This window comes from Cydia amplana, chromosome 23 (assembly GCF_948474715.1).
Source record: "Cydia amplana chromosome 23, ilCydAmpl1.1, whole genome shotgun sequence".
NCBI classification, from domain to species: Eukaryota; Metazoa; Arthropoda; class Insecta; order Lepidoptera; family Tortricidae; genus Cydia; species Cydia amplana.
In genome coordinates this window covers 9,633,157-9,758,487 of record NC_086091.1, presented here as the reverse complement: position 1 = coordinate 9,758,487, position 125,331 = coordinate 9,633,157, and the positions used below count along the sequence as shown (strand labels likewise).

The 125,331-nt window shown below is 38.3% G+C and overlaps 3 protein-coding genes and 2 long non-coding RNA genes across 7 annotated transcripts; 3 read left to right on the top strand and 2 right to left on the bottom strand.

The window, feature by feature from the left end:
- Positions 1-61,973: 61,973 nt before the first annotated feature.
- LOC134658680 (transcription factor MafK) lies at positions 61,974-68,003 on the bottom strand. Its single transcript, XM_063514333.1, has 4 exons — positions 67,844-68,003; positions 66,664-66,782; positions 65,327-65,429; positions 61,974-62,130 (listed from the first exon to the last, which is right to left on the bottom strand). The coding sequence occupies exons 1-4, from the start codon at positions 67,889-67,891 to the stop codon at positions 61,984-61,986; spliced, it is 417 nt and encodes a 138-aa protein (XP_063370403.1). The 5' UTR covers positions 67,892-68,003; the 3' UTR covers positions 61,974-61,983.
- A 181-nt stretch (positions 68,004-68,184) lies between these two features.
- LOC134658799 (RNA polymerase-associated protein Rtf1) lies at positions 68,185-108,675 on the top strand. Of its 3 annotated transcripts, XM_063514455.1 has the most exons (20): positions 68,185-68,341; positions 69,584-69,698; positions 70,536-70,739; positions 71,734-71,797; positions 73,667-73,786; positions 75,382-75,515; positions 77,727-77,834; positions 79,297-79,484; positions 80,835-80,946; positions 83,348-83,489; positions 87,089-87,194; positions 88,311-88,442; positions 91,544-91,672; positions 92,322-92,434; positions 93,259-93,427; positions 93,856-93,954; positions 94,806-94,904; positions 96,289-96,403; positions 99,069-99,180; positions 108,061-108,675. In XM_063514455.1, coding segments are annotated over exons 1-20 (2,328 nt in total). In that variant the 5' UTR covers positions 68,185-68,275; the 3' UTR covers positions 108,062-108,675. The 3 variants fall into 3 exon arrangements, with proteins under 3 accessions (XP_063370525.1, XP_063370526.1, XP_063370524.1); XM_063514456.1 differs by lacking the exon at positions 108,061-108,675 and having other exon boundaries at positions 99,072-99,274; XM_063514454.1 differs by lacking the exon at positions 108,061-108,675 and having other exon boundaries at positions 99,069-99,274.
- Positions 108,676-113,603: 4,928 nt separating this feature from the next.
- LOC134658741 (uncharacterized) lies at positions 113,604-115,669 on the top strand. The gene is made up of 4 exons (XR_010097724.1): positions 113,604-113,680; positions 114,405-114,479; positions 114,591-114,620; positions 115,635-115,669. It is a non-coding gene; the product is annotated as an uncharacterized LOC134658741 (long non-coding RNA).
- Positions 115,670-117,608: 1,939 nt separating this feature from the next.
- Positions 117,609-120,931, top strand: LOC134658715 (uncharacterized). Its single transcript, XR_010097715.1, has 5 exons — positions 117,609-117,702; positions 120,221-120,295; positions 120,483-120,512; positions 120,599-120,631; positions 120,908-120,931. It is a non-coding gene; the product is annotated as an uncharacterized LOC134658715 (long non-coding RNA).
- Positions 120,932-121,843: 912 nt separating this feature from the next.
- On the bottom strand, positions 121,844-122,800 carry LOC134658683 (spherulin-2A-like). Its single transcript, XM_063514338.1, has one exon. The coding sequence runs from the start codon at positions 122,786-122,788 to the stop codon at positions 121,892-121,894; it is 897 nt and encodes a 298-aa protein (XP_063370408.1). The 5' UTR covers positions 122,789-122,800; the 3' UTR covers positions 121,844-121,891.
- Positions 122,801-125,331: the final 2,531 nt, after the last annotated feature.

The window sequence follows — 125,331 nt, the reverse complement described above, 5'->3', positions numbered from 1 at the left end:
GACCCGCCCCGGCTTCGCACGGGTTAACAATTATACATAAACCTTCCTCTTGAATCACTCTATCTATTAAAAAACCCGCATCTAAATCCGTTGCGTAGTTTTAAAGATCTAAGCATACAGACAGACAGACAGCGGGAAGCGACTTTGTTTTATACTATGTAGTGATTATGTGAGATTATATTGTTACTGAATCTGCTCTATCCTGCTTAGTCCCGATATCCTTTTAGAAGTACAAAATTAAATCGAGTTTTAGACTCTATTAAAATAAATGAAGGTTCCGAATTCAAAACTATAAAAATTACACTTGGATTAAGAAGGCTATAAAGTCGGCCCAAGATAGCTCTGCACAGGCTTTATAATGACAAAGTGTGGATATGTCACCACAGATATCAAAATTCTATAAAAATATGTCGTTTATATTGTGACATCGTCACTCTTCTTCGTGACGTAAATTTGGTGCAGATTAAGGTCAGACGTGACCCAAATATCAAAAATTCGGGAAGAAACATTTTCTGCAGTCATGCAGTCGCAGTAATAATGCGGGGGTAGTCAGAATCCAAACGTACCCTAACTCTGCACCAACTTAAGTGAGACGGTGCCACAATAAACGACACAATTTCATTGAATTTTGATGTCTGAGGTGACATGGCCACACTTTGTCGTTGTAAAGTGCAGATCAGAGCTGGTTTACTTACAAGAAAAGACAAGACAAGACAAGACAAATTATTAATTTGTAAACATAGGTAACAGTGTTGGATAGGTACAAAAAGTATTTGAGAACGCTATGTTTCGCCGACAGGCATACAAGGTTTAGTAGCAACACACTATTGGGACGGTGCGAAGTCGGTGGAGAGGGAAGTGGCGCTGATCGTCACGTACACAGGTAATCTTATGGAATGTCCGACATTAGTACTAGCGGCAGCCGCTTGAACTAATTTTACTCCATAAGATTTAACGTACAAAGTCCGACAAAATGAGGGCAGCACCAGTCATGCACATAGCGATCGCCATGTTGTTAGTGCTTGACAAAATAAAAATATCCTCTTATCGATAAGTAGATAGTAGATAGCTCAACGGTCTCTGTATGTAAAGTATTAATAATTTGGGTTTTGGTATTCCTGTTCATTTATTTCTAAATGTGGTCTTTATAATATGACACTTATAAGAGGTATCGATGAACTAAATATCTGAAGGAAGTCACCAGCGTTGCCGCGCGTTGCGAATCTCACACAGGGTTGAAAAACACCCCTTATTTAGGTACCGTAAAATGGGGTGAGTAGGGTTCGCGGGGAGAGTTGGGTTATGAATGGGGAGAGAAGGGATGAAAGGGGGGTGAGATGGAATTTTAAGGCTACTGCTACAAAAATAATGTATTCCATTCTAAAATGGAGCTATAGTAATACTCATAATAAAGAAAAATCGATCCAACAATCTTCCAAAATCACCTTTGTATGAAATCCCATCTCACCTCAATTACGAGGGACTACGGGGTGAGGTGGGATTTCCTGTTTATCGTCAAAGTTATGAAATGGAACTACCCAAAATAAAATAAAAACTAAAATACAAACGTCCGGAACACTTATTATACATGTCGGCGGCCGATCGTAAGATCAGGCATATCGTGAAATTCCCAGGCATATCGTGAAACGTGAAAATCTTTGACCCGTTCCCTGCGTAGCGGGCCTCCTATTTCTGGGCAGTTTGCCCTTCGGGTATCTAAAGCAACCTAACGAACCTTTCCTACCTATATATTGGTTTAATGTCAATATCGTCAAAACATTACACAGGAACATTACGGTCTGCCTGATCTTACGATCGGCCGCCGACAAATACACAATTCAGTTTGCATATGTAAAAATAAAATGTCATCGAGGTTTGAACGTCAGTTTTGCCCCTACTCACCCCATTTTACGGTATTGCCTATTGTCATTATTCCCTTGTCCTCGGGTGTTCCCGGCCATGTTCGCGCGGGCTCGGTAACTGCATTGCGAGTCATCAGTCGGCTCGGGCGACTATTGTTTTCGGGTGTGAGGTCGTGACGCCAGACCATGAGGTAAGTATGGACATACCCTTGTATTTTAATTTCAATTATTTATTCATCTCAAATCATATAGATCCATATAGTGTTAGTAGTACAACAAAACATACTTAATTAAGGTTAGTGACATACAATTACAAACAAAATAATTTTAATACTAAGGGTTTTCAACTCATAGCCAATTTTTTCGGCGTGAGTCTATCTTCTATCCACACACACGTCAAAGCTTCTCAAGACAAATGCAATTTCGATTTTGCAAAATAAAGATTTAAAAAAGATTGGAGTCTGGACCTTTTTATATGTAGGCCTCTGGGCAGCTAGAGAATGTAACTGAGATTTTTTTACTATGGAACTGGACCGAAATCGCGAAAAAAATATTGTTTCATAGATTTTGGCTGATCACATGTCAATAATTTATGTCATGTAGGTCTACCTACTTGTCCTCGGTTATTCCCGGCCATGTTCGCGCGGGCTCGGTAACTGCATTGCGATTGAGAGTCATCAGTCGGCTCGGGCGACTATTGTTTTCGGGTGTGAGGTCGTGACGCCAGACCATGAGGTAAGTATGGACTTACCCTTGTATTTTTATACTAATACGGGTTTTCAACTCTTAGCCAAATTTTTCGACGTGAGTAAGGTAACCGTACTATAGTGCTCGACATGCTATGCCCAATACCCCTGCTGTCACCTCTATTGACAATGATTTAAGTTCCAAGATGACATGTACTGGGACAGCGTCGAGCACCAGTACGTTTACTTTATATCTTCTAGCCACACACACGTCAATACTTTTAGTGGCAAATGCAATTTTGATTTGTTCACGTACGAACATCTCAAGACCATTGACGTATAATATCTAAGGACGGGCTAATGGGGCACTAACCATCGTACTAGTTCAGCGGTGCTACCCACGAAATCCAGCCAATCGTGCAGTCTAACGCGACTAGTTGCGACCGATAGCGCGCGTAATGCGAACTCGTCAACCAATCGCGCGCGTGATGCGAACTCATCAACCAATCGCGTTCTAGCGATTTCACACCGCTGTACTGGCCCCTGTCATGCCTCATTATTATTGCCCGTAAAGCCAGTCCCTAGATATCTATGTCAATGCTCAAGACAAATGCAATTATGATTTGCAAAAATAAACATTCAGAATATATTGAACCAGGGGAGCTTTTTATAGACCTCTGCACTCTGAGCTGCTAGAGTATAATCGTTAATGAGAAAATTTTACTATGGAACCAGCACCATATCGCGAAAACATTGTTTTATACATTTTAACTGATCAGATGTCAATGATGACGAGAGATTTTACACCGAGAGAAAAATGGGGACTAAGTTTGTACGGTGAATCGGTCATCCCATTTCCTTTTAACTATCAATCCCTGAAGAGAAAAATAAAAGTGTCTTATCCACTCTACGCTGTCGGACCTGGTGACAATTAAACGCGTCGAACTGGCGAATAAAAACAAATTGTAACGAGACCTATTATGCGCTGTGCATACAGTGTGCATACAATTCACAATATACATGGTTTGCCTTTTCAAAACCCTTCTCAGAATTCATATTAGATATTCATACAGACAATTTAGGATAATAAAAAAATAAAAAATAAATACGCGTTTATCTTACACAAATCCATCTAGTTCTAGTCCCACTGTAAGCTCTAGTGTGGCTACCACCAGTTTGGCACTGACATAAACGCCATCGAGAACGTAGTTTACTTTCTATGCATCTCGTTCGTTAGGTACTCGCATATTAGCGCGTGCAAGATGTATAGAAAGTAAATTACGTTTTCGATAGCGTATATGTCAGTTTTAACACTGTCAGTGACTCATGGTATGGGCTCTTATCCCATTTACAGGGGGTCGCACTTCCCTGTCCTCTTCTTCCATTCTTCCCTTCCTGAATAAATATTGATGTTTGATGTAAAAACGTGCACTTCAACTATAGTTTATCAAAGGACTGTCGCATTTCAAACATAGACAGAGATAATCATACTATCTTCGTCTTACATTAGTACTAGTACTCAACCGCGAATCAACTTTTATTTGTCACTAGTTGCCATGGTTACGGTCTCCTGGGTCACTCTTAAAATACTAGTTATTTCGTATTTAAATGAACCAAACTTGATTTTTTTGGTAGTTATAAGGCCTTTCCATAAACATCTACTAAGCACGTTTGTAGAACATATATGGTACAGAAGCTCTTCTAAGAAACTATGCTACTATTGTCTCCTGGGTGATGGGACAGAATAACAACTATAGAAATAGTTGATCGACCCACCTAGCACCCAAAAGAAAAGAATGAGTTTAGTTTTTTTTGGTCTTATTTACTGACAAATTGGTTTGAACAACTATATTTTGTGGTGTGAGTGCACAGCGACCACTGCAAGGGACCATCGAGTGCGCTGATATCTAGCCGTCTAGCCTAGCTAAAAACCCTATACTACATCCCCCCCATAGGGATGATGGGGGGGGATGTAGTATAAATTCAATATACGCGATATAATCCGTTTTAATAGTTTTATTTCATAGCTAAAAACCGTTTAAATTTCGCTCCGGACATCCAGTACATCCGGATTCGGACACAGAATGGGTAATTAATAGCGATTGTATCAATTCGCCATTTTGTCCGGTGTAATTGGCATAATTATACGACCCGGGTCGGGTTGTACCACAAAAACGTACCCGGTGCAGTGGATAGGAAATACAGTAGGCGTGCTTTTTATCCGGGCAGAAAACCGGGTATCCGCGGGTTTCAGCTTCGACGACGTCTGAGGTACTTACTAAGTTTAGGTTCTAAGTTACGTTTGGTATAATCACCACATAGTATAAAACAAAGTCGCTTCCCGCTGTCTGTCTGTCTGTATGTATGCTTAGATCTTTAAAACTACGCAACGGATTTTGATGCTGTTTTTAAATAGAGAGAGTAATTCAAGAGGGAGGTTTAAGTATGATTTGTTAACCCGTGCCCCCGTGCGAAGCGGGGCGGGTCGCTAGTTTTCAACTAAATCAAAGATGTAGATTATACCAAATTTCATCTAAATTGGTTAAGCGGCTATTCAAACCCCATACAAAATTCCACCCCCCTTTTCACATGCTCAAGACATGATTCTTGGGATAAAAACTATTTATCTCTAAAGGTCGGAATTCGGTCGGGTAGAAATTTCAAATGTCGTTTGGTCGAGCTAGCCTACTATTCCATTGTTCACTGTATTCTCGTATATTAGTAAAAAGCGAGTGTTGTCCGCCTGTCCTGTCGAGTAATTACGTTTGAGTAAAATGACATGTAAATGTTTGCTGTTTTACAAACTCGTGACGGTATGTTATTTACTTATTGTGCATTTCTCTCGTAGGTACATATTTTTCCGTACATGTATTGGCGTGGGCGAGACGCACGATAACTAAATAACATGATTCATATATCATACTGACCTTAGTGTACGTTCAAATTGTCCTGAAAGTCACAAATAAAGACGATATACCGATACCGCGTTGTACAAATCACCGCATTCGATTCAACGCCATCTAGCGTCCCATTTAGCAAACTTTTCAGTATGGACCGCACAAAACGAAATAGCCAAAGGGCACCCAATCGAAATAATTTAAGTGTATCACGGTTTAATCTTTCAGGGCCTTTCGGAAAATGCCGGGAAGGAATGCGGGGGGCGGGGGGAAGCTTTAATGGGCTAAATATCTTGAGCCCCAGATAATTCGTACGCGGAGGGTTAGCAGAGAAAGTTAAAAGTTTGTGGTATAGTTAATAGGAGAATGTTAACTGATAATTAAATTAACATTTTTGAAAATAAGGATCACCGTTCAGTTAAGAATCTCACATCGGCCGAAAGCCGCTTCCATACAATCGAAACTCTCACTTTAAAATGGCATGCTTTAATTACATGAAACTGGCCATGAACTCATTATAATTCTTGATGGATAGTTTGATGGTATGGTTTATTAAGCTTGATATTTAGTGTTTAAGGCTGTAATATTTGCATGCCGTTATTCGGCTGAATTATGTCGTGACCTATAAAAACTATGTAACATCTGTTAAATACCATAATTCACGCAAATAAACGATATCTTATATTATCTTAACTCACGTGTTTTAGTCACTCGCGCGACATGTTTCGGAGTGCCTAGGTCTCCTTTCTCAAGCACTAACAGTGCGAGCAGCGTTCACGACGGCTTACTGTTGTAGTTTTTTTGAAGTGAATAACTTCTTTAGTGCGCTGTGCACTTTTTGAGGTGGAGAAAAAATGTTAAACTCTAGACAGCGTAAGACGATCATGTGACCGTAAGACGGTCACGTAACCGTAAGACGGACACGTGACCTGATCGAAAAACTGTTACATGTAATGTCATTGATTTTTTCTTTTTTGATTTAAATGCCATCTAGTGAGTTTCGCTCTAACTGGTATTAATATAACTAGAGTACTAACAGTGATGTGCTTAGGGGTTTCAAGTAATTAACGCTAACGCTAGATGGCGTTAACCTCAATTGCTTATACATAGTGCATTTTGCAATAGTCATTGAGTTTTCACTTCTGCCGGCACTCCCTGAGTGCAACCCGTTGTTTTTTTTTTCAAACAGGAAGGGTAGGGTAGGCTAATAGATGTCAATTTGATACAATTTTGAGACATTTGTCATTTTTAGGTTATACATATATTGTATGGAGATGTTTACGAGTATCAGCATACCCTTCCAGTTTAAAAAATACTATAATGTTGGTTGGCTTAATGATAACTAAAGTGTCATTCAATAGAACTTGCTAACTATGTAAACAAAAGTTACTAGTAAATTGACATTCAGTCACAGAATAAATAATAGTATTAGGTACAGATGACTCACTCTCTAACAAAACGCGTCTTATGGCTTTCCCCAAAATTGGTGTGTAACGGATGTACTTTTAGCTACCTGTAGCAAGCGACGAAATCGCGGAGTGAGTCACGCCTGATTCAGTGTCAATTTTGGTATGGCCGTTTGTTTACATAGTTAGCAAGTTCTATCCCAGGTAGCAAATTGACGTCAGCGACGCACAGGCGACGTCATTTATAGGTCATAATAAGGTCGGTCATTTATTCGTCGAGAATAGACGTTTTACTGACGTCCATTTGGGGTCACTATCAGGACGTACCTTTTTGTCACAAAATTGACGTTTTAATGACGTCTATTTAGGGTCACTATCAGGACGTACTATTTTAGTCACAAAGTTGACGTTTCACTGACGTCTATTAGGGGTCACTATCAGGACGTACCTTTTTGGTCACAAACAAGACGTTTCAGTGACGTCTATTTGGGGTCACTATCAGGACGTACCTTTTTGTTCACAAATACGACGTATCACTGACGTCTATTTGGGGTCACTATCAGGACGTACTATTTTAGTCACAAAGTTGACGTTTCACTTACGTGTATTTGGGGTCACTATCAGGACGTACCTTTTTGGTCACAAATACGACGTTTCACTGACGTCTATTTGGGGTCACTATCAGGACGTACCATTTTAGTCTAAAGTTGACGTTTCACTGACGTCTATTTGGGGTCACTGTCAGGATGTACATTTTTGGTCACAAACATGACGTTTCAGTGACGTCTATTTGGAATCACTATCAGGACGTACCTTTCACATAATTCATTTATAGATTATGGTTATTTTTGTTGGCAATTAACTCTAAAATATTTGTAAAATTATTTGGAATAACATGTTTGTAATATTTTGCATTAAAATTCACAATTTAGCAAATGTAAAATTTTGTTGTTATAGAAAATTTATTACCAAATAAGTCAAGAGATGGCGCTTTGTTCCCAACGCGTCTGTTCTACAACGCGGTGTTAAGATTTTTCCGGGCTTATATATAAGGTTCGAGGAACCATAGGTCGTCAATTCAAAAGCATTAGTGAGTGTTGTACAGTGTACAGTAGTGTAAATAGTAAATGAAGTGGTAGTTTTATACAGTGTTATTTTTGAACCTCGTACATGGTCCTTCGAACCGGATAGTTGGCTATTCGGTCCTAGGATTCGACAGCAGAGCGCGTTACTCCAATTTCTTGGCTGCCCTAATACGTACGGCCCAGTAACGTCCCTATGAATCCAGTATATGACGTCACTCCAACGTCAGTGGCTGCCCTAATATGTACGGCCCAGTAACGTCCCTATGAAGTCAGTATATGACGTCAGTATTACGTCTGTAAACTGACGTCTTGAGGCTGTGACAAATTGACGTCATCTGCTGGGACCCCCCGACGTCAAGAAATGACGTCTCTTACGTCGAGCAGTACCGTAAACGGACGTCATAATGACGTATAAATGCTACCTGGGATTGAATGACACTTTAGTATGTCTCACGTCAATTCGAGTAATAAGCTTGTTTCCATACTTTTGGCCTTCGGTATATACACAAATAGAAATAATGTGTCGTTCGCTGCCTCCGCTGCTGACGCTACAACAGCTAAAGTATTAGCAAAGAAGATTGGCCGTAAGTCGCGCCATTTGCCTCTGATTCACAATATCGCGACAAGACGGGTAGTTATATACACTTTTCAATAAAACAATATTATCGGAAAATGTCTACTTTGCTCCCGAGTGGGTAAAAGTAGGGACAAACTGAGCCCACGTACGCAACGCAACGTATGCATTACGAAATCTAAACCCTGAAATTTGTATGCTTAGAAACATACTTGTCATTGCACACAACGCATGACAAAGCATACAAGTTTTAGGGTCAAGATTTAATTGTGCTCCGTCAGTTTGTATGTATGAAAACTAATACTCACAACCTCATTGGATGTATTTCATTTGATTAAGAAATAAAAAAAGGGTAAAAAGGTCGGCAACGCGCATGTAACACCTCTGGAGTTGCAGGCGTCCATAGGCTACGGTGACTGCTTACCATCAGGCGGCCCGTATGCTTGTTTGCCACCGATGTGGTATGAAAAAAATAAATCATAAAACAAATGAAAGCGGTTAAAAACACTTTGTCACAATCTGATTTAACTGTTACTACTTGATACTAGTGATGGACTACTGATGGTCTACTCGAAATCGGCATATTATATTAACATACCTACTGATAATGATAATTTTAAAACTTAATTAAATTTCGAATTATAGAGCAAAGTAGCATTTTACTGAAAGTTTATTTTTTCAATACATAGGTAGGTACAGGTACGTAACTAGGTACTTAATTTTTATCATTATTTCATTTACAAATATGTATATAGATATTCATTTATTGTGTTGTTCTTCAATAAAATGTTACACAACGAAGGCCGCAAAAATATCTGACACGAACTTATTTATAGAGCCATAAGAGAAGAGCGTGTCACATATTTTTGCGGCCTTCGAAGAGTAACATACAGATTGACTGTACAGGTATTTTCATAAATTGAATAAATTCTTACAAACTTGCAGCAACCTTAAGCTCATACTATCCCTGAAACAAGGGCCAGAAAAGGTAAAAAATTCAGCAGCAGACCCTTTCCCCTATTACGTATTTATGGCTCCATACATTATGCTTTTTGGATTTGAATAATATTAACGGTTTTCCTTTATTATTTGAAAAGCGACTAGAATATATCACATAATAGCTTTTGCCCGCAACTTCGTCTGCGTGGAATTAGTGACAGCAGCTAAAGTATAGCGCCTGCATAATGCTAATAGCATTCATTCAATTTGCGCATTGCTTACTTCAATTATTAGGCAATTCATTAACTCTTTCAATTCCACCCCCTTTGCACTCTCTTCAGGGATGATTTACGACATAAAAACTATCCTATGTCCTTCCCCGGGACTCAAACTATCTCTATGCCAAATTTCAACTAAATCGGTTCAGCGGTTTAAGTGTGAAGAGGTAACAGAAAGACAGACAGACAGACAGACACACTTTTGCATTTATAATATTAGTATGGATTAGTATGGATAAAAAGGCAAACAGAAGCATTTCAAACTTTGCATTTAAAAATATCGCTTAGTACGCATTACTTCAGTCATTTTACGGACCGGAAATACCTACCTATAGATTTATTTGGCAATTCGGCAATACGCAAATTAATTTTGTGGATAACTTCTCAAGTACGGTAGATATTGGCCTGATTCGTATTTTAAGATACGTCAAAAATTTGCTAAAGATAAGAGCGGATATGTATGTCTAACAAAAACGTCACTTTTGACACTGACATATCCGATTCATAACTATCGCATCTTTAGCAAATTTTGACGTATATTAAAGTTAAAGTTCGAATCGGGCCGATAGTCAACACGCCTAATTAGGAAATAAATTATTCAGCTTAGATGATACAACGTTTGCCTTAGTCATTATTAATTGTTGTTGACTCGTGTATCTAAGACGACAAAGTGTATTTGGATTTGGCAAATTGATTGAATTTTGATCTCGTTTGACACCGCTCTCAACCAACCCCTAGTGTAAATTTCATAAGGTAGGTACTTATTCGCGAAAACTAGTTTTGATTAAAATATCCCAGTTACAACTAGTTTTCACCGAGGCGTTACGGAAAACTAGTTTTAACTAATCGCGTTTTCACTGAGACAATACAAAAATCTAGTTTTCAATGAAAACGGGTTTTGAAGGTGACGTATATGACACCGTATGATTGTGAACCCGTTAGTTTATAATCTAACGTGGGTTAGGTTAGTTTATAATCTCCCTACCGTCAGTTTATAATTTAACTAGCGAGATTATAATCTGACGAGTGTTTAAAATTTTACGGTAGGTTGGTGTGAGTGTGACAGTGACAGTTGCGTTTCGTTCGCTACATATCGATAGCGATTGGCATGTTTTCTACGGGGCCTGATTTGAACTTTTAGATGTCTCAAAAATGTGCTAAATTTACGATATGGATCGGATATGTCAATGTCAAGAGTGAGGTTTTTGTTTGAAGAAACGTCACTTTTGACACTGACATATCAGATCCATATCGTATCTTTAGCAAATTTTTGGCATATCTTAAAGCTCTAATCAGGCCGTACGAGTATGTCACTAACGTGGTCGAAGTCTATCTACAACAAAATCGAGTCCAACGGCGGTAGCACGGTCGCATTTTTATCGCTTGTCACCATGTCACGATCTAACGATGTAAGTGCGACAGTGACGGGCATAGTGACAGGCGATAAAAATGGAACCATGCTGCGCCCGCAAAATCTGATTTACTTATCTAATTCATAAATCCTTTCATCAAAGTAAAGAGCATAAACAAATTCCGTAAAGTAGAAATCCTTCCAAATTTAAACTAAAAGCTAAATAACAAAGATTCAACAGTTAGCTAAGCATTCCCTAAGTGATTGGTCACCACTACAAAGGCATTAAATTTTCAATTTCAATCACTCCCTGTGTGGCAGGTGGCGGGTTAAGTCAAAAGGTGGGAGCGGATTTCGAAATGTTGCTAAAATAAATCATCATCTTCCTCGCGTTGTCCATTTTGCCACGGCTCATGGACGCCTGGGGTTTTGCAACTAATCCCAAGACTTGACGTGGGCACTTACTAACTAGTTTTTACGAAAGCGACTGCCATCTGATCTTCCATTCCAACCCAGAGAGTAAACTAGGCCTTATTGGGATTAGTAGTAATTGCTGAAATAAATATGAATCTCAAGCCAGGAGGACAATTCTGATTTAACAATTAGTTACGGTTTTGATCTTGTTTTGATAAGACCATGACGATAGCTCACGCGCATTGGTGCGAGTGAAATGCACTATAATTCGTGTCATTAGACGTCTTGCACGCGCGAATGATAACTACCTAAATGACATCATTTAGATATCCTTTTATGTCAAATGTAGTCACACTCCGTGATTGTTGAGCCACTTAGGGTCCTGACTAAATTGGTTGTTCAATACTGACGCTATGGAATGTCCAAATTAGCTAGAGCTCTAAATGGATCAACATCACGGAGCGTGACGGTACGTGCGTATTGGCCGCCAGTTCAAACTGAATGGATGAGATCATCTTTGGTTTCTATCTAGATAACTCTACAATTTGGAAGATGGTAATATAATAATGTACCTATAAAATATAACTTTTTTTCTTACCCCGTTATAGTGTCCCACTGCTGGGCAAAGGCCTCTCCCCTTGATCTCCACAACTCCCTTTGTTATGCTTTTTCCAGCCAGTTACTGATGAAGGTGGCTAAGTCGTCCCACCATATCTGCTGTCAGGGTCTGCCACGTCCGCGTTTCTTTTGCGGCATCCACTATAGTAGACCTATCTGGATGCATGCAGTAGACGTGACCCGCCCAGTCCCACTTCACAGCCTAAAAAAATATATCTTAAAAAAAATTAGTCGCCTGTAACTCGGCCCGGCGCTGAAACCGGAACCCGTTCATTGGTTTAACAAAGGCTGTTCAACCCGAATGGGAGTTTTATAAAACTACGCGCCAACAGGGAAATTATCGTTAATTTAATTAAAATCGATTTTGGAAATACAGGAAAATTTTATAGAGTTTGGGTTTGGTTTGGTTGGTTTTTGGATTTGGTCACATTTTCTTTAGTGTATGGTATCTATTTTAGTTTATTAGTTTGGTAGAATTGGAGCTATATAAGGAAGAGCTTGACCATATTTTAAAATTTTGGAATCTTTCGCTGGCTCAGGTATCAATATTAAGCAAGAGGTTAAACAACAACTTTGGCCCCTTGTAAAACAAATAAAATATGTTTTTTTTAGTATTCAATATATACCTTATGTCTAAATAAATATACCATTTTAAACTCTCGCGTTTTGTACATATAATTATCTCCGTTAACATTTACTGGGACGTCAGTTATTCCAGCTGGGGCCCATTTTTCGAACGGTATTAGTCTAATATAATATTATTAGTGTGTTGACATGGTAACCCATACAACTTGACAGTTCGTAGGTAGACTAATAATATAAGGGCTGATTTAGACGGCGCGCGAACTCGCATGTGATTATAGTTACATTGCGTACTGTTGGTTACACCCAATTCCGCCAACCGATCAAAACCCGCAATGTAATGAAACTCGCATGCGAGTTCTCGCGTCGCCTAAATGAGCCCAGTCTAGTACCGTTCGAGAAATGGGTCCCTGGTGCACCTCAGCTGAAACGTCGGAATTTAAGGTAAAAACAATTAAACTATATCGCGGTAGACCCGTTTGTGTAATTAAATATATGTCTACGTAGAAACGTAGAAATTATATCTGCTTACTGCTATTACTGTAAAAATGGCCCGGTTCTTTAAGCTTGCCTACTTTCAACACTTCATAACTTTTTTATATGTGAATGTATTCGAATTTTGTTTATTAATAAAATGCGAACATTTACATTTAGGAAACATATTTTTATATATAAACTAGCGACCCGCCCCGGCTAGGGTTACCAGATACAAATTTAGAATTTCCTGATTCCTGACGACGAGGGGGGGGGGTCTCTAGCCGATCCGATTGAGCCGAGCCGCGCGCGTCATGTATATGTATGCTTGATTAAAGATTTGTTAATTAATAATCAGGTATGAAATTATTGATAAGTTGTTGGATCTCATTTATTATTTTTTACAATGTTTTTGATTAATTGATTAATTTAAGTGCTTAAATAAAAAGGTACTTTATGATAAAATCTATCAATTCAAAAAATTCCTGACAATTTCGTGTTCCGTCCCCATTCCTGACAAAAGGCTAAAATTCCTGACATGTTAGGAAAATTCCTGTCACCTGGTAACCCTAGCCCCGGCTTTGCACGGGTTAAACAAAACCTTAACTAATTATAGTAATTATACACCTAAACCTTCCTCAAGAATGAGTCTATTGATTGGTGAAAACCGCATGAAAGTCGTTTTTGAGTTTATCGAGAACAAACAAACAGACGCAGCGGGTGACTTTGTTTTATAAGGTGTAAGTGTAATGGGCCTTTTTTGGTACAGGTACCGCACGGGATTTACAATCCCCTCTTTGAAAGTCTTAAAAACTGCAAACACTACTTATTCTAGGTAAAACTAAAGCTCTGTGTGGGATCTAGATAATCCCATTGCTTTGTGTCATGCTCGGCCGCTTTAAGACGTCCATGGTTTATCTTGTAGGCTGGACTTAAAAGGGATAATAAATACCTACATTAAGGTTTGAACCTACGCGATATTTTATTTTTAACAAATAGAAAATAGATTTTGGAACGATCAGATTTATTTAATGTAGGTAGAGTTTGTGTGAATGTCACGCCCTAGCCAGACAAAGAATGAAGGACTTTGGAGCAGGATATCTGGAACTAAAGGATTTTAAAACGCTACCCATGAGCTCCATCATCCGACACATGGATATGGTGGGAAAAGCTCTTGAGTAGCTGACGGATCTTCTCCAGGGGGTAATTGCACAAAAGATCCCTATGGGTCGAAGTGTATCCGTAAGGGCCCCCGAAAATAATAAGATAAGATAAGATAATGTAGTGTTTAATTTACATTCTACATTTTTAGATTTCATTCACACATTTTTCACTCCCTCCTCACAACAAGCTTACACACATACAAGTTCACACTCCTCTTTCTTTCCTATGCTTATGTTTAATATAATTATTGCTCGAAGGCTGGTGTATGTAGTCTAAATTCGAATGGTACCTTAAGGCCCTCACCACACGAGGCGTAGGCGTGAGCGTCACGTAAGCGTGGCATAGAACGAGAGCGCTACAAGCACGTACAAGTTCAAACAAGCGTGAGATCTTTGTCGTCATTACGACAGGCGTAAGCGTGAAGAAATTGTATGCCAATAGAACGGTCACGCTTACGCGACGCTTGGTGCCCAGTACTCTCGTAACACGCCACGCTTACGCCTACGCCCCGTGTGCTGAAGGCCTAGAGGGGCTCACTAATTAACAGTCCGCCGGACGGAATCGGCCTGTCAGAACAAAATTTTGACAGTTCGATACTGACAGGCCGATACCGTCCGGCGGAATGGTAATCAGTGGGCCCCTTTAGTCGTAACACCTAAAAGCACTCACAGCCATTGACTTAATGAGTCCAATGTAACGCCGGCCTACTTCGGCTTCGAATAATGAGGGTTTCAAATCGTCGATAAGTTCGTATAGCGTGGCCTTTTTTAATCGATTTGGTTTTATTGGGATTATTTGAGGAGAGTTGGTGGACATTTAATTAAATGCTCTGCGCTCTTGTAGCTCTTATGAATCAACCTAACGCTACGTCTTACGTAGGCGAACAACGCGCGAACGCCGCGCGGCCGCCGCGCCGCTTCGCGTCTAAATCGCTCACGTACGAGTAGGACATACCTATACGTATCAACGGTTTGTTTCATCCTCGCCGCGCCGCGCCGCGCCGCGCCGCGTTCGCGCGTTGTCCGCCTACGTAAGCCGTAGCGTTAGTAGTACGAATAGGTAATTATAATAAACCATTGTACCCTGTTTATTGCAAATAAATGAAATCTAATCTAATCTAAAATTATTTACTATAGGTACATATAAGTAGTTATTCATATTTTAAATTTTTTAAATATGTCTCACGAAAGCTTAAGTATCGAGTAATTTTCTCTGTAATAAAATTGTGCTTCGTATAAAAGGTGTTTCCGTGATAGCGTAACCATTACAGCTTACTTCAATTATTAGGCAATTCATTAACTCTTTCAATTCCACCCCACTTTGCACTCTCTTTATGGATGATTTCCGACAACTATCCTATGTCCTTCTCCTTCCCCGGAACTCAAACTATCTCTATGGCAAATTTCAACTAATCCGCTTCAACGGTTTAAAATTTATAATATTAGTATGGATAAAAGCAAACAGAGGAATTTCATACTTTGCGTTTTAAAATATCGCTTAATACGCATTACTTCAGTCATTTTACTGACCGGAAGTACCTATAGATTTATTTAGCAATACGCAAATTAACTTTGTTGATAACTTCTCAAATTATTGAACTCCAGATACATATTGGCCTGATTCGAATTTTAAGATAGGTACATCAAAAATTTGCTAAAGATCAATCAATCAATCTTTGGGTGTTATGGCTCCATCGATATTGTCGATGATTCCGCCAACGTCAAGGTTTAGGAAGGCACGTGCTTTATGAAGACAATTGGCCGGTGAATATCCACGACGCAGTTCACTCAGATGAGAATCGAATGTAGATCTACCTACAACCAGGACAAAACAAACATACATTATTAAAACTAACTACTACAAATACAAGTTATTGTTTTTTATGTGTTTAGCTAAGACGTTCACAAAAGGGGAGGTAACTAATGTAAGGAGGAAATTAATGTTAACCGGACGGGGAATTTTAGGGGGGAGGATGTCATATAAGGGGGTAACGAGACGATTACAATCCCAAAATACGTGTTCGAGAGTACCCTCCGCCAGACCACATTCACATAGAGAGTGGTCTCGAACACGCATCTTTTTTAAGCGAACGGGGGTGCAAACGTGGCCCAGTCGAAGGCGAATGATCGTTGATGTAATGTTCTTCGGCATTGACTTCCGTGCACCAGAGAACCACGGCTTATGGAGAATATCTGGTTGGATACTGCGAAAATGTTTAGCAATCTGTAGTTGGGTAACTACCCAACTACAGATTGCCATCGGGTGTTCCAGGCATCCCACAAGTGGGTCAGAGCTTGGGCCTTAATGTCGCGAGGAAAGCATCGGTCATACATGTGGTTGCCAATCGTTATTGCTTCTTTAGCGTATTGGTCGGCTATCTCATTGCCTGTTATTCCGCTATGACTTGGAATCCACGCCAATATTACCTGAATATTCTCCAAATGACATTTGTAAAGCACGTCTTTGATTTTTAAAGTAATGCTGAAGTTTTCTTTAGCATGAAAAGGCCTTTTGACTATATCTTGCAAGCAACTCAACGAATCAGTTAAAATAATGGATTTATTAAGGTGGTGGGAATAAATGTAAGACACGGCCTCACGACATGGATCGGAGATGTCACTGTCAAAAGTGACGTTTCTTCAAACAAAAACGTCACTTATGACACTGACAGTCATATCCGATTCATAATTATCGTATCTTTAGCAAATTTTTGACGTATCATCATTCATTCAATCATTTATATCATTTTTAGTTGTGAACTAAAATGTAAGCTAAGTAATTTCGAATAATTTCGAAAATAATTCCTGTTAAAAAAAATCTTAAGTTAAGAAGATAAATAAATAAAGCAATAAAATAATACGTCGTTGGTCACTATTAAACTATTTGTATCTTATAAATAATTTGTATTAGCCGGCCAAAAACCATCACATGTATACACTGCTGGTCGTAAAGGTCGTAATTTTAAAGTGGCGGGGATCAAAAAGCGACCAATTAAAAATAAATTACCGCACCACTTCCGTCCAGTGCAAAGCGCAAAATTCAACGTGAAATATGCCTTTGACTGCCGGAGTGTAGAAAGGAGTAAGTACATGATGTTGGTTTTTAAATTAATTATTATAGGGACCGTGCGCATTGGAGGGTCTGTCATCTTGTGCATAGTAGTTGATAGTAGGTTCTGCCATCTTGTGGGCTACATCGGGAGCATAAACATCACATTTAATACTCCTTGCCAAAAATTTGACGGCTCCTCTTCTGCCCCCTATAGTTCATGCACTCAATTAAGTACTGTATGATTCCCTCGAAAATCACCTACAAACTTTAACTTCAAAAAACAAGCTGAAAAGTTAACGCAAAACGATGCAAAAATATCCCAACGTAAGACCAAGGAAGTCGACCGTTCCATTTCGAACGCCTCAGCGCCAGCGTTCATGAATTTCAAATTTGGAATTCGTGTTCGCTTTTTAAAGGATTACCAGTTGTCAAACTAATCCCTTGAATTGCGGGGCTCCGCTTGCGATTTGCGAGCGAGTTGAAAGCGAGGTGAGCGCGCAACGATCTCGCCAAGAGTGCGCAACGATATCGCCAAGAGTGCGCAACGATCTCGTCAAGAGTGCGCAACGATATCTCCCATTCCAGTATGACAGTACGCAGTGAAATCTTTGCGCGCTCGCGGCGAGATCATTGCGTGCTCGCGGCGAACTCGTTGCGCGCTCGCCTCGCTTACAACTCGCTCGCAAACCGCTAGTGTGGCCGCGCTCTTATTTTGTAGCGAAATTTTTGTTCGGTAATGTTTAAAAGAGGTTATATGTTTGTTTTATACATTGTTTGTATTTTTAAGGCTATAAAAATTAAGTGAAACTAAAATGGGAAATATATATTATTAAATTATACAACGGGACTTAATCGCGTATCTAAGTTTTAAGATTTACCTCCGACGTTTCGAGGACGGCGTTGTCCCCGTGGTCTCGGAGAAGACTGGCTTAAGTTGACATCAGCATCGTCTAACCGCGCGAGTTTTTCGAACTACCCGCACTTGGTCTTGTTTATCCAGTCATTAGTAAATGTAAGCGTAAACGAATATCGACAGTCGATAAATAGAATATCGTTAGTGTTGTGTGTCGACAGAGTGACATCCCTAGTGCGCAAAACGTTCAAGCGGATAAACAAGACCAAGTGCGGGTAGTTCAAAAAACTCGCGCGGTTAGACGATGCTGATGTCAACTTAAGCCAGTCTTCTCCGAGACCACGGGGACAACGCCGTCCTCGAAACGTCGGAGGTAAATCTTAAAACTTAGATACGCGATTAGGTCCCGTTGTATAATTTAATAATGTGTAAAAATCGTGAAAGTTTAAATCAGTGTTGGGAAATATATAGTAAAATAAATCAAAGATCTAATATTTACTTTCACAGATAGTATTTTCCTCGCGTTAGTCTGAGCTGAGGGAGGACTTAAGTACATAAATACAAGTGCACTCCTTCAAATCCCCGATTTTAAAAGCCAAGATACGTGTGGCTTCACGCTTAAAGATAAGATAAGATAAAGATAAAAGATAGTTTATTCAAGCAGGTATATTACAAGATTAACTTAAGAGGAAAGCGGACGGCCACTTCTCCATACAAATGTACCTAGTCCCATTTTCCTCTCTTGATATTGACATTATGGACAATGTTTCTACATAATTTGATGTAGGTATATAAACCATAGCTATGCCCCTACGTTTAACTTTTTTAGATTTTTTTTATTAGGTATTGTAAAAATTAGGAGCGTAAAACAGATTTATCACATTTTACACTGACAGATCGGTAGAGTTGGACCAAGAAAAGTCTGCAGCGATTTTGACAGCCCACGCAGTGCAAGTGTTATTTACACGTCACAAATTCATAGAAGTTTGACGTTTAAAATGACACTTGCACTGCGTGGGCTATCAAAATCGCTGCCGACTTTTCTCGGTCTGACTCTATCGTATCGCTGTGAGATCACGCATTGTTTGAATACGGCCGTAAGCCACCATTACCATGCAGCCAATGTGTTATGTGAAAGCTACTTCTTTTACACTTTTAATCACTACATAGTATAAAACAAAGTCCCTTCCCACGATCTGTCTGTCCTTATGTATGCTTAGATCTTTAAACTACGCAACGGATTTTGATGCGTTTTTTTTAAATAGAGTGATTCAAGAGGAAGGTTTATGTATAATTTGTTAACCCGTGCGAAGCCAGGGCTGGTCGCTAGTATAACATAAGTAACGAAGATTTCCATTAAAACAAAAATATAAAGGATTTATTTAATAAAAACACTTAAAATAAAAACTTATAAGTAAATAAAAAATTTGGCCTAGGTATAAAAAGATACCATTTAAAACAACAATAAATCACGCAATACAAGTATAAACTCACTCAAATCCACGACTTTAAAGCCACGTAGCCTTAAGCCGGCTACACACTCGGTCTTAAGCCACCACTACACGAGCCAAGACTTAAGGCGCGGTAAACATCCCCCGACACTCAAAAATACATTTTTCTCCCGGAATAATGTTTTAATAATGCTCCTGCGGTCACAGCGAAAATATGAAGCTAAAGCTGTGTGGAATGGGCTTTTCTTATTTACTTTTACGTGACTAAAATAGTTATTTACGATGCAAGTGCAGAAAAGAGGAAATTCGAAACGAGTGGCGATATATTAAAACACGACCGAAGTGTTTTAAATCGACACGAGTTGCGAATTACCTATTCGCACGTGTATCGGACAACGTTTTACAGTACATATGGCACTTTAAAGTTTCGACATCGCACGAAAAGTGCTATTTTACGCACTCGTGCTGTATATGTACTGTAAAAGTAATTTTAGTCACTACGTGCGACATGGAGCCCAATTCAGACTTACATTGTGACATCAAAATAATATATATCTTACAGCCATATTCGAACTAAAACGTCACTTTTGTCACTTGTTTGACACTGACATATCCGATCCATATCGTTTCTATATCTGATATTTGACATATCTTAAAGTTCGAATATGGCTATTAGAAATGATGTTCGTCGCCTGTGCGTCTCGCTCGCGCCAATACGGACAACATCCTTTGACCTTTAGATATAATTTTGATGTCACAATGTAAGTAAAGTTAGAATTGGCCTCGTGTTTCGAGAAACCTAGGTATCCGTTGCAAATCAAATTTTTCGTACTATAATACCAATTTGAACGTTCTCTGAAATCAAAATGATATTTAAATTATGTTATTAGTTATCGTGTGTCTCGCACACATGTACATACATGTACGGACAAGTAATATAAGTAAATAATGGGGAATAAAGCCGCCTCCACACCACCGTAGCCGCAGCTTGTCCGGACATGTCATGAAATTCTCATTTGTGCGTCGCTTCATATCGCCCAGCGGTTTACAGTTTTTACCCCCTGGCCCACATTCAGCTCTAAAATATTATGCTAGTCTAATATGAATATTAGGTACCAGCCAGAGGAAATTTACTGTACTTAAAGTAAGGACCCTTAGCACGAAGAATTTCAACCCGTTTGTTCCTATCTCTATCGCAAGCGCATATAATTATTATTGCTGTCACACTCACACAGCGGCATTGACCGTTGGCCATGCTGGCATCATGGGTGGGCCAGCCAATATATTAAGTACCTAACTACGCGCGTACGATAGATAGGAACAGGGTGCGTAGCCAACATGCCAATCGTTTAAGCTCCGTTACGAACGAAACGCAAATGTCACTGTCGCGCTAATATGGAAAAATGATAGAGAGACACAAAGCGTACCTAATATATACGTTGTCGTAGCGCAAGCGATTGTCACCTTGGCTAGGCACCCAGGTGGGTCAATTTGCGTAATCCTTCCTGCTTAGTACTTACTTTAGCCACGTTAGTAAATCATAACTCGCCATCCAATACCAATCTAATCTTAGTGCGTCAGTACACATGTTTTGGAACACACTTCTAACTCAATATTATTTGAACAGACGCAAAAACATGCACATTTATATGCGCTTACGCCGTTATAGAGTTGCACAGTTTATGCTAATATATTTTTTGCTTAAAACAGTTATCAGATGAAATGTTTTCGTAATTTCGGTTTAAGCAGTCTCTATTCGACGTGTAAAGAACGGCCTAGGGCGTGTCGGACCATGCTTAGTGTAGAAGAATTTGAAACCGAACAAATTTGAAAATGTAGGTAGTTCTTGAGAATGAGATATTTAGCCATGTGCCAGACGGACGGATGGACAGACAAAAAAGGATTCCAATTTACCTTTTTGGTACGGATGGAACGCTAAGTTTTTGGCAAAAATTAAAAAAAAATTAGTAGGATAAACTTTTGTCACTGACTGTAATTTTATTTCCATATGCAAGTAATACTCATAGAGACAATTCTAACAACCCCAAACACAATTAGGGCTGATTAGACGGCGCGCGAACTCTCATGCGATTTTAGGTACGTTGCGGACTGTTGGTTACGCCTAATTCAACCGACCGATCAAAACCCGCAATGTACTGAAACTCGCATGCGAGTTCTCGCATCGTCTAAATGAGCCCTAATCTGCCACCTCCTGTCTCCATCATCGGATCAGCTCACTGTATGCAAATTTTCAGCTCAATCGGAAATCGGGAAGTGGCTCAAATTTAGCTTCCAAGATTTTATCCACATTAACTAACAGGGCAAAGTTAAATAAAAGCTTGTAAAAGCGACCTATTGGCAATTTTTGGCCTTCTTTCAATATTGAGAAAAAAATTACAAAGTTTTAAATAGTTAGTAGGTAACGGTAGGAACAATGTTTAGTTAATAATACCATCAGAGATTGAACCCAGGACCTACGTTAGACGAACCGGAAGTGGCCGCGAGCGCTGATTGAGCTTCCGGTCGCGCCGGATATTGTGTACAAAGGGCAACTTGCCTTTCAGCACCTGTGGGGTACACTGCAGCCTGCAGCCTACAGTTGTAGATTTTTTACATTTTTATAGTCATAGGTACCTAACTATTTTTTTTCCTTTTCGTGCTTTTAACTTCCCACCTCTCAAAAAAAGAAGAAAAATTTAAAAAGTTTTTTATATATTCCGAGGACGGCGTAGTCCCCGTGGCCTCGGAAAAGACTGGCTAAAGTTGACATCAGCATCTTCTAGCCGCGCGAGTTTTTTGAACTCGCACTTCATGTTTATCAACTTGAACGTTTTGCTTGTTTTAGTAAATAATAATTGAGTTACGTAGGGGTCAAAAGTAGTTCCAAATGTTTCGTGTAATATAACACAAGGCCGCTGCGTCGCCAGTTCTCTTTTGAACTTGGCTTGACACGCTGAGATGCGAATAAAGCTGGCAACATAGACACAGTTTTGCCAACTGCACAGGTAAAACGTAGCGTATGTGGCATTCGACTGTGCAGTTTTCTAACCAGCTTCGACTGTGCAGTTGACCTGTATAGGCAAAACTGCGCAGACGCACCCTAGTGTGTATGACCAGCTTTAATCTTGAAAGTTTAAATTGGTGAGATGTAGATGTTTTGAAAAACAACCGTTATTTTTCTGTTACGTTGTTGTAAATCGCTCTCGCAGACTTCCAAGATACAGGCTCAGCCTAGTTTGGAGTCTGACTGCCGTATTCGAACTTCAAGATATAGTAACGGCACCAGTCATGGGACATTTAAGGGGAAATTTGGAGTATTTGTGATATTTCCCTGATACATGTAAAAGTTCTACCGCTTAGCTTGTTAAAAGATGAATATCCTATCCTTCTTTCATGTTTCAGGCGTGTTGTATCAAAGATACTGCAGTCAGTTTCCACATAATTAATAAATTAAAAGTATGTGTTTTTTCTCCAGTCATGGACACCAAAGCTCCAGTAATGGAACCCCGGTAATGGACGTGGATCCAGTAATGGGCCCCCTATAATGGGCATACCCTATCAGTATAAGATATTGGAATAGGGAATAAGTTTTTGGCAAAAAACTAGTTATTAGTCATTTTTGTCACCCGATTGCATTGTCATCCGATTTGCATACGTATCCAAAATTTCAACTCAATCGGAAATCCGAAAGTGGCTCAAATGCCATTTCCAAGATTTGAACCACACTAACTAATACAGGATGGATTTTCTTTTTGGGTCAGTGAGGGCAGCTACCACATCCCGTGCTGCTACGAGAAAACGGTCTTAGAAGACCTTCCCTCGATTTCAAATTAATGAAGATTGGCTTTTACAGATTTTGGAAAAAACATACAGGGTGCGAGGAAAAGGTAATTTCTGACAAACTTTTTTGTTTGATGCCAATCGATTCCATTCCTATTGAGGATCAAAAGCTTGTATGAAACAAAAAAATAATTTCCGGCTAGAAAAGCCACAAATCGAGGAAAACATTTCCCATACAATTTGTATGAAAATGAAAACTTTTATTTTTCACATGCTATTTTTGTATGCCAATCGATTCCATTCCTATCCAGTCTCAATAGTTTTTTTGGGGTCAAAATTAAATTTCTCATTTTCTCCATAGTAAATGTATGGAAAAAGTTTTTATTAATTTGTGGCTTTTTAGTACATTACCGTAAGTTGACCCCAAAGAAACTATTGATACTAGATAGGAATGGAATCAATTGGCATAGAAAAATAGCATGTGAAAAATAAAAGTTTTCATTTTCATACAAATAGTATGGGAAAAGTTTTCCTCGATTTGTGGCTTTTCTAGCCGGAAATTTTTTTTTAGTTCCATACAAGCTTTTGATCCTCAATAGGAATGGGATCGATTGGCATCAAAAAAAAGTTTGTCAAAAATTACCTTTTTCTCGCACCCTGTATGTTTTTTCCAAAATCTGTAAAAGCCAATCTTCATTAATTTGAAATCGAGGGAAGGTTTTCTAAGACCGTTTTCTCGTCGCAGCACAGGATCTGTTGGCTGCCCTCACTGACCCAAAAAGAAAATCCATCCTGTATAGAAACTAACAGGGCAAGTTAAATAAAATTTTGTAAAAACGCTATTAATTTATCCGAAGTCCGAGGAGACCTCCTGACATAGTTCGTACGAGTAACTACATTATACTTCTGTATTGTTTAAACATGAAATTACGCCATGGCAAGCATCATTATGTAAATCATCCCATCATAGGAGGTATGCAGTTTTACAGCTCCTATAATGGGATTGGGCAAAATACCACTATTTTTTATACATCTCTAGAGTCACAACATAATGTGTTGTATACCTTATCTCATGGTAGATGCAATTAACAAAACACATTCTAGTTTACACCAAGTAATAATTAACTACAATTTAATATATGAACTCACCTCTCTTAACGAAGTTGTTAAGAATTCTTACTGGTTATTTTTTCCAGTGACACGACAACTTTTGGATTGGCGCCAATTTCTTAAAAAGTAACCGAAATTAATAAAAAGTCAAACTTAAACAGCTCTATGACTCTTATTTATGGTAAAATATTGCCAGTGTTTATAAACTACTTTTACATACTTATTTTAGAGGATTTGTGGTTTTATGTCCCATTACCGGTTCCACGTCCATTATAGGGTCCATTACTATATTCACAAGAGACGACACGTACTAGATCCATTCTAGATACGTTATAGTTTAGATTTCAACTAGTTCTCTTTTGCAGCGCAATACGGGCAACAAATGTCACTTTTACGATAGATCGTGTTAGATATCTATTAGATGTGAATTAGATCTCTAAGTAATATCTTGTGGAAATCGTTCAAAAGTATCTCCAGAATCGCGGAAATGTCAAATTTGACAGGTTAGATCTTAAACATATCGTTATCGTATCTTGGCGATGTCTAATAGATATCTATTACAAAATCCGAATCGGGCCCTGATAGATATTTTTCTGCACATGTATACAACTCTTTTATGATAATAAATTATTTGTATTTGTATGTAGCCATACAATTCATAATATACACGTATGCAGTGTACACCGGCCAGCTAGTTTATCTCAGTATACAGGATGTAGTCTTAAAGAGCGCCCCGATTATGAGGATTTATGTTCGCTGCAGACAGCGTGTAGGGAAAAGGTTACTTCCGAGCTCTCAACAATGAAATTGTGCTTTATTGAAAAGGTAAAATGGAAAAATTTACCTCCACGTTTCATGTCAGACTTAGTAGAGGTTATGAGACATCGAATTTCCGCTATAACTACTAAAGCTACTGTAAGTTTGGCGGTCAGTTTCATAAAAGAAAATAATAAAAAACTGCTTAACGCGTTCGCGGACGCGGATTGCATAGCATTCGTTTTTGTACTCCTCCTGGTGACGCGGATGCTATTGCATCCGTTATTCTTTTTAAATTTCTGCGTTGAAATGCTTATCAATCCGCTTTACCACAGTATAATATTACTCACCAACATTTCCTCTACCCTTCGATCAACACGGGCTTCCGACACGTCGGAAGGGATAGGCCCAAGCGATATCTTGACATTCAAATCATTCTGGCATTTTTCGCGGGGGGGAACGTGCACACAGTCGCACTTCTCACACACTTACATACAAAATCCAATCTGTAATGACGACACAAATACATAGAAAATGACACCCTACACAGACAAATCTTGCACACCTCGATCTGTTTTTGTGTACGGACGAGTCACAAGTGTCACAACACGCACACTAACACATTTTCGTCAAGAGATGAGAAGTCGGATTTGTCGCTCGACCGATCCGCAATTAGTACTGGGCGAGAAAAATCGATAAATCTAACAATTACATGAAACTAAAATATAATAATTGTGTTTAAATGTAATTAAACGTATGATATGTAAAAAAAATATTACATGTGAAATGTAACACCTTCTTTTTGTAAATTTGATGTCCTCGACCTCTTTTTACAACAAAAAACCGAGCAATTGGCATTTTTTCTGCTGCTGTGTTCACTAGCGCGTCTGGACTCGGTCTAGTTTAAAATCCGAGCGCAACTAGTTTTGTTACCCCCGCTAGATCAGTTGATCTTGTACCTAGGCAGAGGGGAAATAGTGCGAATGCCGCGTCCCTTCCGTGTTGGTCGAAGCCTCTACCAGTCACCAGAATCAAAAAATGCATACTGCCATATTAACATAGTTTTATCGAAGTTAAAAATTATCATGTGACGTCTTCAATTGGGCCCCCCTTTCTGCGACGGACATGCCATAGCATTCGTCTTTGTATGGCATTTGTTGTCACATATAGCGTATAAAAAATATATTTCATATTGACGCGGATTGCATAGCATTCGCCTTGCATAGCATTAGGCGTCATATACAACCCTAAAATACATATATATTTGTAGTGACAGGAATGTTATAACAGTCCCAAAATTTCCATACAAAATTTAGGTGTCCTACTGGTGTGACTGAGCGTCCGCGAACGTGTTAATAGGCATGCAAGGACCTACTAGGCCGTCAAATCTTTACATCATTAAAACCAAAATATCTGGGTGGAAAACATATAAAAACTCGAAAATGCGCGTTTTCCCAGAAATAAGACCTCGATTTTTCACTCCCGAAAACCCTCATATACTTAGCAAATTTCATCGACATCGTTAGAGCCATTTCCGAGATCGCCGAAATATAATTATATTTATAAATAAATAAATAATGTACAAGAATTGCTAGTTTAAAGGTATAAGATATACCTCGCCTTTCCTACTAGTTAGCTTTTAAAATCATTACACCTACCTCACGGGTCCCTCGTAAATACAGCTTGGGCGAGTGCATCGCTAAGTGATATTCCGCGCGATTGCGCGTTTTCGAGCGGTTTAACATTATGGGCCCTTAAATCGGGCCCTTACCCTATTCTGGTGGCCGGCGATATTTTATTTATTACGAATTGGGATTTTTGGAATTGTATTGGGTGGTGATTTAAATGTTTTAAAGTACCTAAGAACGGTAATAACATTTATTGTAGGAACTGAAATATAAATACAAACTAAAAATATAATAAACAACTACTTACTAAAACCCGTCCCGGGCTGTCCCCGACGCAAAGGTGCCCATCACGCTCGCTGCGTTGCCGCGTTGTATTGCGGTGGACAGCCTTTGCATTAGGAAAAACCCGGAGCGGGGGTCACGGCCCCTTTCAATCAGGCAACCCGAAGTCTCAACAGCAAGGGGAACGAATAGATACCCGCTCAGCGCCGAGTATTTATCTTTTTAACAAGCTTTTATTAGGTCGACCTGTATGTAACTATGTAATGGAATCTAAGGTAACTAATTTAACCATCTTCCAAGGATCGTAGCGTCATGAAAATTGGCAGCTGTATGTAGTTCTGATGACAATACAATAATATGGTTCTGTCGAACTGATCTGATGATGGAGACAGGAGGTGGCCATAGGAACTCTCGACCTGTATGTAACTAATAACATGTAATGGAATCTAAGGTAACTAATTTAACCATCTTCCAAGGATCATAGCGTCATGAAAATTGGCAACTGTATGTAGTTCTGATGACAATACAATAATATGGTACTGTCGAACTGATCTGATGATGGAGACAGGAGGTGGCCATAGGAACTCTGTGACGAAACAACGCAACCTAATTGTGTTAGAGGTTTTTAGAATTGTCTCGATGAGTATTAGTTGTCTGTCGTAAGAAAAGTACAGTCAGCGATAAAAGCTTGTACCAAAAATTAAATTATTGCCAAAAACTTATTGTATTATTTATTATATTTTTTAGTAGGTACTTTAAGTAATTTGATTGGTGAATAGTGAATACAGAATAAGTGCGATTCAAACGTAACGATTTCCATTGTGCACCATATAATTGTTACCTACTTGCATTTAGGTATGTTTTATTGCAAATAATCTGCTTGATTGATTGATTGAGTGTACCATGATTTTTAATGAATACATGATTAGTTCCCTTAATTCTCGAAGAAGACATTTCGCCAAACATGAAGTACAACAGGTATTCTGTTCTGGTCTCCATCAGCAGTTCCACTTTTTTTTAAATGTAAATGCTTGATTTGTTAATGAAAATAGAAAATTGACAGAGTTTCCTGAAACTCCGTTCTGAGGATACTTGAAACCGTAGTGAGACTCCTTTTTAAAATTTGTAGTCGGTTAAAAAGAGTCATATAAAAAATAAAATTTATCAAAACACAATACCTCCCCCACTATTTCTGTTTCATACGATAGCAATCGTTTATTTTGTAATCAATGATATTACATCTGCTGTGCGACGGAGCGCTCAGATAACTAGCTTTTTTAGTTTTGCTTCTACCTATTGTTGAATTTTGCTGTCCGCTTAGCACTTTCAGAACCCCTAAGCCCGTACCATGAGTCACTGACAGTGTCAAAACTGACATTTACGCTATCGAGAACGTAATTTACTTTCTTTACATCTCGTTTGCACTAATATGCGAGTACGAGCGAGATGTATAGAAAGTAAATTACGTTCTCGACAGCGTTTATGTCAGTGCCAAACTGATGGTAGCCGTACGGCTACACTACACTAGTACTAGTGTACATTTCATTCGATAGCGTGACGAGCGTCGCGTTTGCGTTATGACGTCAATCTGAAACTATCTAAGTAGCCATACTGCTGTGTGCTGGTTTTACCCCGTGTCACGGTTTTGGAGTAATCTCCCCTAAAGTTGAGTCGCTCGCGGCGCACTTTTACCCTGGAGTCATTTTTGAGTTCTAATGAAACTTCTATAGTTTAGTCTAGTTCATTGTAAAAGTCAAAAGATCAGCTATACCTAATCACATTGTAAGTATTGTAACACGACTGAAGAATAAAAAGATACCTAATGTAATCAGTGTCGAACGCAGACGCAAGTAGAATAATAATCAATTGTATTTTCTCTTACCATTCGCTTAGTTAAGTCAGTATAAATGTGCCTACTTTGCTCCGTCTAATAGGATATTTAACTATTTAAAATAAATTGAGCCTATTATTAACTGGTCTCTGATTTATAGTAATTGAGAACGCTGTGCTTGAGTTTCAACGAGACGTACCTAATCATATTTCCAAACTTAGGTAAGAGTGCAGCAGATTGCACTTAAGTATAAATAACTGTTATTCCGGGGGACGGTTGGACAGATAGACTGACGCACGAGTGATCCTATAAGGGTTCAGTTTTTTCCTTTTGAGGTACGGAACCCTAAAAAGAGAAGCTAATGGTCAATATACTTACCTACATCAAATTATGTAAACATACTTTGAAGAAAATGTATATATGCGTACAGTCCAAACTTAAACTAATTAAAAACTAAAAATCTAAGTATACATATCTAAAGCTGACCCCTGGGGCACAGTGCCAAAGATACTGGCAGCATTTCCTCGCTGAATCGCAACGCTTATTCGTTGAGCGAGGAAGCTGCCAGCCGGCCTAGCCAAGGTGACAATCGCTTGCGCTTCGCTAACGAATCGCTTTCTGTCTCTAGTCTTCCATATTAGTGTGACAGTGACAGTTGCGTGCGCTACGTAGCGTTAGCGATTGTCATGTTGTCTACGGGGCCAGCTCTTGTTAATATCCAGAGAGGAAAATGGGGACCACGTTTGTATGGAGAGACGCACGTTCCCTCTTCGAATCTTTGCTGAAACTAAGCGATAAAACATTCAGCAACTCCGTCTGCCCGTTTTCTATTATTTCCCCGGGGACATTTATTTAGAAATATCGTGGACGTTAAAATGGCCGGTGAGTTTGAAATGTCTGAGTGCTTCAGTTAAATGTGTTTAGAGAAAACTTCAATGATTATATACCTACCTGCATTTTTTTTTTTATTACCTACAGCTTTATTTAAATTGAAATTGAACTCGTTTATTTCAGGCATATAACCCATAGTGTTAGTACAAAATATACAATTTAACTACCTATATCTATGTTAGTGTACAATATGTAAAAGAATAAATACCTAAAACTACTTAATCTATATATATAAATGCAAGTGTCCTGACTGACTGACTGACTGACTGATTCATCAACGCAGAGCCGAAACTACAAAAGATAGAAAGTTGAAATTTGCACACTAGGTTGCATTTATAAAGTGTACAAGAGATAAGAAGCGATTTTGAAAAATTCAACCCCTAAGGGGGTTAAAAAGGGGATGAAAGGTTGTATGGGGAACAAGTTTTATTTTAAGCTAAGAATTTGAAACTTCGTAAAAATGTATTATATTAAAACACAAGAAAATTAATTTCAGCGTTTTTGAAAATTCATCCCCCAAGGTGGTGAAAAAGGGGTTAAAAGTTTGTATGGTGATCAAATATTTTTGTGAGTGTGGGACTTGAAACTTTGCATATGGGGATATTATTATAAGACAGGAAAAGTAATTTCAGCGTTTTTGAAAATTCATCCCCTAACAGGGTTAAAAAGGGGTTGAAAGTTTGAATCCATTACAAATGCTTTGAAACTTCTTAGAAAGGCATAATAGCCGATTACAAAAAAAAGTAATTGCAACGTTTTTGGAACTCAACCCCTAAGGGGGTTAAAAAGGGGATGAAAGTTCGTCTTGGGGTGCAAATATTATTTTGATCTAGGAACTTGACACTTTGCAAAAAGGTGTTAAATTAAAATACAAGAAAACTAATTTCAGCGTTTTTGAAAATTCATCCCCTAAGGTGGTAAAAAAGGGGTTGAAAGTTTGTATGGATATCAAATATTTTTTCGAGCGCGGGACTTGAATCTTTGCATTTGGGGATATTATTAGAAAACAAGAAAAGTAATTTCAGCGTTTTGTAAAATTCATCCCCTAATAGGGTTAAAAAGGGGTTGAAAATTCGTATAGGGTTCAAATTTTATTTTAAGCTAGGAACTTGAAACTTTGTAAAAAGTTATTAAATTAAAATACAAGAAAAATCATTTCAGCGTTTTTGTAAATTCATCCCCTAAGGTGGTGAAAAAGGGGTTGAAAGTTTGTATGGATATCAAATATTTTTTCGAGCGCGGGACTTGAGTCTTTGTATTTGGGGATATTATTAGAAGACAGGAAAAGTAATTTCAGTGTTTTGTAAAATTCATCCCCTAACAGGGTTAAAAAAGGGTTGAAATTTCGTATAGGGTTCAAATTTTATTTTAAGCTAAGAACTTGAAACTTCGTAAAAAGATATATTTTTAATATGCAAGAAAACTAATTTCAGCGTTTTTGAAAATTCATCCCCTAAGGTGGTGAAAAAGGGGTTGAAACTTTGTATGGATATCAAATATTTTTTCGAGCGCGGGACTTGAATCTTTGCATTTGGGGATATTATTAGAAGACAAGAAAAGTAATTTCAGCGTTTTGTAAAATTCATCCCCTAATAGGGTTAAAAAGGGGTTGAAAGTTCGTATAGGGTTTAAATTTTATTTTAAGCTAGGAACTTGTAACTATGTAAAAAGTTATTAAATTAAAATACAAGAAAACTAATTTCAGCGTTTTTGAAAATTCATTCCCTAAGGTGGTGAAAAAGGGGTTGAAAGTTTGTATGGATATCAAATATTTTTTTCGAGCGCGGGACTACAGTCTTTGTATTTGGGGATATTATTAGAAGACAGGAAAAGTAATATCAGCGTTTTGTAAAATTCATCCCCTAACAGGGTTAAAAAGGGGTTGAAAGTTTGTACGGGTTTCAAATTTTATTTTAAGCTAGGAACTTGAAACTTCGTAAAAAGGTATAAAATTAAAATACAAGAAAACTAATTTCAGCGTTTTTGAAAATTCATCCTGTAAGGTGGTGAAAAAGGGGTTGAAAGTTTGTATTGATATCAAACATTTTTTCGAGCGCGGGACTTGAATCTTTGGATTTGGGGATATTATTAGAAGACAGGAAAAGTAATTTCAGCGTTTTGTAAAATTCATCCCCTAATAGGGTTTAAAAGGGGTTGAAGTTCGTATAGCGTTCAAATTTTATTTTAAGCTAGGAACTTGAAACTTTGTTAAAAGTTATTAAATTAAAATACAAGAAAACTAATTTCAGCGTTTTTGAAAATTCATATCTCAAGGTGGTGAAAAAGGGGTTGAAAGTTTGTATTGATATCAAACATTTTTTCGAGCGCGGGACTTGAATCTTTGGATTTGGGGATATTATTAGAAGACAGGAAAAGTAATTTTAGCGTTTTGTAAAATTCATCCCCTAACAGTGTTAAAAAGGGGTTGAAAATTTGTACGGGTTTCAAATTTTATTTTAAGCTAGGAACTTGAAACTTCGTAAAAAGGTATTAAATTAAAACTGCAAAAAATTTATTTCAGCGTTTTTGAAAATTCATATCTCAAGGTGGTGAAAAAGGGGTTGAAAGTTTGTATGGAGATCAGATATTTTTGTGAGTGCGGGGCTTGAATTTTTGTACAGAGGCATTTATTAGAATACAAGAAAAGTAATTTCAGCGTTTTTAAAAGTACATCCCTTAAAAGGGTTAAAAAGGGGTTGAAAGTTTTTATGGGGTTCAAATTTTATTTTAAGCTAGGAACTTCAAACTTCGTAAATAGGTAGTTAAGTAGTAGGTTTTATTAAATAGAGGACATGAAAATCTTCTGGTTGAGAGGGATTATATCGAGAACAATTTTATTCAGTTAGGGGCTTGAAGCTTCGTAGGTTGTGAAAGACAAGTATCATGCGTTGTAATATTAATAATTAACAAATGATTAACCGTCTTACCGCATCTTTTGCTGCATAATGTTCTAAGCTAATGTAGAATATATAACCACCAATATACAAATCCACGCGTACGAAGTCGCGGGCAACAGCTAGTACTATTTATTTTGATGATGCGTTGGGTTCGTGCAATTGATTCCAACGCCTCATCAGTGGGCAGTCTACTCTGTCGACAAATGCGCTTAGGAGACTGTTGGTGCTGCCCTGCACTCTATGCAATAGGGATGCCGCTCTTTTACGCTTAATAGCGTAAAAGTCATTTAGTCGTTTATTTATTTCAGCGAAATTTTATACAATTTCCAATGTAGTTTGTTTTAGTTTATTTTATGTGTTGTTTTATTATATATTACTTAATGATATTTTATTAATTAATTTCAAGATCATTTACAGGTAATTGTACCTACATATAAAAATACTAAATAAAATTAAAATAAATCTAAAAATATGGACCCCTTTGGCGTGGTGCCGAGGACGCTGGCAGCATTTTCCCGCTGTATTGCGACGCTGCGCGAGAAAGCTGCCAGCTTATTATTATTTATTAATTAATTTCACTGATCCCTATGGGTAAAAGCCTCCTCGAGTCCCTTCCATTGTTCTCCGTCTGTAGCTAGTTTCATCCAATTTTCCTGTTTTTTCAACTATTTGAACTATGTCGTCTGACCAGCACTTTTGTGGTCTTCCATGATATCTTTTTCCTGGTGGTCCTGTCCATTCAGTCACAATTTTAGTCCACCTTTTGTCCGTATATCTTGATTCTTGACACATGGCTAGCCCATTGCCATTTTAGACGCAGTGTTTGTTTGAGGGTATCCACAAGCTTGGTTTTACCTACATTATACAAGAGATAGTAAAGTCATGAGCCAGGGAGGGGTAATTTTGATAGCACAGACTGTGCGAGTGTTATTTTAAACGTCAAACTTCTTTGTATTAGTTATGACCTTTAGAATAACACTTGCGGAGTCTTAGTAAGGGTAGGGTCCCGTTTTTAGCCTTTGGGTACGGAACCCTAAAAACGCTGTATAACTTAGGTATATACTTAATCCGAAAAACATTGCCGATTTTTTCCTGAAAAATGGTATTTTGTCTTTAATTATCCGACCGTAAGGTCAAATAAGTAGGTATTTGACCTTACGGTCAATGATATTTAGAGATACAATTCTCACAACTCCATGTTTTATGTATGTATACCTCTACTCTATTCTGTTCCTGTTATTCTGTTTTTAAATCAGCTTATCTGATCAAAAACAAAACGTTATCCAATACCTACCTAATTAAGATGAATAGAACGTCGCGTCGCAAGAGTATCATATTAACTCTAAAAATGTTAACTTGATTTGATGTTTGTTAAACATTTTGATATTTCTCGCAACGCTGCCCCACAATCCACAAATTATAATGATCAAGTTATTTTATGCATTAAATAACGATTAAATATAAATAAATAAACCGCTATATCCTTAAAATGTCCAATTTATGTCAAAAATTTTTTACATCATTTTGGAAAAGAGCTGATACCTACTCTTCAAAGTGCTGAATCGATTTCTATCAAACATAGCTAAGAACCACTGCAAAGAAACTCGCTTTTACGTAAAAAACCGCATCGAAATCGGCCCATCCGTGCGCAGCTACGATTTCCGCACAGACTCTATGAGTGAAATAAATATCAAATCAAGTTGAGATATTGAAAGTCCTAATGCCCCTCCGGGTCGTTGGCAGTCTGGACGTCAAATCCAAAGGAAAACTATCTTTGAAGTGGAAGTCTTCTCATCCATGACTTTCAGAGAACTTTTCATACGGGCACTGAATTTGAAAACTTTGATAGGTACCTGGTAAATGGTTGGTACAGTCGCCATCAGATATATCGGAGCGGCCGAGGTGCTTATAAATATCTGAACTCGCCGCTATTGTCAAGGCGCTAGAGCGGGTGTTCAGATAATTTCCCTCGGCCGAACTTATATATTCGAAGGCGACTGAACACGCTCTTACGGCTCTACGAATAAGATCGTGTCAGATATTTTTGCGGCCCTCGTTGTGTAACATATTATTACAGGTGACTGTACACCTACAAGGAAACAACGTTGTTTTCTTTAATATCACATGTCTTTATTATTATAATATATATGTAGGTAAGATTAAAAACACACCCTAAGTATTAAAACATCCTAATACCTAATATATTGTATTAAAAGAAAAAAAAATGGAAATAAATACATATCGCCCTTTTTAATTGCCTTACAAAATGAGCTGGTAATTATCGTAACCAGAATTTGAGTTATTTACTTGTAAAATGTTCTACTATCATTTTTATCAAATTATCATCTTCATGAAATGAAATTTCCACATGTATTTCCCAAATATCTCTTACTGCCAACCGCAAACTTAAATCATCCCTGAATTGTATTGATAGTAATATCTAGAGATGCCACGAATATTCGGCAACTATTCGGTATTCGGCCACTTTGCCGAATATTCGGTATTCGGCCGAATGTTGCCTACTATTCGGCCGAATGCCGAATATCTGTTGCACCTACCTAAAAAGAAGAATTACACAATAAAAATAACCAAAAACTAGGTTGGATTTAATATTTAAAATGTATTCTTGGAAAGTTGTTAAATACGAAGACCTTTTTTTTAGCATTAACTGATTACAACATATTTTATCATGGGTGGGTTTGATTTGATTGACTCTAACAATATTCATTAATTATGTTCAACAACAAATAAAGTAGGTATATCTTAGCAAACGTTATGTTTTGTTGCCGAACAGTTTTCATAATAGGCATGTCACGCCGAATATTCGGTATTCGGCCGAGAGAGGGGCCGAATATTCGGTATTCGGCCAAAACCACTATTCGGGGCATCTCTAGTAATATCGCTCGGCTTAGACTAGTCTAGCAATTTATCGGTTTTCAGACTTGCAACAAGTCATTTAACTTACAAATTACTTGTGTTTGAAATTCAATTGGGAAGCGTATCTGCATCTTGAAAGTAAGAATAGAAGGATTGGCTCTGTATTATACACTAGCGACCCTCCCCTTTGCACGGGTTAACAAATTATACATAACTCTTCCAATCACTCTATCTATTAAAAAACCGCATCAAAATCCGTTGCGTAGTTTTAAAGATCTAAGCATACAAAGGGACAGACAGACAGCGCGAAGCGACTTTGTTTTATACTATGTAGTGATTTACTTACCGTAAAAGTATAAGTTATGTCGCACTATAGTCGAAGGTAACATTTTAAACGTCATTTCCTAAGTAAGAACTTTCACCTCAATTTCGACCGCACCAATTAAAATGTAGGTACCTATTCTAACTCCACCCAGGAAAACACGCTAAAAATTCACCGATATTTCATTTAAAAAAACTTTCGCATACCTTTCCTCCGTCACACCGTCACCAAACTGCTAACGGAACAATTTGCGTCCGATATATTCGCGTAATTCGATTTGCTTCACATAATATCTCACTAAAACCTAAAAGACGAAATAGAACTCAAAATGGTTGGCGTTTAAGTCCTTTTTTGCTGGGCGAGGCTATAGTGCTGTGTTTTTTGCGTACATTGGTTCGCGCTCTGACGTATGACTGACATTAAATTTGCATCTCTCATCGCGCCCGTGTTTGATAAATTGGGCCTTTTAAGTCGGACGTTATTACACCGTTGTGTATCTTTTTCATAATTATTTTGGATAAATAAAATGAAATACTTACATTCAAAAATTTTGCTACAGTTAGGACTTAATTTGTATTTTAAGGCCCACTTGCACCATTCCACTAACCCGGGGTTAACCGGTTAAACTTGGAGTTACCATGGTTACCAGTACAATTTGACACTTGGTAAACGGCTTAACCTTTTAACCCCGGGTTAGTGGGATGGTGCAAGTGGGCCTAAGCATATCTCCCTCCATGGTCAGGAGTGGCTCACTCAGCGATTTCGTCGCGTCGCTACAGGTACCTACAAGTACATGCGGCCCACACTAATTTTGGTGTCTAGCCATAGTAGGTAGTTGCCGCGCACCGCTACGTAACGGAACGGACGCCTCCTCGCGCTTGCGCCACCTAGCGGTTATATCTGTCGTAATAGACGCGTTTTGTTAGAGAGTGAATCTTCTGTACCTAGTACTATTATTTATTCTGTGCTATGATCGAGTAGCAACAATATAGTGTTCCTTTACCGCAATTAGCACTTTACGTGCCTATGTCGAAAATTTTAGAGTGCCATAATAATATGTACTGTAAAACGTTGTACGATACATGTGCGAATAGATAATTCGCAACTCGGTCTATCTTCGGTCGTGCTCGTGTTTTAATTTATCGCTACTCGTTTCGAATTTCCTCTTTTCCGCACTAGTATCCTAAATAAATATTATGTCGAGTCTGTTCGGAAAGAGAAGAGTCGTGGAATGTATTGGGCCCCATACATTCCACGACTCTTCTCTTTCCGAACAGACTCTAAACGGTGTGACAGGCAGACAGCGTTCATGATTTTTTGTCGGCCAATAAAAAACAATTGGCTCCAATGCAGGGCGAAATCAAGCGCTTATTTGTTTTATTTTTACATAAAATACATATTTATGTATCGAATAATGTAATTTCATTGTATACCCAAAATCATGAATGTTGTATATTGAAACATCTGAAACACAAATCAAACTAAATGTAAACGTCAAAAAAGTTCGCCCTAAAACTTCAACCAACTGTACATAAGAACGTCCTTCTACTAAAGAAATAAAGCTTAACGCGTTTACTCCTAACGTTTTTACAGCGCTACGCTCGTAGCTGATCCCGGCGTTTTCCCGCATTGTAGAGGTAACACAGGAAATCTCATATTGTTCCTACTATTTAATTGTTCTGTCCGAATAAGTGTGTAAAGGTGACATTCGGATGCATTAAGGGGCCCACTGATTAACAGTCCGCCGGACGATATCGGCCTGTCAGTTAGAACAAAAAGTTGACAGTTCCGATCAACTGAGAGGCTGATATCGTCCGGCGGACTGTTAATCAGTGGGCCCCTTTACTGCTTCGATATTCCTGCAGTGGCGTTGATATTGTCTATTTTATTGTATTGTCAAATATTATACAAATTGTGATGTTAAATTAACGTTTTTTTGAATGAATGATACAACTTTTATTCGAAACACACATACACAACAAAATTAAAATAGGCTTAAATCTAGGTAAATTAGAGTGGTTTTTCTTTATTTTATTTCTTCTACCCTACCTTCGTAAAAACTAGTGCCCACGCCAATTACTGGGAATAGTTGTCAAGCGGACCCCAGGCTCCCATGAGCCGTGGCAAAATGCCGGGATAACGCGAGGAAGATGATGATTCCTTCTACCCGAATACATACTGAAACTAATAAAGAATGGAGAAAATGTACCAAATTGTTGTCTAAAACAATACAAAAAATAACACTGAAACCGGGAAACCATCTTAAATACGAACCGGGGGAGGAAATGAAGCCCTTGCGAGATGAAAGACGTTGAAACAAAGGAACAAAGTGCAAAGGTGAGTCGAACTGTGGCTTCCAATCATAGTGTAAGGCCTGAGTGGACGCTCGAAGCGGAGCGTTCGGCGGGGCGTGCACCGTGGCGTCGGGCTCACAAAGTGATTTGAACAGCGTCAACTAAGGCCGCTCCTATACCCTTGCATTTGTTTAACATGCACGCCACACGCACCGCCCCGCTGCACGCCCAACTCTAGCGTCCACTCAGGCCTTACACATTTGAGTTGGGAAAAACTTGAGTTTCAAGCGGTGTTCAGATTTCAAAATTTGTTAAGGTTTTGATCTGGTTATACACGACCTGACAATCGCTCACACCGATTAGTGCTCGCGAAACGCTCTCGATCCGCACGCACATATTAGTGCAGTGGGCGCAGCATATTTCCATTTTTATCACCTGTCACTATGCTTGTCACTTTCGCACTTAAATACTTCTTAGAACGTGACGGGCATGGTGACAAGTGATAAACATGTGACCGTGCTACAGCCGCAGGTGAGTCTTAATTAAAAAAAAACTTAACTAAAACTTACTATCACGCGCGAGTTCTTAATCTGTATCCTGTTAAATTCATTCTAGCGTGACGTGACGCACACGTTTGCGTTAAGAGGCCGGTAGGTAACGATTTTAGTCGCAAAAACGTAAAATTGATAGATTTAGTCGATGAAAATGTACACCTTTTGTTACGTAATAGAAATAACAAGTACTGGTATCTATTAGCACGTCTTCTTCTCTTGCACTTTTACAGATCACTTTTTTGAAAACAGACTCACTAAATTAGTAATGATTTTTTTTTCTGATGGACGTTTAGGTAAACGCGCGTAAAGGACTGATTTAGTCGATCTTATTTGTAAATTTCGTAAAGTTTGGACTGCCAAAAATGCTATTTTTTTATTACACAGTATATCCTGTACTCCAACTTTGATAGACTACATTTTTGTTATATGATATTGAACAAGAGTAAATGAAAGTTAGACGAAATCAATTTTCACCAGAAATTACTTCAAAACAGGTGTTAAATTTTCGTGAAAATCGACTTAAACAATCTACCTTATTTACTGAAACTTTTCTTCTAAGTACATCATTTTATATAATTTACCACTATAATTTTTTGATGAAATTTTTATAAACTGCCCCTTCTCGTCATATATTGCCGGTGACGCACACTCAGGACCTCATTATTAAAACGCAAGATGAGAAAACGTGCTAATAGAAACCAATACTTGTTATTTAGATATTACGTAACAAAAGGTGTACAATTTCAACGACTAAATCTATCAATTTTACATTTTGGCTCTAAAATCGTTAACGGGCTCTTAAGTGTCATTTGTTATGGGATTTTGAGTTCCCACTTCCCACAACACAACGTCCCGAGTGACGCACTTTTCAAAATCCCGTACAAAGTCTAGTATGTAATACCTAATGCAGTGAAAAAAACAAAATGTTATTTTTTCACTGTTAAATGTCCGTAGAAACGCCAAAGCTATGTAGAAATATGATATGATATTTGCGATAACGATAACAAATGATTACTTCGAAATAAATCGCTCGAGACGCTGGGAGCTAAAAGTGAGAAGTTTCTGCCATCTATTGGGAATGTTGGGATACTACCACTGTTACTACGAGCATTTAAGTTTAATAACTCAAATAAGTTTTTCACTGATTTAAACTTTCACGATTTTTACACATTATTAAATTGTACAACGGGACTTAATCGCGTATCTAAGTTTTAAGATTTACCTCCGACGTTTCGAGGACGGCGTTGTCCCCGTGGTCTCGGAGAAGACTGGCTTAAGTTGACATCAGCATCTTCTAACCGCGCGAGTTTTTCGAACTACCCGCACTTGGTCTTGTTTAAGTATAAGTAAGTAAGTGGTTGTGTGTATACGTTTTTGTCAAAACTTTTCATTTTTGACACAAGCTTTTATCGCTGACTGTACTGTTTTTTCAACAGGCAACTAGTACTCATCGAGACAGTTCTAACAAACCATTAAAGCCCCTACCATGAGTCACTGACAGTGTTAAAACTGACATAAGTAAACGCTAACGTCTACGTAATTTACTTTCTATACATCTCGCTCGCACTAATAATAAATATGTCAATACGAACGAGATGAAAGTAAGTTAGGTACATGTTAGGTACGTTCACGCTAGCGTTTATGTCAGTGCCAAACTGATGGTAGCCGTTCTGAACTATAGTAAAAGTACTTACTTAATGTAAGGTTAATGTGATACCTAAACATACAAGTAATAATACTAGTTTAATAAACCAAAATATCTCTGAAACAACAGCGTCAAACACGATGAGAATATTTCTTAGAAAATACTACTTTATTAAAATTTATTTAAATCCTCGCGTGTTTTTTATCCCGTCTCGTCCCACTGTGCATAATTTCTGTTTCGGTAATTTTTTCGTCTAAACCAGAGACTAGTAAATATTTCAGACGCTCAAACTTCATACAACCATGTCTGCCTCATTGTTGTAGAAAACAATACAAAAGAAAACAGAAACACAAGCAGAGGTAAACAACTGGCGGTCTTATCGCTAACTCTTCCAGAAAACCTTGCATTATTAATAAATAAATAATAAATAAATAAATATTATAGGACATTCTTACACAGATTGACTAAGTCCCACAATAGGTAAGCTCAAGAAGGCTTGTGTTGTGGGTACTCAGACAACCATATATATAATATACAAATACAAAAGAAACAAGGACTCTGCTGCTCGCCGGCTGCGCTCAGAATCTGACATTCCAGAGGTTTTTGCGAGTGCTTCTGTTTGCTGAGCACATTTCATCTTGACATTTTTTTATATATTGTAATTTGTACATGCGTTTTATTAATATTACCGAGTTGGACTAGTTTAGTTATCTCAAACAAACATATGAATAAGATTTATACCAATAGTGTACACAATAACCGCACCAATCACATTGAAAATAATAACACACTTTGCCACTTATTTACACTACGAATAGTACGAATAAAAAAGATTTTATGTTTCAACCAGCACATATTTAACACTGCCGCGTCCTACATAGCCATGCTTCAATTGTTATTTACCGGTTGGTTTTGTCGCGAAACATTGTTTACTACTCGTTGTCAAGATAATAAATAGAAAAAAAAAACTTTTGGTTGGTTTGTTGAACCCCTGCTCGTTGGGTACTAAGCATGATGAATTTATAGTAGCAATGCAAAACCATTCAGTCGACATTATGGCTATATGTGAAACATGGCTTAAGGAAGGGCAGAGCGCACGCGCACCCGACGTACCTGGATACAAACTAAAGCACGTCGCCCGACCTTTAGATATGCGCTCACGAGGTGGTGGAGTGGGGTATTATGTAAAATGCGGTATCAATGCGCGCGTGTTAACTCATCCCGTTGCAAAACCCATCGAACAAATGTGGCTTAGTCTTAATGTTAGGGGTGCGAGGGTCGCTATTGGTACTGCCTATCGCCCGCCGTGGATGTCTGTTGACATCTTTTTGGACTCATTGAGCGAATCTGTGAGCTCATTTGCAAACTATGACTTTACAATTTTATTAGGAGACTTTAATATTAACATGTTAAATGCAAATGATGGGAGCGTGCAAAAACTATCGAATTTTTTACGATGTTTTAACCTTAAACAGTATGTTGACCAGCCTACACATTTCACAGAACACAGTAGTACACTTTTAGATCTGATTTGCACCGATGCACCAGTGTCTGTCACTTGCGTCGACCACATACCGGATCTCAGTGCGCACGCATTTGTCACGTGCAAAATCAACATTAAAATGGAAAAACCGGCTCCTAGATTTATTTCGTATAGGCCGCTTAAGGAAATCAATTTAACTAATTTTAAACGTGACCTGAACAGTATTAAATGGGAAGATATTTATTCTTTGCCCACTGTTGGCTCAATGGTACAATTGTTTAACTTTTACCTTATATCTCTATTTAACGCGCATGCTCCTCGCAAAACTACTTATATTAAGCCACGGAATAGTCCATGGATTACTCAAACAGTGAAGAAGATGATGAGTCTACGGAACGAAGCTCACAAAAAGTATAAGCGTACAGGTTTAGAAGTGCATAAGCAGTATTATAGGGACCTCAAACTTCTAGTTACCACTGCCTTATGTAATGAAAAGCGAGCGTATTTTTCTCAAAAAGTAAACTGTTATGCAAATAATTCAAAAAAAATGTGGAAAAACCTAAAAACTGACATATTTCATGGACACGAGAAACAACTACCAAACCACTTCAATGACCCAAATATAATTAATCGTCATTTTCTTAATTTACCAAATAATAACCCAGTTAAAATTAGTCACCTCACTTATTTTGAGTACAATAGATTTGGTTCTTCACAGTTTACTTTAAAACCAGTTACTGAAAGCCAAGTCTTAAAGATAATTAGAAGTCTCAAGTCTAATGCACAGGGAATCGACGGGGTTACATTGGACATGCTAACTCTCACTTTGCCTCGTACTTTGGCAGTTATTACATTAATAATAAATACATCTATTTGTAGTCATGAGTTTCCCGATGCCTGGAAGGTTGCCGTGGTGCGCCCTATTCCTAAAATCTCTGATCCTACTCAAATGAAAGACCTCAGACCCATAAGTATATTACCTTGTCTCTCTAAAGTCCTAGAAAAAATTGTTTGCCAACAATTAACTGATTATTTAGAGGAAAATAATATCTTACCAGAGTATCAGTCGGGCTTTCGTAAGAACAGAGGGACGGCAACAGCTCTGCTCGACGTTACTGATAATATTTTGGCAGCTCAGGACCGGGGACAGGGGACCATACTTACATTATTAGACTTCTCCAGAGCTTTTGATACCATCGACATTTCACTCTTGTTGTCAAAGCTGTCATACTACGGTTTCGAATCGGACACCTTGAAATGGTTTGTAAGTTACCTAAGCAACCGGAGCCAGCTAGTTGAACTTCAAGCGCCCAATGGTAAGGGAGTCGTGTCTGAAGTACTCCCGGTGTCTAGAGGTGTGCCGCAAGGCTCTATTTTAGGCCCAATATTATTTATATTGTACAGCCGTGACATAACAAATGCAATCAAACACTGTAACTACCATATTTATGCTGACGACTTACAGCTGTACGTTCCGTGTAGTTTGAGTAATATAGACTCAGGTATTAGCAAGTTAAACGGTGATCTCGAGAACGTTGCTGGATGGTCACAAGCAAACGCACTTGCACTGAACCCTACAAAGTCTAAAGTCATGTTACTGGGCACAAAAAAACAAATAGCAAAGCTTTCTAAAAGTAGTCTCGAAGTGCACATAAGCGGTAGTGCTCTTGAACGTGTTGAAGAGACCAGAAACCTGGGGCTTCTTATGGACGAAGAATTAAGGTTTGAAAATCATGTGCTGAATGTGGTTCGAAATTGCTTTTATAGACTAAAGTTACTTTATAAAATAAGATCTTTCCTTAGTGTTCAGCTTAGGGTGAGGTTATGCGATGCGCTTGTTCTCTCACGGTTTGATTATTGTGATACAGTATACGGGCCGCGCCTCCTGTCGCGTACTCAGAGATTGATACAAAGAGTGCAAAATGCCTGTGCACGGTATTGTTTTGATATCCCTCCACGCTCGCACGTAACGCCATATTTAAATAAGAACTGCATTCTGAAGATGTTCACGCGTCAAAAGGTTCATTTAGCTTCGCTTATGTTTGGCATTGTGTACCACCAGATACCCTCGTACCTTTACAATAAGCTAACATGGGCTCATAACTCCAGATCCTCGGAGGTTAGGTCATCTAGGTACCTGCAACTTGTCTGCCCTCGTCACCACTCAGCGGCCTTTCGTGGTTGTTTCCGGTACGCCGCTATGAAGATTTGGAATGACCTGCCTCCACCAATCCGTTCGCTGAAGTCGATAAGTGGCTTCAAAACAAAAATTCGTGCACACTTGTTACAAACTCAACTACAAACATCCCAGTAACATATCAATCACTCACACGCTTTTATTCACTCACACACATTTTTGTTTGTAGAAAAATTATGATTTGTTGTAGTTTAGGTTGCTTTAGTTTTAGTTTTGGCTTTCTGTGACTTTGTGCAACTGTTACTCTCTCAATTTTTTTATTTTTTTTGTTTTTATATTAATTTTATAAAAGACGGTAGTCTATGTCATGTGATTGTTCTATTTTTTTTTTTTATTCTGGTTTTTACTTGTATATTAATTTTCTGTTTTCCTTGTTATATAAATAATAATGTTTGTGTTTTTAACATCAATGTAAATTTATTTGTGTGTCGTTGGCGTACGTGTCGCCGTCAACTTTTTTTAGATTAAGTCAGGTCCCCACAGAAAACCAGCGCCACGGTTTGCCGCGGCATTATGCTGAGTGGGGATCCTATTTTAGCGTCCAAATGTCCTTTATGTCTGCATGCTTTATTTTTTTTTTTCTTTGTATTCATGTTGTGGCGTTAAAATAAATGTATTTCTTCTTCTTCTTCTTCTTCTTAAATACATAAATAAGTATGTACATAGAAAACACCCAAGACTCAGGAACAAATATCTGTGTTAATCACACAAATAAATGCCCTTACCAGGATTCGAACCCAGGACTGCGGCTTAACAGGCAGGGTCACTTACTAGTGACCCTGCCTGTTAAGCCGCGGTCCTGGGTTCGAATTTTTCGATTTTTTTTTTGAGTACTCTCACTACCCACTAGGCCAGACCAGTCGTCAAATCGTTATGTTTGTTAGTCTTCTTTATTCACTAGACGCTGGTCTAAATTTGCATACACTACACGTATTTTGATCCCACTTTACTTTATGGCTTGCATTTTAAGTGGCATGCAATTTCTTTTGCATTATGAAGTAGGTAACTGACGATGTGTTTGTTTTTGTAAGTATTGAAGTGAAAACTTCTTTAGCGGCGCTGTGCACTTTTTGAGGTGGGGAAAAAATGTTAAACTCGAGACTGATCACGTGACCGTAAGACGGTTCCGGAGTGCAACCCGTTGTTTTTTTTATTTACCTAAACCTAAATGTACATAAGTTTATTCATAGTTTAAAACAGGTTCATTTTATTTGACATACGTCATGTTTTAGTTGTTTGTGAGTATTAAATATATTAAAATGGGTCACTCACGTATTTTAAGTCGAAGATTGATGGCTGGAGCGAAACATGTCGAGCAAGCTAGAACTTTTATTGCCTGTCACTTTCGCACTTGCATACTTGTTAGAACGTGACACTCAAGATGACAGGCGTTAAAAATGCAACCGTTGCAATTGGACTGAAAATACGTGAGTGACCCGCTTTAATTGATTTAAGTAATATGTTTACGTCTCACGGAAGATTTGTTGTGTTATTCATATTCATATACGGTGTATATTAATGAGTTATACTAGTAATAGTAGTGAGTAATACTAGTTCTAGTAACATTAGTACCTCCAAACGCCGGCTGCCGCCATAACTCAGACGGATTACAGCACTGATCAATAGATCAGGGATTTGATCTAGAATTCTAGATCTAGTGATGCATCCACATTTTTATTTTTCAATAAGACATGGATTCTGGCTAGTCAAACGTAAGAAATGCAATATTTTATGAGGACAAATGAAAACATTTTTTTCTCAAGTTGAAACAGAGTCGCTTCGCTCGCGTTTCGCGTTCGCTCGGCCAAAAATGGCCAATGATGGCATAACCTTGTTGGTTTGTTAAACTCATGCGTTGATGATTTAGTACATATTTTAGTAAATACATTAACAGATAATCTACAATCATGATGTGTCACAACACAATCATCATAATTATCTTATGATTAGGGTTAGGGTTTGCGACGAATCATTTCGCACTCAACCATTTATCTGTCATCTCGTGCCGAATGACAATGATACGCCATTTTTATTTCGCATTTGTTTTTATTTCAATAATTGGGTTTATTGAAGCGGTAAGTATTTTTAACACCCTGAAACAATGAAAAATGCACTAAGTTAACATATATTTTAACTATTTTAAGTTTAATATATTATAACGAGTCACTCACATTTTTTGTGCAAATTGCTCGACATGTTTCGCTCCATAATGAGTAGCGTCAACAGGAGCACGTGTTGACGGACCGACGTAGTCGACGCACTATCACTCTATTTTGTTATTTGTATTCGGGTCACTTACGTATTTGTCTGAGCGGGTCAATACATATCGAGTGATTAACTGCTAAAATTACGTGAGTGACCCTAAAATAAAAATTCATTTTTTTCAGAAAAAATACAAAGTAAAGCTTATATCTTCAACCGACTGTGAATCCAACGAGAAGATGGATACAACAGCAGTGACCTACGACACCATAATAAGGACCTTGGACAGACATACAAAAGTCATCCGAAGTAACTTCACTGTGTTGCGCACTGTGGGACCTATTGCAGTGAGAATAATAAATTTTCTTAATATACCTATACCTACACCATAGCACGTAGTGTAGAAACCATAAATATAACTTCTTACATACATACCTATTATTAATGTAGGTAATACAGGGTGATTCCTGTAACAGGCGTAATACATTAAACTAATAGACTTCCTCTTTTTCATACAAAATAAATATTGCCTTCAATGTACGCTGACATCAGTGTGTTTGACGTTGCTTGTCATGCTTTAAACATTACAAAATTTGCAATATATTGCGTCTTAGAATAAACTTTAAAGTGTAATAAAAATCAAAACATGAGTTATTTTCAAAAGTTGCTGACGGCTTAGAATCTCTTAGCCTTCGGAAAGACGTTGGCTCTCTTTGCATGTTCTACCGTCTGTACAATGGGGAATGCTCGGAAGAACTTTTTGATTTGGTTCCATCGTCTCGTTTTTATCACCGCACCTCCCGCCAAAGGAGCAAAGTTCATCCCCACTTCTTAGATACATGGCACACTAAGAATAAGCGGGCATCTTGCTCGTTTCTTCCCAGAACGTGCAGAATGTGGAATGACTTGCCTCCTGAGGTATTTCCTTTGAGCTACGACATGGGATTCTTCAAGAAGCGGGTATTTAGGGTTCTCAAGGGTCGGCAACGCTTAAGTGGCTCCTGTGATGTTGCTTATGTCCATGGGCGACGATGACCGCTTCCCATCAGGCGGCTCGTCTGCTCGTTTGCTGACTATTACATAAAAAAAAATGTTGGTCGGTTTGAGGAGTACAGCCTACAGTTTAATTTATTTATCCTGTTACAGGAACACCCTGTATACATGTATATGAAATACTAGCATTATATGTATTTGCCCTCGATTTAGATTCAATCACTTTGGGGTCGAATTTTGAAAACTCCTAAGCTGTCTTAGAAAATTTGCATACATAACATAATTATGTAAGTCTGGTGACAATGCAATATTATGGTACCATTGAGCTGATCTGATGATGGAGACAGGAGGTGGCCATAGGAATTCTGTGATAAAACAACGCAACCTGTTTGGTGTTTTTAGAATTGTCTCGATGAGTATTAGTTGCCTGTGGAAAGAAAAGTACAGTCAGCGATAAAAGCTTGAATCAAAAATGAAATTGCCAAACTTTTTCATTTGATACTTTTATAACAATTATAACTATTATAGGTAACACGGGACTTAATCGCGTATACTTGCGTTTATTTATGGCCTGACGTTTCGAACGTTTATGCGATTTACAGCCGTATTCCAACAATAAGATACATCAAATATTATATATTGAAATCCATTGACATATATGTAGCCTTACGGGCAATAAGAATGGAGCATGAATGGGGCCAGTACAGCGGTGTGAAAACGCTGCAACGCCATTGGTTGATGAGTTCGCATCACGCACGCGCGGTCGCGCGATTGGTCGCAACTACTTAGTTAAATTGCGTTAGACTACACGATTGGCTCGAATACGTGAGTGACACCGCTGAACTAGTACCATTTTAAGTGCACGTAACGCACACGATTGGCTCGAATACGTGAGTGACACCGCTGAACTAGTACCATTTTAAGTGCACGTAAGGCCAGTCCTGAGATATATATGTTAATGTTGAAATCCATATCGGATCGGATATGTTATGTCAGTGTCAAAAGTGACGTTTTTGTTTGAAGAAAACGAAAGAAACGTTTCAATATCTAATATTTGACGTATCTTATTGTTCGAATACGGCTGTAAGTCCCGTGTTAGTTATAAAAGTATGAGTGAAAATCGTGTTAGTTTAAAAATGTTTAAATCAATATAGTTTTCAGTTCAGTTTAAAAATCATCCACCTGAAGGGTTCACGCAAGATTGAGATCTTCAAAGTAGATAAGGTGGATTGTCACAACCCGATAACATACCAGCTGGTCAGACTGATCAATATGATGTTGAACGACGACTGTAAAATTATGCCAGTAAGTATGTACATAAGTTTCTTTTAACGTACGTCCAAAATATTGGACATAGGCGCATCCATTAATCACGTCATACGTTTTTGGCTAGTTTTTGACCCCCCTCCCTATGTAATATGACGTGTAATTTTTTTGTCAATTATAATCGTACGACAAATGACGTTGAATTAAAAAAAAAACCTTATGATTTTGTATTTTCTTTCTTATTTTCACACAACACATTGTTAACGTTACGGAGCGTTAGCGATTGGCAGGTTGGCTACGCGGCCTGTCACGTTCTAATAAGTATGTAAGTGCGAAAGTGATGGTCATAGTGACAGGCGATAAAAATGGAACCAAGCTTGGAATCCATCCATCTTCATCCATTCATCCATCTTAACCAGTAGGTATCATTGATACCTACTATATTGAGCGCGATACTATTTATTATTGTTTTCAGGGTAATTATGTAACGGAGAACATAAACCCTAATGACTTTTCCTGGATTCTTGCGAAGGCCGTTGGTGAATCTGGCAGGTTTGTATTAATACTCGTATAATAATACTCTTTATAGTATACGGGGCTCCATTACGACACCCTGCGCTATAATAAGCACATTACGTAACTATGTCGAAATAGGGCCACATGTACTGTAAAACGTTGTACAATACTCGTGTCGATTTAAAACACTCCCTTCGTCGTGTTCTAAACTTCGCCACTCGTTGCGAATTTGGCACTTGTATCGTAAATAACTATTAAGTAATTGTCTTGTTTTAATATTGTGTTAATAATTATTTTTGTTGGTCTGTGTGCTGTTAATTGTTATAGTCTGTCAAACAACTTTGTCTGTAGAGAAAGGCGTGAAATTCCCTTGAAATTGAAAAACCCTTCGCGCCTACAAAATTTTAAATTTGCCGCTTTTTCTACTGACTTAAATGGCTTGACAGACTATATAATTTCTGTTATTTACTGTACCTATATCTTGTTTCAGATACGAATTTATGGTGCACTATTATTCCGAGAAAGGCCTGGCAATATGCAACAGCGTAGTTTGTGATATTCAAAAGTCGAAATATTAATTAAATATTATAAATTAATATATATTATTAATTAATTAAATATTATTAAGTGAATTGTAAATAATAAATGACAATGTATGACTATTACTGAATAAATGATATGATATGATATGATATGATACTTCGTTTTTTTTAGCATTAGAAATAAGGTAAACAATCTTGATGTGTCTTTTAATTGAAAAACACATTTTAAAAATAAGTTACGGTAAATATGTAACAATTATGAATCTAATACGATCTTTTATAAGTCTTCTGCTTTCATAAGTAATAGTTATTGGTTTTTAAAAAGTGCTTTTCAATTAAAAGACATGGCAAAATCGCTTACCTTCTTTCAAGTTCTTTCTAATGCTAAAAAAAACTAACTATAATCTATAATATTATTTATTTATTTCATAATAAATTATCAAACGAACTTTTTGAAGTGAAGTTCGATCGATGTTGTATGAGTAGGTATATGATAAATAATTATTGGTATCAGTGATTGGATATTCGAATATATATTATTAATAAATCATTATTACCTACTATTGAATGATAATTATGTCTATTGTGTGCGCACAATCACAATATTTGTTGTAGTGTGCGTGACCGCTAAAGATGGCGGCCCCGCGGCCACTATGTGGATCTAGAATCCTAGAACTCCCAGAAGTCTGTGCAGAGCTAGATTATATTTACCTAGTCATTATTCTGACTCGTAGTATCGAAATCTCTACTAAAACTCCGCAGCTAAGCGGCACATGCATTCAAACCGAATTCAGAAAAGTAAAAACTCCGCTCCACTCTAAAACAGTAACCCCGTAATGATTCAGTGAGTTCAGGAGTTAATACAACACAAACGTGTGCCTCCAATTTTAGCAAAATTAATTAATATTTTCACAATGACTGCCTTGAGTCATTTGTTACTTGTATTCAGCGGGCACTGTGACTGTGGACTTGGGAAAAACATATTTAGGTAGAGTACTAACAAAAACCTATTTTACTTTGATGTGTGTCAGAAAGTATCCGAAATTACTACATGGCTCACATGGAATGTACTTATTCAAAATATTTCCCAAATTTCTTCAAACTTATCTCTTGGCAAATTTCCGCAGTTTGCACGCTATCACGCGCAACGAGATTATGTCAGATGATTTTAGCGTGCCTCGTCATTGTACTTACAAGCTGATAATATTAATAAGTATCGCAGTTAAAATAATTAAGTAACTCTTGGCACCAGTGTCTAGTGGTAGCGTTACAAAGCGGCCACGCCACACCCTGGCCCGAGGCGGGCCCCAATTTAAACGAAAGGTGAGGACAACACAACTTCCATTTTATACATTTCCACGGGTCTCAGGTGGTATATAGTTGCACCAGTGAAAAAATATTAGGTATGTATTGTCTTTTATATTATGTATTGTCTCGTTTGTTTGTGCTTACGAATAAATGATATTCGATTCTATTCTAAATATCCTATTTTTTTACATCCTTTGGCTCTTGTAAATTACGTTGCATAAGCGAGTAGGAATACATAAAATGATGAGGGACACAACAACGCCGCACCATTGTTATTCTTCTGCTCTCGACAACCGTATAGCACACGCACGGTGTCGCATAACATAATATACGTAAGACCAACTCTGTGAACTCTGTATCTTTTACACATTGAAGACACCACTCCTACGACTGTATCCGAGAAGAAATATACTTATACCTACTTTTATCTGCATCGGTGTTTTCAATAAGATCCCTCAGCACAGCCTGGGTCTTACATACAGGGTGGTCCAAACCTTGACGTCCAAATATTTTTTTTAGATTTCTCACGTCGTGGGCTATCAGAATATACCCCATGTATGTTAGCCGATTTTTCGTAGTTTTTGAGTTATGATTTTTTAAACTTTTTACTTTTATTATGAAATTCCGGGGTTCTCATATAGGGTGGCTAAAAAATAACTGCATTCCCGTTGCCATGGAGGTTTTGGGATTATACTGAGCAAATTTTACTATGGGGCCAACCCCGAAAACGCGAAAAAAAAATTTGGCTTTCATACATTTTGGCTGTGGTCCATTTTCTATGGAAGGGTAAATTTTTTTTCGCGATTTCGGGGTTGGTCCCATAGTAAAATTTGCTCAGTATAATCCCAAAACTTCTCTGGCAACGGGAATGCAGTTATTTTTTAGCCATCCTGTATGGGAACCCCGGAATTTCATAACAAAAGTTAAAAGTTTAAAAAATCATAACTCGAAAACTACGAAAAATCGGCTAACATACATGGGGTATATTCTGATAGCCCACTACGTGAGGAATCTAAAAAAAATTTTTGGACGTCAAGGTTTGGACCACCCTTATATCTATTGTTTTACCCGAACTTCGCAGTTTTCGCGTTTTACAAGCACTGGAGCAAGCAAAGACAAATTACTTATTTCTTTCCCCCTATTTATTTATTACGTCTCCTTCTGCTTTCGTTATTTTTTGTTTATAAGTGTCATTTGTTTATTTGGCTGAATTATGTACTGCGTTTGTTTTGAGCTTTGTTAATTTAGACCCAATTTTAACCAGTGCTTTTTGACGGTTACCTAATATCATAATTAATGTTTGAATAAAATAAACTGCTAGGTATTTTAGTAAACTTTGTATGCACGAAGGTGGATATTGGGTTGTAGGCTCGCGCGTCTTTGGTGCTCGAAGGGTAAAATACCATTTCCACAGAATTTCATTACATATTGCCGACTGGTCTGGCCTAGTGGGTAGTGACCCTGCCTGTGAAGCCGCGGTCCTGGGTTCGAATCCCGGTAAGGGCATTTATTTGTGTGATGAGCACAGATATTTGTTTCCGAGTCTTGGGTGCTTTCCATGTATTTATGTATTTGTATATTATATACAAGGTGTCCCAAGAAGTAGTGATATACTGAAGCTGGGAGGTAGAGGACCTAGAGCGCTATCTGAATCACCCCCATTTTTTTTTTTTTTTTTTTATTAAAAATGGGCTTACTCATGGCCACAGACTAGCCGAGGCGAAGACGTGGCCTACGATGGAGCGAGTCTGCCCAGAAGGTGCCTGTTCACCCTTGATTTAAAGGTTGCCGGGTTATATGAGCTCGGAAATATAGACGCCGGCAAGGAATTCCATTCCTTGGCAGTGCGCATAAGGAAAGAGGAAGCAAAGCGCTTCGTGCGGATTCGTGGAATATCTACCAAGTAAGGATGGAAACCGGCCGTGCGTCTAAAAGTCCGATGGTAGAATGGGGACGGTGGAATAAGCTCGTGTAGCTCTTGAGCACACTCCCCGAAGTGCAATCTGTAGAACACCGATAGACTGGCGACTTTCCGCCGATGGGCCAAAGACTGAAGCTTACCCGTTAGCTTCTTGTCACCAATCATCCTCCTGGCTCTGCGCTCCACTGAGTCTAAAGCGGCGAGTTGATATTTAGCTGAGCCGTCCCACAGGTGGCTGCAATACTCCATACACGATCGGACTTGAGCTTTATAAAGTGTTAGAAGCTGTCCAGGTGTGAAGTATCGCTTCACCTTATTTAGGACGCCCAGCTTTCTGGCCGCAGTCTGTGCTTTAGATTCAATGAAGGTGCCGAAGTTGAGGACTGAACTCAACTCCACGCCGAGGAGTTCCAAGCTGTCAGTAATAGGTACAGATGCACCTCGGAAAGAAGGAGTCAGTTCGAATGGACTCCGTTTTGCGGAAAACAGACACGCCTGCGTTTTGGAGGAATTGAACGCGACCAGATTGTCGTCCCCCCACTGGGAAACGAGACTAAGGGTCAGGTTCATTCGCTCAACCATGGCCTCTCTCTGTGACCGTATCTCGTCCCTGCTGTCCCCTGAACTAGCCAAATATCTCTCAACAACCGTACTGTCGTCTGCATAACCTACAATGCTGGGTTGCAGCATGTCGTTAATGTGGAGCAGGAAAAGGGTTGCGGAGAGAACAGACCCCTGAGGAACACCGGCGTCAATGGCCATGAGGTCAGAAGAGCAGCCATCAATGACTACTCTGATCGACCGTTCACTCAAGAAGTCAGATAGCCAGCTACAAAAGTCAGCAGGGATGCCATATGCAGGAAGCTTGCTAAGGAGACTTGCGTGCCAAACCCTGTCAAAGGCCTTCGAGATGTCCAGTGAAACAGCAAGCGCTTCACCGTTTCTCTCGATGGCCTCGCCGCAGCAGTGTGTGACATACGCTAAAAGATCCCCAGTAGACCGACCCCGGCGAAAGCCATATTGACGGTCACTGAGCAGATCTTTTTCTTCGAGGTATGTCAGCAACTTGCCATTAAGTACCCTTTCCATGACTTTACAGAGCATGGAGGTAATGGCGATTGGTCGGTAATTGCAAGGATCAGCACGACTACCCTTCTTGGGTACTGGCTGCACGTTTGCAAGCTTCCAGGATTTCGGCACTGTTTTAGTTTGGAGAGAGAGGCGGTACAGGCGTGTCAGTACAGGGGACAACTCAGGCGCACACTGCTTTAGTACACGTGCAGGTATACCGTCTGGTCCATTAGCCTTATTCACGTCAAGATTCTGCAAAGTTCGGCGTACCTCTTTTTGATGTATAGCAATTCCTTGCATAGAGGAACTGCATTGAGGTAGCGTAGGTGGAAGTTTTAAGCCTGCGTCTAGACGTGAATTGCTCGCAAACAGAGAAGCAAACAAGTTTGCTTTCTCCGTCGCGGAGTGGGCCAACGTACCATCAGGTTTCTGCAGAGGTGGCAGTGTGGGTCGGCAGAAGTTGGATTCGACCGCTTTCGACAGGGACCAGAACCGCTTACTACCAGGAGGGTAGGAGGCGAGTTTGGCCCCTATACGACTGACGTGGTCGAATCGAGCCTTTCGAAGCACCCGTTTGCAGGACTTGGCAGCTGAGTTAAAGGCTTTCTTCTTCGCGCGAACCTCCCGTGCTCCAGCTTTAGTCCCGCGGGCCAGTGCCCAAGCCTGGTATGCAGACTGCTTACGGGCCTCGGCCCGAGCATATTCTGAATCGTACCATGCCTGGGCCCTGTGACCGAGTGATAGGTCGGAGAACGGAATAAAATATTCCATTCCCCGCCGAATCACATCCGCAACAGCCTCAGCAGAACACGAGGGGTCACCCGAAGAAAAACAGACCTGCTGCCAGGGGAAAGACGCAAAGAAATGCCGCATCTCATCCCAGTCCGCTGACTCGTATCGCCATACTCTCCTCGTGCCCCTAGGGCAGAGATCGGGAGGAGAGTGGATCGACACGGATTTCACCAGACAGTGGTCAGATGATCCCAGCGGAGCTGCGACCGAGACCGAGTGCCTGTCTGGGTCAGTTGTCAGCAGAAGGTCTAGGCAATTGGGTGTATGGTCAGTAACATCCGGTATACGCGTCGCAACATTTACCAGCTGGGTAAGGTTTAGGGATACAGCAAATTTGCGCGCTTCCCTCCCAGCGTGGCAAGTTTTCTCATACGGGAACAGCCACTCCTCGTGGTGGGCGTTAAAGTCCCCGAGAAATACGAGTTGCGCCGCAGGGTACCGTTGTTGGGCTTTATCTGCCATCTCAGTAAGGTGGTCAAAGAGCCTAGTTGTCTCCTGGTTTCCGCTGTGCGATCGGTAGACACAGGCATACAGAGTTTTCTCTGAGCCCGTGTCAACCATAATCCACAAAGTGGAAAACCCGGCAGCCTCAAAGCAACGGAGACGCTTGCAGCAAATGTCGTCGCGGACGTACACACAGACCCCAGCACGTGCTCTGAACTTTTGTTCCAGTGAGTAGCCTGGGTAGTTGAGGTACGCCGCGTCCGCTGGGGTTTTGATTTGCGTCTCCGTCAAAAAGAATAGGTGCGGTTTTTCGGTTTCGAGATGGTGGTGGACCGGATCGATATTTGAGTGCAACCCCCTGATGTTGGTGAGGTGCACTTTCAATGGGAGGAGGTGCCGCCGGTGTTTAATCCTATTCTTTTTTCTTTTCACTTTCATGTTTGTGGGGTGTGGGATGGGCGAAGAATGGCTGTCGAGGTGTTGCGTTTACCAATTGGATCACTTGAGCTAATCCGGACAATGAGGAGCTCACTTGGAGACTGCGGGGATGCCCGAGCCCCCCTGAAATAGCCCACCGGGTCCTCCCGTCCAGTCGCCAACTGGCACGGTGGAGCTATTCCAGGATTTTTCGCTAGGTGGCGGGGCAGCCTCTCACACGTGGCTGTCGTACAATTGGGCCCCCAACTTCCTGCGGTCGGCCACCGGCAAGACCGTGCCTCGGATCCCGCTACCCTCCAGCGTGAGCTACTCGGCCCGACGTCACTCAAGGATCCAAAAACCGGCACTAAGCAACACAACTGACAACCAATCATCCCCCAAAGGCATCCCCCATGTATGTTCCGCGATTTTTCGTATTTTCGGAGTTATGATTTTTTTTAATTTTTCACCTATCGCCGAGTACGATGAGATTTTTATTTATGGTGACGTGAATTATTGCGGTAGATGCTTGATTTTTTTTGTGTGCTAAGCTGATAGATAGGCCAATTCAGTATGGTAACATTTACTATCGTTAGATCTTTGAATGGAATTTAAAAAAAATTTAATGCCAAGAAAGACAAAATTACCCAGTATGTTCACAACTTCAAGGGCGCTTAAAAAAATAAAACATACTGGGTAATTTTATCTTTCTTGGCATTAAATTTTTTTTTAATTCCATTCAAAGATCTAACGATAGTAAATGTTACCATACTGAATTGGCCTATCTATCAGCTTAGCACACAAAAAAATCAAGCATCTACCGCAATAATTCACGTCACCATAAATAAAAATCTCATCGTACTCGGCGATAGGTGAAAAATTAAAAAAAATCATAACTCCGAAAATACGAAAAATCGCGGAACATACATGGGGGTGATTCAGATAGCCCTCTAGGTCCTCTACCTCCCAGTTTCAGTATATCACTACTTCTTGGGACACCTTGAATATCGTTGTCTGAGTAAGCCTTTTTGAGCTTACCGTGGGACTTAGTCAATCTGTGTAAGAATGTCGGCTGAATTGGTGTAACCTCAATGGTCCGCAATGTAACTAAAAAAGCATGCGAGTACGCGCGCCGTCTAAATGAGCCCTAAAAGTAATAGCTTAGTATTATCATTCAATTTCTCTGTCTAAAAATAGCTGAATCTCAAAAACTTCCCTAATACTATTACTATCGGTATCTATTATAAATATTTAATTCAAGTGCCTTAAGTGCTCCACAGAGAGGACCTTTACAGAAAGAGGACTATAATTAAATTGATTTATATAGGGACCCTTTTTAGTCGGTTACTTTTACTTTTTTTATTTCGGGGAAAAAAAAAGATTGTTTTTCTACTCGTCGACTGCAATGCTTGAATTAAGACTTCGTATACCAAAGTGAAATCGCATACTTTTTTCACTATGGGACCCCAACTCAACTATAATATTCATTTCGATACAGTTTAGTCAACTATAATGTTCATTTCGATACAGTTTAGTCCACTATAATGAAATTGACCAATCAAAAGCTGTCTAAAAATTGAATTTAGTGCGGAGCAAGTACCAGGGCCTCATGAGTTACGAGAAGGTGTCGTTGACCAACCGGCCGGGGGCGCGGGGCGCGGGGGCCGGTTCGCGTACGAGTATGAAGGTATCGCGGCTGCTCGCGCATCTTAGCTGTATACTTTTGGTTTTTTTACCTACATATATGATTCTTCTACTAGTTTTAAGTGTTTTTTTGTTGACTCGTAGAAAAAGTATTGTATACAATAGTGATAGGGTAGACTGGGGGCAATTGAAACACATCATGATTGAAACAAGTCGTTGCCTAAACACGGTACTCGACTGAAAAGCTCTCCATTATATCACGATTGTATAAAATACTATTAATATCTATCACGTTCAAGTTCAAGTTCTTCAAGTTCAAGTTCTTTATTGTATGTAAGAATCAGGTTACATTGCAGGTGGAATATAACAATTACATATTTAGTTACACCGAAACTTTACCTTTTCAGGTGTACATACATTTACAGTATACAAATTTAGTTACACATTAGGAACACTCATGATAAACTTAAATAATCATTTATGCAGTAAAAACATTTTTCTACTAGCCACATTTTTATATTTGCTTTGAAATGCTCAAGATCCATGTCTTTAAAACGATCAGGTAATTTGTTGTAAATTGTGATACACATAATATAGGCGTTTTTTGCCGTGAGTGACAAGTTAACATATGGCCTAGGTAACCTGTGTCTGTATTTAGGTCTTACTACACGAGGACCCAATGATATATTTTCTGTGAACAGATATTTATATTTGTGAACAAAAACTGAAACTTCATAGATATAGACACAGGGGAAGGTAAGGCAAGGCATGACTCCATAGGTTGGTAGCAAGCTTTTAGTTTAAGCACAGAATGAATAGTACTAGCTGCAGAAGATTCACTTTCTAACAAAATGCGTCTATTACGACAGGATATGACCGCTAGGTGTCGCAAGCGCGAGCAGGCGTCCGTTCTGTAGCGGTGCGCGGCAACTTCTACGGCTAGACACCAGAATTGGTGTGGGCCGCATGTACTTGTAGCGACGCGACGAAAGCGCGGAGTGAGCCACGCCGGTTGTAAGGACAAGCACAAAATAATACGTTGACCCTCCAGTAACTATCTCTATTGCATGCGCGTAATTAGGTATATCGCTGTCCCGCTCCGCCGGTCAATGTCAATGCAATGGGGTTGGCCGGTCGAAGTATTTAGCAGATGGCGCCATCATAGCTTGCCCTACACATGTGCAAGTTGCGGAAAGTTTCCATAATATTCTATAAATTCTCGGAAATTTCATGAAACTTTCACTAGGAAATATGGGAAATTTAAAATTGGATAGTTTCAATTCTCATACAAAAATGTAAGAAATTTTCTGAATTTTTCCTACGTTAAATTTCCGAAACATTTCGCAATTTTGGAAAGTTTCCTTAGGCACATCAGTAGCTTGCCCGGTCAATCCCAGCTAGAATTGTGTCAATTTTTTTTTTAATGCCCTGGATGCCAAATCTCATAGAAAAAGGGGCAAGCTATGATGGCGCCATCTATGCAAACCTTTGACAGTTGCCAACCCCATTATTAGGCGCGTGCGATGTAGCGAACGTTGCATGTACTGTAGGGGGCAGCACAGTAAATGTCAAGTTTAAGCTTCCAATGTAGCTCACAAGATGGCAGAGCCTACAATGAATAAGAAAACGTACGTGAACTGTAGAGGGCTGCACTTGCTTCTGCGGTATCAAAATAAAACAAACTTATAGTACTATCTTAATATTTAATCTCAAATAAATAAAATCTTAATCTACAGTCATTGTATAAAGTAGGTAGGTACACAAAATCACATTTTATTTCTATAATTGTTCCATATAAAAACATCTATCTTGATTTATAAGGGGTCATCCATTAGACATTTTTAGACCCCCCCCCCCCCCGTCACACTTTTTCATGGCTTTACTACGGGAGTGCGACACACGCTTGTGCGAAGTATTGTTAGTGCGACGTATGATGTGGGAACTATTGTTCGTGCGAAACATTATTAGGCGATGCACGACTATACGATGTGCCGTTTGAGCGAAATATAAATCAATTTTTTTGAGAAGAAACAGTGTAAGTACTGAGACCATGTTAAAAATAAATTACCCGTAGACCCACAAATACTGTCGTGCACTAGAAGTATTGTCGAGCCGTAATATGTCGCACAATTTAACTTCGATCAAAAATACTGCCGGACTATAGTTTGGTCGAATAGTGATATGTCGCACAATATCACTTCGCAGAATAGGGATGATGACACATGTTGAATTTTATAACAAAATCTAGTAAAATAGATAGCAAACGAGAAATTTATCACAATAATGTGGATATTAAAATAAAATATTGAAAAATTACAAAATTACAGGACCTGAAAGTTTCAAAATTTAAGTTTTTTTGAACATCCAAAAACGATAAAAGTAAGGGTACCATTCGATTCCTTACATTTCATCCAAAAAAATATTGTATAGCAACTATATACATAAACGCAATATTTCACCGACAAAAACGCAATTTTCTTGTTTTGTCCATACTACAACGTGGGCGATGACGTCACGGCCTCTGGCCGTTTTGTATAGGGCGTTTCGCGAGTGAAGTGCGACTGTCGGTCTTTGACTACAATTTCTGACTTTTGTGTTACTTTAATGCAATGGGTCCCATATAGACATTTGATCCTAAAAACAAACCCGATCGATTGATACCATAAAAAAAATTAGTCATGTAGCCTATTGCAGTGTCGTTAAAAAAATTATGTCGCACAATCGTGCATCGCACACTTGGGGTCGCACTTATGTAATAATCCCCTTTTTCATACACACTTGGCATGACCCCCCCCCCCCCGCCCTGTGGCGGTGACGTAATTTTATACAACAGAAAGCAAGTGTATAATAAATTTTGGCTATCTTGTACAGAAAATTGTGCCCCAAACAATACGAAAAATGGGGCATTATCTATGAAAAGGGACCTTATTGTCGATGGCGCTTACGCCGCACAGCGTCGCGCGGCATTGTATTTATATCGTAGCATCGTTAATAATGGCGTAACCGCCATCGACAATAAGGTCCCTTTTCATAGATAACGTCACAAATATCGAATTGTCTATTTCGATCATTGTCCACCATTTTAAAACATACAATACCACTAATTTTAAAACATATCTTAGGCCTTAGATACACTTGTAAGTTTTTCTTACGTAAGGGACAAAGCTATTTGTTAGAATGAGATAACGATATTCATCTCATTCTGTAGTATAGGTGTGTCCCTACTTACGTAAGTAAAACTTACAAGTGTATCTGGGCCATTTTATTTAAAGTTGTCCACTACAATATTTTTTCTAATTTGGGATTTTTTATGTTATTTCTATTCAGAATCATGAGCTCTTTTGATCCTAATAGGAGAAAAAAATGTTCCAAAATTTCCATACACTTTTCGATCTTTCCATTCCGTGACCGCCATACAAAGTCTATGAGAAATTGTAACGGAATGGAAATAAAAACCTTGGGACACTATTTGTCTCCTATTAGGATAGAAATAGCTCGTGATTCTGAGTAGAAATAACATAAAAATTACCAAATTAAAAAAACAAGTGTAGGGGAAAACTTTAAATAAAATGGCCCATCCTGGGCCTTACAATACACTAAAGCAGCGGTCGGCAACCCGCGGCCCGCGGGCCGCATGCGGCCCGTGAACCTGTCACTTGCGGCCCGCGAGCCTCCCCGGCTATTTTGTATGTAATATTGACAAACGACAATGTCTAGTCTAGTCATAAATATTAACAAAGTGCGGCCCGCGTCATGTGGCCGTTGGAAAATGAAAATGAAAATTTTATTGATAACAATTGTTACATGTCTTTTCTTTTTTTTTACATACTGCTATTTGTCTATATGAAGTTAAATATTAAAATTATCAACATTAAATTATATTATCAATATACATACACCAAATTATTGTTAAACCATGAGAATAATCTATATAATACAAGGTGTAATCTAAAACGTGATACAAGATAATCAAACCTGAATCTTTTCATGATTTTGAACAACTTTTACTATGGGCTCAACTTTGTAAATTAACAATAAAAAAAATCTTTGCCATACATTTTTGTCTACCTCTCCTTGACCATTTCTATGGAACAGCTCAATTTTTTTTTTTTATTACAAAATTGACCCCATAGTAAAAGTTGTTCAGAATCATGAAAAGATTCAGGTTTGTTTATCTTGTATCACGTTTTAGATTACACCCTGTATACAAACGTTACGCTCAAGCCAGATGTTAAAAGTGTTGGCTGCTAAAATGTTGCCGACCGCTGCACTAAAGTATTACACTATTACACTAATTCTACGTTTCACCATAGAGAAAAAATACATAGAGTGCTCACTCCATACATCAGTTTTAGTACCAAAAAGACTATTAGCATCTAGCATCGAGTATCGGAACGATCAGTACTGCTACTTGACAAAAGATGTAGCACCGACCGGAAAATCTTATGCTGTTGAGATAAGACTTTCCGGTCGGTGCTACATCTATTGTCAAGTAGCAGTACTGATAGTTCCGCTACTCGATGCTAGATGTAGGCACTGAAATTAATAGTCTGACTGATGTATGGAGTGAGCACTCTTGTCTTACTATATTTCTCTATGACTAAAGTACACTATTACACTAATTCTACGTTTCACTTAAGGCACTAGTTCTAGCTCAGGCGGTAAAGGTATGTTCTTCATGACAGCGAACCGTTTGAGGGCATCATATTTGCTCCGGAGAGCCTCTATTTCATCCCGGATGCGGTTATTATCTTCCTGCATCAATTCCATGTCATGCCATTCCTGGGTACGCAAAAGGATTTAGAAGATGAAATTATATATATAATATTATATAATGAATGAATAATAAATCGATGAATTGAATATATTTAATGCTAATTTGTTAATGAATGATAAATTGAATAAATATTCTTAATGATAATTTATTAATGAATGATGAATTGAATTAAATATTCTTAATGCTAATTTATTAATGATACTATGGAAGTGTATTTAGAAACAAATTAACAATAATAAATCAATGGTACCTATCAAAAATAATACCCAGATAAGTAATTAATGTAATAACATAAGTATAAAATAATAAATATTAGCTTTTAATCTTATGCCTTGAACATAAGTATCAAAATGCGTTTATTTTAAATTATGTACCTACACATGTGCCTGCACTGCACCTCCTAGTCATAGTTTAGTTTTAAGAAACATTTGCTGTGCCCTAACAGGGTTCATGTGTGAACTTACCCTTATGTAATCTGTCCTGTACTCGTACCACATGATTATTATGCAATAAATTATGAATTATGAATTAAAACCAGGGATGTTGCGAACATCCGCATCCGCATCCGCAACCGCGGAACTTCCGCATTATTTTCAACATCCGCATCTGCATCCGCATAAAATCGATGCGGAGCTTATGCGGATGTCGAACAAGTCGGTACAGGAACGTCTTAGCGGCGGCGTAAGTGCTAGGTAATTTCGTCATTACCTATAACGAAATCGTCTAGATCCAGAAAAGTCGGCCAAGTTACTGTTTATTAAATATAACGCACCTATATTCTTGCTCAAATACTAAACGCTTCGTTTTTTTTTAATAAAAAAATACTAAAAATGTAATATTTGACGTTTTCTAAGTACCTAATCTTGACATCCGCATCCGCGGATGTGAGCCTTTAAATATCCGCATCCGCATCCGCGGATGTCAAAAAATCTGCATCCGCAACATCCCTGATTAAAACCCTGGTGTCCTAGCGGTAAGAGCGTGCGACTTGCAATCCGGAGGTCGCGGGTTCAAACCCCGGCTCGTACCAAAGAGTTTTTCGGAACTTATGTACGAAATATCATTTGATATTTACCAGTCGCTTTTCGGTGAAGGAAAACATCGTGAGGAAACCGGACTAATCCCAATAAGGTCTAGTTTCACATCTGGGTTGGAAGGTCAGATGGCAGTTTCGTAAAAACTAGTGCCTATAGTGTACGCCAATTCTTAGGATTAGTTGTCAAGCGGACCCCAGGATCCTATGAGCCGTGGCAACGCGAGGAAGATGATGACAATGATCATGTCTTGCGTAATAATTTTCAAATGCAAGTTTGGTTAGTATATAAGCATCCTTTATATGCATGATTTTTTCTTTATGCCAGAAATTAATATATGTATCATATAATTCTTTGCTGGTTCTAGGAAAAATAGTAAAAAAAATATAACATCGATTTTCGCTGCGAAATCAATGTTAGAAGTTGCATAGGCTAAATCATATTTATGTAAATATATAATTATTAGTAAGATATATAGGATAAATCTCATCAGAAAGGTACACTATTTGTGATATTCCTATGATAAAGTTTTTAAATATAAAATAATTACGAACCCCGAAAATCGGCCCTAAATCACACACTAAAAATTATCAACTTCCGGTTTTTCCAAGTTTTCCCACATTTCGTCTTTAACCCTTTGACCGCCGTTGGCATGTATACAAGACAACGATAGAACGATACACTGGCGCCGCTGTCTTGTATACAAGACAAAAAATCAACCGCTCGGTAAATGTGGAAAAAAATATCAATTATATTTTTTTTACACTCATGTTAATGTTTTAGGTCCTTGTTTAAAAAAAAATTGCATTAATGCAGCTATAGAAATCCATTCTTTTATAATAAGGCTCTCAAAAAAATTGCTCCAGATTTCAACGTTTTTCTTGTTCCTCGTCGCCGTTGTCTTGTATACAAGACAGCTAGGGATGGGAATGTTAACTCGATATGAGAATATTCAAAATAAATATCAAATCGCAAATCTGGTGTTATTTAAGCATTTGAACACTTGTTAAATGCCAATTGGTGGTAACTAGTAACTAGAATACGTAAAACGAGACGAGAGAGACAGGCATTAACTATAGCTGAAGTTCAGGGAGCTTCTTCAGCTATTGATAGTAGAGTCAGACAAGTAAATCTGTCCTTGTGGTTTATTTGCAGAACAAAAGATTCATTTTAAGATGATAGTGTAGTGGGGAGTGATACCCTGCAGTGACCGCTTCGCACAAGAATGGTACAGGCGGACGCTAGGACTATATAGTCAGTGTCGCCTAACTATGAGAATGTTATATATTTGAAATTGACGAAAAATTGTCATGGTAGGGAGGATGTAATACGGGAACTGAGAAGCTCATCTAAGGAACATGTCGAATGTGAAACATGCATTCCCGAACATTTCCGATCCCCACCATTATCCAATATTATTGTTCTTCACTCATTGACAATTCAATTAACCCACGTGCAATTTTCCCCAATGCAGTTCCGGTACTTACATTTATATTATCGACACACGATGCGCGGCTCTAACGTTACGCTTATAAAGTTTACGTACCGACAAGCGCTTACGCCGTTGACCTAGAGACTATTATTACTTAATCCGCGCGGAAACAGTCCTTGTCGGTCTGCACTGCGGACAGTCCATGCGCGCCGTTGTCTTGTATAAACGACTTCTTGTACAGCCTAATGCGGTGATATTACGTCATGAATCGATATTGTTTAGTGGTTGTTTTTAATGATAAAGACCTTTATTTTTAACATTGTCGTGTGTAAAAAATATGTTAATTTTTGGCATTTTCGAAATAAATTAAAGTTGGATAAGAACAAAGCCAAATTAAGAAGATTTTTACCATAAATTGTAAATATCGATATCACTATTTGCAATCCCTAAACTTTTTATTAGTTGTTTACTTAAAATTTGCTCTGGCGTGTGAGTGGGCGTCTTTGCGGACTAGGTCCGGCGGCCAAAAGGTTAAAACAAATGTAATTTTTATAAATTAAAATATTGCGTAAATTTAATTTAAGTAAAAATTCAGAAAATTTATTAGATTAACTATTGAAATAATATACAGGAACAAATAGAATTTGTCTAATTATGCATAAAATTTGATGTTTATGTTGTGTACGCTGCATCATACACCATGCATTTAAGGGTTAAAGTTAGTAATGTTTATACCTGGCTTTTCTCAGTTTCAAGTTCATCTTTCTGCTCGATTCGTTTGATGCGACACGACGCCGCGTAGCCTCTGTTTTTCAGAGTCCGCCGCCGCTGTTTCATTCTGAAATGTGACAACACACAATAATAATATACGTAATAATATAATCATCATCTTCCTCGCGTTGTCCCGGCATTTTGCCACGGCTCATGGGAGCCTGGGGTCCGCTTGGCAACTAATCCCAGTAATTGGCGTGGGCACTAGTTTTACGAAAGCGACTGCCATCTGACCTTCCAACCCAGAGGGTAAACTAGGCCCGCATTGGGATTAGTCCGGTTTCCTCACGATGTTTTCCTTCACCGAAAAGCGACTGGTAAATATCAAATGATATTTCGTACATAAGTTCCGAAAAACTCATTGGTACGAGCCGGGGTTCGAACCCGCGTCCTCCGGATTGCAAGTCGCACGCTCTTACCGCTAGGCCACCAGCGCTTCTAGGTAATAATATAATAATATAGCCTTTATTTCTGACATTTAAACTTAATATATATATATACATATATTAAATTGTGTTTTTAACTTGATGTTTCCTTGTCAGTTTGCCTTCTGGCAAAGGCCTCCCCTAGAATTTGCCAGTCTTCTGTCCCTGGCTTGATTCAAGTTAGATTCTTGACAACAAACAAAACATATATTAAGTCTATTCGCTAGGTGCACGACTGGTGCTGCCCTCATTTTGGCGGACTTTCTACGTTAAATCTTATGGAGTAAAATTAGTTCAAGCGGCTGCCGCTAGTACTAATGGCGGACATTCCATAAGATTACCTGTGTTTGTGACGATCAGCGCCACTTCCCCCTCTACCGACTTCGCACCTTGCCAATAACTAGAAGCATTCAATGAAGCTATCTACCGTAGTCCTGACAAACGCGAATTTCCTCTAGCGACCCAGAGGCCTATAGAAAGGTCTACCATTCCATTGTATTTTGAATAGTGATGTACCGACTAATCGCCGACTACAAATGTGGCCGGATAGTCGGCTTCGGCTCGGCTCTCCCGACAAGTCGGTACATCCCTAATTTTGAATCTTAATTTTGACAAATCAAAATTTCATTTGACTTGACAAATTTAACTTTACAGCTACAGGAAATTGGATTGTGGAATGTTAATGTGGAAACTGTAGTTCAACTATGTCAATAGTGCCGAAAACCTATAGTCGCTTTCCTCTACAAAGCGGGAAAACGCTGGGATTGGCTACGAGCGTAGCGCTACGAAAACGTTGGCAATTAAAAATGTTAATGGTTTACCAAATTCTGGCCTGTTATTATGCCCATGGGACTCGAGGGGTTAAATTAAATTTACCTGACTATCTGATCCCTGGTCAGCCCCCGCATTTTGAGCTGCCTGTTCAGATCTCGCACGGAGATGGAGACCAGCTCATCATCACTGATCTCCGCACAGGGGGTCGGGGACAATGGTGCCTGCAATATTATGAAGACATATTACTTTTGTTTTACATTAACACATTAATTGCCACCCAGCCAAACAAGACATCTGCGCCAGGCCACATAAAGTTCTTCATATAAAGCTCCGTCTCCATATCGCGCGGCAAACCATCGAACATTGGCTCGCGTGGCAGCCGCGCGCAATGGATACCGGGCTGCCGCGCGAGCCAACTCGATGCGCCCAGTATCCATTGCGCGCGGCTGCCGCGCGAGCCAATGTTCGATGGTTTGCCGCGCGATATGGAGACGGGACTTAAAGCTGTAGTACCACAATCCCGACTATCGGGTTGTCCGGCCTGGGAACGAAATCATAAAATACCTGATAGTTGGGTTTTCCGCATTTAATGTGTTAAGTACATTACATACCCATAAGTTTACAAGGCTAAGTGTGAAGGCAGCCTGCAATGGTGAGTTATTACAAAATTATAAGAGTAAATAAAAGAAAGAATCAATAATAGAGAATAAGTTTATGTTTTCTATTTTTGTGTGTGTGTGTGTGTTGTTTTATGTGATAGAATTATTTATGTCATTTTCTGTAAACTCTTCTCATTTTTGAAAGTAGGTTTAAATTGTAAACACATGCAGGGAGAGTATTGTGTATGTCTTTGTCATTGCCATATAATTAATATATAATAAACATAGCCACAATCATTAGTTTCCAAAGGAAGAGTCCAGTTCCCCCTATTTTATATTAAGCAGTTTTGGCTAAAATTGTCTAGGCTATTTTTGTAATAAGCTTTAAGTTAAGACTTTAAATTAGGCTAGCTTTTGCTTCTGGCGTTGTTTCTAGAGAGAGGATAGAATAAATTGTAAATATTACAGTAGGTAATAAACTTTGTTTACAAACAAGAAAAACGTAGGTAAACAAAGTATAAACAACGAGTCATTAAATTACTACAACAAGCATGCCTTTATCGACTTTTTCTGAGCTCGGGAACGCTACGCAGCCTCTTATAAGCGTCATTGTAAAGTTTTTGCAAGTCATGCTCGTAACTTCTAGAACCGTAACCTAAATGAAGGACTGAATAGATACAAACCATGATTGCTTTCCTTCCGCCCAGCTGTTTTAATAAATCATTAGGCATAATAAGTCCGGACACACCGTTTGGTTACAGTTTTTTGTCGTTTGGACAGAATAAATTCACGAAATTCGTGCAACAAAGTTCAACTCCACAATAATCACAATGACGTCAATGACAATTTGTACTGACAGGTAAACTTTTTTTATAGTGTTGGGACGGATATGCCGTTGAATCGGTAAAGTATTACACGAGAATTATTATATGGCAACAATTTTACTCTACTGACATTCTAGTTGTCTATGAGTAATTTCATTCATCGCGTTCCCGAGCCAACCGCCCGAGACAACTTCACTTCAGTTCAGTCTTGGCATTGGCAATTGGCATACAGAAAGAAAGCGTAATTTACGTGCTCTAGTATTTTATTACACAGTTGCTAAGTGCTTCACAATGGCTAAAAGGAAGAATAAACCGTTCTTGGATTCGGACGCCAGCAGCGAGTCCGATATGGATTCTGTAAGTCATGTTTTTCTTTCAAATACGTAGGTTATAAGATCACGCTTGGCATCCACACGATTTGACGCCTTTCTTCTGATAATTTGTCTGCGTATTTAGGCCAAGATCAATGTCTGGCGCGCCTAAATCTGTCTAATGCGCAGTTTTTACAAAATACCTCGGATTGTAGCTTTTAACGAAGAAACATGCATCAAAACAACGTTGTGTTATGGCGTAGAAAACATCGTTATTTTTGTCTTGTTCGAGTTGTAATGGAATCAAAATTGCATGAGTCATTCGTTGTTTGTTATAAATGCCGCATACCAGCGTATAACCTCTGCTAAAAGTCCTTTAACACGTATTGGGGGTGAGAAAATGGCAAATATATCTATTTTTCGCACTCATGTGACATGCGATTTTCATTGATGAGGAGAATTCTGCACTCTTCTATTATGTAAGAAACTTTCACTTTTTGCAAATAGTGGATGCTGTAGTATAGGCAGTCTGGAAGATTCTTTGTCAACTGATAAATTGGGTTATGACTAATATATGCTTCAAATACTTGTACAGAATGAATAAATAACAATTAGAATATGGTGATAATTAATTTGTAGCAGGGGTTTTTACACTGGGATAGGTAATCTCGAGAATACAGGGCATCAGGGTAGATGGCAGCACATCTTCCTATAAAAATGGTGTAAAGAGCCCTGGGAATTGGTTATTGAGGAAACTAAAGTATTTGGTACAGTTGGTACAGATTTTTGCCAAAACTTGGTTTTACTGGTTGCTGTAAGAGAACCAAATGGAAACTTAGAATCTGTAACTAGGCTAGATTATTACTGTGGCAATAAGCAGGTTAAAAAAAATTAGCTCTCAAAGCAGCTTGGGCTGTGGAGGTGTGCCTTGCTTTGTGGCCTGGCATTGTGGTTGCATATCTGTTTTTTGCCCTCGGGGCGAGGCACCTGTCCACAGACCGAACTGCTTTGCTCAGCAATATGCTTGCGGGTTCCACTTTCTGTGTGGACCTACCTGTTGACCTGAATTATACAGTTTGGATTGTAATTCTAAACCCCAACAATAACTTACAATCTAAATAAACTACAAGTCATCATTGGCCTTTGTTCCAAAAGTGCCCATCACACTTGCCACGCTGGATAGCGATGGCCAACCTTTGCACCAGGTACGAATCCACGCGAGCATCAGAGTTCTACCTAATTCTAAAGTGTCTAGAAGAACTCTGTAATTTGATTATTTGTCCAACAGCAATTTCTAAACTTGGCCAAGAAGAAAAAGAAGCCGGGAGAGTCCCCGCCCGCCAAGTTCAACAGCAAATCCTCCGACAGTGAATCTGACAATGAGGGGGGCAGTAGAAGAAACTGTAAGTACATACAATTTAAAACTTATCTAGATTTAAACTTAATCTCCGGCTAAATGTCAAAGATAGAAAATTTTACGGTTTTGGAAAAATAAATAAATCAAATAAATAATTTATTTTTCGTGATAAACTAGTTTAACATACAAAAGTAACATGATAAGGTTAGACATACATAATTACATATTGTTTACCACGAAATGGGCTCGCCTCAGCACAATGCTGACCCGAGAGTCGGCGCTGATCTTCAGCGAGTCCATTTTTTGTGGGCCACGATCGCAGCTGTACGGCATAAAACACGTTTGGTCAATGAAACATTTCAAAAGGTGAGTTTTAAACTGAAACAGTTGTCATATACTGGAGTAAAAGTAACCAAGCTCTGGCCAGTTCTGGCCTCCGCCACTGGAAGGTGTGGTCACTTTTTCTTTGTATAGTTTAACTAGCTTTTGCCCGCGACTTTGAGTTAGTAATTTGGGTAGCTTATTTTAACCCAATCTGTTTTTTAACGATTCCATACAAACTTCCCTTTTCACCCGCTTAAAGGGTGATTTTTGGGATAAAAACTACCCTTAATGTTCTTTCCCAGGGCTCAAACTATCTCCATACCAAATTTCAACTAAATCGGTCCAGCGGTTTAAGCGTGAAGAGGTAACAGACAGACAGACACACTTTCGCATTTATAATATTAGTATGGATCTAGACTTGTTGTTTACCTAGATTGTTCATTTTAGATACACACACACATTGATACAGTAAAAACCATTTATAACAACAAAGTTGTTATCGGAGCTTTAAGATTAATATTTTACCAATGGCTAACAAAACATCAATAATTCCTCTCAGCAAAATCATCATCATCGTCCAGCTCAGACTCCGACAGCGACGCAGACAGCTCCTCGTCGAAGAAAGGCCGGAACTCCCGGAAAGCTTCCACGGACCATTCGGACGAGAACCGGAAAAAGCCGGAGCCAAAGAAAATTGAGGTCCGGAAGAGTACGGATAGCGCCGGGTCCGGGAAGAAGGATGTTTATAGTGAGCCGGAAGAAGGTAAGAATACTGTAATGTGTATGTGTATTTTAATTGGTTGCCCTGAAAACCAGCGCCATGGCTAAGGACATTAGTCATCGGCATATGCTGAGTGGCATCCATTTTGGTGTCTTGTACTAGAATAAGATGTATTATAGGTTAAGCATGTATTTCAACACCAAATAAACCATTTCTATTAAGCCACCTGAACAGGGTTTGAAATTATCCAGATAATAGTATTTGATACTTATCGCGATAATTATCCGATATATCGGATAATTATCCGATAAATCGGATAATTATCCCAGGTATGGATGGTGCTATATTTATTTTCTTTGAATTCTTTGAGAGTAATAAATAATTGGGGCGTTTTTTTGCTATTTTTTGTATAAATTTCATTAGGTTATTATCAAATCGATAATTATCAGGCACAAAAATCACGATAATTATCGCGAAAATTATAAAGATAGCTATCATTGATAATTATCCTTTTTAACCCTGCACCTGAAGGCCTACAAAATGGTCTGTAGGTGGTCTTTATCTGTATTAATATTGGGTACAGATCTGCAGATCACAGTAATTTTGTTTAAACAAGAGTCCATCACAAATATTCCATAGATATTGTAATGAGATGAAATTAATATTAGTTTATAACCTATATTTTAACTTTCTTTATTGTAATATAGTTACCAAAATATAAATTCAAATAGGTATCCAAATGTGCTTATAATAATAATAAACCTTTATCTACCAATTTTTTACTGAATCTTTAAAATAAAAATAAAAAGTAATGAAAGTAAAATCTACACTTAGATTAATCACAAAATATCTCTTTATTTTGGTGTGCCTAAGGCCAAATGTGCTTAGAAATGTTTAAATACTTTCTGATGTTTTTACCTATTTTTTGGCCAGTGTTAAATATTCCTGCACCCTAAACACCGGGGTATGATTATAACCGAAAGAAAACTGCCGATTAAGAGTTATGAAGACATTCTGAAATTATTTTCTCGTCTAGGTGAAGTATCGTCACACTCATCAGACAACGATTCCGTTGATTCCGAAGAGGAATTTGATGATGGGTAAGTTAACTTTACATCTGCTAACATTATTTTAGTAAAACACTTTACAGACCATTACCATAGCACGGAATAAATAATATTACTAGGTACAGAAGATTCACTCTCTAACAAAACGCGTCTGTTACGACAGATATGACCGCTAGGTGGCGCAAGCGCGAGCAGCCGTCCTTTCCGCAGCGGTGCGCGGCAACCACTATGGTTAGACACCAACATTGGTGTGGGTCGCATGTACTTGTAGCGACGCGACGAAATCGCGGAGTGAGCCACGCCTGACCATAGTAAACATTTTGTCATTGCAATCATCATCTTCCTAACTTTTTGCCACGGCGCATCCGCTTGGCAACTAATCCCAAGAAATGGAGTAGACACGATATTTAGGAAAGACACTACCATCTGACCATCCAACCCTGAGGGTAAACTAGTCACGTTTCCTAACAATGTGTTCCAACTGTGAAAAGCGACTGATAAAATATGAAATAATATTTCGTACACATTAAGTTCCGAAAAACTCATTGGTACGAACCGTTGTTTACAGTAGGGCTTCCAAATACCGGACTTCTCACAATATCGGTATTAATACCGAAACTATCTTCATTGGATATGAATCGCTTAAAAAATTATAGTTTTACTTAGTAGTTTATGCAACAGTGATATAATAAGGGTTCTTAAAATTCAAGGGTCGAAGTTACAAAACGAGACGTAGTCGAGTTTTGTAAAAAAAGACCCGAGAGCTCATAATTGGTTCTTAAAATTCTCGGGTCTTTTTTTACAAAACTCGACTACGTCTCGTTTTGTAACTTCGACCCTTGAATTTTAAGAACCCTTATTATATCACTGTTGCATACATTACTTTTTCTATGACAGCTGCAGCAAAAAAAAAGAGTTATTATTAAAAAAAAAGAGTTATTATTTAAAAAAAATTGAGTTATTATTTAAAAAAAAAAAGAGTTATTATTGTAAATGAAAACATACCTCTTTCAATCAAGATGATCGGAACTTGTATCTTTAAAAAAAATAAAGCAGTTGTATTATTATGAGCCTATAGACAAATCATTCAAATGACATTGCTTTAGATATCACTGTCAGTCATTTAATTGACACATTTAAGTGCTGGAGTAGAAAAAGGGTATTTAAAAAGGCTCACTGGAATACCAGCTATGTCGTAAAAGCTATTACAACAATAAACAATCAATGTCGCCATTTGCAACAAAAAAAAATCACACTCCAGGTTGGCAATCATTTATACTGCAGATTTCCCTCGTTTTTTATATTCCGAGATCCCGGTATTGCATTTAAAAATACCGGTATTGAAAAATACATTAAAAAAAACGGGATCCCGGTATTGGAAGCCCTGGTTTGAAGAATGTCGGTCGCCCTTACTGCTTGGCTACCAACGTTTACGAATAATCCTTATTGTATATTAATATCAGGGATGTTGCGAATATCCGCATCCGCATCCGCAACCGCGGAACTTCCGCATTATTTTCAACATCCGCATCCGCATAAAATCGATGCGGATTTAATGCGGATGCGGATGTGGAACAGGTCGGTACAGGAACGTCTTAGCATCGGCGTAAGTGCTAGACTGCTAGGTAATTTAGTCATTAACCAAAAAAACCTATTAGAAATGAGCAGTCAAGCGTGAGTGGGACTTAATGTACGGAACCCTTGGAAGGCGAGTCCGACTCGCACTTGGCCGGTTTTTTGAAATATAAATTACTAAAATGTAATATTTGACGTTTTTTATGGTACTATCTTGACATCCGCATCCGCGGATGTGAGCCTTGAAAAATCCGCATCCGCATCCGCGGATGTCAAAAAATCGGCATCCGCAACATCCCTGATTAATATATAATATTTATACTTTAGTTACGACGAAAATCTGATGGGGGATGAAGAGGACAGAGCGCGCCTCGCCGCCATGTCAGAGAAAGAGAGGGAACAAGAGATCTTCAAACGTATCGAGCGGAGGGACCTTATGAAGACCAGGTATGTATCTTTAATATGTTACGAAATGACAAAACTTCCGTGAGACAAAGACATACACATTTTCGACTTAAAATACGTAAGTGACCCGTTTTTAATATATTTAGGGCAAACCTTGGCTTATCGGTGATACTTGGTAATTCGGTGATGATGCGTTGTTATCTTACGCTGAGCTTACAATGCTGAAATGTAAGCAATTAAATCGCTGCCAACCCAATTGCAAGCATCAAAACTAACAGCTGCCAACAATTTTATAGCTCGCATTTCCTCATGGTGAGAACTGTGTAAGATTATAACGCAGTATCACCGAATTACCAAGTATCACCGATAAGCCAAGTTTTGCCTACTATGTTACGAAATGACAAAACTTCCGTGAGACAAAGACATACTCACACATTTTCGACTTAAAATACGTGAGTGGCCCGTTTTTAATATATTTACTGTTACGAAATGAGCTATCTAATACCTTTAAACGAGCAATTCTTGTTTATTTATATATTTATTTATCTTGGAAACGGCTCTAACGATTTCGATGAAATTTACTATATGGGGGTTTTCGGGGGCGAGAAATCGATCTAGCTAGGTTTTATCTCTGGAAAAACGCGCATTTTCGAGTTTTTATATGTTTTGTCACCCAGATATTATTGGTAATAAGTACACATCGGTAACTCGTGGCACTTAGGTAGCACTTGACAGTTTCTAACAGACTAGTGATGTGACAATGTTCTTCCTATACGAGTCGGGAAACAGAAACCACTAAAAAAAAGAATTAATTAAACTAATCTTTTAAGTGCTACCTAAATGCCACGAGTTACCGATGTGTAGTAATAAGTTTAATGTTTGGCTACACTAATTGTAGCTTTGGCATTTTGATAATGTGGTATGGATAAAACACAACAAACGTGATTTTTTTGGCATTTTTTGCGTAATAGTACGGAACCCTTCGTGCGCGAGTCCGACTCGCACTTGTCCGGTTTGTTACGTGTTATAGTTTTTCTAGCTAGGCCATATAATAGTACATTATTGTCGAGGTTCGGAAGTAGCTACTTGCAGGCTGAGGATTCGTTTTAAACGGACGACCTTGGGAGTCCGTTTAATTGAATCCGAAGCCAGCAAGTAGCCTTCCAGCCGAGTCATATATAGTGCTTTTCTCAAAAATGGTGCAAGAAATAGTAATATTTTACAGAAGCAACGTTCAAATTTTCACAGAAAAAAGTAAAACCCTTAAAAAGATTTGCTTTGCCGCCTTTAAAAAAAATAGAAGTGTATTTTTCTGTTAAAAATACGCCAACCTATTTGAGACAGCTAAATAGCCGCGGTACCAACATTATAATAATAAGTACTGATCATCTGTTTGGCTGTTTAATGGACCTATAGCCTTCATTTGATATGGCCATTTCAACTTTTAAAAAGTTTGGAACTCGACAAATAATGGAATTTGTATGCAACATTGCAGTCCCGAAATCGAGACTGCAATATTTTTAACTTTTTAATTTTTTGACTGATCATAAACTACGCACTTCGCGACTTATTTTTTAACCGGCAACGTCGACTTTGCCGTCCATTTTTGAGAAAAATTTCATTCTGTTGTATTATAGATGGGAGATAGAACGTAAACTGCGCCTCGCCCGCCGCTCTGCCACGGAGCGTTCCTCTTCCCCTGGAGAGATAGCCAGGAGACGAGACGCTAGGAGACAGAGGAAACAGAAACAGGAGCAGAAACAAGCTAAAGGTACGTGAAACATTCTAGATGTGAGATGGAACGTGAACTGCGCCTCGCCCGCCGCTCTGCCACGGAGCGTTCCTCTTCCCCGGAGAGATAGCCAGGAGACAGAGGAAACAGAAACAGGATCAGAAACAAGCTAAAGGTACGTGAAACATTCTAGATGTGAGTTGGAACCGAGGGCTACTCGTCCCCCGGAGAGATAGCCAGGAGACGGGACGCCAGGAGACAGAGGAAACAGAAACAGGAGCAGAAACAAGCTAAAGGTACGTGAAACATTCTAGATGTGAGTTGGAACCGAGGGCTACTCGTCCCCCGGGGAGATAGCCAGGAGACGGGACGCCAGGAGACAGGAAACAGAAACAGGAGCAGAAACAAGCTAAAGGTACGTGAAACATTCTAGATGTGAGTTGGAACCGAGGGCTACTCGTCTCCCGGAGAGATAGCCAGGAGACGGTACGCCAGGAGACAGGAAACAGAAACAGGAGCAGAAACAAGCTAAAGGTACGTGGAACATTCTAGATGTGAGTTGGAACCGAGGGCTACTCGTCTCCCGGTGAGATAGCCAGGAGACGGGACGCCAGGAGACAGGAAACAGAAACAGGAGCAGAAACAAGCTAAAGGTACGTGGAACATTCTAGATGTGAGTTGGAACCGAGGGCTACTCGTCTCCCGGTGAGATAGCCAGGAGACGAGACGCCAGGAGACAGGAAACAGAAACAGGAGCAGAAACAAGCTAAAGGTATGTAAACATTTGCTGTGAGCGTGTTATCTAACCTCTCTATCACTCTTGCATATTCGAGTACTTATAAAGTACATGAATTTTTAGATTGTAATGAAGTCTGACATTCATTAATTTGGAATTTTGCGTAGTAATTTTGCATTTTATTGTTGACACGTCTTATTGAATATACATTACATACATTTTGTTATTGCTTGTTAATGTTATGGTAATGGTATACAAAGTATTTGTAGTTAATGTATTGCATCACCTATTTATTTATATATTTCTACGCATGGTATAATAATATACTCCGCCTGGTACTCTCTTCCGAGATTCGCGAATGACCTAACTGGCACTTGCCTACGTCATCATGCTGTTTACAGGTTCTCAAACTTTAAAATGTGGGAGAATTTTAACCAACAGTGAAAATTATTTTAACGGCATTAATTTTAAGTTATTCATGTAGAAACATAGTAAAATAAAACAAATCTATACTGCACTTTTCACTCCTACTCTTACAGTTCCGAATAGAGCAGCCAACCATTTTCGTAACAAAACATTAATTACGAAGCTTACGACGTGAAAAGTTTGGAAAACACTGCGACTGCTGACACTGAGCGAGAAGGAAATAACAATTAACACGCGTTCGACAAGGACGGTCGGTCAGGGACAAAATGGCGGATTGTCAAATGTGACAGCGCTATCCTGTGTTGCCAGTAGTGTAAACAGAATTACCCGAACGTCTGAAATTTCTTTCGTAAATCGGAAGATATTGCTAACGAATAATTAAAAATGACGTGTTATTGTAAAATCTAAGATAAAATACATATAAATGAAAATTATTAAATTAAAAAGAAATAAATTAACTTATTAACCATAGATATAATGTACCCATGTAACATGTTATGTTGAAATAAAGTGGCAATGTTATTGTGACGTAGGCAAGTGACACTCTGGGAAGAGAAGACCATGTTTTATTAGACCATGTTTCTACGCCAGTGATGGCAGAATATGCTGTTATACACCAAAAAACAACGACACCAAAATTGTACATACCATATTCTATGGAATAAATTTATGATTATGATTATGAGCGATAAAGAGGCTGATTGCTGAGTTTCGATTTCGCGTGTCCCGGTTAGGCCCTTTGTAAACAAACCGCCTTGATGTATCAATGTCATATTTGATTGTATGTGAAAACTTGTCAAAAGCAGTTTAAGGTACAGTGTAAGTTACTCTATGATACATTTCGTTAGTGCTGCACTCTGGTGGCAAAACATTGCAGTAATACTCCCTATTGGCCCATAGATTAGGCCTTAAAAATAACATTGATAATTAATGTTATTTGTACTATAGCCGGTCAACCAAATCTTGTCAGTAAAAAAAGGCGCGAAATTCAAATTTTCTATGGGACGATATCCCTTCGCGCCTACATTTTTCAAATTTGCCGCCTTTTTCTACTGTCAAGATCTGGTTGACCAAGTATATTTTGACAGCGGCCGCCGCGGCAGCCGAAGCGGAAGAAAAGGACAAGGAACCTGAGAAAGAGAAGGATGCACCACCGCCGAGCCCCGGCGAGATATTGGACGACCCTAAAGATACAGGTAATTACTACATTTTCTATAGAAATCACTTTTTAAAAAGCGGCCAAGTGCGAGTCGGACTCGCCCATGAAGGGTTCCGTATTTAGGCGATTTATGACGTATTAAAAAAAACTACTTACTAGATCTCGTTCAAACCAATTTTCGGTGGAAGTTTACATGGTAATGTACATCATATATTTTTTTTAGTTTTATCATTCTCTTATTTTAGAAGTTACAGGGGGGGGGGGACACACATTTTACCACTTTGGAAGTGTCTCTCGCGCAAACTATTCAGTTTAGAAAAAAATGATATTAGAAACCTCAATATCATTTTTGAAGACCTATCCATCACACGTATGGGTTTGATAAAAAAAAATTTGAGTTTCAGTTCTAAGTATGGGGAACCCCCAAAATTTATTTATTTTTTTCTATTTTTGTGTGAAAATCTTAATGGGGTTCACAGAATACATCTACTTACCAAGTTTCAACAGTATAGTTCTTATAGTTTCGGAGAAAAGTGGCTGTGACATACGGACGGACAGACAGACAGACGGACATGACGAATCTATAAGGGTTCCGTTTTTTGCCATTTGGCTACGGAACCCTAAAAAGACTGTTTTGATATCAGCGAGTTGATTCTAACAAACTCAACATATATTTCGCAGTGGGTACTACGCAGGACTTCACCTTTTTTAGGGTTCCGTACCTCAAAAGGAAAAAAAACCGGCCAAGTGCGAGTCGGACTCGCGCACGGAGGGTTCCGCACCATCAACAAAAAATAGAGCAAAACAAGCAATAAAAACGGTCACCCATCCAAGTACTGACCCCGCCCGACGTTGCTTAACTTCGGTCAAAAATCACGTTTGTTGTATGGGAGCCCCACTTAAATCTTTATTTTATTCTGTTTTTAGTATTTGTTGTTATAGCGGCAACAGAAATACATCATCTGTGAAAATTTCAACTGTCTAGCTATCACGGTTCGTGAGATACAGCCTGGTGACAGACGGACGGACGGACGGACGGACGGACAGCGGAGTCTTAGTAATAGGGTCCCGTTTTTACCCTTTGGGTACGGAACCCTAAAAAGACTGTTTTGATATCATCGAGTTGATTCTAACAAATTCAACATATATTTCGCAAAGGGTACTACGCAGGACTTCAACTTTTTTAAGGTTCCGTACCTCAAAAGGAAAAAACGGAACCCTTAAAGGATCACTCGTGCGTCTGTCTGTCTATACGCGTTGCCGACCCTAACCTAACCAGGCGTGTCTCACTCCGCGATTTCGTCGCTTTGCTACAGGTAGCTAAAAGTACATCCGTTCGGCCCCAATTTTGGGGAAAGCCATAAGCCGCGCGTGGCGCTGTCGCCACCTAGCGGCCATATCTGTGCTGATCGTAACAGGCACGTTTTGTTAGAGAGTGAGTCTTCTGTACTTAGTACTATTATTTATTCTGTGACCTAACCCTTGTTTATTTTCTACAGAACCATCAGAGCGGTCAGCCTCGCCCCTATTCGGGGCGAAAACGGAGCGGAAACGCAACGTGGACGACCGCAGACAAAACGCAATGGCCGCCCTAAGGGCCCAACGCGATGCTAAAGTCACAAGGGACAATTTGGCTAGAAAACGAAGGGAGGCAGAACAGAAAGACAAGGACAAAGATGATGATGATGTAAGTACAAAACCTTCGCTACGCTTGAGATTGAATACACCTACATCATCGTTCCTGAAAACCCTCTGTACGCTTGAAATTCATGAAGAGAATCACAAGAATAAACATAATACGGTATTTTGACTACTTGTCAAATCAGTTTCTTTCGAACTGTCAAAACAATTTTGCTACCATGGAATTTATATGTAACACTATACTTCGTTTTTTTAGCATTAGATATAAGGTAAACAATCTTGATGTGTCTTTTAATTGAAATACACATTTTAAAAATAAGTTACGGTAAATATGTAACAATTATGAATCTAATACGATCTTTTATAGTCTTCTGCTTTCATAAGTAATAGTTATTGATATTTAAATAGTGTTTTTCAATTAAAAGACATGTCAAAATCGCTTACCTTCTTTCAAGTTATTTCTAATGCTAAAAAAACGAACTAAGTACAGCATGTGACGTCACAATCAAATAACCTACTCTTTATAGTTTTATACGGGTTTTAAAATATAAATTGTGTCTAAAAATAACTGCTGTCTACGTTTCTCTATTAGTCTTCTGGTGCTTTATTTATTGCATGGTGTAAAATAATTTTTTTTTTCTACTCCAGCACTTAAATGTGTCAATTAAATGACTGACAGTGATATCTAAAGCAATGTCATTTGAATGATTTGTCTATAGGCTCATAAGATGACTGCTAGCAGTCATCTTATGAGTATAATACAACTGCTTTATTTTTTTTAAAGATTCAACTTCCGATCATCTTGATTGAAAGAGGTGTTTTCATTTACAATAATTTTTTTTTTGCTGTGTGCATAATAATTCATACAAAGTAACCCATTTTCTTAGTCTCAACTGTTTTGTGTCGGGTGCAGCTGTCATAGAAAAAGTAATGTATGCAACAGCTCATAATTGGTTCTTAAATATCTCGGGTCTTTTTTTACAAAACTCGACTACGTCTCGTTTTGTAACTTCGACCCTTGAATTTTAAGAACCAATTATGAGCTGTTGCATACATTACTTTTTCTATGACAGCTGCAGCAAAAAAAAAAAAAAAAAAAAATTATTAAAAAAAAAGAGTTATTATTTAAAAAAAATTGAGTTATTATTTAAAAAAAAAAGAGTTATTATTGTAAATGAAAACATACCTCTTTCAATCAAGATGATCGGAACTTGTATCTTTAAAAAAAATAAAGCAGTTGTATTATACTCATAAGATGACTGCTAGCAGTCATCTTATGAGCCTATAGACAAATCATTCAAATGACATTGCTTTAGATATCACTGTCAGTCATTTAATTGACACATTTAAGTGCTGGAGTAGAAAAACTACTATAAAAATACCTTATTATTTACAGGACGCGGACGAAGAACTGATAGGCGGTTCAAGCAAACAGAGCGTCAAACTGAAAGCATCGGACATCTATTCTGACGACTCGGGATCTGACTCGGATGATAACAAATCACAAGGTAAGGGTGAAATTTTAATCACTAGCCAGGCGTGGCTCACTCCGCGATTTCGTCGCGTCGCTACAAGTACATGCGGCTCACACCAATGTTGGTGTCTAGCCATAGTGGTTGCCGCGCACCGCTACGGAACGGACGCCTCGCGCTTGCGCCACCTAGCGGTCATATCTGTCGTGATAGACGCGTTTTGGTAAACATTCTGTATAGGTAGTTCCACGAGAGTTGAGGCCACGCACACAACAACACTGTCATGTAATGACAGCGAGCATTTGAAATGACTGTTCTAATTTTGTACCGATAGCAAGTTCAACAGTGAATTGCAAGAAAGACCACAAAAGTTTCTTTAAACTATTTTGTTAAGTATTTTTTCTACTGCCGTACTTTTATTTGTCATTTAAAGGGTCGTGCACACATCTTTAAAACCCTACCTTATAGTTGTCAAGACAAGTCTGTAGTCTACCTATTCCCCAAAAAAGCATTTGTGCGTACACGCAGTATCTTTTTGGCACTTTTTCGATACTTCGTGTAATGACCACTTAAAAAATATTGTATGAAATACATTGTTGCCAACCTTATTTTAAATGTCATCTCTGACAAATAAGTGAACCATAGACATGTTTTTTTTTTAATTTCATCCTCCATTTTTGCTACTTCTTGAATTAAAAATATTTGTTTTTACAATTTTATTTCAAAGTAAGTGCTTGGTCGTAGAAAAAGTATTGTATGCAACGTCGTTTAACTGAGTAAAAATACTTTAAATGACAAATAAAAGTACGGGAGTAGAAAAAATACATAATTAAGCGTTTTTATTTACATTCACTCACTCATTTCATTCATTCCATTTTTTTGCAATCAGTACTTAATGTAGCTGTGTGTGTAATCATTCACCTCAACTCTCGTGAAACTACCTATACCTAGTACTATTATTTATTCTGTACACTAGCCATAATCTGTGTAGTGACTTTATAGGTCATTCTGAACAACTTTTATACTGCGACCAATGCCGAAATGGCGGAAAATTACTGCCTTGGGTGAGACTTAAACTCACGGCCTCTGGATCGATACTCCAGCGCTCTGCCAACTGAGCCACCAAGACCTCATCCGTAGCCAGCGAAGCTTCTAAGCTTAATAGCATCGTTAGATGTTTCTGCTTGTTAAAAAATAATTTTGTGGTAATAGGGAATATTACGCAAAACTTTGCGTAGGTGGCGCCACTCCCACAACAAGTCACAATCTAAGGGTCTACCACAAACGAGAGAGTCGAAATGTTGTTATCTAACGTCTCTATCACTTGCATATTGGAGCGATAAAGAGGCAGATAGCCGAGTTTCGATTTCGCGTTCCCCGGTAGACCCTTTGCAAACAAACCGCCTTGATGTATCGATGTCATATTTGATTGTCTGTGAAAACTTGTCAAAAAACAGTTTAAGGTACAGTGTAAGTTACTCTATGGTACACTTACGTCGCTAGTACTGCACTCTGGCGGCAAAACTTTGCAATAAAACTCCCTATATTAGGGTTGCCAACTATTTTTTGGTGGAATATAGTATTTTCCAGAATAAGGCATCCAAAATATAGTACATTTCAAAAAAATATAGTACTTTTAGATATAATACTAAACATAAGTGTAATACAGGGGGTCTCTGACCATGGGGCTTTAAATCCAGGGCTCGATTCTACTCGCTAAACTGAGCTACTTTTATTATGGCACCAACCCCGAAATCCCTAAAATTTTTTTACTTTTTCATACATTTTGGCTGATCAGATGTCGACGTTTTCTATGGAAAAGGCAAAAAAAATCCCCTATTTTGGGGTTGGTCCCATAGTAAAAGTAGCTCAGTTTAGCGAGTAAAATCAAGTCCTGGATTTAAAGCCCTATGGTCAGAGACACCAAATACGTTTAACCCGTGAGTTCCCACGTGTGTGACGTCACCGTAAGCGTTCTGGCTCAAATTTGAGCCCTTGGGAGCTGACAGGTTAATCGGAAATATAGTATTTTAGCGTACTATATATTTTTCCAAAAATATATAGTGCAGAAAGCCAAAATATAGTACAATACTATATAATATAGTACGGTTGGCAACCCTACCCTATATACCATAGAAGGTAGCATCCTATAGAAGTGGTCTACGCGTGCCTCCGTGAGGGACAAAACATATAAATTCGACCAATCATAGCGTCGCATTATGGTGGGCAACAAATGAATTCGACCAATCACGGTGGTCAATTTACGGTGGGGAATAAAACAAGATGTGAGACTGTGACAAGGACAAACAATAATAGCGCTTTCTCTGCTACTCCTACTGAAAGATACATAAGACTATCCCGTTCTGTCAGTTATCCCCACCACTCATGCCCAATCCAGTTATACTAGATTCATGCTATATACAATATTTGTATCAAGGTCGCGGTCGACGGTCCAGCGCGTCGTCAAGTACTTCATCGACCGGCGGAGAAGAGACTGTGAAGAAAAGGGACCGTGAAGAAGTTAAAGAAGTGAAGTACGCGGACAGCAGGGACCAGATCAACAAACTTAGGCTAAGCAGGTCCGTGTTCTAACATTTTCAACAAACTTAGGCTAAGCAGGTCCGTGTCAACAAACTTAGGCTAAGCAGGTCCGTGTTATAACATTTTCAACAAACTTAGGCTAAGCAGGTCCGTGTCAACAAACTTAGGCTAAGCAGGTCCGTGTTCTAACATTTTCAACAAACTTAGGCTAAGCAGGTCCGTGTCAACAAACTTAGGCTAAGCAGGTCCGTGTTATAACATTTTCAACAAACTTAGGCTAAGCAGGTCCGTGTCAACAAACTTAGGCTAAGCAGATCAACAAATTTAGGCTAAGCAGGTCCGTGTTATAACATTTTCAACAAACTTAGGCTAAGCAGATCAACAAACTTAGGCTAAGCAGGTCCGTGTTCTAACATTTTCAACAAACTTAGGCTAAGCAGGTCCGTGTCAACAAACTTAGGCTAAGCAGATCAACAAACTTAGGCTAAGCAGGTCCGTGTTCTAACATTTTCAACAAACTTAGGCTAAGCAGGTCCGTGTCAACAAACTTAGGCTAAGCAGATCAACAAATTTAGGCTAAGCAGGTCCGTGTTATAACATTTTCAACAAACTTAGGCTAAGCAGATCAACAAACTTAGGCTAAGCAGGTCCGTGTTATAACATTTTCAACAAACTTAGGCTAAGCAGGTCCGTGTCAACAAACTTAGGCTAAGCAGATCAACAAATTTAGGCTAAGCAGGTCCGTGTTATAACATTTTCAACAAACTTAGGCTAAGCAGATCAACAAACTTAGGCTAAGCAGGTCCGTGTTATAACATTTTCAACAAACTTAGGCTAAGCAGGTCCGTGTCAACAAACTTAGGCTAAGCAGATCAACAAACTTAGGCTAAGCAGGTCCGTGTTATAACATTTTCAACAAACTTAGGCTAAGCAGATCAACAAACTTAGGCTAAGCAGGTCCGTGTTCTAACATTTTCAACAAACTTAGGCTAAGCAGGTCCGTGTCAACAAACTTAGGCTAAGCAGATCAACAAACTTAGGCTAAGCAGGTCCGTGTTATAACATTTTCAACAAACTTAGGCTAAGCAGATCAACAAACTTAGGCTAAGCAGGTCCGTGTTATAACATTTTCAACAAACTTAGGCTAAGCAGGTCCGTGTCAACAAACTTAGGCTAAGCAGATCAACAAATTTAGGCTAAGCAGGTCCGTGTTATAACATTTTCAACAAACTTAGGCTAAGCAGATCAACAAACTTAGGCTAAGCAGGTCCGTGTTATAACATTTTCAACAAACTTAGGCTAAGCAGGTCCGTGTCAACAAACTTAGGCTAAGCAGATCAACAAACTTAGGCTAAGCAGGTCCGTGTTATAACATTTTCAACAAACTTAGGCTAAGCAGATCAACAAACTTAGGCTAAGCAGGTCCGTGTTATAACATTTTCAACAAACTTAGGCTAAGCAGGTCCGTGTCAACAAACTTAGGCTAAGCAGATCAACAAATTTAGGCTAAGCAGGTCCGTGTTATAACATTTTCAACAAACTTAGGCTAAGCAGATCAACAAACTTAGGCTAAGCAGGTCCGTGTTATAACATTTTCAACAAACTTAGGCTAAGCAGGTCCGTGTCAACAAACTTAGGCTAAGCAGGTCCGTGTTTTAACATTATTTTCTACCAGGGATGTTGCGAATATCCGCATCCGCATCCGCAACCGCGGAACTTCCGCATTATTTTCAACATCCGCATCCGCATAAAATCGATGCGGATTTAATGCGGATGCGGATGTGGAACAGGTCGGTACAGGAACGTCTTAGCATCGCAGCAATAATAACATGCATGGCTTGCAACATTAGATACTATTATACTATTAGATATTAAGGGTTACATTAGCATAATATGCTTAGTACTTAAGATATTGCATGCACGCAATTAATGTTCACATACATGGCTTTGTCATGCCATGGAAAAACAATTTTCACATGCTTTATGGCCATACCTCGCAACCGAGCTAGCAAATCTGTAGCAGTTGTACGTCAGGGTTATCACTACTACGCATAAACTAAAGTACAAAAAATATATTTTCTTTGTTTTCAAACACACCAATATTATCAAGCAATAAAAATTCCATGTTAATATTTGAAAGAAATGCGAAAAAAACGTGATTTTATAAACAAAATAACAGATACATTGAGACGCATCTAATATTGACATTGACCTGTTAATTTATATTATTTGACAGTAAATTCAACCGGGTTATATCGGAAGAGGGTCAACAAGGTTCTCGATCAATTTTACTAATCTCACATACAATAAAGTTAAAGCAAAATGTTTCATCATAATCGCCAACCCTGACACAAAACTGTCATATGCTACGGTTTTGCTAGCTCCGTTGCGGGGTATGGGCCTATCACAGTACAAGAACAGTAGTGAATCTTCATAGAAATGTGCCGCTGCCGGCTTGAATGTGTGCGTGCGCGCCGGGCGCCGTGTACGCACGCGCTGCCACGCACACATTAGCATAAAATACGGGGGAATACGGTGGCGACAGTGTGGGCCGTACCGCGACTGTGATCGCGCGCATTCGAGTACGCTCGCATTTGCCTGCTCTTACCGGCCTTAATTTATACCACATTTATGAATTGAGAAAACATCTCATTATATTATATAAATAGAAACCTAGTGCTACTCATAATACGCAAATAATATTTATCTAAAAATAAAAGTGACAACCCTAAGCGCCAACGCAAGAGTAGGTAACTTGGAGGATATAATCAAACGGAGACGCCATGTCTGTAATTTTCTGTACAAAACAGTCTGCCGATTTTTGCGGGGGAGGGGAACGTCAAATGTATGCGTAACGTAAAAATAGCCATGTCAGATAAACGTCAGTCCATACATTGTGTATGACCGTTGGCCGCCTATTTTCGACAGAGGGGAAAGCCTGTCAATGGCTACTCCGTTTAGTTGTATCCTCCAAGTGTGTTCGGGTAATTAATAAATAAATAACTAATTAAATAATCTGTAAATAATAAATAAATAGATATTATAGGACATTCTTACACAGATTGACTAAGTCCTTCAGTAAGCTCAAAAAAGCTTGTGTTGGACAACTATATAATTATAATATACAAATACATAGAAAACACCCAAGACTCAGGAAAAAATATTACGAAATTGGATTGTAATAAATTACAAAGATACACTAATGCAATTACGCGACGTTCCGACGTACTCGATATTACGCATATATGCGTAGTCACACTATACCTATGTGCGTAGGTATCAGATGTTTTTTTTTAGGTTATGGAGTGAAATCTATAACATTTCAAAATGTTTTGGTATTCGTCATCACACAATACATAAGGAATGGTCCTACTATTTTAAAATACTTATGTTATAATTAATCACTATCTACACTTCATGATTGTAATTTATCTTTTATTGTAAAAGATATATATTTGGCCTAAAATGTCATTCTATGGAACTTGCTAACTCTATGTAAACAAACCGCCATATTGAAATTGTGTCTGAATGATGAATTATTACTAGCGACCTTTGTTTACCGTTAGCAAATTTCATATAATGATAGTTTAAGTATAAATATGTATAGGTATATTAACTGTAGCTTTATTTTTGGCAGGTTTAAATTAGAAAGACTAGTGCACCTACCGTTCTTCGCCCGGGTAGTCACAGGGTGTTTCGTCCGGATCGGAATCGGCAATAACAACGGAAATCCTGTATACAGGGTAAGTTATAAACTGCATGCAAAACTGTACAAAACCAGAAAATATAATCAAAATTCGTATATGATGATTGGACCATAGAGAAAGAAATACATAGATTGCTCACTCCATACATCAGTTTTAGTAGCAAAAAGACTATTAGCATCTAGCATCGAGTAGCGGAACTATCAGTACTGCTACTCGACAATAGATGTAGCACCGACCGGAAAGTCTTATGCTGTTGAGATAAGACTTTCCGGTCGGTGCTACATCTATTGTCAAGTAGCAGTACTGATAGTTCCGCTACTCGATGCTAGATGTAGACACTGAAATTAATAGTCTGAACTGATGTAGGTATGGAGTGAGCACTCATGTCTTACTATATTTCTCTATGACCGCACAAACTTGCAAATCAGTTAAATGTGTTTTTCTCAGAAACCGTTTTACGTAGATAGCTAAAATTTGGAACAGTTATAGCAATTACCATCACTAACATTATTAATAATATCAAAACCGCTTACTTATTATTTTAGGGGAAAATTTGGGGGTTGAAAGGGGTCAGCTGAATTTTTTTTTTAATTATTTTTTTTTTGTGGTTAATCCGGCCTTCACCACTAGAGGGCTTCGTCACTTTTTCTTGAATATATGACATCTATTTCAGTTTATAATTTGCGCAATAAAGTTTAAATCACTACATAGTATAAAACAAAGTCGCTTCCCGCTGTCTGTCTGTCCATATGTATGCTTAGATCTTTAAAACAACGCAACGGATTTTGATGCGGTTTTTTTTTAAATAGATAGAGTGATTCAAGAGGAAGGTTTATGTATAATTTTTAGCCCGTCCGAAGCCGAGCCGGGGCGGGTCGCTATAGTTCGTTTTTTTAGCATTAGAAAGAACTTGCAAGAAGGTAAGCGATCTTGACATGTCTTTTAATTGAAAAACGCTTTTAAAAAATCAAAAACTATTACTTATGAAAGCAGAAGAATATAAATGATCGTATTAGATTCATTATTGTTACATATTTGCCGTGACTTATTTTTAAAATGTGTTTTTCAATTAAAAGACACACTAAGATTGTTTACCTTATTTCTAATGCTAAAAAAACGAACTATAGTAAATAAAATAAGTGTAAATTTCAGGTAGCAGAAATAATAGACGTTTATGAGACGGCGAAAGTATACAATTTGGGCAACACGCGAACTAACAAGGGACTAAAACTACGCCACGGGACACAGGATAGGGTATTCCGATTGGAGTTTGTCAGTAATCAGGTAAGAATTAGTTTTGTAGAAATAGCAACACTCTTGATGTACCGAATATGATTTTGGCCGACTAATCGGCGTTCGGATGGTCGATTAGTCGGCCGACTAGTCTGATAGTCGGTCAATCAACACCAACACTCTTAACTAGTGATGTACCGAATATGAATTTCGCCGACTAATCGGCGTTCGAATGGTCGATTTAGTCGGCCGACTAGTCTGATAGTCGGTCAATCAACACCAACACTCTTAACTAGTGATGTACCGAATATGATTTTGGCCGACTAATCGGCGTTCGGATGGTCGATTTAGTCGGCCGACTAGTCTGATAGTCGGTCAATCAACACCAACACTCTTAACTAGTGATGTACCGAATATGAATTTGGCCGACTAATCGGCGTTCGGATGGTCGATTAGTCGGCCGACTAGTCTGATAGTCGGTCAATCAACACCAACACTCTTAACTAGTGATGTACCGAATATGAATTTCGCCGACTAATCGGCGTTCGAATGGTCGATTTAGTCGGCCGACTAGTCTGATAGTCGGTCAATCAACACCAACACTCTTAACTAGTGATGTACCGAATATGATTTTGGCCGACTAATCGGCGCTCGGTTGGTCGATTAGTCGGCCGACTAGTCTGATAGTCGGTCAAGTTCATAATCGTTACTTCCCGATAAAGATTACATTCGCATGGCAACTGTAGTAGTTTATTCAAGTTCGGATGCATTAGAAAAACAATTGTTTTGATCCTTGCGTCGTCGTGCTTTCAATATACACCTACATTACCTATACATGAATTTAATATGAAGACAAGCCCATTTTGTACCATAAACACGTATTTGAGTAGATTGGGCATGTAACATTTGATGAATATTGGGTTTTTATTTTATTTATGTCCTGCTTTCTGTAATTAATAACAGGCCGACTATACTGGAATTATTCTTATTTGCGTCTTTTGACACATTATGACTGACGTATATAGAGATGTAACTAACCCAAATCGATTGTCACAGCAAGCGATTACGATTGGATGGCACCTAGACTGAGGTATCGATTGTGACGTTTAATGAATTTTTATTTGAGATTTAAATAAAGCTAGAATTATATGGTTAATAAATAATAATAAGACGATATAATAAATGTAATAATCATTTGTTATAAATATCGAATAACTATTGTAATATGAATGATTTATAACAACATTTACCTAGATTTAATAATAATTAAAAAGTTGACGTGTAAAATGTATATTTTATGAATAAAACATTGAATTGAATTGTCGCGACCTAAAATGAAAAATTTATATCGATTTACTTAGACGACTACCGATTCATAACGGTGGTGTCTGGCCAACCCTAAATAAAAAAAAAAGACGTAAAACGTAAACGTTCGCAGTGCAATTATCCTCCTTTGTAATTTCGATGTGCAAGATATTTTACGTTCTATTGCTGTTGTCAGTGTCATGTGTCAAATGACGCAAATAATAATAACGCACAAGGTTATAATCGGCCTTTTTTGCCGACTAATCGGCCTTTTTTGCCGACTAATCGGCCTTTTATGCCGACTAATCGGCCTTTTTTGCCAGTTTACTAGTCGGCGACAACTTGGTACATCCCTACTCTTAACTGTACATCGGTGGACCTTATGCCTTTTGTAATAAAGTTTACGATCAGTCAGTTAGCAAAAGCGATGGTATGTTTGGGGTTAATCTTACATAGATGAACCTAGCCTTAATTTTATTCTTAAAATAAGTTAAGTCTTTGACACATTTGCACAGATGTAGTGTATAATTATTTTCCTTCGTATTTTCACGGAAACGCACGAACGTATCTTGCTATTTCAGTCAGTCTCGGTACAAAAAGTACTGAAGTTGATTGAAGTAGCATGACAAATGGGTCAATACCATATATATATATATATATATATATATATATATATATATATATATATATATATGTATGTTCTTTTGAATAAATGATAATTCAATTCATTTCAATCAACTATTTCTTGTTGTTATTCTGTCCCATCAGCGAGGAGACAATAGTAGCATAGATTGTTAGAAGAACTGCTGTACCATGTTCTACTAACATGCTCAGTAGATGTCCCATTATGGAAAGGTCTTATAACTACCATAAAAAAACCGGCCAAGTGCGAGTCGAACTCGCGCACGGAGGGTTCCGCACCATCAACAAAAAATAGAGCAAAACAAGCAAAAAAACGGCCACCCATCCAAGTACTGACCCCGCCCGACGTTGCTTAACTTCGGTCAAAAATCACGTTTGTTGTATGGGAGCCCCACTTAAATCTTAATTTTATTCTGTTTTTAGTATTTGTTGTTATAGCGGCAACAGAAATACATCATCTGTGAAAATTTCAACTGTCTAGCTATCACGGTTCGTGAGATACAGCCTGGTGACAGACGGACGGACGGACGGACAGCGGAGTCTTAGTAATAGGGTCCCGTTTTTACCCTTTGGGTACGGAACTCTAAAAAGCAAGTTTGGTTCATTTAAATACGAGAAACCTAGAATTTTAAAAGTGACTCAGGGGACCGTAACCATAGCAACGTGTGACAAGAAAAAGTTGATTAACCGAAATACGACCGTTCCCGAGAAAATACGATGGAAAACAATTATGCACTACATCTGTAACTGCAATCGGTTCCTGATTGTAACTCAAACCGAAAATAACCTTATTTTTAGAGTTCCGTACCCAAAGGGTAAAAACGGGACCCTATTACTAAGACTCCGCTGTCCGTCCGTCCATCCGTCCGTCCGTCTGTCCGTCCGTCCGTCCGTCCGTCTGTCACCGGGCTGTATCTCACGAACCGTGATAGCTAGACAGTTGAAATTTTCACAGATGATGTATTTCTGTTGCCGCTATAACAACAAATACTAAAAACAGAATAAAATAAAGATTTAAGTGGGGCTCCCATACAACAAACGTGATTTTTGACCGAAGTTAAGCGACGTCGGGCGGGGTCAGTACTTGGATGGGTGACCGTTTTTTGCTTGTTTTGCTCTATTTTTTGTTGATGGTGCGGAACCCTCCGTGCGCGAGTCCGACTCGCACTTGGCCGGTTTTTATACTAACTAAGCTCAATTTTCAGGAGTTCACGGACAGCGAGTTCCAAAAATGGCACAAAGCGATAAAGGACGCGAACAAAAAACCACCCACCATGGACTTTGTGAGAAACAAGATCCTAGAAGTTAAGGAGGCGCTTATGTATGAATTTAAGGTAAATAATATCAAATACTTAAATATCATCATCATCTTCGAAATAAATTAAAAGTGGAAAAATTCACTGTCTTAATTGGGTTTTTTTTTTTTTTTTTTTTTGTAATTTATTACACAAAAGTTACGACTTTTTTGTTAAGGACAAAGCTCCACAAAACTACATTTGTTTGACTGTGGAGTCGCAGAACCCACGACCACTGGATCACTAGTACAGTGCTCTGCCATCTGAGCTACCAAGACCGTACCCAATTCAGCGAATATTTCCACCTAGGGAGGCTCTTAGAGACATCTACATCGTTCGCAGACGTCTCTGCTTAATAACAAAATTAATCATCATCATCTTCCTCGCGTTGTCCCGTTATTTTGCCACGGGAGCCTGGGGTCCGCTTGGCAACTAACCAGTAATTGGCGTGGGCACTAGTTTTTACGAAAGCGACTGCCATCTGACCTTCCAACCCAGAGGGTAAACTAGGCCCGTATTGGGATTAGTCCGGTTTCCTCACGATGTTTTCCTTCACCGAAAAGCGACTGGTAAATATCAAATGATATTTCGTACATAAGTTCCGAAAAACTCATTGGTACGCGCCGGGGTTCGAACCCGCGACCTCCGGATTGCAAGTCGCACCTTACCTTATTTTTTTCATCCCCAGGAAGAAGATGTAGAAAAAATGGTACAAGAAAAAGACAGGTTCAGATCACATCCCACAAACTACGCCATGAAGAAAACACAACTGATGAAGGAAAGAGATGTCGCACAATTAAGGTGAGACAGCAATACGATTGCATGAAATAAAAAATACGACCTTTTTAGGGTTCCGTAGCCAAATGGCAAAAAACGGAACCCTTATAGATTCGTCATGTCTGTCTGTCTGTCCGTCCGTATGTAACAGCCACTTTTCTCCGAAACTATAAGAACTATACTGTTGAAACTTGGTAAGTAGATGTATTCTGTGAACCGCATTAAGATTTTCACACAAAAATAAAAAAAAAACAATAAATTTTTGGGGTTCCCTATACTTCGAACTGAAACACAAGAATTTTTTTTTCATCAAACCCATACGTGTGGGGTATCTATGGATAGGTCTTCAAAAATGATATTGAGGTTTCTAATATCATTTTTTTTCTAAACTGAATAGTTTGCGCGAGAGACACTTCCAAAGTGGTAAAATGTGTGTCCCCCCCCCCTGTAACTTCTAAAATAAGAGAATGATAAAACTAAAAAAAATATATGATGTACATTACCATGTAAACTTCCACCGAAAATTGGTTTGAACGAGATCTAGTAAGTAGTTTTTTTTATACGTCATAAATCGCCTAAATACGGAACCCTTCATGGGCGAGTCCGACTCGCACTTGGCCGCTTTTTTCATAGACTTTGTATGGCGGTCACGGAATGGAAAGATCGAAAAATGTATGGACATTTTGGGACACTTTTTTCTCCTATTAGGATCGTGATTCTGAGTAGAAATAACATAAAAAATCCTAAATTTGAAAAAGTGTAGGGGACGACTTTAAATAAAATGGCCCGCGTGCGCGCGGCCCCAACTTTTTTTTAATTTTTTTGGTAACTTGTGTTTTTTGAAACAGGGGTGACGACGAAACAGTATTCGACCTGAACGCTAAAATACAAGAGTTGGAAGAGCGAGCGAACCACCTCGACAAAACTAGAACATCCTCTATACAGAGCATATCGTACATTAATAATAGGAACAGGAAAATGAATGTGGAATCTGCGGAAAAAGCCATTATGGAGGAGGTTAGTATTATTTATTTATACTTAATACAATCGCTCTGGCAATAGGGAATATTTTGCAAAACTGCGTAGGGTGCGCTACTAGCACATACTGCGGGCCTACCTACTGCGAAACAAGAAAATCGAAATTTCGTAATCTACCTCTTTAACGTTTGCTTATTCGAATAACACAATCTTTTCCTATCTCTTTAACACGTAATGTCACATTTGACATGCTGCTGTGACGTAGTATGTGGAAGACCCCATTCCTGATTGGCCCTCTGTAAACAAGCCTAGATGCATCTATGTCATATTTATTTGTAATATCTGTGAAAACTTGTCAAAAAACAAGGAGTCGTATAAAAACATGTTTTATTATGTCAAGACAATAAGAAATTAAAATGTTGAAATACATTTTTAAATGGATACAATGTTTTATTATATGTTTACAGGTGAAAGCTATGAAAGGAAAGAAAATAGACGACCCGTTCACCAGGCGGCATACGAAACCGGTCATGAACTTCAAATCTCACCAGGGGGGCAGGGCACAGGTAAAAACTTTGATCAAACCTCTTTTCGATAGTCGAGTAAAAAACTAGCTGCTATAGTGTAATTCGCCAGTGACTGGCCACCTGTTAGTAACTGGCCACCCTAAACTCAAAATGAATTGCAAACCCTAAAACCCATGGCAAATGGCCATGGCATGTGCAAACCCTAGGTGCTAGTAAGACAAAGATAGTATGATTTTCACTGTCTATGTTTGAAATGAGACAGTCCTTTGACAAACTGTAATAATCTTTAATAAAAAAATAACTGACTTCATAACATGAACCGACTTCAAAAACACAATAGGGTAGAATTATCAATGCCAGTGACTGGAACTGGCCACCCTAAACTAAAAATGAATTCTATTCACCTATAAACAGAATTCATTTTAGTATAAAGTGGCTAGTTATTGAAGGCTGGCCAGTTATTGAAATCTTATACTAAAATGAATTCTGTTTATAGGTGAATAGAATTAATTTTTAGTTTAGGGTGGCCAGTTACTAACAGGTGGCCAGTTACTGGCGAATTACCCTATTGTGTTTTTGAAGTCGGTTCATGTTATAAAATGGGTTATTTTTTATTAAAGATTATTACAGTTTGTCAAAGGACTGTCTCATTTCAAACATAGAGAGAATCATACTATCTTTGTCTTACTAGCACCTAGGGTTTGCACGGCGGATCCGAAATGTATGGGAAGATCCGCGGATCCGGATCCAGATCCGGATAATTTCATACATTCCGGATCCGGATTGCAAGCCCTACTAGCACCCAAAAGAAAAGCATGAGTATAGTTTTTTTTTGTTCTTATTTACTGACAAATTTGGTTTGACAAACTATATAAACTATTTGTTTTCAGGAACTAATGCGCAATGAGGAAGCGGCGGCGGAAGAAATGAAACAGAAAGAGGAGGAAGAGAAAGCGGCGAGAGAGAGACAGGAAAGGGAGAGATTAGAAGTAAGTTTCATTAGGGTCGCTTCCTATATGATCTTGTAAAACCTAGCGTGTTCCCGGCCTAGCGCCAGGGTCCATTTTCCTACTCACGTATTATAGTTATTTTCGATACAAGTGCGAAAAAGAGGAAATTCAAAACGAGTGGCGATAAATTAAAACACGTCCGGAGTGTTTTAAATCGACACGAGTTGCGAATTACCTATTCGCACGTGTATCGAACAACGTTTTACAGTACATATGGCACTTTAAAGTTTCGACATACGCACGAAAAGTGCTATTTTACGCACTAGTGCGGAAAAGTAGCCCCATATGTACTGTAATAGTATTTTACGCAACCGTTGTTTAACACGTTCATTGTCTCGTCATAGAGAAAAAAATACATCGATTGCTCTCTCCATACATCATTTTTGATACCAAAAAGACTATTAATTTCAGTGTCTACATCTAGCATCGAGTTGCGGAACTATCAGTACTGCTACATCTATTGTCAAGTAGCAGTACTGATAGTTCCGCTACTCGATGCTAGATGTAGACACTGAAATTAATAGTCTTTTTGGTATCAAAACTGATGTATGGAGTGAACACTCTTGTCTTACTATATTTCTCTATGGTCTCGTTCAGAAATCATCTAGTGGACTTCTACCTACGGTATTTACCTAAAAGAATGAATGTAATTATAAAAAAAACATGTCTATTGTTCACTTATTTGTCAGAGATGACATTTAAAATAAGGTTGGCAACAATGTATCGAGAAGTGCCAAAAAGATACTGCGTGTATGCACTAATGCGTGTTTGGGGAATAGACTAAAGACTTGTCTTGACAATAAGTAATAAGTATTAGGGTTTTGCAGATGTGTGCACGACCCTTTATATGACAAATAAAAGTACGGGAGTAGAAAATAAGTTTTTGGCAAAAATTTCATTTTTGTTACACGCTTTTATCGCTGACTGTACTTTTCTTACGACAGACAACTAATACTCATCGAGACAATTCTAAAAATCCCTAACACAATTAGGTTGCGTTGTTTCATCACAGAGTTCCTATGGCCACCTCCTGTCTCCATCATCAGATCAGCTCGATGGTACCATAATATTGCATTGTCACCCGACTTACATGTGTATGCAAAATTTCAGCTCAATCGGAAACCGGGAAGTGGATCAAATTTAACTTGCAAGATTCCATTACAATTTAGTTACATACAGGTCGACCTAATAAAAGCGTGTTAAAAATCATTCTATACTTGGTCAACCAGATCTTGACAGTAGAAAAAGGCGGCAAATTTGAAAAATGTAGGCGCGAAGGGTTATCGTCCCATAGAAAATTTGAATTTCGCGCCTTTTTTTACTGACAAGATTTGGTTGACCAGCTATATTTTTCGTATTTCAGCACAATCCAGACTCGGAAAGGCCCAAAACCCAGTCTACAGACAACGCGAGTATGTACTCCCTACACGACTTTGACATCAGCATAGATTTGGACCTCCCCGTCGGCGTCGGTAGCAGTAAGTACACTTTTATGATCCAAGTTCCTCGTGAACGTCAGCTGCCGCTCCGTTGGTGGATTGAAAAACATTCGTAAATACATACAAAAACTGAGGTAGACACTACCCTAATACCCTTCGACATCAATATAGATTTGGACCTCCCCGTCGGCGTCGTTAGCAGTAAGTATACACTTCTGGTTCATTGTCACTCGTAAATGTCAGCTGCCGCTCCGTTGGTGGATTGAAAAACATTCGTAAATACATACAAAAACGGAGGTAGCTACCCTTAGACATCAATGTAGATTTGGGTCTCCCCGTCGGCGTCGGTAGCAGTAAGTACACTTTGATGACCCAAGTTCCTCGTAAACGTCAGCTGCCGCTCCGTTGGTGGATTGAAAAACATTCGTAAATACATACAAAAACTGAGGTAGACACTACCCTAATACCCTTCGACATCAATATAGATTTGGGTCTCCCCGTCGGCGTCGGTAGCAGTAAGTACACTTTTATGACCCAAGTTCCTCGTGAACGTCAGCTGCCGCTCCGTTGGTGGATTGAAAAACATTCGTAAATACATACAAAAACGGAGGTAGCTACCCTTAGACATCAATGTAGATTTGGGTCTCCCCGTCGGCGTCGTTAGCAGTAAGTACACTTTTATGATTCAAGTTCTTCGTAAACGTCAGCTGCCGCTCCGTTGGTGGATTGAAAACATTCGTAAATCCATACAAAAACTGAGGTAGACACTACCCTAATACCCTTCGACATCAATATAGATTTGGGTCTCCCCGTCGGCGTCGGTAGCAGTAAGTACACTTTTATGATCCAAGTTCCTCGTGAACGTCAGCTGCCGCTCCGTTGGTGGATTGAAAAACATTCGTAAATCCATACAAAAACTGAGGTAGACACTACCCTAGTACCCTTCGACATCAATATAGATTTGGGTCTCCCCGTCGGTAGCAGTAAGTACATTTCTGATTAATTGTCACTCATAAACGTCAGCCGCCGCTCCGTTGGATTAAGAATCGTTGGACACCTAAACAGGTAGAAAATAAGAATATTTTTAGTATTTTCCTCTCGATTCAGTAATTACATATCTGTAGGCCTCGTGAATGTCAGCCGCCGCTCCGTTGGATTGAGAACCGTTAGATACCCAAACACGTAGTAAATATGCACAACAACTATAAAGGAGTAAATATAAAATTATAAGTCTATGTCAGGAGGGTGTTTTTTAGGGTTCCGTACCCAAAGGGTAAAAACGGGACCCTATTACTAAGACTCCGCTGTCCGTCCGTCCGTTTGTCACAGTTGAAATTTTCATAGATGATGTATTTCTGTTGCCGCTATAACAACAAATACTAAAAACAGAATAAAATAAAGATTTAAGTGGGGCTCCCATACAACAAACGTGATTTTTGACCGAAGTTAAGCAACGTCGGGCGGGGTCAGTACTTGGATGGGTGACCGTTTTTTGCTTGTTTTGCTCTATTTTTTGTTGATGGTGCGGAACCCTCCGTGCGCGAGTCCGACTCGCATTTGGCCGGTTTTCAACCCTTAATATTGTGTTAATTGAATATGAAGGTATATACCACTTATTACTGAATAGTTTTAAGGAATATACCACTTATCAGAGGGCCTACCGCATTCGACGTTCGACTTACGTACGAATGTACAAGTGCGACAGAGGCAACAAGTCGGTTCGCGGTATAGTTTGTAGCTTTCTAGTAGAGCCCGAAGGCTTATCCTATTGTCTATTGTTCAGTAAAACCGCACGTGCTACTTACCTGCAAAAAAGGGTCCTAATTATTCTATTCGGCACCTGAGCGCGGGCTAGTTCAACGCTCAAAAAACCAGTGTAGGTGCGCTCTCCGATAACGCGCCTTTGTTACGCATCTCGATGACACATTTTAGACTGGTTCTGTAGCGTTCGACTCGCCGGCACTCAGTAACCGAAGTACCGATTTTTTATGCAGGTGGTTGTGGCACGTGGCACGAGCGGTTTTTCTTAACAATAGACAATAGGATTAGCCTTCGGGGTCTATTAGAAAGCTACAAACTATAGCCCCTCAGATCAGATATTGACATGAACCGTTTTATTAAACTGTACATCGGGACTTAATCGCGTTAATTTTTAAGATTTACCTCCGACGTTTCGAGGACTGCGTTGTCGCCGTGGTCTCGGAGAAGACTGGCTTAAGTTGACATCAGCATCTTCTAACCGAGTTTTTTGAACTACCCGCACTTGGTCTTGTTTATCAGCTTGAACGTTTTGCGCACTAGGGAAACCGCCGTTCTCGAAACGTCGGAGGTAAATCTTAAAACTTAGATACGCGATTATGTATGTATGTATATACTTTATTGCACATAGAAATAAAAACACGAGAAACATAGTTACAGAGTAAATTAAATACAACAAAGGCGAACTTATCCCTGTATGGGATCTCTTCCAGTTAACCTTTGAGGAAACGAATAAAACAAAACAGAAGTAACGATGAATGACAAACAAAACAATAGTGTTAATGAAATGCAAGTTTTGAATACACATTGTTACAAATAATATATATAAACATAAATAGAAATACTTAAATAAATAAAAATAAAGCGATTAAGTCCCGTTGTACAATTTAGTAATGTGTAAAAATCGTGAAAGTTTAAATCAGTGTTATGGACCGTTTTGTTCCAGAAGTCAGTTCAAATGTGACACCAAAACCCGCAGTGAATGCTAAAGTCAAAGAGAGCGGGCCGAAACGTTCGCTCAACCTCGAAGAATACAAGAAAAGACACGGGCTCATATAGTATGTGATCATTGTGAGACTCTTTCATAGGTATAGTGATGTGAAAAGTTGCAAGTCGTGACGGTGACCTTATGTTTCGTTTTGCCTGGATTCTTAGGGCGTGGTAAGTGGTCAGTGTAGGATATAGACGCTCGTAACTACGGAATGTCTGTAAAAGTTACTAAATTCTAAAAATATCGTTTCAGCACAAGTTTACTGAGGTAAAAAAGGGTTTAAATGCCCTATTTTCCCGCACTAGTGCGTAAAATAGCATTTTCCGTGTGTATGTCAAAAGTTTAAAGGGCCATATGTACTGTAAAACGTTGTACGATACACGTGCGAATGGGTAATTCGCAACTCGTGTCGATTTAAAACACTCCCTTCGGTCGTGTTTTAATTTATCGCCACTCGTTTCGAATTTCCTCTTTTCCGCACTTGTATCGTAAATAACTATTTCTTTCTTTGAAAAATGGCTATTTTATCCTCTAGAGGGAAGAAATCTCGCCTTCGAACGTGATAAACTATCCTATAAACTATAAGGTGTGCTCAGATAATTCCGATATGTACTTCGAAAAGTATACTACATCCATGGTCTAATAAAACATGGTCTTCTCTTCCCAGAGTGTCACTTGCCTACGTCACAATAACATTGCCACTTTATTTCAACATAACATGTTACATGGGTACATTATATCTATGGTTAATAAGTTAAAATATTTCTTTATAATTTTATAATTTTCATTTATATGTATTTTATCTTAAATTTTACAATAACACGTCATTTTTAATTATTCGTTAGAAATATCTTCCGATTCACGAAAGAAATTTCAGACGTGCGGGTAATTCTGTTTACACTACTGGCAACACAGGATAGCGCTGTCACATTTGACAATCCGCCATGTTGTCCCTGACCGTCATCCTTGTCGAACGCGTGTTAATTGTTATTTCCTTCTCGCTCAGTGTCAGCAGTCGCAGTGTTTTCCAAACTTTTCACGTCGTAAGCCTGGTAATTAATGTTTTGTTACGAAAATGGTTGGCTGCTCTATTCGGAACTGTAAGAGTAGGAGTGAAAAGGGCAGTATAGATTTGTTTTATTTTACTATGTTTCTACATGAATAACTTAAAATTAATGCCGTTAAAATAATTTTCACCGTTGGTTAAAATTCTCCCGCATTTTAAAGTTTGAGAACCTGTAAACAGCATGATGACGTAGGCAAGTGACAGTTAGGTCATTCGCGAATCTCGGAAGAGAGTACCGTAAACCGGGGTGACTTTCAAATGCAGGGGCGACTTCGATATTTCAGTTTTTCAGCCGTTACATATTTTTATTCGGATTTTTTAGTAGTAGGTAAACAAGTATGTATAATAATCTAACTTGTTACACGAACAGTTCGAGAAAATAATGAATAATGATAATTTAGTGGCAGTTTTAAAACTATCAAAGTATCCCCAAAATTTCCTAAAGTCACCTCGTTTTACGGTACCAGGCGGAGTATATTATTATACCATGACTACATCCAAAAATCAATCAAAATTTCGTCAAATAAGTGCATTTTCGGAATAACTCGAATACATCTTACTGTACAAATGCTGTCATTTTGTAAACCCGTTTGTATACGCGTCCAAACATTGTAAACTTTAAAGGTCCTATCCTAATTTAAATTATATGTAATTATTACATTACATGTTTTGTAAATATTTTGTTTACGTCATATAATTTATGCGCTGTCAATATAGGTGCATTTCAAATCAACGTAAATCTGATAATCTAAGTCTTTGAACTTTGTTCACTTGGTATATGTACATTCTGAACTCGAACGGTTTGTAAGGTACTATAGCAGTGGTTTTTCTTGTAAAATTTGGTATATTTTGTGACTAAATTTAGCTAAAGTATTTTATTTTTCTTATGTAATACAAATTATATACCGTACCCATTGTTTCTTTTTCACAAATACACAATATAACGTTCCAATCGGCCCTACGTACAGCCTGCCAAATTATACGTTTAACCTGACATACTTGTATATACCGTAAGATTGTGAACCCGTTAGTTTACAATCTAACGTTTGTGAAACCGTTAGTTTACAATCTAACGTTTGTGAAACCGTTAGTTTACAATCTAACGTTTGTGAACCCGTTACTTTACAATCTAACGTTTGTGAACCTGTTAGTTTACGATCTAACGTTTGTGAACCCGTTAGTTTACGATCTAACGTTTGTGAACCAGTTAGTTTACAACCTAACGTTTGTGAACCCGTTAGTTTACAATCTAACGTTTGTGAACCCGTTAGTTTACGATCTAACGTTTGTGAACCCGTTAGTTTACGATCTAACGTTTGTGACCCCGTTAGTTTACAATCTAACGTTTGTGAACGCGTTAGTTTACAATCTAACGTTTGTGAACCCGTTAGTTTACATTCTAACGTTTGTGAACCCGTTAGTTTACGATCTAACGTTTGTGAACCCGTTAGTTTACAACCTAACGTTTGTGAACCCGTTAGTTTACAATCTAACGTTTGTGAACCCGTTAGTTTACGATCTAACGTTTGTGAACCCGTTACTTTACAATCTAACGTTTGAGAACCCGTTACTTTACAATCTAACGTTTGTGAACCCGTTACTTTACAATCTAACGTTTGTGAACCCGTTACTTTACAATCTAACGTTTGTGAACCCGTTAGTTTACAATCTAACGTTTGTGAACCCGTTAGTTTACAACCTAACGTTTGTGAACCCGTTAGTTTACAATCTAACGTTTGTGAACCTGTTAGTTTACGATCTAACGTTTGTGAACCCGTTACTTTACAATCTAACGTTTGTGAACCCGTTAGTTTACAATCTAACGTTTGTGAACCCGTTAGTTTACAATCTAACGTTTGTGAACCCGTTAGTTTACAATCTAACGTTTGTGAACCCGTTACTTTACATTCTAACGTTTGTGAACCCGTTAGTTTACGATCTAACGTTTGTGAACCCGTTAGTTTACAACCTAACGTTTGTGAACCCGTTAGTTTACAATCTAACGTTTGTGAACCTGTTAGTTTACGATCTAACGTTTTTGAACCCGTTAGTTTACAATCTAACGTAGATTATGTTAGGTTAGTTTATAATCTCTCCGTGAAGTTTATAATTTAACTAGCGAATTTATAAACTAACGAGTGTTTATAATTTTACGGTGACATACATGGGATTTCAAGTAACGTTTTCGCCATCAGATATATCGGAGCGGCCAAGGTGTTCAAAATATCTGAACACGCACTCTAACGCCCTGACAATAGAGGCGTGTTCAGATATTTGTGAGCACCTTGGCCGCTCCGATATATCTGATGGCGACTGTACACTGGGTATTCAGAATTAGAATAAACAGACGACTATGAACCGTTTGTCTTTATCTGTCATTTTGACTTATGTATTTGTAAGAAAGGGATATTAAATATGATAAAACATTATTTAACTAAATCAGGCCCGAATTTTTTATGAAACTCAATTGTTTTCATACAAAATTACCCTTTTCATACTATGGAGCAGTTATTTTGACGCAGTATCGACACAATATGATCAAATATGGTATCCATATCCATATAGAAACCATAGTTATAACGTTTTTTTGAAGTGAAAACTTCTTTAGTGGCGCTGTGCACTTTTTGTGATGGGGAAAAAATGATAAACTCGTAACAGGTGTCACGTGACCGTAAGACGTAAGACGGACACGTGACCTGATCGAAAAACTGTTCAATGTCATTGAGTTTTTCTTTAGTGATTTAAATGCCATCTAGTGAGTTTCGATCTAACTGGTATTATTATAACTCGAGTACTAACAGTGAGTTTTCACTTCTGCCGGCTCTCCCTGAGTGCAACCCGTTGTTTTTTTTTTTTACTTTTTACTCAGGTACAAAGATGTCGAATCAAGCATAATTTATGCTTATGTATTTATGCTGCATAAATACTTTTAGTTATTCTTTGAATATCTATTCAGACGAAAGGAAACATTGCTAAATTAAAAATAATTAAATTTACCTTATGAAAGATTTTTTTACAACTGGCCTTTAAAACGTTATTTACCTTACTATACCATAATGTACAGTCAGAATGAAACAAATTAAGATGATCAGATAAACCAGCATTTAAGGCGCGGTACGCCCAGACCGCTTCTTGGTATTTTCTATTAGATTTTCTATCCTACGAACTTTATGTATAATATGGAGTATTACTGCAATGTTTTGCCGCCAGAGTGCAGCACTAGTGACTTAAGTATACCATAGAGTAACTTAATACATACTGTACCTTTAACTGTTTTTTGACAAGTTTTCACAGACAGTCAAATATGACATTGATACATCAAGCCGTTTTGTTTACAAAGGGCCTACCGGGAAACGCGAAATCGAAACTCGGCTATCTGCCTCTTTATCGCTCGAATATGCAAGAGTGATAGAGAGGTTAGATAACAAAATTTCGACTCTCGTTTGCGATAGACCCTTAGATTGTGACTTATTGGGAGTGGCGCCCCCTACGCAGACTTTCGCGTAATATTCCGTATTGTAAAATTATTTAAGTGAATTCGTAACTTAAATTTAATCTTGTTAGACAGACTGGCGAATACGACAATTTGATTTGGACATATCTCGCCTTAAAAATCAACTACTAGATGTAATTAAATTAGTTATAAATAGCTTTAAATTTATTTAATTCTTTTGTATTATTTATAATGTTAGATGAAACTTTGATTTGTAATTTTGAACCTAACTCATTTTATCAGCAAAAGTGATTAGTAATTATCTACACAACTAAAACAGTTTTGCATAAGAATTAGTATAGCCTCCTAAGGCCCAAGGTCCTACCTATAGTACATATTCAGTTCGATGTAATTTAAACCATGTTCAATTGGAACAGAGTCGCTTTTGCTTTGTTTCGTTCAATTATCAATCAACGCAAAATCAACTCTATTTCCTACAATTTAGGTTCAAATTTCAGTGGCATATTTTGGGTATGGCTGGGCCTTAGGAGGATATAGTCGGACCGACCTAACTCTGGATGGCATTTGCAACGGCAAAAGTGTGGCATCATATTTGTCAAATTTCTATGAAAATATGACGTTTATAATGACACCACCTCACTTTGTTCCGTTCAAATCGATGCAAAGTTAGCGTAGACGGACTCTTAACTACTTCTGTCAACTGTTTTTTGAACGTGGGATGTGTCCTTCCGTATAAAAGTGGACCCTGAACCGATTGTATCCCACCTGATAAAAAGATTTTATCAAACAACTTCTAAATAAGGGTTCCCAATATGTACCTATACAAGTATAGATCTAACGTTTAACTGAGGCGGTTGGTAAGAAGTTAATAATATTCAGCTACATTATTTGTCTTGGCTCCCTGAAGATGATATGTATTATAATTAAGCGATAAGTTTTTGTCAAAAAAATCATTTTTGGTACAAGCTTTTATAGCTGACTGTACTTTTCTATCCACAGACAACTAATACTCATCGACAATTCTAACAACCCAAATACACAATTAGTTTGTGTTGTTTTATCACAGAGCTCCCATGGCTAATCATATTGCATTTGTCATAAGATTTGCATGTGTATGCAAAATTTCAGCTCTATCGGAAATCGGGAAGTGGGTCAAATTTACCTTCCAAGATTTGACCCACACTGATATACACACATACAGTCAAGGAATTTAGTTTCCGACCCATTTCGTACCTTGTCACAGTGACAATCAATATGAAAGTCGTTAGAGGCCTCATACTATGGGATCATCCATTAATTACGTCACACGAATTTCTAGGTTTTTTTTACCCCTCCCCCCCTCCTTGTCACACTTGGTCACATTTTGCAAACCCCTCCCCCCCTGGTGTGACGTCACATTTTAGGCAATTTTGTTTTCAACGAAATCGACAATATTAACTCGGCATTATTTTTTTAATACAAAAATATTTTTAATACTTTTTTATACCACATCGGTGGCAAACAAGCATACGGGCCGCCTGATGGTAAGCAGTCACCGTAGCCTATGGACGCCTGCAACTCCAGAGGTGTTACATGCGCGTTGCCGACCTTTTTAAAAACCTGTACACTCCTTTTTACTTACTTATATAAATAACTTACTACTTTATACTTATATAAATATTAGTAATTTTATAACACAACGAAAGTTACATCCAAAATATCATTATTTAACTACAGCGAATAAAAAAATATAAATTAATTTTCGGTTACTGATGAAGTTAAAGTGACATCACAAGGTTTGTGACTCCCCCCTCCCCCATGTCACAACATGTCACATTTTCTTCACCCCCTCCCTCCCCCTAAACTTGTGACGTAATTAATGGATGGCCCCTATTGGGTATTATACTGTATTTAAAATAAATTATTTCACACCATGCATGAAATAAAGCACCAGATAATTATTAGAAAAACATAGCAGTTATTAAACACAAGTTCTATTTAATAAATCGGATTGAAATACAAATTGTAGGTGAGTTGACCGTGACGTCACGATGTAATGTTTCATATAAATTCCATATTAGAAAATCATTTTGACAGTTCTAAAAAAGAAACTGATTTTCTAGTAGGAAAATAGGTACCCTATTGATACTATGACATATTAAATTCTTTGACTACCTATACATAATACTAACAGGGGAAGTTAAATAAAAGCTTGTAAAAATTATATTAACTATAGCCGGTCAAACAACTTTGTCAGTAGAAAAAGGCAAAATTCCAATTATTTTGGGACGATAACCCTTTGCGCCTACAGTTTTAAATTTGCCGCTTTTTGCTACTGACGGAAATGGCTTGACAGACTATAGTTTTTGTCCCATAACTCAGTTACCTTCTACTATTACCTAATCATCGCGCTTTCTTACCAATTGCCTGAGAGAAATGGTAGAAATATTATATTGGTAGGTGACCCCTTTAATTTTGTGCGATCTAAAGAATCCACTAAATCTGTTATACGAACATGTGAAAGCAATATTGTTATACAAATAAAAGCATCTATACAAGGATCTTGTGTTGTATCATTTTATGTATATCCTTGTACGCAATCACTAAGAGTGCAGCCGATATAACGTGTTTTCCGCTTTGTAGCCAAAAGCGCCTGCGAACTGAGAACCCTCCTAACGGGCAGTTGGCAGTGAATGTGTCAAAAACCTAGATTATAAATGATTCAACTTTAACAGAAAGCGATCGAAAGATTAAATTTAATAAAGTGCAGCCTAGAGATGCCCCGAATAGTGGTTTTGGCCGAATACCGAATATTCGGCCCCTCTCGGCCGAAGCGCCGAATATTCGGCATAACATTTGTACATTTTTAGTCCATTTATTATGGTAACTGTTCGCCAACAATGCACAGCGTTTGCTAAGATTTAATTTTTATTGCTCGGAACTGGGGTTTGCAATCCGGATCCGAAATGTATGAAATTATCTGGATCCTGATCCGCGGATTTTCCCATACATTTCGGATCCGTCGTGCAAACCCTATTCAGAACTAGTGAATGAATAAAATTATTAGTAACCAACAAATGCTCAAAAAATCAGTCTTCGTTTTACAAGTTTAACAAGTTTCCAAAAAATAATTTTAAATATTTTTAGTGGTTTGCGGTTTTTTTGTGTAATTTATCTTTTTAGGTAGGTGTAAGAGATATTCGGTATTCGGCCGAATATTAGACAACGTTCGACCGAATATTCGGCAAAGTGGCCGAATACCGAATAGTTGCCGAATATTTGTGGCATCTCTAGACGGTTTAGTTTACATCATCGAAATTGACCCTGTCTTACTTAATTCATCTGGCATTTACTTTAAATCTCGTAGCATATTAGATAAACATTACCGAACGATCAACCTTGACTTTAAAACTGGTTATGATGTTATTCTATACGCCAAAACCATTGCGGCTGTCACTGAAAAACGAGTCTTACATCTCATTCTTAAGATCCAAATTCAATTGGAAATAAATCATTAGGCAATCTAAAACTCGATAAGTAACGAATGTTCATTTAAAGTAAAGCTCGTATCTTGGTATCCCTTCAGTTGCAAGATACGACGTTGCTAAAAAAATTAACAGATTTCTTAGTGAGTTTTGGTTCCGAACAAATTTTTAGATACATTTTGCTTTAAAATTGATTTAATGATGATCAGTTGTATTTCTGCTATGGTGTGAAACGTGTTATATTGTATTAGTGTTAGAAAAGGCCAAAAGGTTAGTATTTTTAATTATATTTATTGTTTTTTTGGATAATACTGGCAGCATTACATTACTTTAGACGTTGTCTTTTTGTGTAAGTTTCACTTTGAGGTGACAACATTAAAATATTTAGTGCGACTTGAAACCTGTTCAGGATTTGTATAGTTATTAGTTAAGCTTTAGAGTACCTATAGTGTATAGCCAAGAAGTTATGCTTAGAATAAATTTAAAAGTGGAAAAATTACTGCCTTGGGTGAGACTTGAACTCACGGCCTCTGGATCGATACTCCAGCGCTCTGCCATCTGAGCCACCAAGACCTCATCCATAGCCAGCAAATCTTTCCACCATATGGGTCAAGGGGACCCTGGATGAGGTCTTGGTGGCTCAGATGGCAGAGCGCTGGAGTATCGATCCAGAGGCCATGAGTTCAAGTCTCACCCAAGACAGTAATTTACCCACTTTTAAATTTATTCTATGTTTAATAGCATCGTTCGCAGATGCTTATGATTGTTAAAAATTTAAATTAAAGATGTTATGCTTTCAAGATTGCATAATTATGCTTGACAAACTTGTACAGTGACGTTTTCAGAACCCGAAGTTCTAGTTTTAATACAGTTTGGTGTGCACTACAAAATGCACTATAAATACCATAATAATAATGCACATTTCTTTCTTTAATGACTTTATTTTATTTGTGTATATTTCAGATGTCCATCGCGCGTATACTACTGCCAGTCATCCTGTGTTCCCTGTCAAAGGCACAAATACAGATTCACATTCAAGTTTCGGACTCAAACGAAGTTACTGTTCAAGCCACTGGCCAATCAGAGACAAGATATCTAAACGCAAACCATAGAGAACTATTCCATATTACCGATGAACTACTACAGAAAGCCTTATTCACTCTAACTGGCCTACAAACTGAAGTGTTCCTTGATAACGACAACGATATATATAAGAATTATGAGTTAGAACCAGTTAAAACGGTTCTTAAACCAAACGGAACTAAAATAAACGTTATACAAGAGGAAGTAATATTGAACAAGTTACTGACGTACAATAATTACCCAACGGAAAATTCCCAAATAATAACACTAACAGGGAATATAAAGGATAATGTGACGTGTGTGTATAACCAGAAGGATGTATTTCCCGCGGAGATAATACATATAATTGACGTCCATAGCATAGATAAGAATTGGAGCATGCAATCTAATTTCGGAAGGGATTTTTCTGAAACGCAAAGCATTCCTATTGCTAATGCATCTTTCGCTGTAACTTTAGGTCCAAAACAGGACGCTACAGCTATTTTAGGTGCAACTAAAGTTACAGTTTTGATACAGATAAATTACTTAGCGATTTTAACTGGAAATGTTTTGGCGAAATTCGATAGTTCTTACGTTTGGGGTTATGAGCATTATAATATAAAAACGATAATGGATGAGGCTGGAATGCCGCATAGTGTAAAGTTAAGTGAAGAAATAAGCATAGAATTTTACACAAACTGCTCTATAAAAGTGTACGGCGACAATGTATTTGCGAAGAATAGTGTAAATCAGTGCTTCTTTACTGTGATAAATGTAACAAATGGTGAAGATATTAACTGGAGAACAGGAAAGATGAAACATAAGAAATTAACTTCTAAAGCTCTACCAAAAGTGTTGAAACAACAAGGAAACAGTGCTATAAGGAACACAGTCACTAGTATTTTATTCGTTCCGTTTTTTATGATAATAGAAAGACTTTGAAGATTATTTTTGTAGTTTTTAATACCCACTGAAATCCCTATTCGTGTTAAATTATTGCAAACTTTCAAAACATAGGTAATTAAAAAAATGCTTTTCTTATGTAACACATTTATTACTAAATATTTTCAAATAAGAAATTAGAGCAAGAAGTTTTGCATTTAAAACTTCTATTTGCTCTATTTTCTATATATCAAGAATTAGCAACACAAACTAGTAGGTAACCAGACATGTTACGTAAATCGTGGACGTTTCTCTGGGCTTTTTGCTACTGGTAATTAGTCGTAATTATGTGTAGGAAAATGGTATGATATATTATTCTGGCATTCTAGTTGGTTATTACATATCTACACATACATTACTTTAATTATTAATAATGACATCGATTTTTATTGAAATAGGTACCTGTTTGTAATTATGAATTTAAGGCTGTAACAGACAAAATTATCTTTAACGAACCTTATAATTAAACTCTGATTGTATCATTGGTCACGACACAGTGAACTATGATTATTGCTATCATTGAAGCAAAAGACAAAATAGATTTCATATACCAGACAACACATGACATAGAGTATTATTATCTATTCTATCTATCTATAATCTGAAATACTTATAAGGGAAAAAAATTACGCAAGCTGACAATTTTGCGAAGCAGAAAATAAATTTAGTAGATAAATATTTAGTTTTATGCGGCTGTCATGCGTGTTTTGTTTATAATTTGTTTGTCTTTTGGTGTTTACGCGCATTATGAAGCACAAGGAACTGGTCATAAGATGGTAAGGAGTTACTTATTTAGACACAAATCGCATCGCAATTATATGAGACACAATGGTGATGGAACGAGAGTCCGTTGTGTGACTGCGGCCTGAAGAACAAACCGCCCAGCACATTGTCGAACGATACCCAAAGAAACGTTTCCAAGGCGACCCGGAGGACCTGTACACCAATCTGACACCTGACGGGATCAGTTGAATTCAGTTGGCTGCGTGGCCTGGATGTCGACTTATAATCATTTGTTTTGCAAATATAATTTATTTACAAACAAGATACCTATATACAGTGGTATTACTAAAAGAAATTAATAACTAGCTTAAATCTAAAATAGGCCCTTGAGGCATTGTACCAAGGATGCTGGCGACATTTCCTCGCTGTATCGCAATGCTGATATACTTTGTGCGAGGTAGCCGCCAGCTCTTCGGTCACCAGTTGCTTTAGTTATAATACTTATAATTGCCTACAATGTTACGCCATACCATACGCTTAAATAAATAAACTTATTATAATGGTTAGGCGCTTTGCCTCAGCCGTTTGCTTACTAAGTAACCAGACTTGTAACTTATTCTTATTAATTTTGGTATATTCAATTCTGGTTTCAGAGACTATTGAAAAATGTAAGTACACTATTGTGTGTCACAAGTATTTTGAGATTAATTATCTTATAACTTTTAACGAGTAATTCTTGTAGGTATATTTATTTATTTATTGAACGGCTCTAACGATCTTCGATGAAATTTGCTATATGGGGATTTTCGGGGGCGAAAAATTGATCTAGCTAGGTTTTATTTCTGGGAAAGCGCACATTTTTGAGATTTTATAAAATATGTTTTCCGAGCAAAGCTCGGCCTCCCATATACATATTATAATATTATAGTTTACTACAAAGTAATTTTTTACCCAATTAGGCCAGTGCCCAGTGAGACAAAAAGTTTGAAGTACTTACTGCTCTCGCTTTATGTTTATAGAAATTTATTTTAAGTTTTCACTCTTTTCAAAACTGTACAAGTCATATATATGCCAGTTTTGTTATAGACTTTACACATAATTACAATCAATCAATATTTGTAAATAATAATGGCTGTTATTGGGCCAATTCGAACGTGCACCTGACATCAAATAATCAATATTTAAATAATTTCGCTCTGACTTGTCTGCACATGGATTACTGTGAGCGAGACGCCCGCGCGAATGACAACTAATTGATATTTGATATGATTCAAATACGATTTGATGTCAGGTGCACGTTCGAATGGGGTTGGCCGGTCAAAGTATTTAGCAGATGGCGCCATCATAGCTGGCCCTGTCAATCCTTAGAATTGTGTCAAATTGCGAGCCCTTTAAGCCAAATCTCATAGAAAATGGGGCAAGCTATGATGGCGCCATCTATGCAAACCTTTGACAGTTGCCAACCCCATTAGCCTGTAAGTGTTGTGTTTTTAGCACACCATGAAGACGCAACAAAAAAAGAAGTTGTTTCTCGGTCCCGCACTTGTAGGCGCTATGAAAATAGTTACGGTAAGGACAGGCTTCAAAAATGTTGGTACAGGCAAGTGTAAAAATATGGGTGCACTGCACTCATCATAGGTACTCAAAAATATGTCCCATAGCACAGCGGATTAAGAACTAAACCACTGATTAACAGTCCGCCGGACGATATCGGCCTGTCAGTTGTTCGGAACTTTTTATTCTAACTGACAGGCCGATATCGTCAGTGGGAGCCTTCAGGGACATATTTTTGAGTAAGTTGTATGCACCCATATTTTTACACTTGACTGTACAGTGTAACTCTCAAGCGTTTATTCCGGTCGCATACTCTGCTTTACCAATAGAATTTATTAACTGAATTATTGGAGGCAGACGAGCTGACAAGTCACCTGATGGTAAGCGATTACCGCCGCCCATGGACAGGGGCACCTGCAACACCAGAGGGGTTGTAACACTTGTAACGCAGCGTACTACGTAGGTAGGCGAACAACACGCGAACGCGAAGCGAAGCGATGCGGCGCGGGGTCAATCATCCTTTGATACCTATTATAGGTATATCTATAATAGAAGTGTCCTATGTAGGCGATCTCGAACGCGAACGCCGCGCGCCGTGGGCCCGCCGCGCCGCTTCGCTTCGCGTTTACTTAAGACGCAGCGTAAGTGTAAGGCCTGAGTGGACACTCGAAGCGGAGCGTTCGGCGGGGCGTGCAGCGTGGCGTCGAGCTCCCAAGGGATTTGAGCAGCGTGCACTAAGGCCGCTACTACACGTTTGCATTTGTTTAACATGCACGCCGCACGCCCCGCCCCGCTGCACGCCCAACTCGAGCGTCCACTCAGGCCTTACACTTATGGTATATAATTATATATAGGTACCTACCTATGTTAGGGTAGTCATCTTTACCTATCTCTTTTTGTGTTTGTGTTTCAGCATGTTGCTGCTATTCTCTCAGTTGTTGATGTACGTTTCTTAACATTTTTTTGTAATTTATTTACCTACCAAAGAGATTCCTATATCCTATCTGTGAAAATTTCAACTGCCTGGCTATCACGGTTCACGAGATATAGCCTGGTGACAGACCGACGGACAGCGGAGTCTTAGTAATTAGGTCCCGTCTTTACCCATTGGGTAACGGAACCCTAAAAATGCCTTAACACATACAATCGCCACAACAATGTCGCAGTATTGCAGTCGCAGTTGACATCCGAAAGTCACCTTTACCTGTTCCTTTATTCTTCAGGTCACAACGTCGTTATTGGATCGGTATTCTGATAAGCCCAAAAAACATGAAGATAGCAAAGTCAAAGTAAAAAAGATTAACGAAGAAGAAGGAGAATTAGTGGACGAAGAGACAGACGAAGACGTGGAATTAGTCGATGAAAACACGGATGAAGATGCGTAGTAAATAGATGTAGAAAATATAACAGTATAATAATTTAGTCATCTTGTGTTATTTCTGCCCGGTTTGGTTAACCCTTTTCTTCGAAAAAATCAGAGTTCTACCCCTCCTTGCGACTGATAAAGCATAAGAAATGCTCTTGGAAAAAAACCGGCTAAGTGCGAGTCGGACTCCAAAGTCAGACTCACGCTTGACTGCACATTTCTAATAGGGTTTCCTGACACCTATAGGTAAAGAATTATTTTGAGTAGGTATTTCTTAAAAAATTTGGACTTATTAGTTTCGGAGATAAGGTGGGGGGTGGTCACATTTTGGCTATTTTCTTAAATAACTTCTAACCTATGTGTACAGGGTGCTTCCTGTAACAGGAGCAATAAATTAAACTGTAGGCTGTACTCCTCAAACTGACCAACATTTGTTCAGCAACTTTTGAAAATAACACATGGTTTGGTTTTTATTACACTTTAGAGTTTATTATAAGACGCAATGTATTGCAAATATTGTTATGTTTAAAGCGTGACAAGTAACGTCAAACACACTGATGTCAGCGTACATTGAATGCAATATTTATTTCAAAATGCAATATTGAATGCAATTTGTATGAAAAAGATGAAGTCTAAAGGATTCATAATTTTTAAAAGTTGCTGAACAAATGTTGGTCAGTTTGAGGAGTACAGCCTTTAGTTTAATTAATTGCTCCTGTTCCAGGAAGCAACCTGTATAAGAAAAGATTTAAAAAAAATTGAAATTGAAACGAAATGGTAATTTAATTGATTAGAAGGATTTTCCACGTGTATAAATCGATTAGCACCTTTTCATGGCGTATTAGGCTGTTAGTGGTCACCATGCGAGTATGGCTGGTTTTCTGCCTTCTCGCCATTGGCATTCAGGCTTATCACGTTGGTTCTTCTAGCTCTTCGGTGAGTTAAATCTCTGGAACCAGCAGCCAAAAAATCGCTCCCATACAATCCAAATGACATGACTTGAGGAAAGGGGACGGCCCCTTCCCCATTCAAACGCCGTCCCCATTTCCTCTGGATATTGACATTATGTTGATTTTTTATATAATTTGCTGTATATTAACCATAGCTATGCCCCTACTTTTGACTTTTTGTTTCGAGCGAAAAACAGATTTCATACAAATTCTTAAATGCTTTTAACTCTTATAATAATAAAAAAAAACGAAAAAAATCAAACGTAGGGGCATAGCTGTAGTTGATATATAATAAATTGTGTCAAAATATTTTCAATAATGTTACTAATATTCATAGAGGAAAATGAGGACTACGTTTGTTTGCTTTTTCCTCTTAATTAGGTTTTAGAGTTTCGTCTTATTTATGTCTGGTAATAGCTTTTGTTACTAAAAATTGTTATACTAAGAAAATGGAGGGAGATTTCATATTCTATCTTCGTTGTAATACAATTTATCGATATTTGGTTGAATTACCTCATTTAAACCATAAAGGGGCGACAGATTACCAGTTCGCCCGACGATATCAGCCTGTCAGTTAAACGCAAAAGGTGACAGTTCCGAACAACTGACAGTCTGATATCGTTCGGCGAACTGGTAATATGTTTGTTGTTGAACCCTTAAATTTACCTCATTCCAATGTAGCTATTAAAACAATAATACTTAAATTTCAGGATGACGTAAACTCACCAACAAAGCACGGTGTAAAGAAGTTATCCATGGCCAGCGCTTTTTTTAGCTTAGCCTCGGTATGTATTCTCCTAATAGCCAACGGCACGTACCTACAATATAGTTTGCCAGATCTATCTAAGGTTTGTCGCGTACCATAAATAAGTTAAAACATTATTATGTCTTTTCAGATCATAAAAAATGCTCTACTCGTCATAATGGTAATTGCAATGATTGATTTTTAAATTCCTAATAAACGGTTTGAGTCCGTTTTTATAGAACACTGAAGTGTTGCCTAATTGCTGACCGATGGCATCTAAAGGATTGGTTTGAACCTTGTCGGTAATACTAATAGCAACAACTCTCAGAACAGTCGAAGGGACAAGGGAGGCCACCTTTTACATGGTGGTGTAACATGCAAAGAGAGATCCAGAAGCAGAACATTAACCCACAGACAACCCGAAATAGAATTCTTTGGCGCACATGTACGGGAAGACCTGACCCCAGATAATCTGGGATAAGGGTAGGACAAAGAAGAAGGTACTACTAACATCAACACTCTTAAGGGGCCCACTGATTACCAGTCCGCCGGACGATATCGGCCTGTCAGTTGTTCGGAACTGTCAACTTTTTGTTCTAACTGACAGGCCGCTATCGTCCGGCGGACTGTTAATCGGTAGGCCCCTTTGCACAAAACCGTCTGTCACCTTTAAAAGCGTTCGCTAAATTTTATAGTATTAGAAGTTTAGTTACTACTGTTATAGTTACCTATAGTTGACTGCTGAGTGACGTTAAACAGTCCGCTAAATGTGGTTGGTGCAACTGGCCCCGTAGACAACAGGCCAATCGCTAACGCTCCGCCGCCAACGAAACGCAACTGTCACTTGTCACACTAATATGGAAGAGTGATAGAGACACAAAGCGATTCGACGGCGAAGCGATAGCGATTGTCACCTTGGCTAGGCCGCCAGGCCCTTAATTGACCATAGATGAGTCTCATGGCTTTGCAGAAGACTACGAATTATCAGTTAGGGCTGATTTAGACGACGCGAACTCGCATGTGATTTTCAGTTACATTGCGGACTGTTGGTTACGTCCAATTCAACCGACCAATCAAAACCCGCAATGTAATGAAACTCGCATGCGAGTTCACGTATCGTCTAAATGAGCCCTTAACAGCGAGGAAGATGACTGCAATTAAAGTTGTATTTAATTTTTCCATCTTGTGATTCTAGAGCGGAAAGAAAATACACGAAGAAGGGGTGGGGGTAAGTACCCTTCAACCTACTATGTACAGTCGCCATCAGATATATCGAAGCGGCCAAGGTGTTCAGAAACATCTGAACACAGCCTTTATTGTTATGATGTTAAAGTGCATGCACAGTTGTTCAGAATATTGCGACTGTACAAAGTGTACAGTCAGCATCAAAAGGAGCGGATCAGTCGGCCTAGCCAAGCTGACAATCGCTATCGCTTCGAAAACGAAACGCTTTGTGTCTCTCTATCACTCTTCCATATTAGTGCGACAGTGACAGTTGCGTTTCGATCGCTACGGAACGTAAGCGATTGGCTCGTTGGCTACGCGGCCTGACTACGCGTCAAAAGACTCAAAAGTAGTAATATGCCTCATGTCATTGTATGTGCAAAGTATCATTACATTCAATCCTATACGTAGTTTTAAGGGGCCCACTGATTAACAGTCCGCCGGACGGTATCGGCCTGTCAGTTGTTCGGAACTGTCAACTTATTGTTCTAACTGACAGGCCAATACCGTCCGGCGGACTGTTAATCAGTGGGCCCCTTAAATGAGAACGAAACTCCGTTTGTATGGGAAGGTGAAATTCGGCCGAGCTGCGGACTCTTAAATAATAATCATTGTTACAGTGATAAAGGGAGACCGTCCTGGTAAGAGCTTCCTGAAATTTTGGCATGTGAATTTATTTATAATTTTGACCAATTTACAAAAAGCAATAGCTATTGTCATTTTAATTATTTTGTCGTGTCTACATATAATATATGTCTTTCGGTGTTTGTTCGTCATGTCTTTCTATTGTAGGTAGGTAAGGTTGATTAATTTTCATTGATAATTATATTGATTACTTAAACCTTTTTATTATATTCAGTAAATATTTCTTTGATTTCCAATCGTAGGAATAAAAAATCCATATGCTTTTGATTTCTGAAACTAATCAATCGCTGCTTAGTCGATGAAATTATCAATTTTGTTCGTTGTTCGAGGAAAACGCTAGTAGACGGAATAGTCCCTATGTCGGAATTAGCCACATTGACCTTACATGATGTTTGTTATATGTTACCTACGTATTATTTAGTTAATAATAATAGTACTTTTTTTAACAGGTACTGAATAATCCCTCTGTTCTTCTACTATTAATCCGTGATAAAAAATAAAATATGCAAATTAAAACATCGTTTCATTAAAAGTACCTTAAGCAAGAGTATGATTTGGGGATTTTTATTTTAACTTGAATAGTAGAATAGAATAGAATATAATACAATATAATAGAATAGAATAGAAACACTTTATTGACAAACTGCGTGCAGAAGATGACATTTATATAAGAATATTGTCCCAACAGTTACCCGACCGACATGGGCATGCAATGTTTACTTACATCTACTTAATACCTATATATTTACTTACTTGTACTTTAAATTAAAGTCGCGTTTCAGGAATGTGACGCTATTGACCGTCACATTCCTGACAACACCCATTCAGGGCGTCCGTCCAATAATATACATATACATAAGTACATAGAAAACACCCAAGACTCAGGAACAAATATATATCTGTGCTCATCACACAAATAAATAACCTTACTGGGATTCGAACCCAGGACCGCGGCTTCACAGGCAGGGTCACTACCCACTAGGCCAGACCAGTCGTCAGATCGGAGAGAGTCAGTCAGATGGTCGATGGAAACTATAGGTTTGTTATACCATCGGCGGTAGCACGGTAACATTTTCATCGCTTATCACCATGCCTGTCACGTTCTGACAAGTTTGTAAGTGTTAAAGTGACAGGCGATAAAAATGGAACCATGCTACGCCCGCATGTTGAAATTAAACGAAATCTGTCACAGCGATTTGATCAAGTACATCGGTTTTACCGTAGCTAAACCTATAGAAATTGGAAAATTGATTGTTAGACATAAAATATCAGCATCTTCGTTACGGCCGTAGGACATTCGACATGCGCAAACGCAGATCGCGATGCGTGTACTATTCTTGCTCTGTCTGTTGGTGATAATAGTGCAGGCGTATGATGACCGAGCGGGTTCCGTGGTGAGTCTTAATCCATACTATAATATTATAAATGCGAAAGTGTGTCTGTCTGTCTGTCTGTTACCACTTCACGCTTAACCGCTGAACCGATTTAGTCTAAATTTGGTATAGAGATAGTTTGAGTCCCGGGAAAGGACATAGGATAATTTTTATGTCAGAAGTCATCCCTAAAGAGGGTGAAAATGGGGGTGGAAATGAGGAAATTAATGAATTGCCTGTTAATTGGTGTAAGCAATAAGCATATTATGCTCAAAATTGTTGCTATTAGATTTTATCCAGGCGCTGTACTTACTATATAATTGCTGGTACTAATTCCACGCAAACGAAGTCGCGGGCAAAAGCTAGTTCACTACGAGGGTAATTTGAGAAGTAACTTGTTTCGCCTACGTATAGATGGCGTTGGCGTCAACTCTGTATGTATTGATTTAGTTTAGTAATTAAACATATTTAATATGTGGCGTCATGTCATTTTTGGCAGGAATTTGACATTTGACAGTAGTTCAAACAAAACTGGTCTGAGTTACGCGGGAAAATGGAGAAAATTGGAATTCGGTGAGTTTTTCAGTTCTTTTTTTGGAAGGCAAAACTGTGAAACAAATCCATAAAAGGATTTTACCTACGTTGGGTAGTTCGTGTCCTTCCTAGGGAACGATTTGACTTTGCGTAAATGAGTTTAAGCGAGGCAGGACATGCATTAAAGATGCACCTCGCCCTGGAGTCCCGAAAACAGCACTTTTACCCGAAATCATCGATAAAATCCATGATTTAGTATTAGCCGACCGAAGATTGAAGATACGCGAATTAGCTGAAGCCACAAACATCTCTTCTGAGCGGGTGCATTTTATTTTACACGACGATTTGCACAAGAAAAAGCTTTGTGTAAGGTAAGTGCCGCGATTACTGACTCCAGAACAAATGCGTATTCGCATGTGAACATCTGATGAAGATTTGCAGGTGTTTAAAAAAAATCCAACAGATTTTATTCGCCGTTTTGTTACTATGGATGGAACCTGGATCCATCACTACATCCCGGAGACGAAACATCAGTCGAAACAATGGGCTGGTCATGATGAGCCGACTCCAAAGAAAGCCATATGCATTCCGTCTGCTGGAAAGGTGATGGCGTCTGTGTTTTGGGACGCAAAGGGATACTTTTAATTGCTTACCTGGCCAAGGGAAAAACTATAACTGGAGCATACTACGCATCACTTTTGGATCAGTTACAGGCGGCAATAGCTGAAAAACGTCCAGGTTTGGCAAAAAATAATGTGATTTTTCACCATGACTACGCTCCGGTGCATTCAATTCGTGTCGCTGCACAAAAATTGTCGGAGTTACGATTGGAACTTCTTCCACACCCTACTTATTCACCAGATTTGGCTTCGTCGGACTATCACCTCTTCCCGAAACTGAAAACATTTCTCTTAGGGCGAAATTTTAAGTCAGATGAGGAGGTTATATGGGAGGTCAATGCGTATTTCGAGGCCCTTGAAGAAACGCACTTCCGTGAAAGCATAGAGAAGTTGCAGACTCGTTGGGACAAGTGCGTAGAACTTCGGAGGGATTACGTAGAGAAATAAAATAAATACATTTGCAATATTATTATTTTTTGATATGAAACCAAGTTACTTCTCAAACAACCCTCGTATAAACAGTCATTTTAACTAAAAAACGTTTTTTATTACCAATAAAAATAATAAATCGCTTTTGTTGGGGATACTAAAGTAAAATAAGCCAATATCCGTGTATAAAGATACATATTTAGATTGAATAATTTTACGGTTTAGACTCACTTGTTTTTAGTCACTCGCGCGACATGTTTCGGAGAGCCTAGGTCTCCTTTCTCAAGCACTAACAGTGCGAGCAGCGTTCACGACGGCCGTGTATCGCGTACTCAGACCTATTAGGCTCTCCGAAACATGTCGCGCGAGTGACTAAAAACAAGTGAGTCTAAACCGGAAAATTATTCAATGTTAGTATGTCTCACAACAGTTTAAATTCGATACATATTTAGGTTTATTTTCAATAAACTAAACATGATTAGCCCACACTGTTAACTGACCGTTCGTAAACCTTATTACAAAAGGCATAAGGTCCACCGGCGGACAGTTAAGTGCGCGCGTGTGTGTGTGTGTGTGTGTGTGTGTGTGTGTGTGTGTGTGTGTGTGAGTGCGTGCGTGTGTGTGTGTGTGTGTGTGTGTGTGTGTGTTATTGCTGTTTGTTCAATAGTCCTCATACCTACTCACGATCAGATGTCACGGTATAAGGTAGGTACCTATTGGCAACAAACCATTAAGTAATGCAAAAAAAAATATCATGTATATAATCAGACATAAGGATTTTCGTTTGAGAATATACGCGTCTCGAGAATATTGACAATATTTCTTTGTCGTTTTTGTCACCTCTCACCTGTCATGTCATGCGTCACTTTCGCGCTTACGTAGGTACTTGTTAGAATGTGACAGGCATGGTGAATACCAATAGAAAAATATACCTGTGTTTCCAATTCTTGTTTCAGAGCAGCGTTAGGTCGCCAAATCCTAGAGTTGTACAAAAACTATCATTTTTCAATTCTATTGCTACCCTGGCTGAGGTAACTTACTTTTTATTAAGGTTCCGTATCCGTATTACTTATGACTCTGAAACTTTGTACTTACAATAGGATAAGGTAGGTATATTATGTTTGTCCTTTGTCCTGTAACTAGTTTATGTAGCTTCAGATAACATACCTAGTTAAGAAAATAAAGCGATTTAAGTTGTGGTTAATTTTATCATTTCAGATTATAGCTAATGTTTTGGGGATAGTTATGGTAAATATTAAATTTATAATTTGTGTCAATGTGTAGAAAAATAAGTAAAAAAAGTAAATAATTGAAGTGTTTTATTGCAACTACAGGATGGAAAGAAAATTAAAGAAGATGGCGTTGGGGTAAGCCTTAGGCATTTTCGCTTAAGAGTTAGGTATTACCAGTGAGCATGATATCGACCTATAACGCTATATATATACATAAGTAAAAAATCCCCAGTTTTGAATTTGTTAATAGGAAGTATTTTTAGTTATGATCGATAATGAACCTAAGAGCGATAATATAACATTCACTTAAAATGTAACTTACTGTTTTCATGCAAAAATAGCTTTATTGAAGCGTTAGATTGAAAGTGTATAATTTCCTAACTGTTTAATATTTATATTTTTGTATTGCAGTAACGAGTGGCGAAGTTTTGGGTAAGTGAAGGTCGTTTTTCCTAATAGGGTTATTATAATGTACCTATTTAAAATAAATTATTTTACACCATGCATGAAATAAAGCACTAGATAATTATTAGAAAAACACAGATAGGAGTTATTTTTAAACACAAGTTCTATTTAATAAATCGGATAGAAATATAAGAAGTAGGTGAGTTGACCGTGACGTCACGTGTAATGTTTCCACTGACTTAAAGTTAAATAATGTAATAATAATGTGGAGTATCTATAAGCATACCTATTAATAATTATTGTGTGCATGTAGGTACGATAAAATGTTCATGAATTATTTTTTGATATTATATATACCTAATTATATTTAGGTACTAATAGAAATCATAAATTATGTGTAATTTTATCAGAACTAATGAGATACTGAGAATAAAATGGAACTTTACTCAAGTAATTATACCTAGTTATATTTTTCACCCAGGTAAACAACACACACAAATCGATTTTATTATGAAATAAATTATCAAAATAATATATATGTTTCTTTCATTTCCCTATATACTCCCACAATTTTAAGCATTTTACCCATTCCTAAGAGTTATGAACCAGTACCACATTATCTCCTCCTAACGGCATTATAAAAGAGTGAAATGAAACAAGTAGGTACCTGTGTGGCTACCACCAGTTTGGCACTGACATAAACGCCATCGAGAACGTAATTTACTTTCCATGCATCTCGCTCGTATTCGCATATTAGTTCGAGCGAGATGTAAAGAAAGTAAATTACGTTCTCGACAGCGTATATGTCAGTTTTGACACTGTCAGTGACTCATGGTACGGGCTCTAATTGTTTGCATTTTCATGAGTAAAACTTTCCATAACTTAAGAGTTTACTATGGTAAATGACTGTATCTTCAATTGTAAAGAAAATTAAATAAAAGATTGTATAAAAATACATACAAAATTTATTACATATTATCAAAACCTAGTTCAGAAATCAACTTCCATAATTTTGGTGCGGTTCTTCCTGTCGCGGACGACCACCTTCGACTGAGAGTAGAAGCCGATCTCGATGATCTCCCGAGACATGATCTCGTTCTTCAGACCACCTTGAGACATCACAGCCTGCACTGGCAGCGCCCAGTAATGGTGACCCCTGTACACATCATCATAGTTCACAGCCACAGTTCCAGAAAGGCTGGCCAGGTATTCCATCTCGATTAGAATCGTGCCCTTAGTAGCGTGGAGCTCGGTGGTCACAGATTGTCCTGGCTGGAGTAAGACTTCCATGGATGACGTAGCTCCGATGGTCACAGCTTCGGATTTCTCGGCACCGATACCCCAAGCGGATGTGTAGCTGAAGGTAGTAGAGCCACCCAGATTGGCCACCTCAATATCAATCCCATAGCTGATCTCCTGTTCTACAGAAAGCTCGCCACCCTTGGTCCAGTGAGACGAAACACGGTTCTCAACGGAGTGTGAGATGCCAACGTTGAAAGTAGCCGGCATCGTGCTGTTGTTCTCAAAAACTTGCTGCATAACGATCAGAGGCTGAGAAGTGATCTTCAGAACCTTACCGCTTTTCGGCACTAAGGTCCTCGCAACCTGGTTCCAGTTGTAAGTCCTGTACAGATCTCCCCAGGGAGTAGGGCTTTTAAGGAAGGCGTCGTCAGGGCGTCTGCCGAAGTAGGTGTTAACGGCGTTCTTGAGATTGTTGTCTCCTAAGCTGAAGCTGGTTCTCTCCTGCTCGGAGATGATGTCCATCTGGCTGCCAGAGTAATGAACCTTCATGTCCGAGTTGTCGTTCTCGAACTTGCCGGTGAGCTCCACGTTGATGCGGGCATGCACCAGCGCAGGGAGGACTAGGAGGAGGAATCTGAACGCCATGTTTCTGAAAACAGGAAAGAAAGGTTATTGATACGTCTAGTAAGGTTTGATATCTGGACTTCACGCTAGTTCATACCATTTATTTGGGAACTGGGCAGTAACCGTGCTGTTTTGATTTGGGTTTTGAGAATTTTAGTATGGAAGAATAGTCTTGTGGTAATTTCTATGGAAATTAATTGGGAATTTGACATATAGGTAGTTTGCTTTATAAAAACTGATGGAGTGTTAAAACCACAAAATAAGTTGTACAATAAATAGGTGATCTAAAATCTTATATTTTACAACTAGAAATATTGATAAGTTAAATAAAGTAAGCTCTGTTTAGTAGCTATACACTCAGTATGAGTTGTATCATTCTAAGGACAAAGGATTTTATTTGATAAAATCATAATTCATAATAATACAGTATGAAGATCTCACTGTTATGAAGAAAATACTATAGTAGTTTATGCAACAGTGATATAATAAGGGTTCTTAAAATTCAAGGGTCGAAGTTACAAAACGAGACGTAGTCGAGTTTTGTAAAAAAAGACCCGAGAATTTTAAGAACCAATTATGAGCTGTTGCATACATTACTTTTTCTATGACAGCTGCAGCAAAAAAAAAAAAAAAGACCCTTGAATTTTAAGAACCAATTATGAGCTGTTGCATACATTACTTTTTCTATGACAACTGCAGCAAAAAAAAAAAAAAAAAAAAAAAAAAAAAAAAAAAAAAAAAAAAAAAAAAAAGAGTTATTATTAAAAAAAAAGAGTTATTATTAAAAAAAAAAAGAGTTATTATTAAAAAAAAGAGTTATTATTAAAAAAAAAGAGTTATTATTTAAAAAAATTTGAGTTATTATTTAAAAAAAAAAGAGTTATTATTGTAAATGAAAACATACCTCTTTCAATCAAGATGATCGGAACTTGTATCTTTAAAAAAAATAAAGCAGTTGTATTATACTCATAAGATGACTGCTAGCAGTCATCTTATGAGCCTATAGACAAAGCATTCAAATGACATTGCTTTAGATATCACTGTCAGTCATTTAATTGACACATTTAAGTGCTGGAGTAGAAAAAAGTACTTATTTCAATTAAAGACGGCAATAAAAAGCAAAATAGAAAGAACCAGAATGATACTTACATTTTAAAGGCTGGATAATTAGGTATATAAAAATTAAATTTAATTAAAAGATACTTAAATAAGAAGTCAAGACACAACTGATGATGTCTAAGTGACTTCTTAAACTATGATCACTTTAATTTCTCACGAATATTTATACTACTATTGACATAATTATGAAAAGAGCAAATTTAACATCTTGAAATAAAACTGCTGCTATATGTTTTTAGCTAAAACGGCAACGCTGACAATATTTGCTAAGTTGCAGACAAGTCATAAGTCGTCGCTCCAGTAGATTGAAAGCGATTAAATGCTATAAAACTTGAATGCTACCTATGTATACTTACTTAATTAGGCGTGTAGGTCGGTTACGTACACGGCCGAAGGGGTATTAGCTAGGTACCTAATTGTAGGTAGATATTTGATCAATGTAATATTATCTTAAGTTAGAGATTAGGTTAGGTAAGGAATATTTTGGATTAGGTTTACAACTTGAAACCTTCATCTCATTCTAAAGGACCATCATGACATTATCATCGTCATTCAAGCGCCTGCTCTGTATCTTTGCAGGACCCGCATTAAGGATGACTCACGTTAGACCGAACCGTGTCCGGGCCGGAACTTCCGGAGCTTCGTTTTCTATGGAAAGCATCACGCGATCACCGGTCATCAAAGCTGTCATTGAATAGTAAGCAGCGGAAACTCCGGTCCGGACAAGGCCCGGTCTAACATGAGTCATCCTTTAATACTACTAAATAGTAGTACTTACATCAGTTAGTTTTAAATACACACAATTTATAACTTATATATTTATTTAAACTGGCCAGCGGGGAATTGCGGCCAGTGTCCTGGGGACTATGCCCCAGGTGACATTAGGTTTCATGTAATACCTTTGTAAATATTGTAAATATATATTAAATAAACTTACTGCACCTTTAAAAAAAACTGGCCACTGAAATCAAGAAAGCAACCTTAACAATCGAAATTTTCGAATTTCAACGTCCTTGGTGGTTTCATTATTCACTTTGATATTTTTAATGCAATATTCAATTGACTTAACAAGCATTTTTTTTTTTCAAAATAATTTTAAAACCTGTGTCAATAACTTATTAAATCGAAGGTAAATGCTGTATTATTTTAACATAGTATCGGTTTGACTGGAACAATAGCCTTATTTATAATCGTTACAGCATAATGTAATTTATACTTACGTATGATCTATAGTAAACGTACCCACGTACGTAATCTAGACACATGTTTGCAATTTCGCTGACTCGAAATGTACGAAGTTCACTGAGTATTTGGTAATAGGCATGATGACACATTATTGAATTTTATAACAAAATCTAGTAAAATAGATAGCAAACGAGCAATTTTTCACAATAATGTGGATATTAAAATAAAATATTGAAAAATTACAAAAATACACGACCTGA

Bases quoted from the DNA above. Each gene is read 5' to 3' on its own strand.
- LOC134658680 (XM_063514333.1), bottom strand. From the start codon at position 67,891: ATGCCTAATGATTTATTAAAACAGCTGGGCGGAAGGAAAGCAATCATG. The intron at 65,430-66,663 runs GTAAATTTAATT...GTCACATTTCAG, and splicing joins ACCAGGGATCAGATAGTCAG to AATGAAACAGCGGCGGCGGA. The intron at 62,131-65,326 runs GTATAAACATTA...TTGCGTACCCAG, and splicing joins TTGAAACTGAGAAAAGCCAG to GAATGGCATGACATGGAATT.
- LOC134658799 (XM_063514455.1), top strand. From the start codon at position 68,276: ATGGCTAAAAGGAAGAATAAACCGTTCTTGGATTCGGACGCCAGCAGC. The intron at 69,699-70,535 runs GTAAGTACATAC...AATTCCTCTCAG, and splicing joins GGGGGGCAGTAGAAGAAACT to CAAAATCATCATCATCGTCC. The intron at 79,485-80,834 runs GTAAGTACAAAA...TATTATTTACAG, and splicing joins AGGACAAAGATGATGATGAT to GACGCGGACGAAGAACTGAT.
- LOC134658683 (XM_063514338.1), bottom strand. From the start codon at position 122,788: ATGGCGTTCAGATTCCTCCTCCTAGTCCTCCCTGCGCTGGTGCATGCC.